Below are 144,179 nucleotides of genomic sequence, written 5' to 3'. Positions count from 1 at the left end.
GAGCATTATTGTTTTTATTTTATTCATGGTGCTGTACTTCTTTTACTTTATGAAAAGGATGTTCCTGGCTCAGCGCCTGTAGCTCAGCAGCTAGGGCCCCAGCCACATACACCAGGGCTGGTGGGTTCAAATCTGGCCCGGGCCTGCCAAACAATGACAACTACAACATAAAAAAGTAGCCAGGCATTGTGGTAGACACCTGTAATCCCAGCTAATTGGGAGGCTGAGGCAAGAGAATTGCTTAAGTGTAAGAGTTTGAGGTTGCTGTGAGCTGTGATGCCACAGCACTCTACCGAGGGCAACATAGTGAAACTCTGTCTTAAGAAAAGGATGTTTCCATAAATTACCCCTAGGCTTTTGACATTTCTAAGTATTTTTTAAATTTCTGAGTGGTGAGTGTTGCTCTCAAGAATCCTAAGGAAAGATTAGTGAGACTTCAAAGATGTATATACCACTTGTTCTAGTCCTTTGGAACTATACAATTCTTTATAAGTATTCTGACTATTTTGGTCACATAGGCATTACTATTAATAATAAACATTTGAAACTATTGCTCTATATTAATGCATTTGAAATGCCAGACACATAGTAGACACACTTTAGAGGAGTCATGAAAGCAATAATTGAATGCCATTGTTATACTAATACTCAAAGTAGTCCTGTGATTAGACCATGTGCTTTGACATGCGTAGCCCAGGTTTGATTCTTAGTTAGGAAACCAGTCCCTGCAGATAAGACACTTATAAAAAAGTTGGTTTGATATTAGTGTGATTCTTGATTTGGGGGGATATTCATTTGTTATTGATCCTTTTCCCTTTCATGGGTATCTCCTATCTCATTAATTGTCTATGTTAATTTTCCATCTGTGGGCACATGGGTGGTCAGCCTTTGTGTAAGGACTGTCATTTGAGAAGCTGAGACCCGGTGGTGAGACATTAATGTGGCTTGTACTCCATTTGCAGCTAGTGAAACTCTCCTCTCTTTGAGCTATCTTAGGGGTGGTTCGGGATCTTGTGATGGTTGCTTTGCACCTCTTTGAAGATACTTTGTACAACTTTGGTTAAGTCATAAGCTTGATTAAGGATTATTGGTTCTGCAGAGTCACTTTGAAAGGTGCCTTTGGTTTAAAAGGAAAGGAAAGAAAGGAAATTCAAAAGCCAGAAATACTGGCTGTTTGTGCAAGGTAAAATTTGATATTTTTATAAGAGATTTAAAAATATATTCTTTAAAAGAGTTCTCTGGTCAGAAGTCAACTTAATTCAACACTGGTATTCAGGATATAATTTTTTTTTTTAAAGGCCTTTCTACTTCTTTTCCTCTTTCAGATCCTGTTTCTGGGAAATTTTTTCAGGTGTCTAAAACTCCCTTTGAATGATATATTTGGTCCCTCTGTTTGCTTCCTTTCCTGTTTGGTATGAATTTTGCTAGAAAAATAATGTAAAAATTCACTAGTCTTTTTAGAAAACTTAAAATCTTTCCAAATTTGCTTCTCTAAGAATTGTTCTTCCATTTACTTCTTTTTTTTTGAGACAGAGCCTCAAGCTCCTCCCCTGGGTAGAGTGTCGTGGCTTCACAGCTCACAGCAACCTCCAACTCCTGGGCTCAAGCAAGTCTCCTGCCTCAGCCTTCCAAGTAGCTGGGACCACAGGCGCCTGCCGCAACGCCCGGCTATTTTTTTGGTTGCAGCCATCATTGTTGCTTGGCAGGCCCGGGCTGTATTCGAACCCACCACCTTAGGTGTATGTGGCTGGCGCCTTAGCTACTTGAGCCACAGGCGCCAAGCCTCTCCCATTTACTTCTAATCCTCCTTCCTTTTTATCATCTTCAATACCACATGAAAGAATCTAGGAGACTTCTGACAACTCTGAGACCCCTTAAGAAACACAGAAAAAGGCACCACACATCTCCTTTTAGGAGTCTTCTGAGTTTCTTGTGGAATTCCAATCTCTAAGGTCTCAATCTCTGCTCTCTCTTGCACTGAGTGCCATAATCTCTCAGGGTTTAGGGACCACCAGTTTGGATTGCCAAACTACTGTGAGGGAGCACTTGACCTTTGTGTGTTCAATGGCTGGGAAGTAACTGATGAGGACTGCAGTACTGGAGGTAGCAGGCAGTGATTGCAGTGAATAGTTATCTCTGCAGGGGATTGCTCTCATTTTGTGTTTAGGTAAGAAAGGCATGGTTTGAACATGTGGAGCCTGTGAGGGCACTCATCAATGAAGGATAAGACTTCTATGGGGCACAGGCTGATCACAGAGTAGCTAATTGGCTTTGGGTCACCCTCAGCCTCAAGGGAATATTTTTGCAGCAAGGTGGATGCATTTGAGGCCCCAACTCATGGCATCTCCCTCTTTTGGGAGGACCCAGGATTCAGTTTTAATATGCAATCCTTGGTCATGGAGAATCTAGATGCTCTGCCTTCTAGCATACCTGCTTTTCATGTACCTACTTTTAGTATTAGATCCTAAAAACTACAAAGTTTTAGGCCCTATTCATTAGTGGGCTTTGCCCAGTACTCAGTGGTCTAGTTGGAAAATGGAAACCAATTAGAAGCTACCTAAGTGAAATTGGTCTTCTAACAAAATCCCCAGGTGAATTCCTATGATTTTGTGATCCTTGAAGTCCATTTTTAATCTTCCTCTAACACATCCAAATTCCTTCTTTAAAAAGCTTAAATTATCTTTCTGTGCTTTAAAGTGTAAATTTGCTACCCTGTTTTCTCTAAAACTTGGGAAGAGCTTCAGCCATGTGGAACAGATACACTTTAAGTTACAAAGGCACAGTTTGAATCCTACTACCTTTTTAAACTACTGAATTTTAGTGGTCCCATGACTAAAATTTTAAGATCAGAGCTAAAAGATCTTTACTTGTGTTTGTTGGTACTTTCATAAATACATGTATACATGTCTGTGTATTGTCTATCTGGTACCAAATTGGCTTATAAATATATGAGTGCTCATAAATAAAACAGCCAAAATGCTTTTCAAGTTCATGTAACTTTAGTAATCTTTGATCAGTAAAACTCGTTTTTAAATTGGTGTTAAAATAAAAGTGCCTTTAGAATTTTAGACATTTTTGCTACATGGGTCTATTGGTCAGATAAATTGGTACTGTTTCTGATAAGGTCATACATAAAACTGTTACTTTCATGATCTGTTTGATACTTTTAATTTATCTGTGAACTTATGTCTTTGGTTTTGAGCCTTCAGATTATGGGTTTAGACAAGTGGCTTTGGTGAGATCTAGGGACATATATGTGACCAAAGCAGGGGCAGAGCAGATCCAACCCCAGTATGGGTCTGTCCTTCCCAGCCCAGCTCTGCCTCTTGGCCATGCTGGGATGAGTTGAGTTCTCCAAACATTGTATCCACCACTCTGTCCTGAGCTCCACATCTGATACATAACAATTTAAATTGCTTATTTCTTAGGTGTTTTACTAGAAATTAAGGTAATCAAGAGTTCTTATAGTTTGCATATCTTCCATATACATTTATATATTTATTTGCCTTTTTTTGTATTAACCTGCTCTTTGTTAATTGATTTCTCAGCAAACCTTCAGAGGGCAAAAGGTAAAATTTCCCTCAGCCACTAACTGGGGTAACAGTAGTATAACTCTGAAAACAAAAGCTGGTAAAGTAGCAGCTAGGTCTTATTCCTTTACTATGAATTTTTGCAGGGAAGGACTCATATCTTACTCATTAAACTACACATAGCGGGCAGTGCCTGTGGCTCAGTGGATAGGGCACCAGCCCCATATACAGCAAGCTTGGTGGGTTCAAACCCAGCCCAAGCCAGCCAAACCACAATGGGAACTGCAACAAAAAACAGCCAGGCATTGTGGCAGGTGCCTGTAGTCCTAGCTACTCAGGAGGCTGAGGCAAGAGAATCACTTAAGCCCAAAAGTTGGAGGTTGCTGTGAGCTATGATGCCATGGAACTCTACTGAGGGCAACAAAGTAAGACTCTGTATCAAAAATAAATAAATAAAATAAAATAAAAAACTACACATAGCTTTTTAACAACCACATGTAAAGATTTTTGGTTTGTGGCTACAGTAGCTATTGCAGAAATTAACTGAAATAAAAAGGGTCATCTTGTGGGAAGCTCCCAAGTGGAAAACTCTCCCTTAGCTCATTTTTTCCCCTTGACTCTCTGGTGTTGTGTTTGGTTGACACAAGCTGGAATATCAAAGGTGGTGGTGGTGGAAATAGGAGAGGAGGATTTCACCCTTAAAGCCCTGTCCCAAGGCTCCAGGGACTCTCCCCACTTCCAGTTCCAACACGGTTCCTTTTCCATGTCCATTTCTCCACAGCATAGAACTCCTGGTTCCTTTAAATGCACAAAGTTTCTATTATTCTATGTTAATTTCAAAAGAACATATGCCCTTGAACAAATTAACATGTTAATTCCCTCCCTTTTCCTGTCACATCCTCAATCACGTCCCCAACTAAACTATGCTTAATAATTTCAAACATTACGTTCAAAGCAATTTCTGCCACATAGGTGCTTCAGTTACTCATAACAAATTATCCTAAAGTTGAGTGGTTTAAAACAACCACTTTTTAAAGCTCAGGGATCCCATAGTTGGAACTTTAGAAAGGGCATAGTGAGGATGCCTTGCCCTGCTTCATAATGTCTTGGACTGGTGAGACTGGTGGCCCAGCACAAAATTGTAAACTTACATAAAACATTATGAGATTTTTTTGTGCGGGATTTTTTGGTGGAACTCTAGATGAATTTTGTAGATGACAATGTTGTGTCACAATGTCACATAAAATAAACACATGTATGCTCTTGGTATTGTAAACACACATGGCTTCAGTTTTATGGCTCTGTGCAGCTTCCAGTATGTTCTATTGCAAGTGCAGTTAAATAGACATGAGCAGACAGTGCATGTGCTTGTGGCAACTTGGAGAGACAGTGATTGTCAATAATATTTCAATCTACTATTGCAACGTTAGGTGTTCAACGTTATATACAAGTCAGGCAAGCATTCTTATTGGATTATTAAGGTTACTTCCACATCTTGGTGGCCTTACACATCACTCGTCACACTTTACAACTGGTCCTCTGCCTTCCCCTATATCAGCAGCGGAGGTGTAGATGGGCCCAATTCTTTCTTTCTATTTTCCTGCCCGTTAATTTTATAAGAAAAGTAAATATAGTCCCTTATCTATTATTATTTTTTAATCCCAGCATGGCTTCTGCAACATCTCAAAAGAAAACAGAACCCCCCCAAACAGGAAAATTAGAGACGAAGGAAGGTTGTTTGATTAAAAGTGGACAGATGCCTACTGCCCACAGCCGCCCATCAGACACCACACAAGGAGACAATTGCCATTTCCAAAGAAATCAAGATGGAGCACCATCAAAAGCAGGTGATGCTGAGACTGGGGTCTCTGTCATTTCCCACTAAACACTAAAACAACCCAGAGTTCCTTGGAGAAATGGCTCATCTCAGGTCTGGGACAAGAAATGTTTGCCATGAGTCTAGGCAGCTTGTCATCCTGGAGACTGAGGAAGCTGTCAGAGCTCTCTGGGGCCATATGAAAACGTCAAAAGGCCCCGCCTGAAAAGGCTCCTTTAGGCTGTAACTGGGACAGTGTGGACAAGGAAACGATAATGCTGGCAGTAGATTGTACTACATCAATATATTAAAAATTCATGTGTTCATAATGATGCAGGAAAAGCATTGTCACCTGTGGAGACTGCTAGGAAAAAACTGAAACTAAGTTGATTCTGAAAACTAAGAATCAAAATGTATTGCACCTTTCCTGTATAAATTCTATTATTTCAAAGTAAGCAAATAGCTGATGAAAAGAAGTTCGATTTTATGTATTTCCTAGAAATCCATGCAGGAAAATGTGTTTCCCTGTGGCCCCAGCTGCTGGGAAGTAGCACTTCTTCCACGATCTGCCTTCTGGAATACTGTCCTCTTCCCGTGAAGCTTTAGGCCAAAGGCTGTTGTAATAAGTACCGCACTGGGTGGCTTCAACAAAAGAACTGTATTGTCTCGCAGTTCTGGAGACTAGAAGTCTGAGATCAAGGCATCTTCAGGGTTGGTCCCTTCCGAGAGCTATAAGGGGAATCTGATCAGTGCCTCTGCCCTTGTGGGTTGCTGGCAATCTTTGGTGCTCCTTGACTTTCAGAAGTCCCACCCTGATCTCACTGTGTTCGCATGGCATTATCCCTGTATGAGTGTCTCTGGGGGTCCAAATTTCCCCCTTTCATAAGTACACCAGTCATATTGGGTTAGTATCCACCTCGACGTTAACCTGATTGCTTCTAGAAAGAGCCTGTCTCCTATAAGGTCACACTCTAAGGTACTGGGGGTTAGGACTCCAATATATCTTTATGGGGGAGACACAACTCAACCCGTAGCAGATGCTAACAGCATCCGCTATTGCTAGTCTCTCAGTGCTTCACCATTTCTCATAGATTATCTTAAGTTTTCCCAGAGCCCTATAAATGATCCCTTCATCAAAGTCCCTTAGGTATCAGGTTTTCCCCAGGACTCTGGATGACACATCCATTTTGAGAGCTCTTTAATAAGTTGACAGGACTTATGTGGGTTGTGTGGGTAGTGAGTGAAGTGAGGGAAAGGGAAATGCAAAGGAAGGCCGAGGTTTCTGCCTTGTGCAGTTGGGGGTTGTGGGGCCTTCCTCTGACATTGGGCAGGACTAGGCTGAGAAGGACTGGGCTGGGGAGTGCAAGGGAAACAATGAGTCTGTCTTGAGACGCATGAAGAACACACAGTTCTCCCTTGGTGTATGCAGGGGATTGGTTCCAGGGCCGCCCATGTGGACCCAAATCTGCACATATTCTAGTCCCACAGTTGGCCTGTAGAACCCCAGAATGCAAAAAGTCAGCCCTCCATGTAGGTAGATTTTTCATACCTTTCAATACTGTATTTTCCATCTGAAGTTGATTGAAAAATTTTGTGCACAAGTCCAAACCTGTGTTGTTCACGGACCAATGGTATAACCCTCACCGCCCCACCCCCCACACACAAAATCTGAGAGTCTGCATTGTAATATTTATACACTCTGGACATACAATGTCAGATAGCATAGATTTGAATCCTAGCTCTGCCAATTACTAGTTAAGCCGTTAGGACTAAAGATTTATCTTTTTATTCCTTATTGCATCCATTTTTACCTATAAAATGGACATCATAATCCCTGCCTCATAGCATTGCTGTGAGAATTGAACTGAAAACCACATAAAGCACTCAGCACAGTGCCTGGCATTTACTAAAGGAACATAAATGTTAGCATTAGCCAGGATTACTTAACTTTCCATCTGGAGAAAGTATCACCAACAATAAAGGTTTTGAAACTGTCCACCTGAATGTGTTCTAATTCCTATTTTCCACTGTAAACTTAAAATTATTTTCAATGCTATGCAGGATAGAAATTGAGTTGCTGGAAGGCTTGTGCTTCTAAGTGTTTCTCGTTTCTATTTGGTTTTGAGCTCAGAAAGCCTATTGAAAAGAGTTTCTAAACCTGATGCTGGAAATCAATTGGAGAGGTGGACACATTTCGAAGCAATGTCGATATTTTAGGATGTCAGGAGCTTTGAAAAATAGTGTAGTCTGACATCTAATTTGGGGATGATGAGATTAAGACCCAAGAGGTTAAATGACTCATCTGAGGCCACATAACAGAGGAAGAGCTGAGACTGAAATCCAGGCCTCATGACACAAAAGCTGCCTCTTTCTTTTTCAACATAGCAGACGCCAGCACAACAGTCTAAAACAGTGTTTATTATGCAGAATTTTTAATTTATATAATGAATTCAACCCCCTCATTAAAAATAAACATAAGTTAGAGTTAGGAATGAAGGACCCAAAATAGGAGTTCTAAAAATCACCATGTTTTTATAAAGCCACTAAAATGATTCCTCTAAGAAGATGAATGATGATTTAGTGAGCATTTTAAACCTTTTAAAATGTATGTTCTTAGCCAGGAGTCTGACTACTTTCACATAGAGGGCTAGATTTTTCTTACACCCCTAAACTATGAGTTGCTACTTTTTGAGTTGTCTTTTGGAAACTCACTATTTTTTTTTTTCCTCTGCAACATTTACTTAATGCTGTGCTCAAAATTATAGATCCCCCAAAGATTCTATTTTAAAGAAATCCAACTCAATGAATCACTGGATTGTTGAGAAGACAGTTACATGCCCTTTTAGAGGCAACCTGGATTTTGAAGATTAAGTTTAAAAAAAAAAACCCCAAATATCACATCTGGGATGATTATATTGTAACACTTGCATATAATTGTGTGAACTACTACAATCAGTTTTCCTGCTTGGATAGAAAGACAGGCAGAAGTACAGCTTATTTCTCCCTGTCATTTTTTCTGGTGTGGGAAAGAGGAGATATAGGGAAAAGAAAAACTGCAGGGGAAAAAATGGAGAAAACTTGAAAATAATACTTCCTGATGTTGAGAAAAAGGGATATAATTTTTTGTTTTAAAAAAGTACATTTAATAGCTGTAACATTCCAGAGAAAAGCAATCTAACTGAAATGGATTACATTAAAAAGACTCCATCATCTCAAAGACTTGGTATCCATAGCAACTGAAATATCTCTATGCTTACTCTTTCCATCCATAACAATGAAAATAAACAGCCAAAGAGCTTACTATTTCCTCGGATCATTATATCGTAGCTAATAAATTACTATCTGAGCTATCTTAACAAACCCTATTGTTGTTTTAATTTTACAACAGGACCAAAAAAAAAAGAAGAAGAAGAAGATGATGATGATAATATAAGAGAATGTAACACCGAAACCGACATGAACAACCAGCGCACAAGGGGGTTGTAATAGTACATTGGAGGAGGCAGAGAGTTACTCTCTCAACTTTGCCCCAGGCTGGCTAATGTCCGAGGTAGATTAGCATGTCCCTGGGCTGCTGCCAAACTACAGGTCACCTGGTCCTCCTCCGTGTAGACTTTGTTAATCTGAAAGGGAATTCATGCCCAGGCGTGCCAACCTGAGACAGCCCAGAGATATACCAACAGAATGTCCAATGACTTGCAGGGTATGCTTTTTGCATATATAACTGGTTATTACTGGATAACAACGTTTTATTTATTCATTAAACATTTGCTTTATGTCTGTATGTGCCAGTCACTGTGTAAGGGTCTGAGGATCTTAGATGAGAATAGGACAGTCCCAGCTGACCAAAGAGTTCACATCTTACATAGCTATTAACAGCAGAGAAGGATCATTAACATCACCTATGATGAGCACATCATTATATGATACCCGGGAGACCCAATACTCAGTGTCAATTCTTGCAAATAACTGACACATAATAAATGTTGGCTGACTATAACAATTCAAGGGAATTATCGCCTATGAAAATTGTCCATAGCAAGGAAGGTCTCAAAACTCAAAGCCTCAAGTTGAAGTTAAATGAAATGAATGCAACTTAAATATTGTTATAAATAAAGATAAATATCATTAACGTTTCTGGAAATAATAAGTGGTAAAGCTGACATTGACTCCATACAGCCTGGCTCCAGAGATTTGGCGCTGCCACTCGGCCTCCTCTTAGAGAACAAAGCCAGACAGGAAGTGAGACAGATGTTAAATACTTTCTATAGCTGCAGTAAGTTTTTTTTAAAAGAAAATAAAATCAGTCCAAAAGTACAAACTCAAATTTTTGGAAACCAAACGTACAGTTCGAACTACATCTATTCCCTCATTCATTTATTCAGTAAGGATTTATCGGATCTTCCCCAGGCCAGGTACCCTTGGGGCACTGGGGCTAGCACCGATGGAAACAGGTGAGCCATTGTTCTCATGTTTTTTTTTTTTTTTTTTCTTTCCTTACAGGTATCCATCTTCAAACATATACCATGGTTTACTTATTTATTAAGTTTACACATTTTTGCCTCTTTTCCCTTAGTAGAATATAAATTCCACAAGGACATAAAATTCTGTGCTTTGCTCCCAAGCCCGTAGAATAGTGTTTGGCAGACTGAAAAATTCAATAAATATTTATTGAACGAATGGATCATGGAGGTTACCTTTTAGAAGAGGACAACATAGGTTTTTAAAATAAAATAATAGGAATATATATAGGGTAAAATCATATCTCCTATGCCTCCTTTCTCTAAATACTATAGTGACAGTTCTTAATTGCTATTAGATTTAGAAGGACAATGAGTCTTAAGGAAGATGTGCAAATACTCTGGACCCCTGCAGAGACAGTGGGCCCTCAAATGAAAGAGAGCGTCGTAGTCGCCATGGTTTAATTTCTTCTGTTTCAAAGTATTAGGGAGATAAATCTGCATGCATATTTATCATTGTCAGTGTGAGTTCAGCATGTTAATAAACGTCATAGGTAACTCAATGATATCCTTGGCTCACTGACACTCAAAAACCCACACGGCTCACCATTTTTCAAAGTACTGCATTATTTTACACATTTTATTCCTATATTTTTCTTTCCTCTTTCAGCAACCCTTTAACTTATGTTTAAAACAACTTTACTGAGATATAATTCACATTAGCGCATTCATAGCCGTATACAGTTATCACCACAGTCAGTTTTAGGACAAGTTCGTCATACCAAAAAAACCCCACATGCTTTAAGTATTGCCCTCATATCCACCTATTCCCTCCCCAGCCTCGATCAAACACTAATCCACTTTCTGTAGTCACTAAATGTGAAGTGTTTGAATCAAAAGTATAATTTATTGTATCTCAAACAGGAAGCAATACAATTAATCAAAGTATGCATGTAAACTATCAACACAATTTAGCCATCTTTTTTTTTTGAGACAGAGTCATACTCTGTTGCTCTGAGTTGCTGCATCATAACTCAAATCATAACACAACTCAAATTCAAACTCTTGAGCTCAAGCAATCCGCTTGCCTCAGCCTCTTGAGTAGCTAGGACTACAGGCACCTGCCACAACATCTGCTAGTTTTTCTATTTTTAGTAGAGATTGGTCTTGCTCTTGGCTCAGGCTGGTCTTGAACTCCTAAGCTCAAGCAATCAGCCCACCTCAGCCTCCTAGAGTGCTAGGATTACAAGTGTAAGCCATCATGCCCAGCCCTTGTTAAGTGTTTTTACCATGAAAGGGTGATGGGCTTTGTCAAATGCTTTTTCTACATTGACTGGGATGATTGTGTGGTTTTTAGATTTTTATTCTGTTAATATGATATATTACATTAATTAATTTTCAGATGGTAAACAATTTTTCTTTTTTTGAGACAGGCTCACTATGTCACCCTTGGTCCAGTGCCATGGCATCACAGCTCACAGAAACCTCAAACTCCTGGATTTAAGTGATTCTCTTGCCTCAGCCTCCCAAGTAGCTGGGACTATAGGTGCCCATCACAGTGCCTGGCTATTTTTTTGTTGCAGTTGTCAATGATGTTTAGCTGGCCTGGGCCAGGTTCAAACCCACCACCCTCGGTGCATGTGGTTGGCACCTTAACCACTGTGCTACAGGCACTGCCCCAAACAATCTTGTATTACGGGGATAAAATCTCACTTTTTTAGGGTGTAGAATTCTTTTTATATGTTCCTGGATTCTGTTTGGATTTTTTTGAGAATTTTTGCATCTGTATTAACATAGTTAGGGTGTATGGAACACTTCTTGGGGGCAGGACACAATTATAAGAGAGACTCTACCTAACAAATGCAAACATTGTAAGCTAATTCTTTGTACCCTCAAATTAACCTGAAATCGTAATAAAAAATATATATATATTAAGATAAAATTAGTCTCTTTCTTGTGATGCCTTTTTCTGGTTTGGTTGTCAGAGTAAAACTGTTCATGTACGATGAGTTGGGAAGATAATAGCTGTATCTTCCCAGGGATGCCATTAGGGCCTGGACTTTGTAAGTAGTTTTTTGATTACTAACTTGCTCTCTTCACTTACTTTATGTCTATTCCGATTTTCTATGTATTCTTGAGTCATACTCAGTAGCTGTGTCTCTCTAGGACTTGTCCATTTCATCTATTTAATTGTTTAGGCTTTCAGCCATTCATAGTTTTCCTTTATGAGCCTTTCCAACTTTATAAAGTCAGTACAGTAGTCATTATCCCTCTTTCTTTACCGATTCTAATAATTTGAATCATCTCTGTTTTATCTTGGTCAACCAGCTAAAGGTTTATCAATTTCATTATTCTTTCAAAGCATCACATTTTAATTCCATTCTATTATTTTTCTATTATCTATTTCATTAATTTTCACTTTAACTTTTATTACGTCCTTCCTCCTGCTTGCTTTAGTTTTAGTTTGTTCTTTTTTCAGTGCCTTAAAGCAGAAGGTTAAGTTATTAATTTGAGACCTTAATCTAGGCATTTGTAGCTATTAAAATAACTCTCTCCAAGCATTGATTTTCTCTGTTCAATATGTTTTTGTATGCTGTATCTTCATCTTAATTCATCTCAAAGTATCTTCTGATCTCCTTTTTGATTTCTTCTATGACTCATCGGTTATTTAGTTAGGCTTGTGTTACTTAAGTTCCACATGTTTTAAGGTATTTCAAGTTTTCCCTCTACTATTGTTTTCTAATTTCATTTCACTGCGGTAGGAAAACATACGCTGATATTTCTGTCTTCTTAAACTTACTGAGGTTTATTTTATGACCTAGTGTATGTTTTATCTTGACAATGTTTCATGTGCATTTGAGAAGAATATATATTTTGTTGTTGAATAGAGTGTTCTACAGATGTCTATCATGCTAGGCTGGTTTATAGTGTTGTTCAAGTATTCTTCATCATTGATCTCTTGGCTATTTGTTCTTCACATTATTGAAAATCGAGAATTGGTATCTTCAACTTTTATTCTTGAATTATCTATTTCTCTCTTCTCTGTTTTTGCTTCATGCATTTTGTACTGTTATTAGGTACATATGTGTTTATAATAGCTGTATCTTCTTAATAGGTTTTTCCTTTTAACATTATGAAATATCCCTCTTTACCTATAGTAATACTTTGTGTGTGAAGTATATTTTGTCTGATATTAACATATTCGTTCCAGATTTTGTAGTTGCTGTTTAAATGATATATATTTTTTCATTCTTTTACTTTCAATTTATTCCTATCTTTGAGTACAGTATGTTTCCTATAGGCAGCATATAGGTGGATAGTATTTTTAATACAGTTTAACAATCTCTTGCCCTTTTATTAGATGGTTTAATCCATTTATATTTAATGTTATTGTTACTATACAGTCATGTGCTGCATGATGATGTTTTGGGCAAAGATAAACCACATATATGACTATAGTCCCATAAGATTATAATGGAGTTTAAAAATTCCTACCTGTTAGTAACATCATAGCCACTGTAATGTTACAGTACAAAATGTTACTCACATGTTTGTGGTGATGCTGGAATAAACAAAATTATTGTGTTGCCAGTCAGATACAATTATGTATCTGGCAACACAATGTACCTACAATTTTATACATTATATAATACTTGATAATGATAATAAATGGCCTGGTTTATGTATTTACTATACCATACTTTTAATCATTATTTTAGGGTGTACTCATAAAAATCTTTACTGTAAAGCTGTCTGCCATGTTACACCAGAAGCAGTGTCATATATCTTATGCTTACTACATCTCTTGATTGCATCATTTTCTCTTGTGCTTGATTTAATCTTGTGTTGTCTTTGTTCATCATGATCTCTAAGCATACAAAACCATGAATGATGTTGCCAGTAAAAGGCCACATCAAATGATTGATCCTGAAACAAAATTAAAAGTGATTAACAACTACAAAGTTGGAAATAGTGATGGTTATTGTTCTCCAGTAAGATATATCCCATTCCACCACAGCTACAGTCTTGAAGAACAATGAGATAGAAGCTATTAAAGGATTTGCTTCAATGAAGGCAATGAGATGAACAAAAGTGTGAGAAAGAACTATATCAGATAGGGAGATACTTCTACCATGCTGAATTGAAGACCAGACACAGAAGCATATCCCTTTCAGCACCATGATGATCATGGGTAAAACAAAAAGTTGCAATGTTGAAAGAAAACACTAGGCCCAACTATAATATTGATTTACTGCTAGCTCAGGGTAGTTTACATGATTCTAGAATCTTTATTCATTCTATAATATGAAAGTGAGTGGTGAGTCTATAAGTGTAATATGAAGACACCTGATGAATTTTTGGAAACTCTAGATAAGCTAATTGTAGAAGGAGATTACTTGCCAGAGCAGATCTTCAATATGGATGAGATCTCCTTATTCTGGAAATAAGCCCTAAAAGGACTTTCATCCATAAGAAGGTCATGTCAATGCCAGGCTTCAAGGCTTTCAAGGATAGGGTAACACAGTCTTGCTTGGGGGCAATGTTGCAGCCTACAAATTGAAACCCTTTGCGATCTAGGGAGAACCCAGGGCCTTTGGGTATATCAATAAACACACTGCTGGTGCACCACAGAGGCAATAGGCGGTCACCAACCTCCTCTTCTGAGATGCCCTCCTGACTCGCTATGCTAGCAAAATGGAGAAGACTGTTTGGAGAACAGTAACATGACTTTCAAAATTTTGCTTATTGTTAATCATCTTCCCACATATCCTCCCTTTACTGACAACCTTTATTCCAATAGTAAAATGGTATTTCTCCCTCCAAACACCACTTGTTTGATCCAATCAGTGGGTCAAGGAGTTATAAGTTTTTAAAGCTTCCAACCTGAGGAGGACTTTTGAGTATAGGCTTGTTGACAACCTCAACAAGCTCCTTAAAGAGTTTCAAAATACAAACTGCAGCACCAAAAGATTTTCTTTAACAGAGAGGAATGTTATGGTGTACTATTTGCTTGTGAGCAAACTATGATGAAAAACAGAAACAACCCAACCACTATAGCAGTGATTTTCAATCAGTGTGCTGAAAAAATTTTTAAGGATCATTAATTACATTATTTTCAAAAGAAGTTCAAAACACAGTAAGTATATTCTTTTTTTTTTTTACTTTTTAAAATCAACATTATTTAAGTGTGCCATGGAAATTTAACTACAGGTTCAAGTGTGCCATGAGATAAAAGTTGAGAAACACTGCTACAGACATTATTTCTGAAAATAGTGATACCTACTTGAGAAGAGCCTTGGGCAGGTCTTTCAAGATAAGAAGGCATCAGTATTACAGGAGATGCCAGTCCCCTGAAGACCTTCCAGTGGGCAAAATGTGGAGGAGGAACACAGTAATGGTGATGATTCTGACCCAGCATAGGCCTAGGGTAAGGTGTATGTTTGTGTCTTAGTTTTTAACAAAAAAGTTTTAATAGTTAAAAAAATAATTAAGGAAGGAAAATATTTTATACAGCTACACAATGTACTTATCACATTTACTCATCACTCACTCACTGACTCACCCAGCACAAATTCTAGTCTTCCTAGCTCTATCCTAGCTCTACAGGTTATGTATAGACACAAAAATACTTACCATTGTGTTACATTCATCTACAATATTCAGTTCTGTACCTGTACATGCTGTCCAGGTTTATAGCCCAGGAGCAATAGGCTATCCTATATAGACTATGTGTATAATAGGCTACCAGGTGTCCTCAAACTGCGTCCCGCCTAGGACATTTATCTGGCCCACCGGGTGTTTTTGCTGCCACTGCTGCCACTTAGCAGCTGACTCATCCCAGGGCCCACAGTCCAGCCCTCCAACAGTCTGAGGGACAGTGAACTGGCCCCCTGTTTAAAAAGTTTGAGGACCCCTCGGCTATACTATACCATCTAGGTTTGAATAAGTATACTCTGTGATGTTTGCACAGTGACCAAATCACTTAATGATAAATTTCTCACAATGTCTTCTTGTTAAGCATATGACTATAGTCGATTTACAGTTACCATTTCACTTTTTGCTTCCTTTAATAGAAGGAATTTTAGATATCAACTTGACTGGATTAAGGAATATCTAGAGAAATGAGAAAGTATTATTTGGGGGTGTGTCTATGAAGGTGTTTTCAGAGGATATTGGCATGAGTCATGAGTAGACAAGTGGGGGAGATCCACCCTCAATGTGGGTGGACACCATCCTGTCAACAGAGGGCCCCAATAAAACAAAACAGAGGAAAGGTGAATTGATCTTTCTCTGTCCTACCCTTGGACATCAGAACCCTAGGCTCCCTGGGCTCAGAACTTCAGGAATTAAGCCAGCAGCCCCATGACTCCACTATACTCCAGGTTCTCATGCCTTCAACTTTGGACTGAGAATTACACCATCAACCTCCCGTTCTGAGCCATGCTACCAGCATCCCAGGCATTCCAGCTTGCAAACAGTCTGTCGTGGGACTTCTCATCTTCCATAATTGCTTGAGCCAATTCCCCAATAAATCCCTTCTCATATCTGTGTGTGTGTGTGTGTGTGTATGTATATACACATATATGTATGTACACTTTTGGCTCTGTGTCTCTGCAGACCTCTAATACATTTTCAACATGTCTTATGCCTTTTTTGTTCTTTTATTTGTAGCTTACTACATTCTTTCACACAATGTGGATATTTTCTAAAGTAGCATTTTGGTTTCTTTAGTAATTTTTTTACTATATTTTTGGGGTTTTATTTTATTATTTGCTGTAGTGTATCACCATATATATATTAATTTATCAAAAGTTCAATATTAAACCATCTTAATTCTAGTTTTACTTATATACAGCTCTATTCCTTTTCCTTCTTTTTTTGTGGTATGATTTTTATTTATCATTAATGTTACAGATCCCCCAAAATATAGCATTATATTTATTATTTAACCATCTGTAGTAATTTTTTTAGCCAATATAGCTTCAAACCTACCCACCTCTTATGCTGTTACTGGTAAATATATTGCACATACATTATATTTCTGTAAATATACAGAAATATTCTGTATGTTTCTGAATATATTCTGTAGATGTTTGTTCCAGCAAAACATCTTTTTACATATTATTTGTGCAGTTACTTTTCTCAAAGTAAATTTTAAAATAATTTAATATATAAGTAGACATGTAATTTATAAAATAAATAAATGAATATGAAATCTTTTCACATAGAGAAGCCCAGAATCCCATTCCATGACTGGTGAAATCTACTAAATATTTAGCAAATAATTAATATCAAATCTTTGTGAACCTTTTCAACAAATCAAAGAACTTTATTAAGACTACTTTCCAGTTCATTCAGTGAGAACTGTGTTACCCTAATACTAATGCCAGAAAAAAGTATCCAAATAAAGAAGATCATGAAATAAAATTCCTGATGAATATGCACAGAGAAACCCATTAAAAGTATTAGCAAGCTTAATCCAGCACCATGTCAGAACTGCTTTCTACATCCATTAAGACAAGAAAACAAAAATGTATACACATTTATACTATTCTTTGTAATTATATAATTACCTTAACTATTGCTCTTTGAGTTTTTGGTATGAGTTTGAATTACCAACCATGGCTATTTGCTTTCCGTCTGAAGAACTTTCTTTAGCATTTCTTATAAGGAAGATCTGCCGACACAAAATTCTCTGTTTTTGTTACCCTGGAAACTCTCTGCTTCTCCTTTTCATTTTGCAAAGATCATTTTGAGGTGTATATTTCTTGGTTAACAGGATTAAGTACGTTGAATATATCCTTCTGCTGCCTTCTGATCTCCATTGTTTTGATTCATAAATTTACTGTTAATCTTATTGGGGTTCCCTTGTAAGGGATAAGTTGTTCTTTCACTGCTTTCAAGAATTTCTCTTTGTCTTTGACTTTTAGCATTTTTAGTATGATGCATCTGTTTTTGTAACACTTACTTGGAGTTCCCGGAGCTTCTTGAATATTGTTAGGTTATTGTTTTTCAGTAAATTTGGGAGGCTTCCAGCCATAATTTCTTTTCCTTCATTTCTTCTCCTCTCTCCCACCTCTCTTTATGGTTTCCCATTATATTGGTATATTTAATGACATTTTCTATTTCTTTGAAGCAGTGTTAATTTTTCTTCACATTTTTCCTCTCTGTTCTTCAGTTTACATCATAATTTTTCTCCCAGTTCAAAGCTACTATTAAGCCTCTCTACTGTTGAGTTATTTATTTTAATTCTCAAACTACTTGCTTCCAGAATTTCCATTGGTTCTTTTTATATACACATATTAAATTATTATCTCTTTATTGATTATTTTCTCTCTGATGCAGTTCTGTCATCATAGCTTCCTTTGCTTTAAGGCTTTTGTTTCGTTCTATGAAAGTATTTTTAATGACTATTTTGAAGTGTTTTTCTTTTAAATCTAATATCTGGTTGCTCTCACTGGCAGTTTCTGCTGCTGGCTTATTTTTCCTATGAATAGGTCACACTTGCCTTTTTGTTTGTCTCATGATTTTTTGTTGCAAATTGGACATTTGAGATAATGTATTTTAGCAATTGTGAATACTAGAGACTCCCTTCCCTTGGGCCGTTATTATTATGTTTATTTAATTTGGGGGGGGGAGTAACTGGGTTACTTTAGTGAAGTTTCACCTCTACACAGACACATTTACATTGTTAAGCCTCTGATATTGCTCCCCAGGAAGACATGGCTTTGGGCTTGCCTACAGTAACCCTGGGATAACTGGATGATCTGGTATTGGTAGGGCTCTCCTTCTTTCTTTCCCTGTTAAACTCCACTAATTGCTGCCTGATTACTTTACGGTTTTCAAAATAGCCTGGAGGCATAAATAGCTTTATGAACTAATTCATTCTAATTATGACTCCTTTGAAGAAATGGTTTCTGAGGTCAGGACTTGATATTTGTTCACAACCCAGAAGAGCTGCTCCCAGCTGTCTTATTCTGGTTATCTCCCACAAACTAGCCACCCTACAGTTTAGGCTCTGTCTTTATTAACTACAAATCTGCATCCCAGTGCCTTTCGCCAGAATCTCCACTGTTCTTGAGAGTATCCTTTGACTTATACTTCTCCATGGTCCCAGTTCCCTTGGGCAGAGATTGAGAGCTATCAGCTTGGTGGCCTGCTTATCCCAACAGGCAAATCTCTGATCCAGGGCTCTAGGGCTAGGGATAAAGATGAGGCAAGCTTCTCTCTGAATGACAGCTCTAGTCTAGTATCTGAATGCTCGGTAGAGGGTAGAAACAGCAGTCTGAGCTTGTCTCACTTCGCACAGAACCATCATTCATGAACTGAGGTAAGAAGGACTGGAACCCCAAAGTTCCTAGTGTCCCATGCCCAAGATACAGTCCCCATTCCATGAGTGAGGCATAGAAGGAAGGGAGATCGCATTTATCGACAGAACTCACCTAGTATTTAACCTCAGCAATAGACAGCTGGGGTCAGGATGAGAAATGCTAAAGTCCTGCTCCTCCTGGAAGGAAAGTCTTCCAACCGGGAGCTGGAGGGAGAGGTATCCCTGGCTTCTTGGCTACAGCAGTGTGATGCAAAGTTTCTGCCTTGTTCAGCTGCAAAGGAGGAAGGAGTGAGTAGACTTGGATTACTTGGATCGGATACCATAGACACCTACATTTCTTACCAAATTTTTGCAAGTTTTTCTTCCTTCCTTCCCTTTCCTTTCCTTCTTTTGTTTTTGTTTTTCTTTTTTGTATTTTTTCAGAGTCTCACTCTGTTGCCCTGGATAGAATGCTATGGCATCATCATAGCTCACAGCAACCTCAGTCTCTTGGGCTCAAGAGATCTTCTTGCCTCAGCCTCCCAAGTAGTTGGGACTATAAGCAACTGCCACAACTCACAGCTAATTTTCCTGTTTTTAGTAGATACAGTGTCTCTTGCTCAGGCTGGTTTTGAACTCCTAAACAGGAAATCCACCTGCCTCAGCCTCACAGAGTGCTAGGATTACAGGTGTGAGCCACTGAGACAAGCCAGATTTTCTTAAATAGATGTTTCTTCATTTGCTATTTTCCCTTAAGACTGGCTATCTCCAGGGGCTTTAAGTTTGTTTGTTTTTAGTAATTTTCACCAGTTTTTTTTTTCCTGAGGAGGTTAGCAGAGTTCCTCACACTGTAGTGCAGGAAGCCCAGCAGCCTGTCATTGAAATGGGTTTATTCATTGCTAATTTGCAGCAGAATGAATATGGGGTATATATCATCCATTTAGTAATGCCAAATGAGCTTGCAGCAAGCGGTGGCATGGTGTGCAATCCCAAATTAATAATGACAAGGTACTTATGGTGAAATGGTGATTTGCTCTGGTGAGATCATAGGCACTAAGCAAAAATAGTTCATAGAAAGTTTGGGTTTTTCAGTAATAGGATAGATACCATATAGAGAGGATTAAACATCATACTTATACAACAGTCACCAATATCATAACTCATCTGAGGAATTATTGAGAATAAGACCTTCTCCTAGCAAACCTGGAAATCTCTTGTGACTTGGAAGGCAAGCCACCAAGTAACTCAGCAATTCTGGAGGAGCAAAGTTCAATCCTATAGTAGTAAGGCTATTGTTAAACATTAAGCATTTTATGACAGTTCCTTAAAGGTTTAGTGGAGAAAAATTGCATTTAGCATATTGAAAATCATTTCCTTACCACCCTTGAAGATCATTTCCTTGAGTACATACTCTGCTGGCACCTATGAGATCATTTCCCCGAGCACGCAGCCCCTGCATGTCTTTGCTTAGTAATCTTTCCACCTATTATGTATCTTCTCAATAAAAGGACTCTGCAAGAAGTGCTCAGGGCTATCCTGCACCTATGGTTAGCCTCACCTCTTGCAGCGTGTACTGTCAATCTGTGTCTTGCATGATCATTTATGCGGTCGCAACAACCATACAGCAACACAGATGATTAAACATCTAAAACTCAACCTGTTGTATGAGCTAAGAATATGCTGTAAGCCAATTAGTCTTTTAATCTTTCAAAAACATCCTGGGAAAACGGATTTTAACTCAAGCTCAGTTTGATTTCTGAGCCATGGAGAATAGGAGACATTGGTGATATAAAATGAGAAAATAGCTAATTAAGTCTCCTCTGAGTTTCAAAAGATAAATGCTTAGGAAAAAAAATCTCTAGTCATTTACAATAATCACATTTACATCTACCTTGATGAAAATGAGGTACTGTTCAACCTCAAAATGAGTCTCAGCTCTGGAATATATTTCATAGGGCAGAAAATCTTCAGAGAGAATAAAAATAAGTAAATAGGACTTAATTAAGCTAAAACGCTTTTGCACAGCTAAGGACACAATAATTAAAGCAAACAGACAACCTTTCAAATGGGAAAAAATGTTTGCATGTTACGAATCTAACAAAGTGTTGATAACTAGAATCTACAGAGAACTCAAATTACTGAACAGAAAAAAAGCAAACAATCCCATCTACCACTGAGTGAGAGACATGAAAAGAACTTCTCCAAAGGAGACAGATGAATGGCCAACAAACATGAAAAAATGCTCATAGTCGCTAATCCTTAGAGAAAAGCAAATCAAAACCTGGTGACTTAAGATGTCACCTAACCCTAGTGAGAATAGCCCATATCCTAATGTCCCAAAGCTCCAAATGTTGGCATAGACATGGAGAGAAGGGAACACTTTTACATTGTTGGTGGAACTGCAAACTAATACAGCCTATTTGGAAAGAAGTATGGAGACTCCTCAAAGAACTCAAAATAGACCTTTCATTTGATCCTGCAATCCCTTTACTAGGTATCTACCTAGGAGAAAAAAAATCATTTTATCATAAGGACATTTGCACTATATTGTTTATCACAGCTCAGTTTACAATCAAGAAGGTGTGCTCATCAACCCAGGAATGGATTAATAAACTGTGGTATATGTATACCATGGAGTACTATTCAGCCATAAAAAAGATGGAGGCTTTACATCTTTTGTGTTCACCAGGATAGAGTTTGAGAACATTCTCCTTAGTAAAGTATCACAGGAACGGAAAAGCAAGTATCCAATGTACTCAATACTAACACAAAGCCAATAGACAAACAAATATATGCACACACAAGAGAAAACCTCAATTAAATTCAAGTTAGGGGAAGAGGAGAGAAAGAGGGAGAGGGGAGGAGGGCGGGTGACTGGTGTGCTCCCACCTAACAGGTGGAATATAAAAGTAAAAGGCACAACTGCTGGGTGACAGACACAACTACAACAGGGACTTTCCCTAACAAATGGAAACAATGTAATCTAATCCTTTGTATCCTCATATTAATCTGAAAAACAAAACAAAACAAAACCTGGAGAGAAGCACTGAGCAGAGACCTACTGGTACACCATAAGTGTTAAGAACACAGATTCTTTTGTTCAGTTGCACTTCTCCTTTGTTGCCAAAACCCAAGAATCACCAATAAGTTTGAAATAGAAAAGCCAATAATTTCTAAAGATGTTGCAGGAAGAAGAAAAATACTGTGTGCTCAAATACATACTCTTTGACTTTTGAAACTAAGATTTTTTTTTTTCCTCCATTGATGGTCTTAAAAATCATTTCCATAACACTTTTATATCTTTTGAGCAGAAGATAGGAGACCAGTGGGGAACTGACATTTAGTTCATTGGATTAGAACTAAGATATCTCACCCTGGTGCCTGTGGTTACTAAAGAAGCTCACTTTCCCCAGAGAATAATTTCCTAACATCCGTGTGTAGAGCCAGCATGAGGTGGTATTTATCTAGTCATCTCTCATTTTGTGTCACCTTTCGTGACCTTTCTTAGAATTTATAAACACCAGATTAGTTTTCCTTGCACATATTATATAAAAATCAAGTAATAATGTCAGTGAACACATACACATCCTTACTATGTATGTGCCAGGATATGTTCTAATGGCTTCATGTGTATTAACTCATTAATCATCTCAACAACCTATGGGGAATGTGAGGCACAAAAAGGTTAAGTAGCGCCTTCCCCCTACAGGTGACACTGCCTGTGCCAATCACTACAATGTACTTCCTTCATATTAACGGTAACTTATTATTGTTTCTTGGGGCAGCAGAGTAAGTGATCAGTAGAAGAGTTCAAGAAATATAGTTAGATTGGCTTCAGGATCCCATTCTCTCTCTGCTTACTGGGTAACTCTTAGGAGAAGGTCTATAAGCACATACAGGTGTGTAAGGGCTGTGTTAGGTAAAAGTAACACACTGAATTGATTACAAAAGACTTGCACAGGCATCTTAGGACTGCAAGGTGGGTTTAAGGCTGAGATGGTGGCACCAATGAACAAACCAGATGCTCAGATATGTTTTCCAGGGAAAAGATGAATTTATGGAGATTCAGGCATTTCCATTCAAAAGCAACTATAGATGATTTACCAGCACAATCCAAAGTCATTTTATACATGAACAACAAAAACACAATTTTGAAACCCTCCCCCAACATTCACAGTACTTGCTTCTCACTCAAAGTCACCCAATTTCCAGTTCTGAAAGACAGCCAAACCCCAAAGTCAACTGCATAGGAGCCAACACCTAATCAAGAAATCAAGAAAATTGACTATACAAAGAAATTATCAATCATCTGTCAAGAATTAATACTTACTAATGTGAAAAACATCATTTAATTGACCATTTGAAGTTGCAGACCTAGCCACTGTGTCTAACGTGGAATCATCGTTCATACGATTTAATTAATAATAAGGTCTTTGAGGAACAAAGATTGCATTTTACACATTTTGTGTATTTCTTGGTATTTGACACCCAGTAGGCAATCAAGAAATCCTTATTAACTTGATGCACTAATCACTGTAAAATGTTAGATAAATCTAAATCTATCATATAGAATTTATGATCACATTCATATTGAAGATCTCATAATTGCTTTATTTGAGGAAATCACTTCCTCTCTCTGCACCTGTGCTTTCTAACCAGAAAAATGAACAATTGGATTGGAGGATCTCTGTGGATTCCCTCCAGTTCTGAAAGCCTAAATTCATAGCAGCATCCTTTGCCCCATCAAGGGGTCAATTGAATGTAAATGTCACGTTTTTCTTTGCCTTGGGGGTGAATTAAACATTAGCTCTATTTGAAATGGAGGGTAGCATGTAGGTGGTGGCTGATTTGTAACTAGTGAGATTAACAAGTTTTAATATTCATATATGAATAAGGAATAGAAAACTCTCACCCGTGAATCCTTTTCCTATACAGTACAGTATTTGCTTTTTGAAATTCCGTTTAAAAGGGAGTAACACTCTCTTCTCCTCCACTAGAGGGAGCCAGATTTAAACGTTTATCGGATCATAGTTCATTCCATGGCAATGTTTGCTTGATTTAGAAACAGAAAATACGTATTTTGATATGGGATCCTTATCTCTAGGTCTTACATAATAAGTAAAAACTGTTGGATCACTTCTGAGGTTTTTCTTATGGGGTACAGGTGAATCTTTCTAAGAGTAGAATGTGAACGTTTTAAAGCAATAACTGAGAAAATGACATGAAGTCTATGTTGACCAGTTTGATGGAAGTATTTCAGATTGCATGTGAAACCCCCACACTGTACCCCAGAAGGGCATTAATGTACATAGTTACCATTCAATAAAAAAAAAAAGTAAAAACTGTTTATGAAACCAACACCAATTTTCCAAAAGATAAAGATTTTCCCAGTACTAAATAATTGCTTTCTAAAAACTCTTTTCCATTAATTTTATCAAAGTAGGACTTGGGTGGAGCCTGTGGCTCAAAAGAGTGGGGTGCCAGCCCCATATGCTGGAGGTGGTGGTTCAAGCCCAGCCCCGGCCAAAAACTGCAAAAAAATAAAATAAAAATGAAATAAATAAGTGGTAGGACTTTAGCAGATATATATTTGGCCTGTGAGTATCTAAGTTCAAATTCAGATTTATGAAGGTGTCAGTACTACTTAGTCACTTTCAAGTCGGGATATTTTTATTTGTCTTCATTTTGCACTGTTTACAGATCCAGAGAAAAGTCTTTTTTTTTTTTTTCTTGTTGTTTGGGATTCATGGAAGGTACAAAGAATTAGATTACACTGATTGCAATTTGTTAAAGTCCCTCTTATAATTGTGTCCTGCGGCCAAGAGGTGTACCGTACCCTGTGACTCCCATCCCCCTCCCTCCTCCCATCTCCCCCACCTCCTCATTTCCCAACCCCCTTTGTATGTTTCATTAATTTTCTGAATGATTCTTTTGTTTTCAATTTCATTAATTTCTGATTTAATTTTTGTTATTTCTTTTGTGCTATGATGCCACAATACTGGGGGCAATAAAGTGAGACTCAGTCTCAAAAAAATAAGAGTCCTTGTTCTGATGGCAACATGTTGCAATATGTCATCAGTACAGAAGGTGGCGCTGTGGGTTTTTTAGGAGGTGGAAAGCACAGCCCACAACCTCTATGGTCCTTTTACCTAACTTAGTTGCCTTCAGTGATCACTTGATTGTTTCCTCAGCATTCAGATCCAGCCAGGTTGGGATCTTAAAGCTCACAAGAATCCTTCATGGGCAGGTCTCACAGTGCTCCTTGACTTCTGTTCCCATGGGATGCAGGAGTCCCTCATACTGTCCCAAGAGTGGAGTTCTGATCCCAGTAGGCAGAATTAAGACAGCAAGACAGCCATGCTTTAGGCCTCTTCTAAGACCTTCTTAAAACCTTCCCACAATGGCAGCCCCCTGGCTGCCAAGACTTTCTCAGTATGGCTGCCTTGCCAGCCACCAAACCTATGGCAAATCCACTCCAACCTGCATTTGAATCTGGTTGCTGTATACTGTTTGAGTCTGCCCACTCTTTCAAGCATTCCACTCAACGCTCAGCTTCCCCTAACCACTGAAAACTCCAGAAAGGCTTCTTCCCATCTTGGATGGCTGTGGGGGGCAGCTGATCCCAGGTCACAATCATTTACCTGATTCATCAGATTTCCACCTCTCTGATCATATGCTGTATCCAGCTCACCACCTCCTCACTGTGCTCTCTGAGCTACGACCCTACCTCTGGGTGAGGTCCCCATGCGAGGTATGGCTGGGTTCTCTCTTTTTCCCCAGACATTTTAGGAGAGCTCAGCTGAACTATCCTTCTGGTCTGCCATCTCGCCCACAGAAAAGTCTTAATTAAATGAGCAATGATAAGAAAATAAAAATACCATAATCTCACAAAGTGGACAGTAGTTCTGTTAAGAGCTTATTATATGTCCTTTCAGAACTTTTATATATTTGTAAGCACAGATAAAATTTTTATAAAAATTAGATTATATTGGGATGGACAGGGTGGCTCATGCCTATAATCTGAGCACTTTAGGAAGCCAAAGGAGGAGGATTGTTTGAAGCCGGGAATTCAACACCAACCAGGGAAACATAGCAAGATCTCATCTATACATAAAAGACAGAAAATGTAGCCAGTTGTGGTGACATGTGCCCTAGTAGTTCCAGCTACTCAGGAGGCTGAGGCAGGAAGATTGTTTGAGCCCAGGAGGTTGAGGTTGCAGTGAGCTATAATGAAACCACTGAACTGTAGCCTGGGCAACAGAGAAAGAACCTGTCTCAAAAAAAATTACATTATATTTTATAATATAATGTTTTATATCCTGCTTTATTCCCTGATGATCCACACCTTTCTACATCAATAAATTTTCATTTTTCTCATACCCAGTCCATAGTTGAATACCTTCAATTGTTGCAAAATGTTTTTGCAATTGCTTGGTGCAAACAAAGATCCAATCCAGGCTTCCTCTTCTAATCTAGCAGAATCCCCTGGTTTTTTTTTTTTTTTTCTTTTAAACCTCACTGACTTGTTGAATAAACTGGGTCAATTGTTCTATAAAAGATAATGTGCCATCTTGTAGATTTAACAGGTTATTTCCTTATGGTATCGTTTAGTTTACTGTTATACCATTTGCATTTCCTATGAATTGAAAGGTAAAGCTAAAAGCTTAACATATTCCAGTTAAATATTTAGCTAGACTGCATCATAGGTGATATTACAGACTTCATAGCAAGCATGTTTTATATTGTAGTCTAGTGAAATCCTCAGAACTGAATGTTGTTAACTAGAATGTAATATAGACATCTATACATAATATAAAATCATTTTCTCTAAAGGAGGAAATAGTAAAAATATTTTCTGAATATGATCATATCCAATAGAAACCTCCTGAAATAACTACTAATTTGCTTTTCGTATGAGACATGTACTGTTAAACACAAATCAAAGTCACTTCCTCAAGTTTTCTAAGAATTTCAAAAGACTTCCTTGACCTCATCCCATTCATTAACTTTCTATTCCGTCTACTTCAGCAATACCTCATTCATTCATTGAATATTTATTGAGCACCTACCATATGTCATGCTCAGCCCAACCTACTGGAGATTCAAGGTGAAATTCTCCTTCCCTCATGAAACTTAATATTCTATTTATGGCTCAGACTGACCCAGCCTGAAAATTTTAAACTCCAGTTACCTGCTCTCTGTGCTCTCTTATCACAAGCTCCTGATTCCCTCACTACTCTGAATCTCCGGATTCTACCCCACTCAGAGGCCATTCTGCACACCAACAGTTGAGCAGACTTTCCTTCTTAAGGAGTTGAACCCACAGATGGTGAAACATTTGAGCAACTCTCCTACCACTTCAACTCTTTGGTACTTTTATCTGTAATAGCTTCATCCATGCTGATCTTCTCACTATACTTACTCTCCACAGGTAAATTGAGACCTTAGTTTTAATTACCAACTATATTTCTACCTCGAAAACTCTCAAAGTTTCAGATCGTTCTTCTAGGCCCCATTCCTGAACTCCCTGCTAGATGTCTCCACCTGGATGTTACAAATTCAACATACCCTAGACAGAACTCACTTCTTCTTTGGGGTTTTCCACCATTGTTACTAGTACCTTTGATGTCCTCGTGGACACCTTCCTGGCCCCTCCTCACTAAGACCTGCCAACATCTATCTGCCGCTGTCTGTCCACCTGCTATCATCTGCCCTGCACTCTTACGTAGCTTCTTCACTGTTTTTTTTTTTTTTTTTTACTTCCAGCTGTGTCCCTCTCCAAGCATTCCTCTTCACAACCTTTGAGTTATCTTTCTAATCAGTATTTCTTGTCATGTTACTTAACTACATAAAGCTCACCACCTTCTGCATGACACCTCCCTCCTGCATGGAATTTTGGCCTTTCCCCACCTGGCTCCTGCTGCCTCCTAGTGCCTCAGATCCCGCCACTTCTTGACACTCTTCCAAACTATAGGAAATTTCCAAAAAGCAATTCTGCTCCTGTGACTTTTCTCTAGCTGTTTCCTCTGGCTGGAAATCCCTCCTCGTGCCACTTTGTTTCCCATACCCACAGCCATTTCTTTTTAGCCAAGTGTGAACTCTTTCCTCATGTATTCACTTACCTTACCTCCTTATAGAGAAAGTTTCTCTGATTCCCCTAAGAAACTAAAGAACATTTCTAGAATCCCACTGCCTGGTCACACACATCCATCTTAGCAATTATCATACTACGTTACGGTTGTTTATTTATAGGTCTGTTTCCCATACGGTCTGCATGGTTTTAGAGATAGGGTAATTCTTTCCTGGTGCCAGTACTGGGTGTTTAATGAATACTTATGGAATGAGTGAAAAAAATAAATGGATAACTTACATTTCCAATAGCTGCATAGCACTACCACGTCTGAGATCCTTAACTGGGCCACTGTGAACCTCTGGTAGTCCATATTTAGAAAAATGTCAAAAATCACATTGGTAAACTTCTCCCTTCCTTCCTTTAATAAATTATTTTATAGTGTACAAAATACGTATAGAAAAGTGAACAAATTATGAGCATACAGCCCAAATAATTTTCACAAAATGGTGTAGTAACCACCATCCAGGCCAAGAAAAAAGTCAGTCTGCTCCCTAAAGCCCCTGATTGCCCCTGCCAGTCACACCTCCAAAGATAATCACCATTTCAACTTCTAACATTTTAGATTTGCTTTGCCTCAATTATTATTATTATTGTTAGAGATTCATTGAGGATATACAGAAACAGTTTACATTGATTGCATTTGATAGATAAGGACCCTCTTATCATTGTGTCCTGCCCCTCAAGCTGTACCACACCCCTTGTCCCCCCACCCCCTCCCTCCTTCCCTTTCTCAGCTCTCCCCATCCCCCACCTCCCTCTATGTACTAGGACATTAATTGTCCTCATCTCAGAATTGCATGCATAGGATTCTTGCTTCTCCATTCTTGTGATGCTTTACTAAGAATAATGTGTTCCACATCCATCCAAGTTAATACAAAAGATGTAAAGTTTCCATCTTTTTTAATACCATTGCATGGTATACATATACCACAGCTTGTTAATCCATTCCTGGGTTGGTGGGCATTTAGGCCATTTCCACATTTCAGCGATTGTAAATTGAGCTTCAATAAATAGTGTAGTACAAGTGTCCCTGTGGTAAAAGGATTTTTTTCTTCTGGCCCAGCAATGAGATTCAAATGGGAGGTCTATATTTTGAACTTTTTAACAAATAAAATGACATAGTACCTTTGCATCTGTGTAGCCCAACTACCTTTTATTTTCCCCTCCACATTTTTTCTTTGGAACTGCTAACTTTGCTGAATTTGTACAGAAGTGTTTCCACTATTTAAAAGATAAGACATTTCACCTAAGCTGATTAACTTATGAACAAAACCAAGTTTCACATCACAGGCTTGTCTATCGACATCAGCTATTACATCCTTGTAACAATTTCACAGCCAACATCTTTAGGGGCCAGCATTCATCACAAATACTTTTTTTAATGGTTAAATAAAATTTTTATTTTAGAATAATTTTAGATTTTAAATTTGTAAAGACAGTATGGTGTTTCAATATACCCCTCAACCAGGTTTCTCTACTATCATTATTAATTTGGAACATTTGTCACAATGTCGACCAATGTTGACACACTGCTACTAAAGTCCATGCTTTATTCAAGTGTCCTTGATTTTTACCTAATCTTCTTCTTCTATTCCAGGATCCCACACATCAAACAACATTTAGTTATCACGTGTCCTCTAGGCTATGAGTGTTTCTCAGATTTTCCTTGTTTTTAACAATTTTGAAAGTTTAGAGGAAGATTGTTCATATACTGTGTAATTGTCCCTCTAGTAGGATCATCCAATGTTTTTCTCATGACTAGATGGGACCTATAGAGTTTTGGAGGAAGACCACAGAAGTGCCATCACAGCACAACACATCCATACTGTCAACATGACTGATTGCTATTGGTGTTGACCTTGATCAGCTGGCTGAGGGAGTATGGATCAGGATTCTCCCTTGTAAACTTACTCCCATTCCCCCTTTCTGTGTGGTACTTTTTGGAAGAAAGTCACTGTGCGCAGCACACACTTAAAAAATTGGGAATTATGCTCCACTTCCTCAAGGGTGGAGTGTTGAAATAAATTGTTCAAAATTCTTCTGCATGGAAGATTTGTCTATTGTCCTTCATTTATGCACTTATTCAAGTATTCAAACTTATGGATTTCCTCTTTGGGTTATAATCCAAAACTGCATATTTTATTTATCTTGTTGCTCAAAGTATTTTCCAGTGATGACCATGTGGAGCTCTTTCAGTTGACTCTTGTCTGCCTTTAACACATCCTCATCATATTCTGTGTGTGTGTGTGTGTGTGTGCATGTGTGTGTGAGATGTGTTTGTGCTTACTTTCTGGAACTACAAGATTCTCCAGCTCATCTTGTATATTCCCTGTCACACCTTGGAATCAACCACTTCTCTAAGAAGTCCTGATTCCACACTTTTATTTTAATCAGGTATTACCTCAAACTAGGTAGCCAATATACATTTTCTACTGCTTAATTCTACAAGTCTAGAAATGTTAAAAAACAAAAGTCATCATTGATATTTTTCCATGCATAATCATCACGTCCACGTTTCTTTAGCAGCATTTGAGAGGGAAGACAGCGCATTCACTTTCTACTCAGAAAAAGCCCTTCTCCTGCTCCAGACCTTCAGCTGAAGTAAGCCCATCTTCAGGGAAACCCGAGATTCTTTAGCGTGCCATCTGCTTGGCAAATCTCATGAGATAATTTCCTCTGCCTGATTTCTCTGAAGTGAGAGGCATTAACTCTGCTTCTCCGCTCACTTCATCTGCTTTATTTTATTGTCTCATCCTGCTTTTCAACTACCCATTTCCTTGGGTCTTTCTTCTCTTTCACAGACACTGTCAGTAAGTTCAATAAAAACAAGAAATGCCAACAGCGACTTTCTCTACTTTCCTGCTTTATGAAAGAGCTTTTTGTGCACTCCACTGGACTTTAAACTACTCACGAGCAAGAGGCATCCTGAAAAGGAATGCTCTTCACTGTTTGATTTCCCCATGCTCTTTTTTGCATCTGGCTTAAACAGAAAAATGCTTTCAGATTTCTGTATTTGCTTGGGTTTTGTTTAGAAATATTCGTTTGTTTGATGTAGTTTAATTTTTAAAAAGCCACTACATACACCATGAAGTTTTATGTGGATTTTTTTTTTTTTGTAAGTAATGACTAACGACTTTTCTATGACCAATTCTTGGGTCTCATAAAAACAGTCCAATCCACTCTTTATCTTTCCTTCCCACTGTTGTATCAACCATCTTGTCAACCTGAATTAAATCTATTTGCAGCTTGAATACATCTTTAATAAAAATGTTAATCAAATGTATCCAAAGACTACAATATTGAAAAATACTCTCACTTTAATTCGTCCTTTGTCTCTTCCCATTTTCCAATTACAACTTTAATTTTTCCTCTTCCACATCTTTCTATAATAAATTCGCTTCAGGTTATCTCTTTTGATTTGTTTTCCTATTGAGCAATTCTACCTGTTGTATAATATAGACTTAAATTAAGTTTAATGAAATGCAAATTTTCTCTGATAGTTCTTGAGGTTAAGAATCTATCCCATATAATTTCACATTCTAATAAATGGGTACTTAATTGGCACATTGAATTCAACACAATGAGTGCTAAGGTAAAAAAAAACTCTGGAGTCCCTCGTCTGATGTCACCACATAGAAAAAAGTAATTATAACTTACAAATACTCAATTCTACCTACATTAAAATGATAGCTAAAACTAAAGACCATAAGTTTTAGGGGTATTTGATAGAAAACCACAGCGTAAAATATAACACAAATGGCTTTGACAATTTAAAGGAGAGGAAGCTAGCTGTTACTCTTCATTTAGAAAGATGAAGGAGAAATATAGAAAATATACATGCTAATCACTTACCTGTTAAGGTAAATCTATACTTGATTTCATCATCATGAAGTTGGGTTTCTGTCTAAATACGTTTACTAAAAGAGGCATTTGGGGTCTTTTATTAGTAGAACCAGGATTTTAAGAAATCAACTTCACTTACATTATGTGTGATACTTACTAGACACTCAATAAATATTAAGATTTTGCCCTTTGCTCTCATTTAGACATTTCTTGGATAAAATACTAATATCCTGGGATATATGAGCAGATATTTCCTGCAAGAATGATTCCATGATGAAATAAATCTAGGAAATGCTGAACATTCTCTACAATGTCTCAGGGTCTTTAAAATTTGAACATTCATTGTTATGCTCCATGATAGGGATTCCCTAAAGGCATTTGCCCACAGAACATTTTTCTACCAGGAATTCCATTAACATCCCCATAGCAAATTTGGGGAAGTGCCAGACTGATGTAAACAGCAAGAGAGAATCAAAAATGGCAGGTGGGAGGATGATGTGCTGTTAGCAGCAACAGGAAACAGGAGAAGATGAAATTGGAATGGAAGATTAATTTTAAACATAGTGACTTTGCCTTTCCTGCCTGAATGAGAGGAGCAATCCATATGAGATACAAACTCAGAAAAGAGGTCAGGGCTCTGCCTATTGATTATTATTGATTAGAAGGCCTCCACCACACTGGAGTTCCAGAGTTCCAGCACTCTGACCCATTACAATCACAAGGGAAGTAGGTCATAAGAAGCCTTTTAAATAACAAGCTTGAAAAAGATGAAGGATTCACAGGCTTTTTTCTATATAATGATAATAAAGAAAATTTTCTTTGCTCAGCAACGAGTTGGTGAATGAATACTTTGATAAGTCCATTGGGGTAGAAGCTGAGCTTTTAGGTAGGTCTTCAAATCCATAGAAGTAGACAGAGCTTTTTGCATGAGATAGGAAAAGGAATTGACATCCCTCCTAAAATAGAAAAGGGCATGCATGTTTGGCAGTGAAGGTTTAGGTGAATGGAAGGATTTAAGAAGGGGGAGAAGGAAGAGATAAGAGTGCAGAGATATTCAGTGGGAGAGCTTCAAGTGAATTGTCCTGTGCTGTGTGAGATACCCCATCCTTAGACCCCTGTAACAAGCAAATTCTCAAAAAAAAAAAAAATGCTCAGTGGTTATATATATGAAAATAATGTTTCCTTTGGCAGAGAACCAAAATAGGATCTGCTTCCAGGAAGGAAAAGGTCAGCCCACATCTAGGGGATCACTTCAGCTGACTTTGCTGACTACCTACCCAGCATGTGTTTCCTCCTTCCCCATAGGACCCTGCTTTGCCTCAGAATCGCCCAGCAGCACCCAGAGGAAGCTAACCCCATTCACAGCTCAGGAGGTGATCCTGGTTTGTCCAAACTAACCATGGCACTCTCCTTGCCAGGCACTACTTCAAGGCTGTGCATGTGCCCCAAGGCTGGCCACTAAACCTGCATAAAGCAGGCCTGTGTGAAAGGCTTTCCAGATCCTCAGAAACACGCTCAAGAAGAGATAGTCAAGCTTTTTCCTTTGGACATTTTCATGTCTGAATCTGAGGCCTGGAACAGCTTCACCTGTCATGTAGCCAGTCTGAGGAGGGTCAATTTCTTGTAACATGAGATCACATGTATGTCATTTGAGCTAATTTAAGAATTTTATTTCTTGTAGGAAGAAGTTTGCATAGTAATACCTTACAACATCACTCTTATTAGTTAGCCCATATTCTGAAACACTTTACTAGGAGAGAAAGAAAGTTGTGTGGTTAAACCTAGACCATCCTAAATATTTGATAATCTGCAATCAGTCTAACCGATGTAACACATTTGCAGAATGTGTGACTGTCACATGTCAATGCCTACTGTTCCCCACCCCTAACCACACACAAAAGAGTTTGGGGCACTCTTTTCTTAAGATTCTCCAGAGAAACAAACCAATAGGATACATGTGTGTGTGAGAGAGTTTGTGTGTGTTGTGTATACATACACATAGATTTGGACATTAAGAGAGAGATAGGGAGAGGGAAATTTTAAGAATTGGCTCATGTAATAAGTGTCAACTGAAATGAAATTCTAAGCCTCCCACTGACTTAACAGACTCTATCTTGGCCAAGGGGACCCCAGAATAATCCTTAAACTAGGTTCCCAACCATGAAAGGGAGGTCAAACATGACTCCCTATACCCTCTTCCCTTTAGAGATTGGAAACAACAATTGACCAGCATTAATGGTAAAATGGAGATCATAAGACTGACAATCAGACTCTCTGTAGCAAAGAGATACTAAATTATAAACAGGACCCAAGGCCATGCAAGGCAAAGGCCAAGTTGCACCCACAGGCCATCAATTTGCTTAACGGATCACTTTGAGTCAATTTATTGTGGCTTGCTCTATGATTAACAAACTTCCTCATCTTAACTTAGGTATTCCTTCCTACTGACTCCAGACTTTTAGACAAAGTTGAATCCTCTCACCCAATTGCCAATTAACAAACCTCTAAATCCACCTATGACTTAGGAGCCCCTACTTTGGAATATCCTACCATTTGGAGGTCAAACCAAATTATACCTTCCGTGTATTAGTTTATGATTTTACCTATAATTTCAGTCTCCCTGAAATGTATAAAATCAAACTCTAATCTGACCACCTTGGAACCACTTACTCAAGGCTTCTTGGGTTTTGTATCTTTGGGCCTCAATCATTCCTATTGCCTCAGAATAAACTTCTTTAACTTATTTTACAGAGTTTGGTTTTTTTCCATTAACAATCAGCGGTACCCAATGTTTAGCTCAGAGAAGACTTACAACCTGCCCCAAAGGATTAGTCTCAATTCAGCTCTAGGTCCTGGCATGGGCTCCATTAAGATGCCCAGCTCTGAGCTATTAGTCCTTCTGATCCTTGGACCTCTGACTCTTGGCACATGATCCTTGCTTTATTCTGAGCTATCTTTCCCTAGGAAGTTGTGGTTTGAGATTTTAGCCATGCATTCTAATGGGTCTTCTCCATTGACTTTTCCTTCCCCAAATTAATCTCAATTTACTCACCTGTGCATTTGACAGACAAATAAGGGACTGAGTTTCTCAGCTCCACTACACAGAACCCTACAGTGAATTCCTTCTCTAAGAAAGAAAAAAACAGTGGGAAACAAATCCTCTAAAAGTTAGGAAAGACAAGGAGAACAGCCCCCTCAAGGTACTCCTGTGGTTTTGTGGTGTCTACTTGCAAGTATTTGTGGTAAATGGAAAAGTTCAAAGGTGTGCCAAACTTTCTAAGACTCTGGTTGGTTACATGTGTATATAATAGATCATTCCTGGGCACATTTTTAAAATTTTATTTATTTATTTATTTATTTATTCCTTTTGCTGTTGTTGTTATTGTTGTTGTTGCAGTATTTAGCTGGGCCAGGCTTGAACCCACCACCTCCAGTATATGGGGCCGGTGCCCTACTCCTTGAGCCACAGGTGCTGCCCTATTCCTTTATTTTTTGAGACAGAGTTCTCACTCTGTTGCCCCAGTCTAGACTGCCATGGCATCAGCCTAGCTCATAGCAACCTCAAACTCTTGGGTTCAAGCAATCTTCCTGCTTAAACCTCCTAAGAGCTGGGACTACAGGTACCCATCACAATGCCTGGATAATTTTTCTATTTTTAATAAGACAGAGTCTCACTCTTGCTCAGAGTAGTCTTGAACTCCTGAGCTCAAAGGACCCACCCACCTCAGCTCAAAGGACCCACCCACCTCAATCTCCCAGAGAGCTAGGATTACAGGCATGAGCCACCATGCCCAGCCTCTAGTGCACATTTTTAAACTGATGGAGAAATAACAGAAAAATTCAGAGCTCAAATGGTCAGCCTATAATTATAGAGTTAAAATATAGAATTTTCTATAAAATTCTCTTTCTGTCTACTTTGAATCTGCTAACTTTTTCTATTGGTATTGAAACCAAACTCATTATTTATGGCATTATTCATATAGACTTCCTTCTTGAATTATATATTCCTGTGTCCCTGAAATGTATAAAACCAAACTTTAGTTCAAACATCTTAGAACCACTTAAGACTTTTTGAGTTATATATTCCTGGGCCATAGTAACTTCCACTGGCTCAAAATAAATCTCTTTAAATTCCTTTGTAGAGGTCAATTTTTTCCATTAGCATTACGGAGGCTGGCAAGTCCAAAATCTGCAGGGTAATCTGATGGCCTGGAGACCGAGGAGGAGCTAGAACCAATGTGGCAGTTGAAGTGTGAAGGCTGTCTGCTGCAGAAGTCTCTCTTGAGTGGGAAAAGTTGGTTTTGTTTCATTCAAGCCTTCAACTGGCTTGTCAAGTTCTACTCACTTATAGAGGGCAGTCTACTTTACTCAAAGTCCACCAATTTAAATGTAAATCTCATCCCAAAAAACCCTCACTGGAATATCCAGAATAATGTTTGACCAAATAAGTGGGCAACATGGCTTAGCCAAATTGACACATAAAATTAATCATCATAACTATTATTTTATTTCCTAATCACACTCTGGGTACATTTAAGGCATTGTGTCATACATGTGAATATTTTGTCATGGGTGTCTGTCATGACAAATAAAAGAATAAAATCACAATTCTATGTAGAGGTGATCACTGAATCAAAGACATTATATAAAGAAAACAAAGCCTAATCCTGGCAAATACCTTAGTAATTAGAGGCAGGAAATAGGAGAAGAGTAGCCAGGGATAGAGCAGCTGGAGAAAGGAGAGCAGCTCATAATGGCTCACGTAAGAGTCCAAGGATCAACATTGCCAATGCCATGAGAAATCAAGGGCATCCATGACCACAAGACAACTTTAGGACTAGGTCTCTAAGAGATCATTTATTTAGGGGTCTAGGGAGGAAATTGATAGCATATTAAATATGAGCCATTTAAGTAAAGAAGCATTTAATTAAGGTGCTACTAGAAAAGTGTGGCATGTGTAAGGAAGAAGTAGGAAAATGACAAGGATACTGGCCCAGATACAATTAAGAAGAGAGAAAGAGTGTGGACATTGGAGAAGTATTTAGCTCCCCTAGGTGAAAAGGAACTTGAGAGGCTTCCAGAAGAAAGGGTGAAGCCCGAAAGAAACTGTAACCTTGTTAAGGGATGTGACCAGCCTGTCAACCTGGCCAGGAGGTAACAGGGCAGGGAAATACTCGTCTGCACCCTCCTCCTTGCATCACCTGTGGGTCCCATTGGTTAAACAAAAGGGGAGCCAGAAGGGAGCCACCAGATAAAACAGAAGATACTCAGTGACATGTGAATTTCAGAGAAGTGTTAATATTCTATATGGCATGGGACATACCTATAGGTATCATATTTCTATTTGCTACATCTGGCAGCTCTAAGCCAGAGGGCAATGGAAGTACCTCTAAAGCCCACCTGTCAGGGTCCAGAAGAAGACATGGAGCATGGGGGATGGATCAGAAGGGCAACAAAGAAATACTGAGCACAGGTGAATGCAGGGGTCAGATAGGAAGAGTAGGTGGGCAGCAGGTGCAGATGAAACAGTACAGTCCACTCTTGGAGGATGTGAGGAGTGTTTGAAAGAGCCCCAAGATTGAGTGGCCAAAGCACGTAAGTGATAGACATGGCCTAGCAGGAAATACTCAAGAGCACATGTGGGGCAGCCAGGGTCCCTTGCCTCTGACTTGTAAGGCCACCACATTGCTTCTCCTCCAGTAGAAGTCACATGTCCCTCTAGTTAGTGACCTGGATGCTCTCTAGAAGGTACTCTACAAGGCCAAACATTATAAATGAAATTTGTAGACAGATAATATTTTATTTTATTTTATTTTTTTTTTGAGACAGAGCCTCAAGCTGTCCCCCTGGGTAGAGTGCCGTGGCATTACAGCTCACAGCAACCTCCAACTCCTGGGCTCAAGCGAGTCTCTTGCCTCCGCCTCCCAAGTAGCTGGGACCACAGGCGCCCGCCACAACGCCCGGCTATTTTTTGGTTGCAGCCGTCATTGTTGTTTGGCGGGTCCGGGCTGGGGATTCGAACCCGCCACCTTAGGTGTACGTGGCTGACGCCTTAGCCGGTTGAGCTATAGGCGCCGAGCCGACAGATAATATTTTAAAGATTTCATATTTAACTTCTAGCCAGAGTGTGCATTTGTATTACAAACTCAGGAGACTAAGAATAACCCACTTTTTTCTCTAGAATCCTCAGGGTTGAAGTACCATAATTTTTTTCTATAAATACATCTCTCTTCCTTGCATTCCTATACAACAGGACTGCAGATTGCCTGCTTCTTCTGGTTACAAATTGCACTATTGGGCCAACTTCTATATTGTCTAAGATCTAAGTATTGTTAATACAAATTAAGTTGTCATAAAGAGAATATGAATTTTAAAAATTATAGGTTTATCTGGAGCATGGGAATTGGTGCTCACCATTAATCTTCTTTATTCTTTTAATAGAAGCTGTATAGAATACCGATTTCCACAGTTAATTCTTGGTCACCTGTGGTGCTGTAAATAGGTACACCATGGATAAATCAAACTTGAATGTCATTCCCACATAGTTTGATTATTTATTTCAGATTATTTTTTGCTTGTTTTTACTTTGTTAGCTCAGTTGCTATTCACCCCTAGTTTGTGATGGGAAATTAGCTTGTAAAAATAATGTAAGGAGGCTGAGTTTCTGTAGTTCAGCAGTTAGAGTACTGGCCCTATACACCAGGGGTGGTGGGTTCAAACCTGGCCTGAGTCTGCTTAACAAAAAAAAGAAAATAATAATAAAAATATGAAGAATTTATGTTCAGAGGACTATGCACAAATGATGAATTTTTGTCCCTTCAGAGACACCCTGAATAAGAATAAAATGAGGCATCACCCACGACCTTCAGAGAACTTAAGAACAACATCATTTTCTAAAATAAGAAATTTTAGCAGAGAGCTTGAGATGAATAAAAAAGAGGCAAATTATACCACTTTAAATATTTATCTCTAAACATACAATTCATTATATATTCCAAATTTATAGCTACCATGGGCACTTGAGACAACCAGTCTGTACAATAACTGTGGGTCTGAGAATGGCAGTGTCCATACTGCTTTATTTTGAGTACAGCATTTCCTTAAAATTATTTTCCTTTCAGCCTCCCTTCCATGTCATCCCTTCAGCCCTTGGTCTCACCAGCACCTGCATCACACTTATTGTGCTATACTAGTCAACTGCCACCATCTCTTGGACTAGAGCAGCGTTTGTTCTAACTGATGATCTGGTTTGCTAGTGACCGTATTTTACTATAAGAATGATTTTTGTCAGATCCATGGATGCTCTGGCAAACTCAAGTTTGCCATACAGGAAGTGAAATTTTCTTCGGCCAGTTTTGCCAGTTCTTCCCATTTCACAAGATTATCACTGAAGCCTTTGGTAAGACAAATATTAATTACCTAAATGTTTTTAGCCAAGGCCATTCTGATCATATGACTCACACTTTCATCAGTTATCCATGGATTCACACATACCAGCATATAATTACACAGACTTGCTCATTCCATCACCATTTCTGAGCACTCACTGGCAGTCTCCAAATGAGTAGACGTGCTCTCCACTCTAAGAACTCTAAGAACTGAAAAATGACAAATGTTGGCAAGGATACAGAGAAATTGGAGCCCTCGTGCATTGGCAGTGGGAATGTAAGATGGTAAAACTACTTTAGAAAACAGACTGGCAGTTTCTCAAAAGGTTATACACAGAGTTACTATATGATGCGGCAATTGCACTCTTAGGTATGTTCCAAGAGAAATGAAAATGTACATCCACACAAAAATTCATCCATGAATGATCACAGGTGGAAACAGCCCAAACTAATGCCCATTAACTAATGAATGGATAAACTGTGGCATGTTGAGATAATGGAATGTTATTCATCCAAAAAGGAATGAAGTGCTGATATCTGTGACATATGGATGAATCTTGGAAAGAAACCAGTCACAAAAGACCACATATTATAAGATCCTACTTATGGAAAATATCCAAAAGAGGCAAATCTATAGAGACAGAAAGGAGATCAGTGGTTTCTTAGGACCAAGGGGATTGGGAGGGAATGGGAAATGACCATTAATGGATATGGGTTTCTTTTAGGGGTAATGAAAATATTCTAAAATTGATTGTGGTGATGATAGCACAACAAGAATTATTGGAATTATATACTTCAATAGGGTGAATTTTATGGTATTTGAGTCATATCACATGTTATAATATTTTTATAACATATATGACCTTAATATTTGGAAAATTAATTTACTGTGTTAGATTTTGCTTGAGTTTACCATTTTGCCTCATGCTTATTCTTGGCTATTTGGAGTGGGCTTCCAGCAATCTGTAAACTATCCTGCTGCTCTATGTGAAATAAAGTTATCTAGTAGTCTGAACATTCTTTTTTTTTTTTTGGCCAGGGCTGGGTTTGAACCCACCAATTCCAGTATCTGGGGCCAGCGCCCTACTCCTTGAGCCACAGGTGCCACCCTAGTCTGAACATTCTTAAGAGAAAATATTCCTGCTGCTCTATTCTTGACAGTGGCAGTGCCAGGCACTTCCATGGCCTGTCCTAGCCCACACTTATACTCTATGCCTCATGGGAAGGACTTTGCGGATCTGGAATTTTCCTGGGCCTCTGGAGCACTAACATCTAAAGATAGACTTTCCTTTATAGATAAGCCACTGAGCTGGCTGGGAGCTGCCCCTGTCTTGATGGGCCAGAGCCCTGTCCTAGGGCTTGGGCCTTGTATTCTTACTTCCTCCTTCATCTCAAGTGGAGTCCAAGTGTAAACCAGTTGGTCTGAGGTTTCTCTATTCTATATTTCTAAAGAAATGACTTTGATCCTCTCTCCATCTCTATTTTCTACCTCACCTACCCTGGGATCTTGGTTCCCAGTTGAACTGAACCAGATTCGCTATATCTCAACTATTAGGATACAGCCTCTGCCTTCACCATTCTAACCCCAGTCCCCAGAGCTTCCAGTTTGCTGTTTTTCTACCCCCACGTTCCCTTCACCATAACTATTTTACATTTATCCCACCTCTCCTTTGTAAGGGGTCACAATGCCTCCATAAGTGGGTAAAGTGTAGCAAAATGATGAAATTGGCCTCCCTCCAAAGAGGCCTCCCCTTCCTGATCACTCTGCTAGTTGTCACTGTATGGAAGCGTGGCCTAGTGCTGCCAGTCCTGTCATTACATACAGGGAAAGGGAAATTCAGGTTTTTAAGTAAAATGTCCTAATTTATAATTGGGTCAATTTGTTTAATTTTTTCAAACATTGCAAAGACTAACTGAAACTTATCTGAAGTCCAAACTTAACTCAAGGACCACTGCTGTGATTGATCTGCTTAAGATCTGCCCATCGACCTTTCCTTCTCCCAGCAGTCTGCCCTCTGCCGTGGCGGGTTCACACCTGTAGTCCGACACACGATGTATAAAGGCCAAAAGAAAAGTATTGAGCAAATTTGAAAGAAATATAAACAGAGATCTCAATAACTTTATAAGCACACCATAGATAGTGTTATTTTGGAGTCTCTGGTGGAATCCTGAAAAGCACACATGTGAACAAGTCAGGAGACAGTGTATTCACATCCCATGGGGGGATATTCTCCAATAATGAAAACTGAATTCCAATTGTCTTGTTGGAAATGATACTTTGATACTGGTGAGATGAACTATTAAAGCAGTTACCTAAAGAAGTCCCTATCAATATAAAATACTTTGGCTTAAAAGATTCAGTTTTCAAGGTAATATGATAGAGTTCATTGAGTCAGGCATTCTCTCATTGAGGGTAATTGAATAATATGCGGGGTGGAGGGGCCCAAGCCCTTTCTCTAATCTTTATTTCAGTGCATGATTTTACTTGACTAGTTTAAATACAATCTCTGTTATTTTGCTCTGCTTCTCACTCAAACCGAAACTGATTTCTAACGGCAGACCCAGGATATTCATATAAAATGTGATGTTAGTCCTTATGACTTACAAAGATTCCTGCTAAAGAAGGTAAGTTTTATTTTATCTTCTAAGTACCAGGCAGCATTCAGAGGTGTGATGTGGCCACTAAAACTTTTTCCCCACATAAAAAATCGTCAGATGACTCTGACACCCAGATTTTCATCCTTTGAGTAGTGGTTTACCCCCAATATGTTAATGACGGTTAGAAATGATTAAACTTGAATTTGTAGTCTGCGGAACGAAAAGTAATCCTAGGTAGATATTTACTAGAAAAGGCAATATGTAAAGAATTAAAACTATCTAGAATAAATTATGTTTATTATATATTTTAATACATTTTGTGTATATGTAATATATATATTTATGTATGTACATAGACACACACTTTATTTTTATTGTTAATTATGAGAACATAATAGTTCTATATATTTACAGGGTACACACGATATATTGATACATAGGTACACATCTTGAAAGTGGCAAGAAATTAAAGTAAAATTCCACTGGTTAATGCTTACCCGAACATCACATTTTAGTTATTTTATCGAAACTCTTATAGTCGTTCCCATATTTCACCAAGAATAGGAGGCAGTGCTCAATCAGCATTGATCATGAAATGCCATTTCATGAATTTATTTTTTAAAGAAAAACATGGAGTTAAATGAAGCCTGAGTTGAACAAATAAACACATCCTCAGAAAAAAAAAAGCTTAAATGCACCCAAAAGATCAATCAGAATCTGCTATTTTTAAAAATCTTGAGCAACAGCTATGGACTGGATTCTGTTCTCCACAGATTCACATGTTCAAGACCTACCCCGCCATGTGACTATCTGGAGACAGAGTCTTCATGAGGTAAATGAAGATAAATGAGTCATGAGAGAGTCTCTAATCCAATAGGGCTGTAGCTTGATAAGAAGAGGCAAAGAATACACATCAAAAGAATAAGAAAGGGGGCCAGGCAAGATGGAACCCATCTATAATCTTAGCACTTTAGGAGGCCAGAGGTTCAAGACAAGCCTAAATAAGAGTAAGACCCTATCTCTACAAAAAATTGGAAACATTAGCCAGGCATGGTGGCAGGTATCTGTAGTCCCAGCAACTCGGGAGGCTGAGGCAGGGGAATTGCTTGAGCCCAGGGGTTTGAGGTTGCAGTGATCTGTTTATCCCACTACCCTCATGACCAGGCAACAAAGGGAGACCTTGTCCCCAAAAAGAAAAAACAAAAAGGAACAGGAAGAGAAAGAGGTCTCCCCACTCCTTTCCTCCCATGTGAGGACACAGTGAGAAGATGCTAGTCTGCAAGCCAAGGAGAGCCCTCACCAAAACTCGACCCCTGCCAGAACCTTGATCTTGGGCTTTTCAGTCTCCAAAACCGTGAGAAAATAAATTTCTGCTGTTTCAGCTACCCAGTGTATGATGTACAGTTAAGGCAGCGCCAGCTACAAATGTAGCAACCTAATGAAACCTCTGCAGGCCTCTGTTTGCTTCTCTATAAAATGAGACAGTGAATCAAAACAGGGCTAAGATTTCTTCCAAACTGAACATTCAGTGACTGAATTTCCCATGAAATCCCTAAATTTCATAAAGATTCTGTCTGCATCTCTGTTATGTCATACACTCAAAAAGTCTTATTTTGGAATAAGGAAAAAACATTACCCTGAATAAATAATCCACAGGACAGCTAGCTACCACAGATGAATCAAAACCTAGAAATAGACATCCTTTCCCACTAAAAACATCCACGTACTCAACAGTGTTATAAGGCCAGTGTTGCCCGAATTTTGGCCATTTAAGTTTTATGTTAAATCTGAGTGCCACCTGTATTTTTATTCACTTAAAACTTGTCTTGGCCATTTAAGTTTTATGTTAAATCTGAGTGCCACCTGTATTTTTATTCACTTAAAACTTGTCTTGGCTCGGCGCCTGTGGCTCAAGTGGCTAAGGCGTCAGCCACATACACCTAAGGTGGCAGGTTCAAATCCAGCCCAGGTCCGCCAAAACAACAACGATGGCTGCAACCACAAAATAGCCGGGCGTTGTAGTGGGCACCTCTGGTCCCAGCTACTTGGGAGGTGGAAGGAGGAGACTCGCTTGAGCCCAGGAATTGGAGGTTGCTGTGAGCTATGAGGCCATGGGCACTCTACCCAGGGGGACAGCTTGAGGCTCTGTCTCAAAAAAAAAAAAACAAAACAAAACTTGTCTTTAAAAGGCATTTAAATTGGGTGGTGCCTGTGGCTCAAAGGAGTAGGGCTCTGGCCCCATAGGCCGGAGGTGGTGGTTCAAACTCAGCCCCGGCCAAATACTACAAAAAAAACAAAAAAGGAATTTAAATTGGCTTACTTTTTTATCATTAACCACACCCTAAGCAATCATAAGCTTAATGATGCTAGTTTTATGCACTTTTGTAATAATTATTATGAGACAGGCACAGTCTACTAAATTAAATTAAATTCCACCAAATACCATCTAAAATTGTGTGATATATCCACAGTGCTATGTATAACTAAACTTTGGAAAATACCAGAGTATCTTATGAAAATAAGGATGTAAGTATTGGTCTAGAAGATAAGATTTTGTGCTTATTGGAATCTACTATAGTAACATTTACATTGCATTTATTAAGATAGAAAATCACTAACTGTTGCTTCTATTCTTCTTTCATTAGTCGGAGAATCTGATTTCATACATTATTTTTAAAAGGGTACAATAGGACCACCAGTCAAGGGGTAAAATTTTTGTTTTACATCTGAATTAGCATAAATTCCACTCTCATCATGCCAAGTGTTGATGCCAAATCTTTTGGAACCATCGAGATCTGTGAACTGAGAACGGCATTTTCTGTGGACTATGGAATATACATGTTGACAGGGATAACCCTATGGGAAGGAAGAAAGAAATAACATTGAATTACTGAAATACATATAGGGAAAGTGATCCCCCAAAGTTGATTTTTATGATTATTCTTATGATCAAAGATTAATTTTTAACAATTGATTAATGTGGTCTCTCAAATAACAAACACTTCGATGGAATGAAAGGGCTATTGCATTTATAAGTATTTCAAATACTGAAAGAAGAATCTAGTAAATGGTTGTTTTATTTATAAAACTAAAAGTTAAGTTATTATACATGTAGAAACCACAAATAGCATAAAGAACAATTTAAATTTTATGATCATCTATATATAAGACCAAAACAATTACAACTTAACTATAATTCAACGCCTTTCTTAAAATATAAGTTATTACCAAAGAATAATCTTGGGGAGTATATTCAATAATTGCTATGAAGTCATGCTTCCCATGACAACAGGAAATGTCAAGCTTTAATATTTGTTCTCATAAGATATTTACCTCAATATAACCCAGTATAGTCTTTAAGATGTTTACCCTTAGGCCACTTCATAAAAACTACATTGTAATGACCATTTCCCAAAGGAAATATTGATTCAGATTATACCATGGGTGATCGTAGACATTGAAAGTAAAGCCTTTTAAGTGATGGTCTAATTCCTGCTTTAAATTGGTTCTAATTTTAAAGCATGAAGACAATATTGAAATTAAATCACCAAAGCTATAAAACAATGAGAGAACACCAAAGTAGTTCTGATCTTAGATTGGTTTGTTGAAAATAATTGAAATCTTAACCATCTGTTCAACCATAATAGTGTCCATTTATTTATTGACTGCCTATAATGAGTTGGACACAGTACTTGAGTGTTTATACCTTTTAATCCATAAAAAGGGATCTGAGATGGGAATTATTACTCCCTCTTTACGTATAAGAAAAGATGATTTGCTTAAAAATCCCAGAAGAGAATTTAAAGAAAGGTAATAATGAGGGAGTGACTAAGCCAGGAATATAAACTAGGTCTGTCTGCCTGATTGTAAAGCCTTTTGTCTCTCCAAGAGTTTCACAAAGCTTTTAATAGTCAAGAGATGAAAAGAAATGTAAACTATAAAATCATAAAGCTACATAATATCTTTGTTACTATTCTATGTAGTTTGGGCTTTAGCTTTTGTCTTTGGTGGCTATTTCTTTGGGCTTTGGGGGGTAATTGGCTGGGTGGCTATATCACTAGTGCAAGCTGTCATCTCAGAGGAAGGCAGGATCTTCTCCTTCCTACCCTGCTGCAGTCAAACTGAGTAGAGCTTCTAATGCAAATTCTACATATTTCATAGGCAGAAAGGAGGATTTATCTTTTTGGGGTGAGTGACAAGATGATAAGTCTTATTCTAGGAAAATGATTCTGGAAGCAGAAGTACAACAAACTAGAGGTGGGAGGAGTGGATTCCAGAACCGTAATGAGAGTAGGATCTCTATTAAGTCATAGGCCATCCATTGGGTGGATAAATAAATGTGTCTACACATCTAATGAAATATTTGGCAACAAAAGAAACAAAATATGATATACGCTACAATATGGATGAAACTTGGAAGCCTTATTCTAAGTGAAAGCAGCTAAACAGAAAGACCATGAATTATATGACTTCTTATATGAAATGTCTATGATAGGCAAATCCACAGAGACAGAAAAGTGGATTAATGGTTTCCAGTGAACAGGAAGATGAAGAGTGCCTGTTAATGGGTATGGGATTTCTTTGGGGGGTGATGAAAATGTTCTGAATTGTGGTGATGATTGCACAACCCTGTGGAGATACTAAAAATCACTGAATCGGACACTTGTAAGGGGTGAATTCTATGATATGTGAAATTGTATCTCAGCAAAGTTGTTATTTTAAAAAGAGGGACTGCATTGGGGGAGCAATTCTGAAGTTAGAAAAACAAGTTAAGAGACTGCTGCCTGTTAACACATGTTACACCGGGTGACTCTCCATTATCAGCTCTGCAAAGAAAAAAAAATTTGTAACACCTGCCAATTTCTGTGGTGTAAATACTCCTACTGTGGCTGATGTCAGTGGACACTGAGGAATACATGAGTATAATCAGTTCATGCACACAGTGAAGAGCTGGCTCCAGCTCACTCCTGAATCCACTTCTTTCATTTCCCAATATGTAGCAACCACACAGTTTGAGTAGCATTGACTACAGTCCCAGGTCCAGGGCAGTATCTAATTGGCCTGAGACAATCAGGATCGTCTCACCCAACTCTAAATGATAGTGACAAGTTCAGGGGTAGGCATGTGACTGGAATTTTTCCAAACAAGATTAAAGCCCAAGCTATTTTATTCAATGATTTGGGTGAAAAAAAAGCTCTTTTTCCACTATTAGACATAAATGAAGAAGCATCCAGTCCAGGTTGCTTTTGGTGACCCTCTTACAAGCAGTCTAGCAGGAGACCAACATCACCATAAAAGGCAGAGTTGAAAGCCAGCAAGAAACATGGTGGCGCTGCTCTATCAATCTCTTCCTGAAATGTGACTTTTCAAAAAATATGAGCCGATACATTGCTTTTATTGTCTGATCCAGTTTGAGTTGGGTTTTGTGCATCTCACTAAAAGCATCTTAACTAATGTAGACTTGAATAATCTGCAATATTGGAACAATGAGGTACTTGGAATCAGAGCAAGGAAATGGGTCATAACCAAGGGAACAGGCATATCAAATAGGAGGAGTGGTGGCAAACAGTAAATTTGCGACTAAATGTACAACCAGGAATCAGGAGGATACAAATATGAAATAGGTGAACAAAGTAGGCATTCAAAAATTAGGATAAATTACTAGAAACCCAGAGGATATAATTATTATCAGAAAGCAGAAGAAGTATGCCTTCCAAAGTTTAATCCAAAAGGCATGAAACAGTAGAAAAAAGCCGGTGTGCCAAGAATAATCTTCAGGGACCTTAATATTGACTGCAGTTCATCCACAAGGTGATGGGCATTTTGACAGGCAAACAGTCTGGTAACTACTCAAACCAATAAAGAAGGAAATAATGGAAAAATTATTAGTATGTTTTCCCTTTTTGGTGTATGTAACCACCTATTGCCCTTTGTTTCAGAAAACTGCCAACGAACCACAGAGCAAAGTAAGATCAACTTATACAAAATAGTTTCTGAGCAAGACAATAGCCTTGTGGTCCAACTCATAGTTTGAGGATTTTAGAACATCAGTAATCCAGTCTGGGAGTCTCAGATGATAGAGTTCTCCAGATTCGTAGAGGAATACCTTTTGCCATGAAGACAAAAGGAGACTTGAAATGAAGAGAGGGAAGAGAAGGAGGGGTCTATGTGAGGAGGCAAAAATGAGGGGGAAGGTAAGCAGAAAGACATATTGCCCTATTTTCCCATCCCTGGGCTTGAATCAGGCAGAGTCCCTTTGAACTGGACAGAGGGAAATGCATTAGATAAATGATAATGGTGGCAAAAAGGCACAGGGGGTTCTCAGTCCCTGTTTATGAGAGAACTCTTGAACTAGATCACATCATTAGCTGCCCTCTCCTTTCCCAGCATGGGAAGGTAGGAGAGCCTCTAAGATTCATCTATCCTGAGCCACTTTTGGTATATCCTATGGCATAAAAAAAAATCCTGAAATAGCTGGATATCTGCAGAAGGGGATGCAAACAGTGGCTGCAGTGCTGGACATTGGAGCTGGAACTGAGTAAGAGTCACAGAAGGCTCCAGTGGAGTCTGCAGTGAATCTTCTTCCACTTCCACTGGAGAGGAAATGAGGCCAAGTCATCCCAGACGTGCCTTCTGGGCTCCGATCAAACCCAGAGACAAAGAGACAAAGACTGGTAATTACAGTGTCCACATTGTTTAGTCACTGATGCCAGCAAGAAAAAGAGCAACCATATGGACTAAAGATATCTCACCCCAGAGACCAGGACAGGCACAGAACACCGCATGGAAAACCCTGCTCTCCCCTCTGTCATCAGGATGCCAAGTCACATCTTTCCATCCATCTGTTGCCATCTTAGAAAAGATGCCATTACTACTCCTGCTAACCACCACCCTGCACCCACACAGGTGTGTACAAAAATAGGCCTTTATTCTGCCTCCAGATTCTGTGGGTCAGGAATTTGGACAGGCTACAGCAAAGGCAGCATCTCTCTGCTCCACGATGTCTGGGGCCTCAGCTAGGAGGACTTGAAAGTCGGGGGTGAGTTGAGGGGTAGGGGCTAGGACCACTTCTCATTCTGATTAGTAGTTAATGCTGACTGTTGCTGAACCTCAGCTGCAGCCACTGGCTGGAATAACTACATGGGCTTACCCAGATTCTCTAGGTGGAACCTAGACCCCTCCTCTCAGTGGGAAATCTGTTCAAAGTCTCACTGAGAGAGCACATGGGAGAGAGCACAAGTTGCAGCCATTTTTAGAAAATGTAATTTTTCTCCTGGTATTAGGGAGAAGAGCAGGGTGTACTGGGGTCCCCAAGACCATCCCCAGGTTTGATTTTTTTTATACACACACACAGAGAAATAGATGTTCCTCAGCTTACAGTGCATTTATGTCCCAGTCAATCCATCCAAGTGGAAAGTATCGTTTTTTTTTTTTTTTTTTTTGGTGCAGTTTTTGGCCAGGGCTGGGTTTGAACCTGCCACCTCTGGCATATGGGGCTGATGCCCTACTCCTTTGAGCCACAGGCAATGCCCAAGTGGAAAGTATCTTAAGTTGCAATGCACTTCATACCCTGATAAATCCAACATAATGTCAAAAACGGTAAGTTGAACCATTGTAAGTTGGGGACTGTCTGTACAGTGTATGCATGGCTGTGATTAAGCACAGGAAAGGAGTATGGACTAAGAGCCAAAGAAGCCAGAGCAAACTTCCCAGAGACCGACTGCTCCCAGTGGAGTCACACAGGGTGAGTGTAATTCCCCCAACAGTGAGTTGTGAAGTGCTGTCTGCTGGGGAGCTCATTAGAGACTTCGTGCCCAGGGCTTTTACTGGGGGCTGGTCATATAGGCACCCTCTGCTTTGTATGTATCAAAATTTCAGACTCCCAGCAGGTGTTCAGCACAAACTATATTGTTTACACAAACAGTTTAGACCCAGGGAGCTGTTCTAATCAGGGAATCCTCATCTGAAAGCCAACTTTCTAGATGTAGCCAAGGGTCATCATTGTAAGCAGGGGCTTAAAGGGATATTATCAGTCTCATTGCTGCGGTGTTAGCTCCTTTCTGCACACAGGAGATGGAACAGAATCTCTGAGAAAGTAGAGTTTTCTTCAAGAGAAATTAAACATTTCCTATAGGAACTATTTAAATTAAGGGATCAGATTAAACTTTAGAAAGATTGAAGAGTCAGTGCTTTCCCACTGCTGGTGGGCTCAGGAAGAAGGCTCGTGACCAGTTAAATGCACATATATTTCCTCTGCATATGTGAGTTGTAGACAGTTATATTTTCAACACCCTAACATAATTTTTTGCACAAATAATTTGCACAAAAAAATTATTTTTAAATAAACATTTGTGCAACATTTATTTAGTGGGAATGGGAAGAAGTGATTAGAAATTATATATAGAAACAGATTTGTGAATTACCACACTGCTGTTGGCTAGCCCATTATTTGATGCTACGCAGACACTGAGCTGTGACAAAGTTTACTTAAAGATAAGATGAGCATTGGAAGCCCTTTTTTTTTTTTTTCTGAGCTCTTTCAGTGACTAAGGGTAACTGGCAGAATTGTTTGTGGGGAGGAGTGGGTGGGCATTAGAGCACAATGGCTCAGGCAGAACCACACTGAAAAGAGTCATTTGGAAGAACTTAGAGCTCACATGGCAAACTGGGGATAATGAACCAAAGATGATTCATAGCTTTGAACCTGGATGCCTGGTCGAGTCAGAATAACGCTAACAAGAATAAGAAAGACAGGGGATAGGAAAGGACTTGTTTGGGGAAAAAATGATGAGTCACATTTTAGACATTTTAAATTTGAGATGACGTCAGTCCGAAGTGTTTCTTTGGAAGGTGGTGCTGTGGGACAGATGGCCTGGAGAGAAGTCATTGCCCTCTACACAGCAGTGATCATCGGCAGGGGGAGAAATAGCTACGCAGAACGTGTTGGGCCTTGGATGATATTTGAATATGGGCTGTGGATTCCACAATTGTACTGTGTCCATTTCTCTGAGGTTGAAAACTGCACTACAGCTCCATGTCCCTGCTCTCAGGACATTCACATTGAACCACTTAGAGGTAAAGGGGTATGAAGTCTGTAGAATATTTTCTTGTGGTAAACAACAGGTCACTCCGTGGAAACATTACATGGGAGCTCTTTGAGCAATTCTTGAAAGTTTCCTCTAAGTTTAAAATTATATAACAATCAAGTTCACTACCAAAAGACGATTGGTGCAGAGCCCTGGAAGCAGATGCATTCCCTGAGGTTGTGTAAAATTCGAGGAGCAGGGTTCTGGGGCCCAAATGCTGGACATGCCCATGGCTGAGCCCATAAAGAAGCCGTGAAGGATGGAGGAGAGAGAAAGGGAAAGGGTTGTAACACCATAGGTTCTGAAGCAGGAGGGAGGTTGAAGCATGCAGTGGTAGCTAACAATCGCCAACTTCCAAAAAAATATGGCAGGGAGAAGAGCTGACAGAACACAGCAGTGTTGATCCATTTCCAGTCAATGTGCTTCTGTGGGAGGGTTGAGGAAATTCAGTAAACCACGCTGGGAAAAGGAGGAAAAGAGAAAGTGCCAGGGAAAGGCACGCAGAGGCCACACAGGCCCTGCAGAAACAGAAGGCTCTAACCTTACAGCCAAAGAAGCACTGCTGCAGAAAATTGGCTAAGAAAGCTTTCTCCTCTTTCTCATCTTCTTTTTCTTTAACAGACCAAGGCACGATAAGTTAGGATGTTCAAAGAGGATTCTCTTCAGGAGTGGTTGGTTCCCCCAGTGGACCCTCCCTCATTATGAAGGACAAACAGAACCGGGTTTTACCATTTCCATCAGTAAAATGTGTCAATGTATCTTTAAATATTGAGCTCTTAGGTGCCGCCCCACCTCCACCCCCATCACCCTTTGGGTCCTACACTCTCACTCTAAGCACCATCTGCACCTTTTTTCAGAATGAAATGACACTATTGTTTCTTAATAAACTGTATACCCAGTCTTTACCCAATTTTTTTCTGATCTTTGGTTATATCTATTCTTATTTGGTTTTATAGGATCTTTTTTTTCTCTCTCTCTAGGAGCTTTCATTTTCTGGGATCGTTTTCTTTCTCAAGGTCATTTTCAGTTTCAGGCCTGCCTTCTAGACCATCAGTAACTCCAATTTAATATTACAAGAAAATTTGAAAACACAGCCTCAATTTCTTCATCCAGATCATCCATAAAAATGCATAATGGATTCTGTTTCCTGGCCAAATCAGTCACTGCAAACTAGCCTTGCATCTACCATTAAAGATAGCTATTAGCCACCTGGCATGAGTACAGCAAAGACTCTTCTTCCCTAGTACGCCTATAAATGTGCTCATTTGGGTATTCTCTTTACTCTTAAAAAGGTATTTGAGACAGCAAGTTTATTATGTGAATATCACATAGGATGGAATGAAAGTAGATATAAAAGTAAATTGCTGAGACATTTTGTTTCACTATTTTCAGTATATATCATGTATAAAAGGCTTTACCACTGATGTCTTATTTGCACTTGACTGTGAGACCTGCCTTTCACTGATAAGCAGAGGGTATGGGAGGAGAATAGAAGTGCTATATTCTAAGCACACGTGCACAGGGTGTGGGAGGAGAAGGGCCAGTCCTCTATAGCCAAATCCCCCTTATCTACCTTGGGGACCAGCATAGGACAATCAACTCAGACAGATCCCCTCATTTATTTCCTCCACTAAATTTCAAAGATTTTACTTCTACTAGCTAGTTTTTCTCTCTGTGACTGCATCACAAATGAGAGTAATTGGCAAATGTAGCCATATTAATTATGCAATATATTTTTGTTGTGTATTTAAGAAACATATACTATCCCTAAAACTGTGATAAAGTTTTAGGAGGGTGAAGTATTTCTAACAAATACAGGTATTGATAGAACATGAGACTCTTAACCAGAAGAAAACAGTCATGGAAAGTACAAAGGAGTTTAGGCTCTGGGTATAAATATATCTATACCATTAATGAATCCAATCAACATAGTAATGTCTCATTGTAAAGAAAAATATGGAGATCTACATAAATAGACACTACAGAGAATAAGCTGATGTTTAAAGATGAAAAACACACAAATTTTAGTTATGGCCAGAATCAAAAACCAGACAATCTGCCACTAAACATTCACTATTAATATATATATTTTTTCTTTCTAATGCACACATCTAGGGGTTTGTTTTTGTTTTTCTGGTTGTTTTTTGAGACAGAGCCTCAAGCTGTCACCCTGGGTAGAGTGCCGTGACATCACAGCTCACAGCAACCTCCAACTCCTGGGCTCAAGCCATTCTCCTGCCTCCACCTCCCAAGTAGCTGGGACCACAGGCGTCCACCACAACACCCAGCTATTTTTTGGTTGCAGCCATCATTGTTGTTTGGCGAGCCCAGGCTGGATTCGAACCTGCCAGCTCAGGTGTATGTGGCTGGTGCCTTAGTGGCTTGAGCCACAGGCGCAGAGCCTAATGCACACATCCTGATTGGTCCCATCACTTCAATCACGTAAAACAGAAATATCATTTTTCTTATTCTTCAGGCTATATTATGTGAGGACATTTACCTCTGCCACTGTCTTATATTTATGATAGTGAGAATTAATGGGTTATATATAAATTTGAGGCCTAGGATTTCCAATTTTCAAAACTTTTTTTTCCTCTTTACAATTAAAGACCATCAAAAAGAAGAAAATGAAATTTCTCATAATCCCTTCTCTGAAGTAGAACTGAGCTTTATGACCTAACCCAGAAACTAAAGTTTGGTTGTGGTTAAATAAATTCAGAAGGTAAAAATAAAGTTTCAAGAGAAACAGGGTATCTTCCCACTAAAAGGCCACAGCATTAAAAATAAATCCTGAGAATATGAATTTCCTGAGATTTGAGACCCTTCTATTTCTCTCTTCTTGGTGAAACACAAGATGAGCAGGGAAAGTTAAAATATTTATCTCCTAATTTCTGAGTAGACTTGAATTATACGTCTGCCAAAGTCTTTAATCAAAAAGATTACTTGATCATAAATAAATGTCTATTTCAATGGCACAGGATCAATGAGATGAAATCAAATCAAATAGTAGAATCTGAGAGCCAGGGAGCTTTCAAAGATCATTCTGTCTGTATTAGTCAGGTTCTTCAGAGAAACAGAACCAACAGAATATATACATGGATAAGAGAGACAGAAATTAAGATTGATTTTAAGAAATTGGCTCATGGGATTATAAGGGCTGCCAAGTTTTAAATCCATAGGGCCTGTTGGCAGGCTGGAAACTCAGGCAAGATTTCTATTACAGTCTCACGGCAGAATTTCTTCTTCTCCAGGAAACATTAGTATTTTTGCTTTTAAGGTTGTCAACTGATTGGATAAGATCCACCCATGTTATTGAGGATAATCTATTGATACTTAAAGTCAATTGGTTATAAATGTTACATTTACAAAATACATTCATGGCAACATCTAGACTAGCATTTGACTAAACGGGGCATTATAGCCTAGCTACACTGACACGTGAAATGAACCATCATACTGTCCAACCTACTAATCTTAAAGTGAGAGGACCAAGACCTACAAAGGCTGAGTGTATAATTGTTGGATCATGTTTGTACAAACTGGCTGAAAACATGGGGTCTGGAGTCAGAGCTGAGTCCCCTTTGGACACTTACCTGTTGCTATTACCAATACTTAACCTCTCTGGGACATGGGTTTCTCAACATATAATTCTAATAGGTTGGTCTCCCCAGGTAATTGAGAGGATTAAGTGAGCTAAGACGTGTGAGATAAACAAGCCAGTGCCTGGAACATGGTAGACAAATAAGTACAACTTCATTCCTCTCTCCCTCCCTCTATTTCTTCTGTCTTCTCTCCCTTCCTCTCTTCCTTTCTTTCATCCTTCCTCCCTTCTTTCCTTCTACCCATCCACCGGCAACTACATAGTCTGCTCTAACCAATAAGGCAAATTCTATTGTATCTCAATCAGCTGGGGAAGCTATGGGAGTTCTATGGAGCTGTATAAGTAACTACCAGCAGATCCTAAGATTGAAGCTGGTGGCTAGGAAATGTGGTTCTTAGTGTTGGCAGAATGACATGAAACTCAGAACCAGAACTGTTTGCCTATCAAGCTATATAAAATCATGTTTCTTGGAGACAACAAGGTCAGCACATATATGGACAATATACATAGAGGTCTTTCAGGCAAGATGTTTAAGCTGGAAAGGCCCCCATCTCCTCCAGAACCCAAGTCACAGGGAGCTGCTTCCATGGTTAACTAGCAGTAGCATTATGGAACACTCTAGCATGGGTTATAAAATACTAGGTACAAACACATGGCCCCTTTCCTCTTCTCCAATTCCACCTCCTACCACTACCTTATTTGCAGAAGATTCTAAAAACCCTCACTTATTTCATTTCAATCAATAGTATATGGCTCGGCACCTGTGGCTCAAGCGGCTAAGGTGCCAGCCACATACACCTAAGGTGGCAGGTTCAAATCCCCCGCCCGGGTTGCCAAACAACAATGATGGTTGCAACCAAAAAATGGCCAGGCATTGTGGCGGGTGCCTGTGGTCCCAGCTACTTGGGAGGCTGAGGCAGGAGACTCGCTTGAGCCCAGGAGTTGGAGGTTGCTGTGAGCAGTGAAACCATGGCACTCTACCCAGGAGGATAGCTTGAGGCTCCGTCTCAAAAAAAAAAAAAAAAAGTATATGATAAGAATATTCAGCAAATGGCAATTATTCTTTTGTTAATGCGTGTTGAATGAGAACATCCATGGAACAAAAAACAAGGCAAATTACATAGTGGATATATTCAGATGCAGTACTAATAAAAGCAGCCCTAGAATTAAAGTAATGAAGATACATTAGGAAGTCTGCAACTTTCCTTAGTTAAGCTTTAGCCTTAATTTTCCAGGGGAAAAAATTGGCAAAACACTTTCTTCTACACTAAAGTTTTTTACGCCTGATTATTCTACATGGCCAGATTTATTTGCACAACTTTTCTGGCTCTTATCATTTTAAACAACCAAAATAAAGAAGAAGAAAATTAAAAGACTGTCCATACAGAAATGAAAATGGGGAAGACAACAGAGACACAAACCAGAGGAAAGTGACAAGAAGAAGGCACCAAAACAACTGGGAACTGAAAGCTGATCTAGTTCCAACAAGAGCAGCTTTGTAGAGAAGCCCCAGCCTGTTCTTTTTCTGCAAGCCATTCTTTCTCTGTCTTCTTTCCTAGGCCTCCTTTCCTGGGAAGCAGAAAACTAAAGGCAATTACTGCCTTCAGGAAATTTCTTTTATGTGAAAGAGCCTAATTAAACCACAAAGGGTTCCTAATGATACCGCCTGCACTCCCGTCTCTGATTTCTAGCCAAGCTGCATTTTGATCTGGGATGATACTTGGAGTATTTATCACCCAGGCCAACTGGACGAATCCTGGAGGTCTCCAATCAGCCAAGCCCTGACCCAGCTTCTAGGAGGTTCAGGCTGAACCAATTTAGCCAGCAGACATAGGCCAATGATACTTTTAGGGGCCCAGGTTTTTAGTTTCTTTTAAAATCAGAACTTTTAAAAATGAATATAACAATAACATGAAGGTACTTAATGCCACTGAATTGCACACTAAAAAAAGGTTTAAATGGGAAATGTTATGTTATGTATTTTATTGTATAAAAATGTTCAGATATGCCCGGTGCGGTGGCTCACACCTGTAATCCCAGCATTTTGAGAGGCCAAGATGGGAAGATTCCTTGAGGCCAGGAGTTCAAATTTATAATGAACTTTTATCAGGCCAGTAAACTTCAGCCTGGGTGACAGAGTGAGGCCTCATCTCTAAAAAAAAAAAAAAAAAAATATGTGCAGATGCCACTCTGAAAAACACACTCTATCAAATGATAGAAACTTGTGGTTAAGCCAGAAAATGATGCTAGTAATATAATATCCATAAACATCTCAGGGTAGAAATCAATGGCAACTATTATACAGGAAATTTTTCTTAAAATATGGCCTATAAGTCCAAGATTATTTCCCAGGGGTGAAAAAAAGTGTATTGTGCGATTTAGTCTGATGTAACATCCATTGCTATTTGGTAATGATTTAAGAAGGATTAACAATAATACGATCATATTGCATGGTCCTAAAATAACACAGTCAAAAATAGGTAAAGATTCAAACAGTATAAAAGAAGAGGGAAAAGATGGGTATTCTTTATAAAATGCAAATGAGAAATACAGCCTAAGAAATATATTCTTTAATAATCTTTGAATTAAAAAAACAGATAATCCAATTTTGATTATATTTGTCGTTATACTAACTCAGTTGTAAAATACAGTTTAACTTTTTCTTAGTGGAGGAAGTGGCCCTCGAAGGCAAACATGTGTCAGGCCCAGGAAAATCAGCACGCAACCCTGAGTCCTGGGACTCCAGGGCGGGGCTGGGCCTGCAGAGTCCTGGGAGACTAATCACAGCTAATTTTCAACTAGCACATAAATATCAATATTTTAACAAGGCTATGTCTGTACCGGTGCACTGAGTCCCAAGGGTAGGATAGGCCAACCCTGCCATTATTGTGAAAACTGTCAAAACAGATACAGTTTCTCTTCTTCACTATAAAATAACATGGAGCCCCTGTGGTCAATGGGGATGCATGCCAACTCTAAAGCATAATTATCTACTAAAAGCTTCCTCCGTTTTCTATCTCTGAATGAACAAGGTTATGCAACTGCTTGGGGGCTGTTTTTTAAAAACTCCTGTATGAAAATAATTCAAAAGGCAGCTCTATTTAGAAAAGCAAAAGAGCACTTCACAATACTAATGAACCAGATATGCACAAATGGTAGCTACAAGGCTGGGAAGACACATTGGCTTCCAAGGTGCTCCCTGAAGTTCACTGAGATCTTGGAAATCTGACTTCCAGTCTTTGGTCCCACCCTTCTGCCCCACCCTCTTATATAAAGGTTATTGCAACATGTATATTTTGTATCTAACCAGCATTCTGATTTACTATTCCTTCACCTTCCAAAGTCAATGGATTTAATTCCACTCTAGAAACTCACTCCCAAGACTCCTAGCCTCTCATTCCCCAGAACTGTCCTACCTCTGAAACAATGAATTCCAATTTACCCTCTTTTCATTACCTCCTCTTCTTCAACTCTCTCACTACTATTGTCATATTTGTTCTTTTGTTAATCAACATTTCATTCCTCTGACCCTTGAGCATCCCGAGTTTGCTGGTTCATGACTGAACTCATTCTTTTCCTTTCTTTTCCTGAGTATGTGCTGTTAACTTCCTACCATTGTCCTCAACTTGTTTCTCCCTTGTCCCAAAGGCTCACATACCAAACAGCCAGCCTTGGACCAATCCTCTAATGCACATTTGTCAGAAAAAAATGGAGAATACTTAAGGGAAAGGATCTTTACTTGAAATTGAGATGAGCTGTAATAAGCTTCCGGTGTAAGAGGTGCGGTGCCGAGGAAATAGTGTGTGATTCTGTTCCATTTCTCTCCTTGGAAACAACTTCATAGCCTCCTAATAATCTGTATTTTGTTAGGTATGGCTAGAGATGTGGTGTGATAATCTGCATTCCATTTATTTCCTGTAATGCTATCCCACTTTCTACAAACAAGAATTACGCAAATTTAAGAGACCATAATATCAAAATTAATAAAGTCTTAATTCATGCACCAATGTTTAAAGTCATACAAATCCAAATATTTTCAGATTTCTTCAAAAACTGCATAACTGCAGAGGTAGGAGGCAGAATGAATCATGAACTGTGTCTATGCTAAGGCCACATGCTAAAGTCTGTAGCAAGTAAATCAAAGGTCTCTTTCCTTTGTCAGGATTTTGTGAATCATACATTCGTTTATATGCCTGGTAACTTCTATGTTAGCATTCGATCACTATTCTTGTTGTTCAACCAGCCACTGTTAGTATGATTTAAAATATATTTTTCGTATTCAATAACAATGTAATGCAAGCATTCATTAAATTCGGGTGTTAGAAGCAGTGCTAAAAACATGCCTCTAAATCAATTAGTTTGGCGAAGAAGTTAGAAGGGAATAAACAAATCTCTCCAAATAAAGGCTAACAACTGCCAAAGGGTGCTGTGCTGTTAATGTAGAAACAAGCAACGTGAGAAAAACGAGACATAATGCTGAAAAATTAAAAGCGTAAATATGTAATACAACAGCTGAAGATTCATGTGCCGAGAATACACCCCACCTCTTCATAGTAAATTTAGTCCTTCGAATTTTGTGAGTTTTCAAAGGTGTCTTCCAACTGCCATTTATTTAAAGATAAAGTCAAATCCTATGAAAATAAGGAAATGGAACTCAAAGGCATTTTTAAAATAATATGTTTGTTTCCTTGCAATTTTTATATAATCCATTTTGTTGATTATCCATTTTGTGATTTTTTTTTACAATCCATTATACTTGTTGCATTAGAAAATTCTAAAAAAGTGCAAAGATGAAGAAAGTCACCTGGAATCTCAACATTCACTGGCCAACTTTACTACCATTTTGGCAGTTTCTCCAGTTTTTAAATTTTTCTCTATATTTTATATAATTTAGATAAAATATACATGTAATTTTATAACTTCATATTTTTCTTAAGCTTCAATAAAGATTTATTTAGACACTGAAAACTATCCATGGACATTATAAAGGCTGCACAATATCTCAATATACAAGATTTTTGATTAATTTTATTCCTAATACCAAATATATAAGTATTTTTCAAGTTGTACCACAGTGATGAGTATATTTGGATAAAAATTTTATCCTATTTAAATTATTTTTCTCTGGAGAAGTTTCCTGGAAAAAGAATTATTAGGTTGAATAGTATTTTTAAAAAGGTTGCCGACTTTATCTGCAAAAAATCAAAGTCTTATTGTTTTCAGTCACCTCTTTTATTATTTGTAAATCACACATTTTCCCTATGTTTACTGGTTAATTATATTTCTTACTTTGTTAATTCCCCATCTCTGTCCTTTGCTCATTTCCCTAGGGTCATTGGCATTTTTCTACTGATGTGTGAAATTTTTCTGTATTAAACATATCAATCCATAATTTACCATATTTGCTGTTTTTATGACTTAAGTGCTAGTTTTAAACAGGAAAAAATAAATAAGAACATATAATAATGGTGATGTCCTAAATCCTTTACTCCCCTAAATTGGTTCTGCCATTTCTTTAAAAAATTTCTGATTATGTTCATCAGTTCGCTCTTTCAAAATAACTTTTAGAATCTTAGAATTTTGACTAAAAAATAAAATCCATTAGGATTTTGATTATAATTACATTAAATTTATAAATTTAATTCCTAGTTTAGTTTTTTAGTTCCCTATAATGGTAGTTATTCCGTTTTGAGTTAACTGCCTCAGTCAAGGTTTGGTTCATATTTTAAAACAAAATTAATGGCTCCATTTTCTTCTCATGGTCTCTCCTGGCCTGTGGTCAGCTGGCAGCTGGGGTTGCAGTCCAGGTCAGCTAAGCTGAGTGCCCAAAGTGGCTTCTTTTCCTGTAAATTAAGCTCATCAATACTCCTTCCTAGGGTCCCTCCCTCCAACAGAGTAGCCTGGATTTCTCACCTGGTAGCTCAGGATGCCAAGAGGCAGAACCACTCTTCTTAAAGCAAAGTTTAGAACTGACACGGGATTATTTTTGCCCTGTTGTATTGGTCAAATCAGCTGCCTAACGGCTCAGACTTAAGGGGGAGGGATACTTCCCTCTGGATGGGGAAGTGGCCTGTGCCAACTGCAAGGTCTGCCATCTTTGGAGATAAACTGCCACATCTTTTATTGACCTTTGTAATATTTTCCTTGTAAAAGTATCTTATATTTGTGTTGCTATAATAATTTGTATGTGTTTTCCTTTTAGAACATACAACTGGTTACTGCTGATATGAAGGAAAACTATTGCTTTATTCATTCTTATTACTTTTGATTTTAATATCTTGGTTTTCCTAAGTACATACTATCTGAAAATAAAGTTGAATTGATGACTTTTTTTCTTTATAAAAACTAAGTCTCCTATTTCTAGTCATGTCTGTGGCGCTTGCTGAGAATTCAAGACCAAGGTAAATACAATGTTGCCTGTTTTGTTTCCGTTGCATAATTTTTAAAGTACAAATATATCCAACTCATAAACTGGACTCTTTATTAACGTACACATTTCCAGAGCTAAATTAAGCCACTTAATTTTATGCATTGATACAATCAATGCAAATGAACAGAAAAGTAGGTTCTTATTCCAGATAAATTGAATTCAGGAAGGGGGACAATAAAGTACGCCTAATATATTTTAGAGATGGCAATATTTTATCCCCGAAATCCATAAACTTTAAAAAATAAATCATAACCATAAAACATTCCAACAAACACCTAATATCTCTAAATGAAAATAAAATATCACAAATATCAGCAATTTTTTTTCTTCTCAAGTGTGGCTATTTACACTAAATGCAAAGAATCACTTTAACTACATAAATATAACAATGTGGCTCTTGTACTCACACGTGGCTGATAATCGTATGGCGGAGGATAGCTTTCACAGTATGTTGACACTGTAAACCTAAGAGGGATAAGTCAGTGTTTGAGAAATTAATGATTTCAAAAGATAGTTTAAATTTTTAGTGGTATATACTTTATGTGAAATAAAAACATTTTAGGAAAGATTGGCCCTAATACAATTTTTAAACCCCACAATTCTCCCAGGCTCTGTGTACAGTATGACCCGCTACCTCCTTCAATTACAGAAGCACTCCCTATGGGGGGGGGGGGGATGTGTTCCAAGACTCCCAGGGGATGCCTGAAACAGCAGACAGTACAGACCCTGAGAGCCCTTGATTGGAACAAGTTTCTGTTCATGTCTCCCACCCACGGATTTAATCCCTTTTCCATCTTACCAAAGCACTCATCATGCCCCATGGCTGTAACTTTGGCAGTTTTGAGGTGCAACAGCACAACTAACATGAATTTCTTTTTTCTTTCTTTACAATTTTATGGTTCAACTTTTACCATAGATTTTAGCAACCTCAGCATATGATTTTTTCTTTCCTTAAGTCAAGAACATTTACCTTTTCACTTAAAGAAAGCACTTTACAGCTTTTCTTTGACATATCTGAATTACTCGTACCACTGATCTTGTCTTTGGTTCCATTATTAGGTAAAATAAGGGTTACTTGAACACAAGCACTACACACCACGACAGACCTTTTGGTAACTGAGACAGCTACTAAGCGAGTGTAAAATGACAAATCCATAGTAATAGAGGAGAGCCGTAACACATTCCTCAACCATTCGTTTTCTTGAGTCCAAATATCCACATACATTCTCCAAAACCACACAGGTCTATAGCAAAGCAAATAAAATTACACCATTGCTCATATGTAGAGTATAGTGGAAGGCAGCAAATACTACAAACCCCAATTTACATTTAAGTAGGAGAACAGTCCAGATCAGAAGAGCCAGATCAAGCCCATGCTGAAGCACAATCCGGGGATGAGGGAGAGGGATTACACAGAAGAGAAGAGAGGTGGCAAGAGTCCCTAGCTCAGATGGAACACGTACTCATCTCCCCCAGAGAAAGCATCCTTCCATGATGAAGAAACACTGCAAGAAAGCAAGCAGCACCAGAACGGCAGTCTTGGCAAGGCACTGCTTCTGGGAAAGGGAGAGGAAACTAGGAAGGCAACAAAAATAAGAAATCACCAATACCCGAATCAAGGATCATGGAGCCATAAGGCAGGATTGCAGTATCAGTAGACATCCATCCCTTTTATTCCTCAGCACCCCCAAAAACATCATTCATTAAATAACTTTATTTCACTATTAGAACAGAAGAGGGCACTCTTGAACTTAGATATTGAGCAAATGGCGCAAACTTCTCATTTTCCTCTCAGTAAAATTACCTATGGTGGCTACTAGTCCAGGACCATCCAACATTCTTAAAGTGAAGAGAGAAAGGCAGCATTAATATGAGAAGAACAGAATAAATGAGAACTAATACTAAGCTTATGAAAATCCTACTCAGATATTCCTGGATCTCCTTCAGAATTTCCATTCAATAATGTAATACAGAGCCTAGAGAAGGTAGTCAATCAGGAAAAATAAGCATAAATACAGTATAATAATTGTTATGGAGGAAACAAAATTTTCATCTTTCATGGATAACAAGGTTGTTTACATTAAAAATCCAAGACAATCTATAAATTGTAATAATAAGCAAGTTTTAACAAGGTTGTTGGAGACAAGACCAATATACAAAAATAGCATACATCCACATTCCTGCAATAAGAAGTTACGAAGCATAATTAAAATGGAAAAATATCATTTATAATTGCAACAAAATCTGTTTCTTATAAGAACGATATAACAGAAGATACATAAGACATTTATAGAGAAAATTATGGAATTTTATCAAAGAACATAAAATAACTCCCCTATTTATGGATGAGATGATGGTTCAATATATAATGGCAATTATTCAGCAAATGTAGAGGAGTGAAAATCCAAACACCAATAAGCTGTTTTGTGAAACTTGACAAATTCTAATAATTTCACATGACTCTATGAAGTGCCACGGAGAGTCATGACAACATTGAAAAAGCATCAGATGTTTAAACTCCCTCTTCCAAATATCAAAGTTTAACATAAAGCTGTAGCAATTAAGACAATATCATTTTGGTTTGGGAAACATAAATAAATCAATTGAATAAAATATAAAGTCTACAAATAGACCTGCAGGGGAATTTGGTGTATGATGGAAATGGCTTTACAAATCAGACAGGAAAGACTGGGTCAAATGGTCCTAAATTAGTTGTCTAGTGTTATAAAAATGTTACATATATGCATATATGGTATTATATATTGCATATAGATGAATGGATATGTATACATGGATAGACACGTATGTAATTTGTAAAAGGTTTACAGTGTGGCATTTCATACATAGGTCTTGAGTAAACTATAATTTGAACCTGTTGCTCAAAAGACACTATAGATGAAGTTACAACAAAAGTCATAGACTAGAAGAAATTATTATCAATTTAACCAAAAGAGGATTAGTACTCAGAATAATTTTTTTAAAAAACTGTCGCAAATTGATAAGAGACAAAATTCCAATGGAAAATTGGGCAAAGGCTAGAAAAATCAATACACAGTAGAAGAAACCAGAATGGCTAATATATATTTGAAAATAAACTGTCTTAAAATTCAGTCTTAAATTCAGTGATTAGTGAAATGTGAAGTAAAACAATGATCTACCATTTTATATTCACAAAGACTGATAAAAATTAAAAGTCCTATAATATTTACGAGAACATGAAAGACTATGTTCAAGCCCTTCAGTGCAAAACTGAAGGTACATATGTCTCATTACTCTTTCTAAAAATGTTATTTAAAATTGACAAGTTGTTTGTTTTATTTTGTTGAGACAGGGTCTCACTCTGTCATCCAGGCTGATGTGCAGTGGCATCATCACAGCTCACTGCAACCTCAAGCTCCTGGGCTTAGGCAATTCTCCTGCCTTAGCCTCCCAAGTAGCTGAGACCTACAGGGGTGCACCACCACACGCAGCTAATTTTTTTCTATTTTTTTGGTACAGACAGGGTCTCGCTCTTACTCAGGCTGATCTTGAACTCCAGCCCTTAAACTATCCTCCTGCCTCAGCTTCCCAAAGTGCTAGGATCACAGGAATGAGCCCTCACACCTGACCAACAATTTTTGAAAGTTTTAATTGTGTATATTTATGGGGTATAAAGAAACCCTTGAAAATATATTCAAGGAGATGTGTATAAGGTATTCATTGCAGCTGGGGGGTTTTGTTTTGTTTTGTTTTCTTGTTGCCAAGTGAAAATTTGGAAGCTAATGTTCTTCATTTGGATGGATATATTGAGTGACTATATAAATTCTGCTAAATCATTTCTTTTATGAAGCAAATATACTAGAAATATTAACTTACATTATAACAGGATAATAAGTAGGTGAGTATTTGAAGCATACTTTATATAATGGAAATATTCCATAATCTTAATATATGTATAAGTGTTAATAGATGACAAGGAACTTGTCAATCAAACATTGGAGAGTTGCTTCGAGCAGGCTGACATTGCGAGTCAGTATTTAGGTATCGCTCTACTCAAAGCAGACAGAACCCCATTCCTCCTGCCTTCACCCCTTCTTCTTCTCCTTACTCTCACCTCCTACCACAGAGTCTGATACAAAGTAGGCAGTGAAAATTATTTGTTCAATGATTAAAGCAACAAAAATAAAATTGTGATATAAAGACAAATTTACTATACTGAGAATGTGAAGTAGATAGAGGTAAAAGATTAAAAATTAAGATTATCTTTCTAAAAAGACATCATGGCTGAACAAAATGGAAACTTTTATAATATTTAATAACAACTTTTAGTCAATTCCTTACAAATTCGTTGTGAGTGCTCCCCCCTTTAAATCTGAAAACAGGGCAATAATCCTTAAGTGATAAATAAGGGCTATGTTATGCACTCTTCAAATCTGAAGGAAAGTGGTCTTTTAAGAATAAAAACATGAGAAAGCAACATGGACCTTCCTCCTAGAGATCAGCTAAAGTGGGGGGGAAGGGGGGAACCAAGTCCATTAGAAGAGAAATGGCTTTCAGAGAAACTCAGGAAAGGAAGAGGTCAGAAAGACAAGGGAGGGATTTGTTCTAGGCCCTGTCCTCGGGAAGAGGTATCCTGGTTCACAGACTGATCGCTCTGGTTCTGGGAGCACAGCTGGACTACATGGATGTGAGTGACTTTAAGTCATCATCTGGAACTACCAGGAGCAAGTGGGGCCATGTGGCTCTGCTATACCATTCCTGTCCCTACTGACAGCAGATGGGCCCAGATATCAGCCTGTTCAGCACTGTCCTCTGGGATTGCCTTTCTTAGCGGAAACCAAGAGGAAAGTCCTTCTGGGATGGCACGGCAACCAAGGGATGTAATGCTCCCCACCATGTGGGAGAAGTTGGTCCTCAGAGGGAAGCCAACAGGAAGAGAATCCTGAAGGTTTTCTACTCCTGATTCCAGTGAACTCTGAAGCCAGACTTTCAGACTTTCCCAGACTTCTACAAAGTACTCCAACATTCTTAATAAACTCCCCTTTTTGCCCAAAATAAATTTTAATTGTGTTTCTCTCAATTACAACCAAAAGAGTTCTATTACAATCAGGCAGTCAGAGTCTAAGAGCATTAATCATTGTAATCATATAACCAACTCCCCTTGCTCTGATTCCAAACACTAAACAATATTCTGATTATAGTTCAGCGTCCCATATGGTTTTTACAGAGATAGAATGCTTTTATTAGGCTGACATGACAGTTTGGTATGCTTGAAAATTTTATTCCTCATTATAAATTAACTAATTAGAATTCTGGCTTTTCTTATGAGTTTAAAAAGCACAAGTCAATCTCCATGAGTCAGATACATTGTGAAGCACAGATAAAATGGTCTTTCTGGAAATGTAAAACTGAAGATGAGAAGCTGATAAATCTACCAGGACAACGCCACGCTGTGCACTGCTTGGAAGTTAGGCAGCTGGCTTTCACCCAGCAGCACCCACAATTGACCACACAGGCTCTATTCAACCTTGACGGTTGTACCGGCAGTCCCCAAGTTACAAACATCCAACTGACATGTGACTCGAGGCTAATACAGATTATGGGTAACTGTGCCAGTCGTAATTACATACGAATTCAACTTAAGAACAAACCTACAGAACCTATCTCATTTGTAACCCTGGAACTGCCTGAGGTTGTGGTACACCTTATAAGGGAGGGACCAACTTAAAGATGTGTTGTAAGAAGGCTGATAATGAAGTTATCATTGAAGCCACGGTATTAGTTAAAATATCTATACCTGCCCTGACAGGTGAATCAGTGACAAGACGATGTGCCCAAATCTGCAGAATCGCAGTTTTTTAAGACTTGAAAGAACCTGAAAGGTCACTTGTTTCTTTTCTGTTTTGTCTGGAGGAGGGTGATTTTCTCATCCAGCTTCCTGGCAGCCAGCATGGCATGTGACATATACTCTCCAAATCAGATGGCTCCATCCGGGAGTCTGAATATGTTTAAGTGACTCAAAAAAAGGAGTTTAAGTGACTCAAACAAGCAGAGAATTAATGTGGAATTAATTTCATCGCTGGCAGCAGCAGAAACAGCATCCATTATTTAAGACAAGTGTAGCCACAGAGGGCCGTGGAGTCCACTCGACTCTGTGTCGAGGTGTGGGGTATGGGCATAGCTTATGAACCACTCTGGGAAATTCTGTTTCACTCTTAACAGCCACCATTGTTTTTCAGAAAAAACCTTATCTTGAGCTGACATGGACATCCCTGTCATTTCCTCCTACTTCAACTGAATGAAGCCGCACAGACCAAATCTGACAGCTCCACCACAGCTATTGAATGCCAGGCCTATTATTTAGAAATCTACCTCTAAGAAACGAGTGGGCAAGAGGAGGAGAGGAAAGATAAACTGGAGGACAACTGGACTCTGCTTTTACTCCTGATGCAAGCCAAGTACTTGCTGAGATTCTTAGCAGCTTTGTGAGCGTTTCTCCCCTCTAAGAACACAAGAAACCGTGACCCAAAGATTCTAATTTCTGCTTTGCCACTAAGGAATCATGGAGCCTTGAGAAAGTCGCTTAATCACGCTACAATCAGACTCCCCCCACTAATATCTGCTTCATAAATATTTACATAATAGATGAATGAATTAATTAATTGAAGAATTGGAGTCCATGGTTATTTCTCTGCTTCGACTTCCTCTTCTATACAGTTAAAAGATATCCACCCAAAGGATGGGTGGTTATTGGGCAGAATGCAATAATAATAGATAGTGCACGAGAGAGTAGCCTGAAGAATATGGAGCACTATGTACGTTTAGGCATAAAAGACAATGCAATCTGGTGGTTAATGACACAGGCTGTGCAGTCAGACAGACGTGAGTTTAAAATCCAGCTCTGGTGGTTACTAGTTTAGAAACGTTTGGAAAGTAACTTTATCCATCTGAACTCTTTTTAATGAGGATAGTTGCAGTTGCAGTATCTATATCTTAAGGAAAGAGAATTACATAAGGCAGATACAGCCCTTGGCTTGGTATCAGACATACAATTAATATTCATTGATGATAGAAGAGAAAATTATATTGTAATGATATGAATAAAACAGTAGAAGAGCATGGTTCTCTACATTTTATGTGTATTGTTCAAGCTGCAGAGTGAAGACTGGATGGAAAAGGATAAGACTGGGCACAGAGGAACCAGTGAGGATGCTTCTATTAGCAGCCAGGACTGGATTAGTCATCTCTCTTGTGCTCCAGTCTCAGATATCCACCTGCTATCTGCAGCTGCTCTTCTTCCCGTCTTCACAGCCGCAGTGAATGGCCCTGACACACTCTCGTTGCCACAGTCAGAAGCCTAGGAATCAACCTTTAGACTTCTTTAGCACCACAACTGATCAATTTCCAAGTAATAAATGTCAATTCCTCTTTTTATTTATATATCTAGAATCTGGATCCTTCTCCACCTCTACAGCACCATAGATTAAAGTCAAGGTCCCTATTGTGTCTCGCCTTGATATAAGTTCCAGAGTCTTCTGACTGCAATCTCAGTTGCCTACCAATCTGTTCTCTGCTTTCTAAATGCAAAATCTGCCCATTTCCACCTCATGCTTGAAAACCTGATCTATGTGATAAAGCCCAAATTCCTTGATGTGGCTTTCAGGTCCTGGTTTCTCAGCCCCAGCATCTCTCTCCAACTTTAGCTGCCATCAGTGCAAGTTTTGTACCCTATGAACCAGGCATGCCCACTATAGGCCCCACTCCTCCCTGCCTTTGTGTGCTCCACATCCTTTTCTTGGGGTGCTTCTCCTGTTGATCTGGTTGGCTCTGGCTCAGACACATGACTCAGTGTGGTTGTCACCTCTACCTGGAAGCCTTTCCTAACCTTCCAAATGTGACTTATGTGCTGCTCTTATATCCCATGTCCACCCCTTGCACGTTGTTAACATGTAGGTTGTCCCAGTAAGGACCTACCCAAACTCCCTTCTCCTTTGTATTTTCCTGCTTCTAAGCTGCAATCTTGTAGCCAAGGGTGGCCATGCCACAGTCTACACAACAGATGCAGGATGATGATCCTGAGCAGGGTTTCCCTTTCTCACATCTTTATGGAACAGATTAGTGCTTAGAGGCATGGCAGCTACCTTGAGACTAGAAGGATGAAAACTACCTAAAGGCCTGTAGAGAAGAAAGACAAAAGATCCCAGAGCCTTGACACCACGTCTAGATGCCATACCAATCTTGGACTCCCTGCCCTTCTGTTTCATGACAGGGAACCAGATAAATCCCTCAATTATTCGAGCTGCTATTAGTTAGGTTTCCTGTTACTTTTAGCCAAGCAAGTATTGATTAGTTCTTTTTCTGTCTCATATGTTAGACAAATGAGCTGGTATCCTTTGTCTGTATATTCCCTGTGCCTGAATTTCCTGGTTAATACTAAGCACTTGTTAAATAGCTAGTATAACTGTTGAAAGAATTCAGATATGTGAAACAAATGTAATTTCTGAAAGCCATTTGAAGAACAATATAAGGTTTTCATATTCAGGTGATAATTTAACTGTAAAAGTGCCAAGTACAGAATCAATATATAGCAGCAAAGATTTCTATAATTCTGGAAAGTTCTTATTCCTGTAAAACTACCTCTAGCACTCAAATATGCATAGTATGGTATTCCACATTAGAACCAACTAAAGATTTTATTTTAAGTCATTGTAAATAATCATATTTTTATAGCAACTACATAAACACTAAATGTTGTGAATTATAGTACTAGTTATACTAGTTCATCATTAAAGTAAAGGATAAAAGGAAATGTCAGGCTTAAAAACAAATTCTACAATTCTGACATTTTCAAAATCTTTACTACTCACTTTCTTTGTTTCTTTGTTGTTATAAATAAAAATTGTATATGTTTAAGGTACACGACATAATGTATTGATACACATTTACATAGTAAACTGATTACCATATTCAAACTAATTAACATATTCATCTTGTATAATCAGTGATAAGAACAGCTAAGTCTCCTCTCTTACCAAATTTTAAGTATACAATGCAGTATCATTAGCTATAACCCTCATGTTGCACATTAGATCTCAAAGGGTACAACGTCTGAGTCACATATTGCTTCATCTCCCATTTCCCCCACCCATCTAGGCCTTGGAAACCACCATTCTACTCCTGCCTCTGTAAATCCAACTTCTTAGATTCTACATATAAATAAGATCAAGCAGTATTTTTCTTTTTGTGTCTGTATTTCCCTCAGCAGAATGTTTTCCATGTTCGTTCAGGTGGTTACAAATGGCAGGATTTCCTTCATTTTTCCTTCCCTGTGTATGTATATCACATTTTTTTTGTTTACTCATTCATCCTTTGACAGACACTTTGGTTGATTCCATATCTTGGTTATTGAATAATGCTGCAGTGAAGATGGGGATACAGCTATCTCTGCAAGATGCTGATTCTGTTTCCTTTGGCTGTATACCCAGAAGTGAAATTGCTAGATTATATGGTAGTTTTATTTTTAATTATTTTAAGAATGGCTATACTTTTTTCCATAATGGCTACACCATTTTATATACCCAACAATAGTGCTCAAGGGTTCTAATTTCTCTATATCCCTGCCAATACTTGCTATCTTTTGTCCCTTTGGTAATTGCCATCCTAACAGTCATGAGGTGCTATCTCATTGTGGGTTTGATTTGTATTGCCCTGGTAATTAGGGACGTTAAGCACCTTTTCTATACCCATTGGCCATCAGTATGTCTTCTTTGGGAAAATTTCTATTTAAGTCTTTTGCCCTTTTTAAAATAGGTTTATTTGAGGGGACTTTTGCAATTAAGTTGTATCAGTTCCTTGTATATTTTGGATATTAACCTCTTACCAGATATATATTGACAAATATTTTCTCCCAATCCACAGGATCATTTATTTTATTTGTTTCCTTTGCTGTGCAGAAGCTTTGCCATTTGATGTAGTTCCACTTGTTTAGTTTTGCTTTTGTTCCCTGTGCTTTTGATGTTCTATTCAAAAAAATCACTGCCAAGATCAACATCAAGGAGATTTTTCCCTATGTTTTCTTCTAGGAGTTTTATGGTTTCGGATCTTATATTTAAGTCTTTAATCCACTTTGAGTTGATTATTGTGTCACATCGTGTAATACCTCACAGGTTCTAAAATTCAAACTGCTTGCATCTCTAATATATTTACAATGACAAAAACTATACCTCTAAGGCCTAATATAGAAAAGTAACAATGTACACATGGTATTTAGAGACAGGAAACTTGTTGCAGTGGCTATGGCTTAAAAATAACTAAAAATAGCAATCATTATACTATCTCTAATTATTCTGTAGGATGATTAGCTCAGCTGGGTGGTTTATCTGTTCCACCTAATGTAAGAACTGTGGTCATCCAGAGGTTTGATAGTTCACTCGGTAGCTGATAGTTTGTGCTGTCTATTGTCCGCAAGCTCAGCCGGAGCAGTCAAATACAATGCCTGACTCTCCTCCACGTGGCCTCTGTGTAAGTCCAGACTTCTCACAGCATATTAGCTGAGGTTCAAGTCTCAGAAAGTAGAAACTATGAGTTCTCCTAAAGTCTGCACTGAGAAGCCCCAGGACATCACTTCTGCCTCATTTAGTAGGTCAAACCCAAGCTCAAGGGCAGCCTAGATTCAGAGGTCATGCAAATAACTTCTGCCTCTTAAAGGGAGCAGCAACCTCCATGTTCAGAGAGGGAACAGATTATTGGGGCCACCTCCAGAAACTAGTGACCACAATAGGTAAATCATAGAATCCTCTCTTCATAGTGTTATCTCAAGGGTCTCACTGAACACACTGGGAAACACAAAGAAACCCGACTTCAACTTGATGGATGTAGCTCCAAAGGCTACTGCAATAAAGTTACATCCAATGAAGCCTTATGGGGAGCAAAGGATGGTTTGGGTCAACCATCAGTTCATCATGAAGCCAAAACTTTAGACCTAACAAGCACTATACCATCTGCTTTAACAAAAATTTTCTTATCAAATTATTTAAATAGTCATGAAAAGATAGCAACAGAATGGGTTATTTTTACCCACCATTAAAATAATGCTTTGTCAAGGCACACAACCCAAATTCCAAACCAATCTCAGTCAGGACCTGAGTCCCAACTCCAAATGTTAGCAAACAGAAAAGTATCCTACCTACTCAGCCCTTTGGCTTCAACATACATCAGGTAAATAGGAATACCCTATATACAAGTAGCACTTAGGTTGACTCTGAGATCATTGGGCCAACCAGAAGGCCATCATCACTCAGTACCAACTAAGCCACTCCCTAAGTGAGCTCATGTTGGTGATATGAGCTCAGGTACAGCTCCTACCTCACAGGACAAAGATGTCAAGCCAAGACATAGGCATGTCTGAGGAACAGGTAGCCCAGGTTGTTTAAGAAATAGAATTTTTTTTGAGACAGAGTTTCACTTTGCCACCCTCAGTAGAGTGCCATAGTCATAGCTCACAGCAACCTCAAACTCTTCGGTTCAAGCGATTCTCTTGCCTCAGCCTCCTCAGTAGCTGGGACTACTACAGGCACCTACTACAACACCTGGCTATTTTTAGAGACGGGGTCTAGCTCTTGCTCAGGCTGGTCTTGAACTCCTGAGCTCAAGAAATCCACCTGCCTTGGCCTCCCAGAGTGCTAAGATTATAGGCATGAGACACTGTACCCAGTCAAGAAATAGAAATTTTGATTTTAGAAATTTCAAAAGGGATTTTTTAAAAACCTTTTACCAGTATTTCCTTTATGAGTTTGGCGCTTATGATGGTTATTTTATGTGTCAACTTGACTGGGCCAAAGGATGCTCAGATAGCTGGTAAAACAATACTTCTAGGTATGTCTGCAGGCTTTTTTGCTAGTCCAGAAGAAATTAACATATAAATCAGTAGACTGAGGAAAGGTCTACCCTCATCAATGCAGGCAGGCATCCTCTGATCTGTTGAAGGCACAAAAAACAAACCCACAAAGGTAGAAGAAAGGTAAATTTTCTCTCTTCTGAGCTGAGACCTTCATTTCCTTTTGCCCTTGTCCATTAGCACTCTTAGTTCTCCGGCCTTTGTGCTCTGGGACTTGCACCAGCATCCTCCTCACCCACAGTTCTCAGGCCTTCAGAGTTGGGCCAGGACTTACTTACACTACTGGCTCCCCCGGTTCCCAGAAATTCAGGCTCTAAGTGAGTCACACCACTGGGTTTCTTGCTCCTGCAGCTTGCAGAAGGCAGATGGTGGGACTTCTCAGGCCCCATAATCGTGTGAACCAATTTCCATAATAAATCTCCTCATGTATATAACTTACTGATTTTATTTCTCTAGAGAAAACTGACTAGTACAGTGCTCAAGGCCTAGCCTGCCCGAAGGTAACAATTATTATTATCTCCCTGTTTACAGAGAAAAATGATGTTTGGAGAATTTAAGTACACTCCTTGTTGACCTATCATTTGGACAAGCAGCTCGAAAAAGTAGCAGAGAGCACCAGCTTTGGCATCAAATCATCTCTGTTCAAATCCCAGCTCATAATCACTTCACAACTGGGGGGAGTCTGGACATGTTACTTGACTTCTGTATGCCTTTGTGTTTGACTTCCAGAGAAAGCACATAAAGAAGGAACAAACTCGTGGAGTATTTGCCAGAAGTAATGAATTAGCAGACAGAAAACATTTAGAACAGTGCCTGGCACATCATAAGCCCTGGGGAAGTATTTGCTCTTATTAGTATTATTCTTGTACTTGTAAGTTATAGAAACCCAACTCAAATTTGATTTAAAAACAATGAATGGAAAGCACCAGCTCACATAAAAAGAGTGTCACCAGAACCGTCTTTTTCCACACTTCCACTTAACTTCATTTACAGATGGAGGCTTCCCCAGAAGACAGATACTGTCTGTAACTCACAGACTGAAGTAGGAGAGGCTATAGTCTTCCTTAAAACTCCAATTGTTATCCTCTGATTGGCCTGGCCTGGATCTGGTGCCCAATATTTGGGCTTTTTAGGGAGGTGGGAATGGGAAACAGAATTGGCCAGTCCATCACATGGCCCAGCTGAATTACACTAAGTGGAGAAAGGATGTGGTCTAAAAGAAGAAAGCTGGACAGACACACAAAAACAAAAGTCCTCACTAAACGAGATGGAGAATCAAGAAGTGAATTCAAGACTGTCTCACTCCCACTCCACGCCCTTTCCACATTTCTCAATCTTCACATTTTCTTCTTATTTTCTTGTTATCTTGCTCCTGGTCATCAAAGGGCAACTCTTTGACCTTTTTTTTCCTCTGGAAAAATGTTCCACAATTGGGTATCATTTCACCAAGACGCAAGCTGCGACCCAAGTACTTAAGCTGAAAAAAAAAGTAAATGCCTTACACAGTAGTTTGAGAAAAGAAAAACCTTCATACTATTAATATGCAGTCCCTTTCCTCGGAAGAGCGCCAAGGATTTTACGGATGCTAAACACCCCAATGAGAGGAATAAATGGAAAGAATTTAAACTGTGGCCTACACTTGCTACCACTATCATGAAGTGAGCCCTCTGCACACATACGGGTATGTGCCCTGTCCCAACAATGAACACTTAACTGCCTGAACTACTTTGGGGCCTCATTTAACTTGCCCATTTATGCAGCTCCAGATGCCTTTCTTCTTAGAGCCATAAAATTTTAGAATGAGAATGGACTTTACAGATCATTTGGTTGAATTCCCTCATTTTCCAAATGGAAACAACTGGAGTCCAATGAGAGTTATTGACCAGCGCAAGGTCACGTAGCGGGTTTATTGCAAGCCTAAAAGTAGAATCCAGGTTTCTGATTTTCCAATATAGTACTCTTTCTGAAAAGCCACACAATTTCCAAAAAGCTATCCAGGGATCTAAAACAATATTAATTTCCTTATCCTCCTATTATGTGGATCACATAAGTATTCAGATGCATTCTAGAAGCAAGACGCACTTATCAGAAAATGGCAACAATATGCCCTAATCACTAACTTCAGGAGGCAGTGAAATTTGGTAAAAATGACAAGACCCAATTAGGGCCGACCCTGTGAGGGGTCTACCTTGGACACTTCTCCATCCTCTGGAAGGTGCTCAGTGCTCCTGGGCAATTCTTAAATTGACCCGGGCTCCTAGGGGCCTTCTTCTTATACAGCAAACATATTACAACATATCCCTTTCAAAATCAGATCTACTTGATGTAATTTTTGTTATTGGTTGCTATTTTTTTGGTTTCTGGGGTTTATTTGATGGTTGCAGATGCAGTGCACACATTTTTACATTGAAAACCTTCTTAGAATGGATTTTTTGCAACTGATTCTACAAATCATAAAGTGTATTAGATAATCAGATATGTGTATACAGGAGCCTTCTGATAATCAGTGAGTTAGTTTTTCGGGCCTCATAAAGAATATCTCCAAATGAAGTGAAAGTTACTTGAGAGCGCTTGAGAATCAGGTGGAAAGACAAAAACTCTTGAGTTGACTTACTAACAATACTCATGTTCCCATTCACTTTTCCTGTGTGCCTCTCATTACCTTTCTACATCTGTAATTGTCTCTATCTATATAATAAAGCAAAAGACCCTCAGCATGCACCTGTATCTACTGAAGACTAAACAAGATATCTGGGAAGTCTTGGAGCCTCCCTGACTCTCACCACTGCCATCACTGGCAATGTTGATTCCTTAGAAACTCACTGGGGGCAATGAGACTAAATACCAAGTGAAAATAGTTTTCAGAGCTAGGCGCTATGGCTCATGCGGTAATCCCAGCATACTGGGAGGCCAAGGTGGGTGAATTGCCTGAGCTCATGGGTTTGAGACCAGCCTGAGCAAGAGCTGAGACCCTCATCTCTAAAAACAGCCTGGGGTTGTGACAGGCACCTATAGTCCCAGCTACTTGGGAGGCTGAGGCAAGAGGATCAGTTGAGCCCAAGAGTTTGAGGTTGCTGTGAGCTATAACACCAAGGCACTCTACCAAGAGCAAAAGAGTGAAGCTTTGTTTAAAAAAAAAGAAAGAAAGAAAGAAAAGAAATTAGTTTCATTCTAAACAAGCCCAATCTAGCCTCAAAGCCTATTAATCTCATTGTTAAGGCTTAAGTTTCTGATATGAATTTCAGTATCAGTTAGGTTGTAACTGCTCCCTGTATTATATTTTTCATCTATCTCAGTCTGTGACATATGTGGAAGGAATTATTCATAGAGCCCTTTAGCTCAAGAGTGACAAGTCCCACTCAACTTACCAAACATTCTATTTGTTCTGATTTTCAATATGTTTTACGAGATATTTTTTACCAATTTATGGAGGAGATATTGTGTCTTCTTTATGTTAACCCAAAATAAAGCAGGTGGAGCATAGGCTGAGTTATGAGAAAAAGGAACAAATGATCAAATACCATGGCAGCACAATGGTCAATATCTAAAAATTAAGACTAATGTCTCCTTAATACAAAAGCTATACCTTTATTATTCTGGGTTTTTTTTTTCTTTAAGAAATAACCTGAAGCTTAAATTTACATTATGATTACAGCTTTTCTTTTATAAATTGAAGCACATTATTTTGGTCCATTGAACAAACTCATTCTTATTCATTGCCTTTTAAAGTTGACATTTAACTTTCACAGCTGTAGAGTTGGCAAGAAGCAAAAGAATATTTAATATTCAAGAGAGCAGATTTTAAAACACCATAGCCTTCTCTTGTATGGAACATCCTATAATTAGTGTATATTAACTGAAAGAAAGAATTACATATGGAATTAGTGGAGGACGGCTGGAGGTGTTCATGTATTTATTTCCTTGCTAATAGTCTGAGTCAAATAAAACAAATGAGTAATTCTAGCAATTCAAACTAATAAAGGCTGATTTTTTAAAAGAGCTCGTCTTTGAATGCATTTGCCAAAATAGAACTGAGAATAACTTTTGGTTCTAAAGACATCAAACCTCACAATCCAGTGAGATAGGAATTGGCCATACCCTCTTGTATTATAATTTGCTATTCAACATCAGAAATGATTAATCTATTCATTCCAGGTATATTTATCATGCATCTGCTGTAGGTCAGGCTCTTTGTTAAGCACTGGGGACAGAGCTGGGACACTCTTGCCCTTCAAAGCATTGAATTTAGCAAGAAATACAGGAATGTAAGTAACTGCAACAAAGATGAATAGCATTGGGATAAAGGAAGGACACAGTGCCATGGACACCCTCCAGGGACCTAACCAGGGCACAGGAAGGGCGATGGCAGCGGGCATAGGAAGGTCCTCTGGAGGAGGAGGTGAATCAGATGAGCCCAGATGATGTCAGAGTTAAAACTGAACGTACACATCAAACCTTGCTTCCTCAGAGAAAGCTCCATCAAAACCTCATTAAAGAAACTTTTTAAGACTCACAATGGCAGGGAAAATGGGAAAAAAGACAAGAGAAACAAATCTTGGAAGCTCAAGATAAAAAGGACAAGGGCTCTGACTTAGCAGAAAGCTGAATCCTAAATCACCAAAGGCCTAGAGGAAGAGCTACCTGAAAAGCAGTTGAGTTCCAGAGGTACTCCCCTGGTCCCCACTGCAGAGTTCCTGCTCCTTCCCTAGCCAGCAGGAAAGCTAGAAGTTGGTTCACCAGAAAAAGCAAAAGAGAAAAATCCTTGATCAACACAATTCAGTGACCATACACCATGAAGGATTAAGAGTGACATCCCAGCCCAAATGCCTTGCTCGCTCACTCTAAGAATACAGGCACCAGCCCTTCATCCTTCAGATGGGAGACTTGGGACTCTCCTCTGGGATTAAAGACTAAAACACACTCCTGTCATATAATAACGTTTCAGTCAACAACAGATTGGACTGTATGTACTAGGGAGGTCCCATAAGTTTAAAACAGAGGCTAGGTGCAGTGGCTCATGCCTATAATCCTAGCACCTTGGGAGGCTGAGGCAGGAGGATCACTTAAGGCCAGGAGCGTGAGGCTGCAGTGAAGTATGATCACACAATTGCCCTAATGCCCAGGCAACAAAACAAGATCCGCTCTCAAAAAAGTTATAATAGGCTCGGCGCCTGTGGCTCAAACGGCTAAGGCACCAGCCACATACACCTAAGGTGGCGGGTTCGAATTCCCAGCCCGGGCCCGCCAAACAACAATGATGGCTGCAACCAAAAAATGGCCAGGCGTTGTGTCGGGCGCCTGTAGTCCCAGCTACTTGGGAGGCTGAGGCAGGAGACTTGCTTGAGCCCAGGAGTCGGAGGTTGCTGTGAGCATGATGCCATGGAACTCTACCCAGGGGGATAGCTTGAGGCTCCATCTCAAAAAAAAAAAAAAAAAAAGTTATAATAGAGCTGACATATTTTTATTGTCTAGTGATGTTGTGGTTATTGTCACATCATAGCACAAGGCATTAGTCACCTGTTAGTGGTGATGTTGGTGGAAATAAACCTACTGTGCTGTCACTGTACAAAAGTAGAGAGCTTCTATCATTATGTACAGTACGTGATACTAGAAAATGATAATAAATGACTATGATTTATGTATTTTCTAGCCTATGCTTTTATTGTTATTTTGGGCATATTTCTTCTACTTATAAAATGAATAGTTAATTGTAAAACAGCCGCAGGCAGGTCTTTCAGGAGATATTCTAGAAGACGACATTTTTACCATGGGAGATGACAGCTCTGTGCATGTGACTGTCCCTGAAGACCTTCCAGTGAGATAAGAAATGGAGGTGGAAGACGTGACATCGATGATCCTGTCCTAGGCCTTGTGTAGGCCTAGGCTAATGTGGGTATTTGTGTCTTAGATTTTAACAAAAAATGTTCTAAAAGTAAAAAATAAAAATTTTAAAAATAGATAAAAGCTTATAGAATAATGACGTAAGGCTTGGCGCCTATAGCTCAGCGGCGAGGGTGCCAGCCACATACATCTGTGCTGGTGGGTTCGAACCCAGCCCGAGCCTGCCAAAACAGCAATGACAACTACAACAAAAAAAATAGGTGGGTGTTGTGGCAGGCACCTATAGTCCCAGCTACTTGGGAGGCTGAGGCAAGAAAATTGCTTAAGCCTAAGAGTTAGAGGTTGCTGTGAGCTGTGATGCCCTGGCACCCAGGGTATCTGTCTCAAAAAAAATAAAAAATAAAAAGAATGATATGAAATATTTTTGCACAGCTGTACAATGTGTTTCTGTTATAAGCTGTGTTGTTATAAAAAAGTAAAAAAGCTTTTTAAAAAATTAAAGTTTATAAAGTAAAAAAGGTATAATAAGATAAGGCTACTTTATTATTAAAAAAAGAAAAATCATAAATATAACGTACCCCAAGTGCTCAGTGCTTATAAAGTTTTCACCTGTAAACATTAATGTCCCAGGCCTTCCCATTCTCTCATCTCTCACTCACTGACCCACCCAGAGCAACTTCCAGTCCTGAAAGCTTCATTCCTGGTACATGGTCTATATAAGTATATCATTTTTTATCTTTTATATTGTATTTTTACTTTACCTTCTCTATTTTTAGATATATTTAGATACACAAATACTGCCATTATGGTACAACTGCCTACAGTATTCAGTATAATAACATGCTGTATAAGTTTGTAGCCTAGAAGCATAGGAGTGAAATAAACCAAGACAATTCCCCTAAAGAGGAATTTGTAAATTGAAAGGATTCACCAAGTGTTCAGCAGAGCACTTATTACATACAAGGCCAGGCAATTAAGTTCTTGAACTTATCCTAGAAAAAGTGCTACATACCTCATTCCTGAATATCACTAAAGTCACCTTCAAAGTACTCCCCTTGGGAAGCTATGCACTGAAGCCAGCGCCTAGTCCACCCTTCAGAGCAGTTTTGAAACTCTTTTTCTGGAATGTCCATTAGAGCTGTCATTGCACCAGGTCTAACAAGTTTGAGAACTCGTCCTAGACCAAGTGCTACATACCTCATTGCTGAGTATCACTACAGCCACCAGATGGCCGAGGGGAGTACTTTGAAGGTGGCTGTAGTGATATTCAGCAATGAGGTCTGTAGCACTTTTTCTAGGGCCAGTTTGCATACTTTAATTGTCCAACCCTGGATGAATCAGTTACTGCTCTAGGTATTTTACAGACGTTTTCACGACAACCTCATAACGCACAATCCAATACTTAGAATTGAATGTTTGCACATCACCTATCTATGCATTATGAAAGTTTGTCTTCTTTAGAAAGATGAGTGGATAAAAAAATTTTTTCCCCTTTGTAGCAAGAATTCGTGCTGCCCTAAAATAAATGTATTTCTTTTATTAGTAAAGATAATAGTCTCTTTCTGTTCAGTCAATTCTCATTGCTTACAATAATGCTCTATGAGCACTAAATTAGCCAATATTGAACTGTTGCTTTTAGGGGAAATATGGGGTTAGGTTGCTGAAAGCTTCTGGTCACAACATTTTCACCAGTTCATCAATATATAACCTTATTTTATATGTATTTCTCTTTAAAGAAGCCCTATTTAATATATATATTTTTTATCACTAACCTTGAATTCACTACCAACAACACTACAACTCATGCCTGAATAAAGCTTATCTAACACATGTGTTTTCTCTGAAAGGCACCTCACAGCCTTTGCTCTTAGGAACACAACAGCACTTCAGAATGATGCTTTGGGGATGTTTTAAACAATAAAATCACCAACAAAAGGCATAAAAGTTGGAAAAACATGGCACTCCATGAATAACCACTACAGAACCATGAGTATTGGATGAGTAAGGTATAAATACACAAATTTTGACAAGTAGAAAAATTATCAATTATAGAGTCTGCAATAATGAGAATCAGCATTATTAGTATTATAAATGTTATGCATACTAATGAAAAAAATCTTATGTTAAAGAAAAACATAAAGCCTTATAAAGGGCATTTTGTTGACCTTGACACAATCCTCATATCTTCACCCCTGCAGAAAAACATTTTGAATCAAGAAACATTTTGTACAATCTGCAGCAGTTTGGGGACTACTAACATTTTGTTCCGATCTGGTGGATGTCTCGTAAAGAGAGCTCCAAAGCCTGTGGCAGGTGATCCAACGTCCCTGGAACAAGATAACAACTTTTAGAAAACATGTTAGGCTGCCACAAATAACTTTCAAAGCCATGCAAAAAAACATAGGGGGCTGAATTTTTATGATTATTATTTTTAAAATTTTTTCATGTGTGCAACTTTTATGTACTTTGCAAAATAAAATGTCCCAACAAGTGAATGGAAATTCAAGCATTTTTGTTATTACCTTAACTACATGTTTTTCAATAATTACAGTATAAACAAGACAAAAGCTATGTCATAGAGAGGCATTATGCCAGGTTGCAGGACTATAGCTATGATTAAGAAACAATTCCTGTCAGGGGTGGTGGCTCACTCCTGTAATCTTTGCTCTTTGAAGGCTGAGGTGAGGGAATGACCTCTTGAGGGCAAGAATTTGAGATGAGCCTGGGAAACAGAGAGAGATCTCATGATCCCAACTCTACCAAAAACAAACAAAAAAAGAGCTGGGCACGGTGGTTCATGCCCATAATCACATTTACTCTGGAAGCTGAGGAAGGAAGATCACTTGAGCCCAGGACTTTGAAGCTACAGTGAGCTATAATCATGCCCCTGCACTCTGCACTGCAGAAGAAGAAGAAGAAGCAATTCCTAACCTAAAAGAACACTGTATCTGACCAAACACATACATATAAATAACTAGAATTCAAGTCCAAATGTTATACCGTTGTGCAGGACATGAAATACTCAGAGGGCAAAGATGCAAGAGCAGTTAATTCTGCTTAATGAAAGTTTACTGAATGTCAGGCAATATTTCTATGTACATTTCATACTTTATTTCATCTAAATTTTATCTACACTATGAAGTAGATACTTTTATAATTCCCACTTTACAGGTGAGCAAACTGGATTGTGAATACCAGATTAACTTTCACAAGTAAATTATGGAGCTGGGGTCTAAACCTAGGTAGTCAGAAATGTGGCCCAGAAAAAAAGGTATAAAGAGGAAGTGACCTTTTACCTAGACCCAGAATAAGTATAGTGTTGATCAGTAAATGACTGAAATAAAGATAATTCCAAATAAAAGGAATAGCAAGGATGTTTGAGAAAGGAGTGTTTGATGTGTTCCTATTATGTGTAGCTAGAGTCACTATACCTCTTTGCTGCTTACACAAATCTTTTCCTGCCTCTGCATGTTCTATAAGCAAAAGAAAGTATGAAGAATACCTTTCAATAATCCCAGAGCTCATTGTTTCCTCATTTAATAAGGCTTCCTTCTTCATTGTTGCCAATTCTTTGTTTACATGAACTTGTGACATTTGTTCATGTGTTTCTGATATCCAAATCTGGAAAAATAGAAGCCATATATAAGAAAAATGAATTAATCACCAGAAATGGTCAGCTATATTACTGAGACTTTACCTAACAAACATAAACAAACCTAATTGTTTGCAACCTCATATTAATCTGAAATTTAAAAATAAATAAATGAAAACATACTTTGATTGAAGTACATTGTGATTTTAATTGTAGACTACAATTGACATTAAAAAATAATATCTCACAGCTATCAACTATTTCATCATAAATATATAAAAATGTCAATTACTGTGTATTGTTGGAAAATAAATAAATTTTTAAATGACATATAAAGTGCTGCATTCAATTAAATACTAATTTTACCTACTATATATTTTCTTATGTATCCTTTTCAGGTTGGTATAATTTAAATTCCCTAAGAAAATATTTGTAACAATCACTTTGCAGATCATGAGGACTTCAAATATTGTCATCATCATCATCATCATCATTATTATCCACTATCCCAGAGTATAATTTGGTGAATTGTCAAGAAATTATTACTATATTGGAGGGGGGGCATCTGAAAATTATAAGATATACTCAAACTAATAGCAGACGCATCTTGGGTAGCACCTAGAACATCTTGGGAACAAAAATAGATATAAAGGATTCAATATTTTCTTCATACAAAACTCTAGAGGATAAAGGATATGAAAGCTGAAGAAAAATGTAATCCTAAACCCAGAAGAAAAGAAATAACCAAAATTAAATCAGAGATTAGTGAAATTGAAAACAAAAGAATCATTCAGAAAATTAACAAAAAGTTAGTTTTTTAAAAAAATAAGTAAAATTGATTAACTAGAATCAGAAAAGTGAAATCTCTAATTACCTGAATCAGAAATGATAAAGAGGAAATACCAACACATTCCACAGAGGTACAAGAAATCATCCCTGAGTACTACAAGAAACTCTATGCCCAGAAATTTGACAATGCAGAAGAAATGGATCAATACCTGCAATCTCTCTAGATTTAACCAAGAAGAAATAGATCCCTTGAACAGACTGATTTCAAGAACGGAGATTGAAGAAACAATAAAAAATCTCCTAACAAGAAAATGTCCTGGTCCAGATGGCTTCACACCAGAATTCTATCAAAACTTCAAAGAAGAGCTTTTACCCATACTGCAGAAATTATCCCCAAAAATTGAGAAAGAAGGAATCTTTCCCAACCCATTCTATGAAGCAAACATCACCCTGATACCACAACCAGGAAAAGACCCAACTAAAAAGGAGAACTTCAGACCAATTTCACTAGTGAATATAGATGCAAAAATTCTCAATAAAATCCTAGCCAATAGATTACAGCTACACACTGAAAAAACCATTCATCACAATCAGGTAGGTTTCATCCCAGAGATGCAAGGCTGGTTTAACATATAGAAATCCATAAACATAATTCACCATATCAACAGAAGCAAAAACAAAGACCAGATGATCCTCTCAATAGATGCAGAAAAAGCATTCAATAAAATCATCATCCTTTTCTAATTAGAACACTTAAGAATATAGACGTAGATGGCACATTTCTCAATCTGACTGAAGCCATCTACAACAAACCTCAGCTAGTATTATACTGAATGGAGCAAAACTGAAAGCTTTTCCACTCTATCAACCACAAGGTTGTCCTCTATTGCTGCTACTATTCAATATAGTGCTGGAATTTCTAGCCAATACAATTAGGCAAGAGAAGGAAATAAAGGGTATCTAAATGGAGGCAGAGGAGGTCAAACTCTCATTCTTTGCCTGCCGGTGATATGATCTTAACTTAGACAACCTCAAAGACTCAACCACAAGACTCCTGGAAGTGACCAAAAAATATAGCAATTTCTCATGACATAAAATTAATGTCCACACATCAGTAGTCTTTGCATATGCCAATAACAGCCAAGATGAGAAGCTAATCACCAACATAATTACCTTCACAGTAGCTTCAAAAGAAATGAAATACCTAGGAATATACATAACAAAAGAGGTGAAGGACTTCTACAAAGAAAATTACAAAACCTTAAGAAAAGAAGTAACAGAAGATATTAGCAAATGGAAGAACATATCATGCTCATGGCTGGGAAGAATCAACATTGTCAAAATGCCTGTACTTCCCAAAGAAATTGACAAATTCAATGCAATCCCCATTAAAATACCATCACCATACTTTCAAGATTTGGAAAAAATAATTCTTCATTTTGTATGGAAGCAGAAAAAAAACCATATAGCCAAGGCAATTCTTAGTAACAAAAACAAAATCAGGGTATCACTCTACCAAACTTTTGGCTATACTACATAGCCATAGTGATCCAAACAGCATGGTATTGGCACAAAAATAGAGACATTGACATTTAGAACCAAATAGAAAACAAGGAGATGAAACTACCATCTTATAGCCACCTGATCTTTGATAAACCAAACAAGAACATACACTAGGGAAAAGAATCCCTATTCAATAAATGGTGTTGAGAAAACTGGATAACCACATGTAAAAGACTGAAACTAGACCCACACCTCTCATCACTTACAAAAATTGATTCAAGATGGATAAAAGATTTAAATCTAAGGCATAAAACAATAAAAATCCTTGAAGAAAGTGTGGGGGAAACACTTGAAGATTTTGGCCTGGGGAAAGATTTTATGAAGAAGACTTCTGTGGCAATTGCAACAACAACAAAAATAAACAAATGGGACTTAATTAAACTGAAAAGCTTCTGTGCAGCTAAGGAAACAACAACCAAAGCAAATAACCTACACATTGGGAAAGGATATTTGCATATTTTGATTTGGACAAAAGCGATAACTAGGATCTACAGAGAACTCAAATTAATCAACAAAAAATGAGCAAACAATCCCATATATCACTGGGCAATAGAATCTTCTCTAAAGAAGACAGAAAAATGGCTAACATATGAAAAAATGCTCATCATCCCTAAGCATCAGAGAGATGCAAATCAAAACTACTCTGAGATATCACCTAACTCCAGAGAGAATGGCCCACATCACAAAGTCTCAAAACTGCAGATGCTGGTATGGATGTGGAGAGAAGGGAACACTTTTTCACTGTTGATGGGACTGCAAACTAATACAACCTTTTTGGAAGGAAGTATGGAGAACCCTCGAAAAACTCAAATTAGACCTTCCGCTTAATCCTACAATCCCATTACTAGGCATCTACCCAGGAGGAAAAAAAAAATCCTCCTTTTATTTGGACATTTGCACTAGACTGTTTATCACAGCTCAATTTGCAATTGCCAAAATTTGGAAACAACCTAAATGCCCAGGAATGGATTAACAAGCTCTGGTGTATGTATACCATGGAATATATTCAGCCATTTAAAAAAGATAGAGACTTTACATCTTTTGTATTAAACTGGATGGAAGTGGAACACATTATTCTTAGTAAAGCATCACCAGAATGGAGAAGCAAGAATTCAATGTACTCTATTCTAATATTAGATGAGCTAATACAAGGGGGAGTAGGGGAATGAGGTAGTCGGGGGGAGGGGAGGAGGGAAGGAGATGGGGACTCACGGTGTAAGCACACCTCTTGCAGTTAGGGCACAATTGTAAGAGGGACTTTAACAAATACAATCAGTGTAACCTAATTCTTTGTATTCTCAATGAATCCCAAACAATAAAAAACAAAAAAAGAATATGGAGGTTAAGAGCAGAGAACCAGAACTCATTATCAAGGAAAACTGTTATTTTCCCTGAACCTGAATAAATTCTCCAAAACATCCAATGAAGCCTACTAGATTTTCTATTTTTTAAAAAGGAGAGACCAGTCTTTAGAAACTTGGAGGCTTCAACTGCAAGGGTATCATAGCTGGTCAAACACCTGGTACACACTGGAGTCATAATAAGGCCCTGTTATAATTAGGAACCTAGTAATACTGCTAAGTATTAGCAGCTAAAACTTGGGAGTTCTATAGCACTAAGTCCTTAAGCTCCATTACTAGCTTCCCAGCCCACTTTCCCAGATCTCACCCATATACCCTTAGCTCAAGTATTCTTCCTCTTAGATTTCCAGGTTCACAAGTCAATTGCCGGGAACACTGTATTGGGGCTAGAAAAATATATCTTTGGGGAAAAAAATTAATAGCCTCTATTTTGTTTAAAAGTTTATGAGAATGACTAGAAAATTAAGCTTAGGTATGCTTTGATAATTTTCAGCCATAAAATAGTTCAACAAATCAACCAGCCCTTTGAAAATTATATGAAACAAAGATACTAACAAACATGAAATACAGAAGTGAAAGGAAGCAGGGAATAATGACAGTCATGGAACTTAAGTTTATTGAGTGCTTAATCTGTGCCAGATTATATATTAAGCAGTTTATATCTACAAGGTCTGACAATTAAGTTTATGAACTCATCCTGGGTAAAGTGCTACATATCTTATTGCTGAAGATCACTATGGTCACCCCCCTGGGCCATCTGATGACAGTAGTTATATTCAGCAATGTCCAACCTCATAGTATTTCACTAAGTACCCAAAGCAATCCCATTAATTCTGAGTATCAATCATGGTCTCAGAAGGAAAAGAAGAATCAAACGTGTAACTGAGGAGAATGTAACGAAAGATCAATTTATATATGTGTGGCAAGCGCTAAGAAAATCAAAAAATAATGTTGAAGTACCCTGGGGAAACCTACTGCTATCAAGAGAAGGCCATCTAATAGTTGCGGTTTTCAGAAGAGACACATAGCTACTAATGCCAAACCACAGTGCTGTAGGGAAAAAACTATAGGCATAAATGTCCAAGTTCACTCTCCTGCCACTTCTGATCACCTGTGAGTGCTTCCCATGGGCCAGTCCCCGTGGGAACCAGAGGGCAAGGAAACTCATTGAGGCAATCCATAAAGGCTCAGCCTCCTTGGCACAAAGCAGGTGGAGAAAAGTGAAGAGTGGATCTGGAGGGAAAAATGAACACTTGGCATAATTTATTTCAATTTTGAGGAGGGGAAAACTGAGGCTAGACAGGATTAAATAACACACAGGTAAATCAGCTAGAAAGAAGAACCTCCACTGTTCAGAACTCAAGCAGCCTGACTTGCTCACTCATTCATCCGTCAATCAGGCATCACACTAGGTTGAAGGGTTAGAGCAGTATGCAACCTCTAGAGGCTAAACTGGCTATAGCTCAGTGAATTCGGGTAGATTACAGGGCTGATGATGATACCAATAGCACATGGCCTGACGTGTCTTCACATTAAATGCTCATGACAACTCTTCTAGTCTCACTTTACACATGAGGAAGTAAAGACCTTGACAGTTTTAGACTTTTGACCAAAATTACAATCTAGGAAGGGGTAGAGCCAAGAATCAAAGAGAAGCAGTCTGATTCCATAGCCCACTCCTAACCTCAGTGCTTCCTCCCTGTGTTAGAGGGAAATGTTATCCTCCAATATTATACCTTTCTTTTTCATCAGTAAAATGCCCAAGTTTTAGCTGGGCACATAGTGTTCAGAACACATTTCCCAGATGTTCTTATACTTAGATGTGACCAGTGACTAGTTCTGAACCAACGGAAGCATAAGAGGAAGTGATGTACAACCTCCAGGAAAACCAGTCTTGTTTTTCTCTTTCTCTCCCTGATGCAAAGATGGTGAACACAAAGACTGGTTTCCAGAAGCCGTCTCGGGTCCCACCCAAGGGATGGCAGAGCAGAAAGCTGGAACGAATTGGTCTCTAACAACGTATGGACCTTTCTATCAGTGCCGGTCTGCTATCTTCCAAACCTTTTCACATAAAAGAATCAAACCTATGTGAACAGCCTTTGTTGATTTATGGTTTCTGTTACATGTAGGCAAACCTAATCCTACAGCATCTTAAAGTGAAAAATCGCTTTGGTGTAGAAATGTTCCTAACCTGACATAAGGATGTGTAATTCATAAAAGCACTTCCATATGTTTAAAAGTCTTTCAGGCTTTATATGTGTGTATATCACAAACTGGAGATTGGCAATTTGGTATGTGAGATAGCTAAATTAACACAGCACAACCTCACAGGATAATCACTAACATTTCCATTTAATTTACATAATAAAATCTAGCTTGAGTCAAATGATAATATAAAAAATATCTAATATACACAGGAAGCTCATCTCCTAATATCATTCTCTTCCCTTGTCTTCCTGAGCTGTTTTTTAAGTCTTAATTTCTAATCTTCCAGAATGAACTCTTCATTCTGTGCTGCACATCAGAAAACCCAGGAGACAAAGCACCTGAGTATCTGGTGCAGGGAAGGAGGAGGTCACTTCCAACTTCCTCCTAAGTTACATATCCTCTTTGTGCTGAGGTTGACTTGCAAATCTCTCAATGAGATTCATTTCAGGTGATCCAGTTGACAATTCTTTCTTGAGGTCCTTCCTCACAGGACCACAGAAAACACGCTCCTCTGGCCCATGGTGAGAGGCATGCAGCACATCCCAAGTCGAATTTTCCTCTGATGCCACAGGCTGCTTCTGAAACCCTCCAGCTGATAGCCTTTTGTTAAGCACGAGTGAAACCCCAATCTATCAAGTTGAGAGACTTGTCCAAGACTTCTTTATTTTAGAGACAGGAAAACAACCATCCTGTAAAATCTTGCTTGAACAGGGTGGAAGAAAACAATGAAATTACTTTCTGATTTCACCCTATGTATGAGTCCCAGTTGTTCCCCAACTTCCAAGGAACTCTAATTGTGTTCCCTGGGTGGTATCATTGAGGCTCCCATGTCAGGTTCGAGGTGAAGAGGACACAACTTTTCACATCTACCCCGGGGGTAGGTTTCACAGCTGATTCTAAATACTTTGGGCCAGATCTCTTCAATTTTGACCTTCTCTCTTTGGTTCTTTTTAAATGCTCAAGATACATGAGAGACCAGGAAACTCAAAACCAGTTGCTGCCCCAATGATTCACACATCTTACTCGTCCTACACAAGTGGTTTGGCACCTCACTTTGGAATTAAGGAGGAGTTGGCATCTATTATCTTAGATCTTCAGTCATAACTAAGGAAGAATCTTATTTTAGCCTGTTAAACAGCACTCCCCCTACCCGTGTTGCTTTTTTTTGCTCCATTGCTAAAAAAATACCAAGACTTTGTCAGACATCTTTAACTTTAAAAATCATCAAAAAGGCCATTCTTATCTCTCAGCAGTTTTGCCCCTGGAAATCCTGGCTCTGTTTTCACATCTAGGCAAACTCGACAGAGCCATCTACCAATTCTAAAGGATCCCAGGGAGGTCCCCACAATTGCAACCACCATTATTTTGAACAACTGGACTCATGGGGTGCAATCAGAAAAATACTTTCATTTTTGTTCTCCTAACTGTTCCAGCAAGCTTTTATGGGATGGTTCTTTTCCGGTCCCTAGAAAAAAAATGAATCTTGGACAAGTCTCATCCTTTTTTCCTAATCACGCTCAGACAATAAAACCATTTCTTGTCACAAAATTGTCTCTGTTAAATAACCAATATGACTAAAATAACCACACAAAGTTGTCATTCTACTTGTCCAGTAGCCTGAGGGAAGGTAAGAGCCAAGCAGGTAGAAAAACAAAAAAATCAAGCAACTCAGTCCCATCCCTCACCCAGCCACCCCCACCCCTTTCTGCAGACTTCCTCAGCCTACAGCAGGTGAGAGCTGGGAGAGGAGAAAAGCTTTCACCTTAAATAAAATTCATCATTTTGATGAGACACTGTAATTATTGAAATGTGATTGATAGACTTTTTATTACCTGAGTGACCATAAAAATTATGGAAGCGGCACAAGATTTTATCCAAGCGTGAAGAAAGAGCTCCACAAACAGTGTGAGTAGGCAGTGGAGGCAAAGAATATAGGTGTGTGTGGGTGTGCACGTGTGTGTGTGCGGGCACATCATTGCCCCATGTAAGTCCCATGCGTTCAACATAACAGTTATGTCTGCTTAACCAAACTAATATAAAGAACTAAAATCTAGTTTCTCAGCTTGGCGCCTGTGGCTCAAGTGCCTAAGGTGCCAGCCACATACACCTAAGGTGGCGGGTTCGAATACCCAGCCTGGGCCTGCCAAACAACAATGATGGCTGCAACCAAAAAATGGCCAGGCGTTGTGGTGGGCGCCTGTAGTCCCAGCTACTTGGGAGGCTGAGGCAGGAGACTCGCTTGAGCCCAGGAATTGGAGGTTGCTATGAGCTGTGATGCCATGGCACTCTACCCAGGGGGATAGCTTGAGGCTCCGTCTCAAAAAAAAAAATAAATAAATAAAATCTAGTTTCTCTAACGTTAAATTAAGGCATGATCATTAATGCATCAAAGGAGAGTGCTGAGCTCAACATGGTAAGTGGCCTGCTTTTGTTCTCACCCCAAATCCCTAGAAATGGCAGAGAAGATATTTGTGGGAATAAGCAAACCCACAGATGCAGCAGAAAACAGGGAAGTACACTCCTTAGGCCAACATTGATACAGAACTCCTGAAACGGGAGAGGCAGATGCAATTGTGGTGAAGTCAGTAAAGACAGGCCAAAGCAGGGCCAGCTGCTAAACGAGGGGCATCAATCCCAGACTTGGAGATCACGGAGCACGGAAGCCAGGGGGAACCTTGGCTCAGCAGCCCCCGTCCTCAAACATCTTCCTCTCTCTTGGTTTAAGTGGTTCTCCTCTGATAGCATTTATATCCTTCTATTTATAAAAATTTGATTCATCTGCTCCTTTCAGGTGCTTAGATAAGAAGCATCGATAAGATTTGACTGGTCAAAACCACTGTTCTACTATGTCAATTAAAGAAAAGAATGACCTAAACCAAGTACGTAAATGATAACTGAATTTCTCAGATCTGATATAATTATATCTTTTATGTCTTTTAGAGTCATTAATTTTTGAATGTCATATTTTTATCCACCAAAACAGCTCTTATTTTGGCCTACTTAGCTATTTTTAATCTAGTCATAATACAAACGCAAGCACACTTTGGTACTAGTCATTTACTTGCCACTTCAAAATCTGAAATGACTGTGATGCTGTTAATATTAGCCTAATTTGCTCGTCAGTGTTGTCCCGCTGGTTCCAAAAATGCCTTGGCATTGATCCATGAGCTACATAAGAAAAATCTGTTTAACAAAACTGCTCATGTTTTTCTTTGCTCCTTTGTGTCTGACAAGTTCAGTCCTTCTATGACACAGCATCCTATGTGCTCTGCACTTAACCCTTCTATGTTTCCACGATACAACACGCACCCCTTACTCAAAAGTGGTCTTACTTTAGCCTCTCTGTGGCTCTCACTTTTACATCGGCCTAACACGCTAGGAGGTAACACAGTGATTGTGACAGGGCCTTCGGTAGGGTTGGGCAGGTCCTTGGGTACAGGGCTTCACGAATTGAAGAAACAATGATAAATATGCCCCTGGTAATTTCAGTTTGTGGGGAATTCACTCTGGTATAGTTACGCAGCCCCTGAATAATGTCAAATAAAAAACTAAATACCATAGTTTAAAATGCCATCATCACTCAGAATAAGACAATCAGAGCAAACCCAGTGGCTTCAATTCCTGCTCCCCTGTGAATCTAGATTCCCCCATGCCCTCATGTGGCCTCCTGAAACCTGAGGGGCCACCAAAGTAGAAAATCGATTGCCCCAACATTGAAATCTGAGCAACATGTTTGCTTACTCCACGGAGAGGTGAGTTCTTTAAGATTCAGTTCAGGAGCCTCAAGGAGGCCATCCCTGAACCTCCCCCCACCATTTCCGTTTAGCTGCATCCCACAGCATCCTCATCTTCCTATCGTAGCATCCGTCGTACCCTTTGCCACTGTGTTACGTGTCCTGATTTCCCCTGTGAACCCATGAGTTCACAAGTCCTTGCACATAAGGACCTCATTTTGAATTAAGTTTCTTACCCTAGCACTTAGCATAATATCTGGCAAAATAATAGAGCCTGAAAAAATCTTTGTTGAATGTCGTCCTTCTTCCTTCTTTTCTCTCTTCCTTCTTTTGTTCCTTTTATCAACCCTCCCTCCCTTGCTTCCTTTCCCTCTCCCTCCACTCCTTCCCTCCTCCTTTGCTGTGTACCCACTATGTGCCAGTCATGGTTCAGGAACTGAGGGCACAACAGGAAACAAAGCAGACCCAATTCCCCATATCCATGGAGCTTGTATTCTAGTAGGAGGAAGACAGACAATTTGTAACTAAATAAGTCTAAAATACGTTCCATGATGTGTCATGAAGAAAACTACAGGAAAGGGAAGCGCACAATAGAATGGGCTTCTCCTTTACATACAAACAAGTGACAGTCTCACCGAACACCTGGCACTTATAAGTAGGTACAAAGTGGAAAACAAATCCATTCTTCCTCCATCACCATCCAGCCACAGTCGTCTGAAGGGGTTAGTCCTTTCTCATGTTCTTGGATGAAATATAGGACAGGTCCCAGGGCTTTTCTGGCTACTCTCAAATAATAGAAAAATTCTCTGACTGCTTTTTTCTCAAGAAGAGACTTATGGAGTTAAGTGAAATGCTAGTTCCATAGAGTAGTCAATAATCCAAGGTACATTTAAAAATCAAAGATTCTCAGGTGGTGCCTGTGGCTCAAAGGAGTAGGGCACCGGCCCCATATACCGGAGGTGGTGAGTTCAAACCCGGCCCCAGCCAAAAAAAAAAAGTCAAAGATTCTCATTCCTCCCTCTTGGGCCTGCTCTGGCCTGGCCTACTGTGGTGGGAATCATCATCCCATGAGGACTTCTTCCCCATCCCCTGCGCCCTCAGCTTCCTTGGGGATTGATGACAAGAGTGTGAAGGTATAAGGAAGGAGAGAAAGGTAGGTGTGGGAATGGCAGAATGAAATCTCGTTTTGATTTTCCCTAGACACGTCTACCTTAGACCCCCTCTGGCACTGGTGAACGTTCAAAGATGACTTTCTGGGGATGTTCTGGTAGACTCTGAGATCCCCTCTGGGAAGACTCAGGGGCGTGTACCATGATACAGGCTGCCTCCAGCCTCAACCTGTGGAAACCCAGCCAGTCTCTCTCCCATTCCTACATGAGGCACTCTTGGATAGGCACTCGCATGGAGGGACACGTAGCTGGCTTCCTGTTCACGTTCTCCTCCTGCAGACAGGTCACCAGAGCCTCGTGTCTGTAACCTCGCCAGGCACTATGCAGATGAGACTTACAGCACACCATTGCCATTTCCAAAACCCTCTCTCTACTGTCAACCTCCTTTTTTGGTTTTTGCATTTCAATCCCCTTCTATCCTCCGTGTGAGTGGGAGACTAATAGCGCCATCATATTTGAGGCTCTCCCGTAAGTGGCCTCATTCTTCACTCTGGCACATGAGGCTGCTACTTTCTTCGACTTTTGAAGCCTTAGCCAAAATGTAGGCAAAAAGAAGCCCATTTCAGATCCTGTTACAAATAAACGATGCTCACATTAGTCCCAGCAGCAGCATTTAAGGGCGAGGAGATCTTCAATCAACTACTGAAAATGTGAGTGGATGTAAGAAGCAACCACCCAGCGACAGTCTTGCAAAAAAACAAAATGCTAAGAAGGCATTCAAGAGGGAAAACAGATGGGCTAGCCAGGGTGTGTGTGGACATGATTCAGGAAACAGGACAGAAGTTACAGCTCAGATGTAAGAAATCAAAGCCTCAACACATATGCCGTGAGATATATACAATACTCAAGCCAGAGCAAAAAATAATCAGGTTTATTTTCTGCAAGGAGGATGCAGTTTTAAGGAGGTACAGGGGCCATTGAATAAGAAGTGCCTCAGTCTGGCACTCCAACAGGCAGTTTGGAAAAGTTTATAAGATCTTAGACTTTAGGTTCAGCGCCCGTAGCTCAGTGGTCAGGGTGCCGGCCACATACATCGAGGCTGGAGGGTTTGAACCTGGCCTGAGCCTGCTAAACAACAACGACAACTGCAACAAAAAAATAGCTGGGTGTTGTGGAGGGTGCCTATAGTCCCAGCTACTTGGGAGGCTGAGACAAAAGACTCTCTTAAGCCCAAGAGTTTGAGGTTGCTGTGAGCTGATGCCACAGCACTCTTCTGAGAGCAACACGAGACTCTGTCTCAAAAAAAAAAAAAAAAGATCTTAGACTTTAGAGCCACAGAAGTAGGACAGATTTTGATTTTTCTTTTTTGAGACAGAGCCTTACTCTGTTACCCAAGGCTAAAGTGCTGTGGTATCACAGCTGACAGCAACCTCAAAGTGTTAGGCTCAAGTGATCCTCTTGCTTCACCCTCCCAAGTAGCTGGGACTACAGGCATTTGCCACAATGCCCAGCTAATTTTTCCATTTTTAGTAGAGACGGGGTCTCACTCTTGCTCAGGCTGGTCTCCAACTCCTGAGCTCAGGCAATCCACCTGCCTTGGCCTCCCAGAGTGCTAGGATTATAGGAGTGAGCTACTGGGCCCAGCCTGGTTTTTAATTTTTAATGAACTTTCTAGCTGTTTGACTGTGCCAGTGGGTAAGTTTCCTCATCTATATGCTGTGGGTCATTTATGGCATCTGCCTGAAGAATTGTCCAGAGGGTGAAATGAAGCACCTTTACGGTAACTGTCTCAGTGACACGATCCTACTGCATCAGTAGGATGAAATGGGGGAGCAGTCTACTCCAACCGTCCCTTCCCTCCCACACAAACAGATAGTGCTGTCCTTCTGTTAGGGGAAAATCTTAGGCAAGTCTCATAGCTTCTCTGGACTCCTCAATCTCAAAAGGATCTCCTTTTAGTTATGAAGTTTCTAGTTCAGCAGAATAACCAAAACCTGTAACTGTATCAGATGTGGGCTTCTTGCCTATGTTGCGCCTGGAAGCCTCTGCCAGTGGAGACCTGCTGAACTGCCACCCTTCCCCGCCTCTCACTGCTGGTCATGGGCCCCTCCCAGTCCAGCCCAGAGGGAGAAAGCAGGTGATAGGCATAGTGGCAAGTAATCCTTACCTCTTGACCTACTCTGGTGCTCCTGGATTGGGAGGACACCCCAAACGGGCTCCTCCTCACCTAGGGCACTTCTGTAGTTGTTCTGGGGACTTCTCTGAGGCCCTCCAGCTGCAGTATGTGGGAAGCAGGCAAAGTTTCTCTGCATCCTGGCAGCTAGTACCCCTCTTTCCCTGAGCTCTGGGTATGGGATGGGTCTGATGTGCAGGGCCTCCTTACACTACCACCACCCCTACTCCACCCCCAGGCAGGCTTTTTCAAGAGGGCTCTGGCAGATTCTCCTAGTGGATCCCATGAGAAAACTCACACGCTCACTGTGGCCACTGCCATCCCTGTTCCAAGGGCGCCTTGCTCCCTTTCTCTTTCTGCTCTGTAATATCAGGCCTGACCTCTCACAAGTAGGTTCTCAGGCATGACCCATATACCTGGACCCTGTGTGTTCTAAATTCCAGGACACACTTATTAATCTCTCTGTGTGTTCCCTTGAAACTCCTCTCAAGGGGAAGTAAGGGCACATATCACGCAACTATCCATCCCCTTCCAGCTCTTCAGCCCCTCATCTATAACGGCATGACACTCATGCTGGTTTAACCTATTGTAGGGACTCGTAGCAGATCCTGCGTAGGTGGCCCAGTCTCTTACATTCGAATGTATGGTTCCTGCCAACTATTGAGAAGGTTCCAGTCTTTGGGCTGCCACCACAACTCTGTGACGACAGGAAGAGGGACTCGACTATCCTCCTGTCACACCTAGATAACACCTGGCATATGCCAGTATGGATTCTGTGCACCTGTCCTCTCCTCCTTATCACTTGGGACCTTGGGTGGGGCATTTGACGTCTGCAAGTCTGGGTTTAGAACTAGAATAATATCTTTCTTGCCAACTTTATGGCTTTGATATAAAGAACAAGAAACAAGATGGATGGGCCAGTGCTTTATACACACACAAAAAAAATCTATTGAGAAAAATGGAACTTATTGAACTATGAGAATAGCAGTTTCATCAGAAATAGGGACTTCTCACTCTGTTTTCTGTTTTGTCCAACCCTAGACCTTGTAAGGGAACGGCAGGGTTTCAATGGCCATCCACAAAAAGACACAGAAAAGGTAAATGTTCCTCTTTATACTCATTTGTTAAAGCTGAGGCTTGACTAAGTAACGCATAGAATGTTGAGGAAGGAATGTTTCTGGTTCCTACACCTCCTATTTCTCTTTATCTCACTTCCTCCCACAACCCAGAAACCCAAGAGCATTTTTACCTAAGAATCAAAAGTAAATGCTTTTTAAGGCCAGAAGATTCTCAGTGCATGACAGGCAATGCCTGCCTTTTCCACCTTCCTCTTGTCCTGACCACAGCTCCATGCTCAAGGGAGCAAGGGTATGCGGGGTTTAGGGGAAGCAGGGCAAGGCAACCACTGACCGAGTTGGGCATCAGCCTCCTGAGCCCTGAAGGAAACCAAAATATTTTTCCTCACAGTCTCGAGGATGGTTAAATTAAAGACACTGGGAATGCGAGGGAACATGGCCTCCGCCTCTCTTTGCCTGACAGCAGGACATAAATCCTTCCAGACCGGAGACAGCACTTGCTTATCCGCCCAGCAGGCACCAGAGGAATCTGGGAACAGCGTTTTCTATCCTCCAACATTTCCCCGCCTTTTAAAAGACTAGACTGTTCTCTCCTTTGTCTTGTCATTATACATGTGTAGGATTTATGGCTTTTTGTTAAAATACTACTTAAGCAAGGCCCCTAAGCCACTGCCTTGGGAGAGAAACACTTTTAAATGGAGGCCTCCCCGCGTGATGTGTACAGCACACGCCAGTAAGCTTCTGCTTATTTTCCTTGTGTTAATTTGACTTTTTTTCCCCAAGGAAAGTGTCTCAACAGAGAATCTAAATAGAGAAAGAAAATAATGTTTTCTTCCCTACGATCCCATCCATTTGTTGGTTGATGACCAATGAGACCTCCTGGTACAAAGGATAAGAGGGTCAGGTAGAGACTGAGGACACCATCAGTTGTCCCTGAGAACTGGATCTGGGCGCAAAAGGAAAACCTGAGCAGAGAGAAGTAGCGATGCCCAGAGACTGTGAGAGTGTGTGGGACAAAGGAAGTAGGGCGTGGAGAGCAACGTCCTGCTTTAGAGCTGACAAGCTTGCCGTAAGCTTCCTGATTCCAGCTCCAGGCAGCTGTAACTTCAAAATAAATCTCCAATTTTTAGGCTATCCTCATTACTTCCTGTCCATTGTCTAGAAGGAAAGAAGGAAGGAAATGGCACGGCCATGTAAAGCTCATTGGTTTTTAGCACCTTGAAGAATGGAAAATCCTCTAGAAAAATTTCCGTGTAGAATTAGGGATCTTCTTAGGCCTTCCCTATTGGAAAATCTGTTTTGAAACTGGCCCGACACAGTCTTCTCATCACATGCACATCCCTCCTTGTCAAATCACCAGCTCTTCAGGCCCCGAGGACACCCTCTAAGGGTCTTCGGCTAGCTTCAAAACTTCTGGGGTTGGAAGACACAATGTAGGAGTCTTTCAGGTGTTGAGCTCCTGCCTGATGCTGATTGGCCAGACACCCAAGAAGCCATGAAAGAACTTATTTAATAACTAACTTATAAACAGGAATTACTTATGCACTGAATATTCTTTTTATAACTGGGTTGTACAAACATTATAAGACTATCAATAGTAAATCTTAATTATTTACAACTCTACTACATTAAGACAAGTACGCAAGACTTGAAATCAAAGACCTAGGTTCAAACTCCCACTCTTCCACTCCCTTAGCTGTGTGACTTAACCTCTAGAAGTCTTCTTTCCTCTCTTCTATAAAATAGAGATAATAACACCTATATCACGGGATTATGGGGGTGGTGAAGGAGCCATCTAGCAAGATGCAGCTGCAGCAGCTACAACAGCATTGTGACAATAGTTATAATTTCCTAAGAACTGGGACGGTGCTAGGCCCTGTGCCCAGGGCTTTACTTGCTATCTCATTTAAATTCCCCAATAACTTGCACAGAAGATACATCTTGTAGGTAATACTGCCAACGCACACACATTGTGGCTAAGTCACCTGCCTAAGTAACTAGCATGGTTAAGGAGTGGTGGTGCTGAGAAAATGCTCCTCCCTTTAGTTTTTCACATCTCACTGTGACAAAGACTCCAGACTTAAACCAAAGAAATTAACAACAACTACTTACTGGGGGTTCATCTGTTCCAAGTCGCCAATAGGTGGAGTTGCACAGTTTTTTTACTTTCTCAGGACCCTCTATGTCATAATCTTTGGGATAAGCTTCTCGATCATGGTGCCTTAAGGAAAAAAAAATAAGAGTCCATTAAGAAATAAAGCTTAATTGTCATGTGTTGCATTGAAATTTTTTTTAATTACCTGATGAAAATTTATTGCATTTGTAGCATTATTTTAATTATTGATTTACTGAATTTGTGACACATAAAGTCTTTCCCATCTCTTTTTGAGTAATTCTTAGGCTATTTCCTAAAAGCAATTTAGTACATGTTTAAAAAACTAATGATATCACAAAAACAATACTTACCCAATGCAGTAATTACTCAGGGATTCCAATGAACTGAATCTTATTAAGTAATGGAGATCAGTTACCGATAGTAAATTCTAAAATGAGGCATGGTACTATCTTAGAAAGGCAAGTTGCCACTTGAGAAATTTCTTCTACCATGAATTTTAATTACAATTTTTTAAAAAATGAGGCAGCAATATATTGGCTCATATTGATTTATAACCTGTGCCTTCTGCTTCTAAAGAGGGAATAAAAGAAGCTGACAGTTAAAAATAAGCTAGAAAAAAACAATTCTAAAAAACATAAATGGAAGAGAAAAAAATATTCCAAGCATCTTGACTAAGAGGGTGGGTAGGAATAATAAGCAAGGAGAGATCTGAGGACAGAGGAGGAAAAAGGAGGTGAAGAGGCTGGCAACAGAGGTAGCTGCTTTTTGTAGAGCTTTTTGGAGTGAAATAAAGGAAGCTGAGGCCAAGCACCTCTTAGAGGGGGCCTTGCTTTGAGGATACAGGGCTAGGATTGTTTAACGGAAACTTAAAGTACCCAAGAATTCATCTATCCATCTGTTTGTTCATTCAGCAAATATTTTAAGTACCTACAACATGCCAGGCATCCTGCTGGGTGCAGGGGATGCAACAGGGAGCAGGTCTGATACACTCCCTCAGTTGCTTACAGGCCAGACAGAGAGGCAGACAAGTAAGAAAAACATACAGTGAGGTAAGTGTGTGTGCCAGGCTGTGGAAGCAGGATGGCTTTCCTTAACCTGGTAAGGAGCCAGCATCCACGCCATGAGGCCCTTCAAGACATGACCCCTGACCCCAGTGGGGCCTCAGCCTCTACCCTGCATTTCTAGAACACACCTGTCTGCCCATCTCTAAGTGGGAGAACAAAGCTCTGTAGCAGCACCTGGCAGCAGGGGAGCCCGGGGCAGGGGGCAGGTAGCAGGCAGCGCTTTGCACACACACAGGCCCTCTTTCCCCCTCACTGTGAGCATCAAGTTGTAAAACACTAAGCGCTTTTTGGTAACCTACAAGGGTGTTATGGGAGCCTGACAGGAAGCTCTCACTGAAGTCCTCAGGGGGAATATTGGACAACATCAGGAACCGGGAGTGGTGGTGTGAATACAGCCCTGAGTGTGAGGCATTGCTCAGCCACGTCCTGGCTGTGTGAACTTGAGCAAGTCACTTGACCTTTCTTTGCTTCCATTTTCACATGTATAAAACAACAATGGAAATAATAGCAATCTTTAAGATTTTAATTATAATTAAAATGAAAAAAGTACAAGCAGGTGATCTTTCGTATGCTATAATACAAAGCACCATAAATATCTATGTGTAGCAAATCCTACTTGGGCTTCAAAATCTGGCATAGAACAATGATAACTTTATTTTTCCATAATTGAACTTAATTTCTCTTCCAAACTCTCATTTTTCCAGATGGAAAAGCCTGACTCTTGGTCAATTGTGGATTTCCTCTAGCTCTCAGGGATTCACATGGTACCATATGCCAAGAATCCACCTGTGTTGTTTATCGTATCTGTGAAAATATCCTCATTGCCCTGCAGTCTTCCACTGTGGATTCATGCAGGTCTCTATCCTCCTGCTTGCCACATGAACTCCCAGGTAGACGAACATTCTGCCATAAGGGTGTCACTCTGTAGCCCACAAAATACCTTCCCAGGTCTGTTTCCAGCCAAGGTTCCTGGAAACTTGGACATTATCCCTGGGTTACTTGCCTGACTCACCAAGCAAAAAGTGTTTCAACCCCCCAGCACACTGGATTTGGGGACACAGGAAGCAGCCCACCCTTCAACAGTTCTATGGACATTACACTGGGAATGAGAGGGAAGGGAAGAAGCATTGACTCCAGTATTTCCAAAACCTTAATTCAAATTCAGGATCCCAGATAGACCCTAATACTCTCAGCTTCTCCTCTGCTCTTATCTTTTCTCTGTCCATGAATTCTTCCTTTAGAATGGGCCAGGGTGGCCTGGCTCTTCATCTATTCTTCCAAATCTATAGGGCTCATGCTAAGATCCAAATTTTTGAACTCCAAATCAATGAAATTGGTCCTTTTGTGGCCTGCTGGGTCGTTCTTCCCAGAGACAATAAACCACAGTACCTCCCTATGAGCTACAAACGAAGGGGGAAAGTATCAGTAAATATTTCCATGTATTAGCTCCCCAGCGTCTCTTTATTAGACAATGAAGAGGCCACAATACCGTCAGATGTCTACAGAATATTTTAATTATTTTTAAATCAGAAAAAATCTCAATAGAACCTCCATAGTTGACCACCTCCCTACACTGACCACCTCCTTTAGTTAAGGTGACCAGACATCCTGCTTTTTGTGGGACAGTCCCAATTTTTAACAATTTGTCCCACATCCCACAGCATTTTTAAAAAGTCCTGATTTTTGGAAAGAATGCGTGACAAGCTAGGGAACAGTGGGAGAACGGGAAGGGAGTATACGGTTTTCGGCTGCCATGTGGCTATTTCGCCAGGATATGAGTTTTATATTATTTTTGTTAATTTTATAATGTTAAACTTTAATAATAATAACTGTTGAGAACTGATTGTTGAGAACTGCTTATCAAAGTTCTCATTGTGGATCAGTTGTTAGAATTCGACAAGAAATATGCCAAAGAATAAAATACTATACATAATCTTTTTATGTATTATATTTGTAAATTGTACTCACATTGAAATAAAAAATATATATTACAATACTATTTTTGTGTTCTATGAAAATTTTTGTTGCTCCATATAGACCAAATTTTTAATTAAGACTCCTCCACCTCCCCACCCCCGGTCAATGGTGTCCCGCTTTACCAATGTTAAAATCAGGTCACCTTACCTTTAGTTGATCTAATTTTCATAGGCCAGACCTGCACTACAAGTACGTATCAATACAGCAGGCCTAGTTCCTTACGTTGATCACCTCTGTATGTTGACCAGTTTGCTTCAATCCCTTGGCTGGTCAACTTACAGAGGTTCTACTGTATACATAATCTAGTTTTCATTATACCTGTCTTTATACTGTCAATCATAAATGATCATTTTTAACTGTTTTTTTAATGGAGGAAGGGGCTCATACAGGGAAAAATATTTAGGGTCCATTAAAGTCAGCATAATCCTGATTATTCTATCATATATTTGAAGGTCTATTATCACTAGATTCATACAAAAGATGCAGACACGTTCCTTTTCTTATAGCAACCTTAGAAAGCAGCCAAAGCCTAGCATTAACAACACGAATCAGTAATGAAGGTGTTTCTCTGGGAAACTGAGCTAATGCAGTTTTTTTGTTCTTTTTTGTGTGTATGTGCTAATGTAATTGGCAATTCCTCATGCCTGTCATCTGCCCACAGATGGTGTGCCCTCAGCCTGCCAGGCTCTGAGAGATTCACAGCTCCAAAACATCTGCTCCTACTTCCAAGAGGTTGCCAGCCTAGCAGAGAGAAATATATATGTTTAAAAATTATAAAATGTATAAGACATACTATGTAAATATAGTAAAATATAATGCAAAAGAAAATGTAAAATTTATTTACTAAATATATAAAATATAGGGAATATAGGGCCAGGCATGGTGACTCAGGCCTGTAATCACAGCACTCTGGGAGGCTGAGGCAGGCAGATTGTGTGAGCTCAGGAGTTCAAGACCAGCCTGAGCAAAAGCAAGACCCTGTCTCTAAAAATAGCTGAGCATTTTGCCTGTAGTCTCAGCTACTTGGGAGGCTGAGGAAAGAGGATCACTTGAACCTAAGAGTTTGAGGTTGCTATGACACCACAGCACTCTACAAAGGGTGACAAAGTGAAACTCCATCTCAGAAAAAATTAAAAGTGAAAATAAAATAAATATGTACACAATACATATTTATGATATATAAATATATACTAAAATAATGAGGGCATTGTAAAGCAGACAGGGGGGCAAGTTAATTCCCTGACTTCTCAGATGGTTGTCAGATGGCACGTTAATTCCCTATCATGTCAGATGGTTGGCCTGTGCTTCACTGTCCCTGAGATTAACTTGGAGTCACACACTAAAGATGCAAATGAGTCAATGGAATAAGAATCTTAAGTGAAAAAGTGATATGTAAATGTAAGAAATGGTTATGTGTAATATTGTGTCTATCTAAACACTCTGTCAAAACTAATTAAGCCTAATTGCACTTCATGATACCAAAAAAATATACATAAAGAATCAAGGAATAAGATGTGGATTTTTTTTTTTACCAGAGGTGGGGTCAAAGACTTTGAAAGTTACTGCCTTGCAGGCATTCTAAATTTTATTTTATTATATTCATTCCTTTTCTCGTAGAGAATTTTTCATCGCAAAAATGAAAAATGTCAAATCATGTCAAATTGTTTGATGGCTATAAATAAATCTAGGCAGTGAGGAAAATGAGGCTCCAGATCAGTGGTTCTCCAATCTGGTTGGAGGAGGGGGTCAATTTGTGCCCCTAGCCACCACCTCCACAGACAAAGCAGATATTTGACAGTGTCTGGAGACACTGGTGGTTATTATTACTAGGGAGGAAAGTGTTTCTCTGGCATCTAAGGGTAGAGGCCAAAGCAGAGGGTGACAAACATTCTATAGTACACAGGAGACCCCCCACCACAAAGAAATATCCTGCCTGAAATGTCAATAGTGCTGAGGTTGAGAAAGTTCTGGAAAACAGCTGCATCCCAGACTAGATCAATAGTTCCCAAACCTAAGTGCTTCCTTCCTGGAGCAGCCCAACTTTCCCCTAAAATGGATGGGACCAAGCCACTATAGTTGGTTGTCAACCTTTTGTTTTAACAAGAACACTCATGATCATCATCTATCTGCTTTAATAAGAAGACCTCTAACACCAGAAGTCAGTAAACCATCTCGTCATCCTTCAAACTGAACATATTTAGTGATATGAAAAATTTGCTACGTTGTCTTTACAGTTTATGTATCACCTTGGATTAGCGAAAACATCACCCTTAATCGCCACTGGTCTAGTCTACAGCCTGTTTTTTTGCAGATATTAATTTGCCCAGACATGAATTTGACAGAATCTGTTCAGCAGTCAGTTTAAGGCCAAAGAGACACTTCAATGTAAGTATTCTGTGCTGTGACTGAAGGAGAGCTGTCTTTGAGATCATGCATGTAAGTACAGGTTTACCATCTTGCTGGGTGGAAGGCCCACCAGGCTTCCTGCCAACAGGGCCAGAATGTTCAGACCTGCTTCTGCTGAGGACCCTGCTCTGTCAAACCCAGAGCTGAATGCTGTGGGAAATCCTTTTCTTTATATGGGAAATCCTCATGTGACACATCCCTAATTACAGGTATCTGAAACTTGTTTTCTCTACCCTCTGGAATAAAAATAGTACAATAATTGTTGAAGTTTATGGGAGGCCATTGTTGTGAATTCACCTCCCGCATTAGGCTCCAGCAGATCAGAGCCCCCAGAATGGAGTCACTTGTGCAAAAGGCCATATAGTCAAACTGAACTTCAAAATGGGCCAATTCAAAAAACAACCAAAAAAGAAAATGAAATAAAAAAGAAAATCAGGAGCTTGCAGCCTACCTTAGCATAATAGGGAAGTCCTTTTGGTTCTAATCCTATCAGGAAAGTAACTTTTGAAACCACCAATTGCTTTTTACATCTGTTTCTGCTTTCTTAAGCCTTTTTCTTTGCTCATTTTATGGGAATACTCATCCTATTTCATAAAATAAGGTGCTGCCAGATTCCAGAATCACAAATAAAAGCCGACTAGGTCTTACTAAATTTGTTGTAATATTGTCTCTTGACACTATGGATAGAATTTGAAATGGGAAGAGAGCTGACAAGATAGAATTGGAGCTGCAAACTGCATAAAAAGAAGCTTCAATCTATGACCTTGCTGTCCAAAAAGCTACTTGGAATGACTTAAAGAGGGTTAGGGTCCATTGGCACAAAGGCCAGCACAAGCAGGGCCTGGTCTGGACACACGCTCAGCTCACCCATTGGCATGCAGCTCTGGCCACCAAACCCTACAGTCACTTCAAACCTCCAGATCCTCCTGTTCTTCCTACCCTAGCGAATTCCCAAGCCACACCCTCATCAAGGGGACCTGCTGAATTTGTTTTTAGGAACCTCTGAGAGCTTGAGATTATCATCAAAAGAGTTGGGTAATTCTACATCCAATCAGATCTCTGAGCCTCCCTTGAGTAAACACATACAATTCCCCAAGTGAGTTACAGAACTGAACAAACTCCAGTCCAGAGCCATGGGTCAGGCAGGGACCTGTAGCTCCCTCAGGCTGCCCCAGGCCAGGGGACACAGCTCCCTGTCAGGGAAGGGCAGGATAGGGCTAAGTCATAGAATCCTGCTCTCAGGAAAGGAGAGCAGGTTCACTTTAGGGTTTCTGTGGTCCTGTGTTTATATGGAGGAAACAAAGTGACAGTCTACAAAGAAACCAGCATCTTTATCACTGCCCCACTGTCCAGGAAGGTTTATAATTATCCGTTAATGTATCTGCCTTCTCCTTAGACTGAGAGCCTATCAGAGGCAGGGACTATTTTTATTCGTCTTTGTGATCTCCGTGCCTACCACCGTGTGACACAGTGCAAATGCTCATTAAATCTTAAGTGATTGATTGATTAAATGAATGTTCTTACATTCTGTTACTGTCACCTTAATATAAATGCTGCCAGCAAAAGCTTTCAAACGTGTCCGTAAAAATAGAGTATCCCAGCTCAGTCTAAAAGCACACATAAAGAGGGAGTGATTATGCATATAGAGATGCTAGTCCTTTGCAGCTCTAACTTGTCTCCAGAGGAATTATAAATCTACTTGCTGAATGGGAAGCTCTTGACATCCATATGCATAGCACTGATTGCAAAGGGGGCTGAATCTGAACAATATCTGACATAAGAACAATGAAAATCTGAGCGGAATGCTAGCGTCTGGTTACTTCAGAGGAGACACATTTTCTTTGCAGATTTGAAAGATATTTAAAATGTTTAGATAAGTTTCCAGATGTCAGAATATATTAATTTTAAATTTTAGAATTATTAATGTAGTTCACAACTCTGCTGTCAGCCATTGTATTTTCTGATGTAAATCTACCCCGAATGAGAAGAGAAAGATACCCTTTCTATTAGGTTTTATAATCAGCTGCTATCTGGGGCTTTAAAAGAAATTACCCTTGGGAGTCAGCTCTATTCCCTAACACATTAGAAACATAAAACCAATAGAATCGAAGACTGCCAAGAGACAGCTGACAATCCTCTTTAAATATTTCATGGGCAAATGATTTCCAGGGCCAAGGTAGTGTTGTTTGGTGACATATCCATCAAACTGAGAAATGAAGACTTCAGACGTATTCGCAGAATCATAAAGAAAATCTTACGTTCTGAGGAGAAATGATGAAATTTCAGACTGACGAGGAGGGACATTGTTTCTTAACATGTCTCATACTGTGTATGATGTGTACATCTAGAAGCAGGAAACCACAGAATTTAAGGCTGAACTGTACCCAGAAGAAAACCAGTCGATGGAGACAGGTGAGTGAAGTCACTTTCTTCATTCAATATATATTGACTGACATGCAAATAAAACCAATCATTATCATGAATTTTCTTCCCAGAAAATCTCCAAAAACAAGAGGCCCTTTGGAGAATATTGGAAGGCTACAAAAAGAAACCCAGCAGTCAGAGGCTTTGTCTGTCTTACGGTTTCAGTGTTAAATTAGGGTTGTTGGTCTGATTAACTGCCAAACACATGGCTCTGAAAAGAGCAGAGGGATATGTATTAAATAGGGTGATGCTAGAATTGATTATCCTACCTGGGCCACTTTGAGAGGGAAATAAATTCCTAAGTCCACCAGGAATGGTGAAAAACTGAACTGTCCTGGTTGCCCCAAGAAGAGGAAATTCTGTTACCCTATGTGGAAACAACTGGATCTCAGTAATTTTCAAATCCTACTATACATCTAAGGGCTTGTTTGAGCCTCCCCTCCAGAAACAGCATATATTAGCTGTCTACAAACACTTTGGGTGTTGGAAGAGGAGGACAAGAGAAGGAGTTTTTAAAGTACATCATACATGAGTAATTATTATAGTCCCAAAAATGCCTTGACATTCTATCCGGCATGGAATAGCATGGAGATCAGTCTGCTCCCCTCTGCTAACATAGAAAGCAAACAGATACCTGATAACCTGTGTAAGCTCCTATCGCTATGGTCTTAATATTACTAGCTTAACTAATGACATCAAGAGATTGTTTTAAGTGAGTTTAAGGCCCATTTTAATGCACATTACTGTGATTCCATGAGCTATGCATATTGAGTAGATACTACAGGGTTCTTTGGTTTCAGAAAAATTTGTAGCATTTACATTAGAAACAAATAAGGTTTTCTTTATGAATAGAATCGAGAATTAAAACAGACTTCCATTCTAAACATAGCTATACAAATGAACACTTTTCCCTTTTCTTTCTAGAAATCATTCAAAGGAATGATTAGCAAAGGAAATAGAAAAATTAAGAGCAAAGAAAGAAAAATTAAAAGCCAATTCTATTTTTGGCAAAACCAGAAGTTATAATTCCCAGATCATAACAGGTGCACAAGCTACCAAAAGCAACCAAAATTGACCCAGCTGAGGCCAAGTGGGGAAGAAGTGCACACAGAGGATATGGCAAGAAGGCTCAGTGATGAGGCTGCCCAGGGGGGCTCTTCTCAGAGGGCCACCACATTACATTGTCTGTGGTTGTGCTGATCAAAGTTTTCACTGAAAACAGAGGAAAATGTTAGCTAAAACATATTTTTAAAATTCCAATACATTAGAAGTATTTAAGAGCTGACAATCCAATGGAGAGTCTCCAGACCAATTTTGGGGTGAAAGCCTGGAACCAGAGAGGTTAAGCAGAATTTCAAAACACCAAGCATGCCAGTGCTCTCAGGGTATTTGCCGGTATTACATATGGGCAGTAGCTTCAGGGATATAGGGACAAAAGTCTAGCCCTAGAGCCCACCTTAGGAGGAGAATTTTACAAGAAAATCTTTCATGTGTGGGAAACATTGTGCTCACCCATACAATTTCTCTTCCTTCCTGGGAATATGAGAGGTTATAATTCCCAGTCCTTAGTTCTGGCCAATAAAATAAGATAAGCATAAATAATATGTACCTTTTCCAGGCTAAGACAATGAAAAGCTCTTATACATTCTCTCTTCCCCTGCCAAAGAAAGGATGGCTTTCCAGAGGATGGAGCCTGAATCAGTCCGAGCTCCAGAATATCTATGGAGAAGAGCACCCACTCCCCACCAAAAACCCGCAGCAGACTTTGTCTGAATGGGAAATAAACCATTATGAGATAAGCAATTGCGATTTGGGGAGCTACTTCTTATCACAGATTAAGCCTAGACTTGTCTAACCCAGAGATTAGTATCAGAATGGGGTAAGTGCTATTATAACAAAAATCTATAATATGTGGCATTGGCTAAAAGCTGGGCAGAAGAAAACAGGAAACTGTAAAGGCCAAACATTAGCTAGGCACAGTAAGCGAAGCATCAAATCACGTACTTAGGGAGGCTGGAAAGAGATTTAAAAACAGTTCTTTGTGTGAATTGCTATTGGCTGTTTTTGCCAATGTATTGATAAAAGAGAATGAGGTGAATTCAGGAAATAATTGGCTGATTTGTGAGAAGAAATTAAAGGGAAATGAGAGATTCCAGAAATTTGAGGACCTGAAATGTTAGAAGAGCCCACAACTTTTAGACACCAAACAGTAAGATAGAAAACAGAAGCTTTTTGAGACAAAGGTCTATTAAAGCTGAGCTTTTCGGTAAAGTTCATCCTATTATCAGACCCTCACAGCAAATTTGGTTGCATTAGAACAGTCAAACGACATGATTACAACAAATTTAAAGACCTAATTGGCTTTTATTTGCAATTCTACAATCAGGCAACACTTTACCCTAGGAAATAGGATGAGCTGAGCAGAGGAGCTGTAGTACAGGCAGAAAAAGGCCAAAAAAAGCAGAAACTGAAAACAAAAAGTGGATTGATCATTTTAGAAGTTACTTTCTTTACAGGGTTAAAATAGAGAGGACTTTCTTAATACACTTACTGAGGTTGACTGGAATTCTCCTATTTTTTCTCCTTTTATTTGAGACAGAATCTCACTCTGTCACCCCAGGTAGGGTGTCATGGAGTCACAGCTCACAGTAACCTCAGACTCTTGGGGTCAGCAATCCTCTTGTCTCAGCCCTCCGAGTAGCAGGAACTACAGGTGCCGACTACAACACCCAGCTATTTTTTAGAGACAGGGTCTCACATTTGCTCAGGCTGGTCTTAAACTCCTGAGCCCAGGGGATCCACCCACCTTGGCCTCCCAGAGTGCTAGGATTACAGGTGTGAGCCCCATGCCAGGCTTTCTTCTGCTTTTTCTAAAGAAAAGAATTCACCTGTTTTAAAGTTCATTGACACCACAGGTGACTCTATTCTTAGTGGTTTGGTCTATGAGGGCCCGGTGTAGGAGGCTAGTCCAAAATAATAAACTCTCAAGAACTTTAACCAATCAATTATCTATCTGATTAAGAAGATGGTCAAACAGAAAATCCCAGGGTTTCTGATTTCTGTATCAACAGCAATCTCAAAGGGAGATACAGGGTGTTTTAAAGAGAAAAAATAAAAAAATACAGGGAGTCCATGGGTTAAGAATGAGAGAGATTATGTAGATTTATTTACTATTACGTGTAATAGCCTCCATTCAAAAGTGTGTGTCATATGTCTGTTGGATGTTTGTAACTTGGAGACTTATTGTAATACACTCTGTTCATAAGTGCAAGTTGCACATCAGTCAGATGTGTGTAACTCAGGACCAGCCTATACACCAAATCTGAGAATTTTGTCTGGAAAGAATTGAAGTTGAGGTTACTAGCAGTAGGAACTAACAGGATTCAAATAAATAAGAAACTTGGCTTTTGAAAATCATATAATGCTTCCCAATGAGTCAGGGGTCTGCATTTAAAATCTTTTAACTGTTCAATATTTAAAATATCCTTTGGCTCTGAAACATCTGGAAGCAGAAAATGAACAAATTGAGCTGAACACAGAAGGACGTAGACTGCAGCACGGCTGCAGGAGTGGCCAAGGAGAATAATGAGAGAAAAAATCATGCTCAGGGCACAGCCAAGGACCACAGAGAGCAAGGGGAAAGGGAAGCTGCTCCCAGACAGCAGATCGGGGTCTAATCAAAGAAGACCCTGACACCAGTGGAGGTCTCCCTAACAATGTCTGCTTGTCAAAATTTAAGAATGACTGTGGACAAATGACAGCTCTGTCACGACCATCCTTCCTCTGTCAGAGCAGGTGTGCTAATAAGCAGTCATTCTGTCCCTGTCCCACCATTGTGCAAGGGACCCTTGAACAACATGTCTGAACCATTCAGGTCCACTTATATGTGGGTTTTTTCAATAAAATTGCACCAAGTATGCCTGTCTCTCATGCCTCCCTTGCCACCTCCTCTACCTTGCACACCTGTGCTACCTCAGAAACAGTCCTACCTACCTCTCCTCTCCCTCCCCCAGCCTCCTCCTCACAAGGACAATGTGTATGAAGGCCTTTATGGCGATCTACTTCCACTTAATGAATAGTAAAGATACTTTATGGTTTTCTTTTCTCTAGATTGCTTCATTGTGAGACTGCAGAATATAACATGTATAACATGCAAAATCTGTATTAATTGACCGATTATGTTATCGGTAAGACTTCTGATCAACAAGAGGCTGGCTAGTAGTAGTTAAGTCTTAGGGGTAATTGAAAGTTATATGAGGATCTTTTACTATGCAGGGGGTCGGAACTCTAACCCCTATGTTGTTCAAGGATCAGCTCTATATTGGGTATGTGGGGAGGGACAAATAATTTGCCTTTTTGCTTTACCGGAAAGACAGCTAGACTTGATAGAGAAATTATGGCACAACATGAGCGGATCTGGACTTTTAGTCTGTGACTAGATAGAATTGTGGTCATCTTCCTTTGGTAAGTGGGTGAACATAGACAGCATGTGGAAAGAAGAGTGAAAACAATATTTGATGACCTGCCTGAAGAATGTAACTTCAAGTGTGCATTAGATTTCCATAAAAAAAAGAAAAAATATTTAATATATTGAAAAATATAAATAATAGTCTGTGATTACCATGCAATAAAACTAGAAATTAATAACATTTTTTTAAAAGATCCTTTTCCAAACTAGAAATATTTAAACACTTTCCCAAACAACTCTTGAAAAAGATTAATGCACAGCGGCACCTGTGGCTCAAAGGAGTAGGGCGCCAGCCCCATATACCGGAGGTGGCAGGTTCAAACCCACCTCCGGCCAAAAACTGAAAAAAAAACAAACAAACAAAAAGAAAAAGATCAATGCAAACTTACATTGCTGAATTTGTCAAAAATATTCCAGGACTGTCCAACTTTTTTTCTTTTCAGTTGCACATTGGAAGACTATGAGTTGTCTTGAGCTACACGATAAATACACAAACACTAACAAAAGCTGATTACCGTTCTGTCGTGTGGGCATGTAATTGATCACCCACTAGTTTCATATTAGTCTTGAGTACATTGGAAAGGCTCAGCTCTAACTTGGATTTTACCGGACAAATGCAAACAATGTAACCTAATTGTATGCACCCTTACATTAATCTGAAAAAAAATTTTAAAAAGCTGATTAGCAAAAAGAGGTCTTGGCATATTTTTTGAGATCTCTGATACCACAGATAAGCAAAAAATGTCCTCACACAATCAGCATACGGCTCATGCTGGCACAGGCTGGACACCCCTAAAGAGACAAATTAAAATAACAGGTAGCAGAGGCTGGATGTGGTGGCTCACACCTATAATCCTAACACTCTGGGAGGCTGAGGCAGGACGATGACTTCAGGTCAGAAGTTCAAGAACAATCTGTGCAAAGCAAGACCTGTTTTCTACTAAGAATAGAAAAATTAGCTGGGTGTGGTGGTGCACACCAGTAGCCCCAGCTACTCAGGAGGGTGAGGCAGGAGGATTATTTGAGCCTGGGAATTTGAGGGGGTTTTTTTGTTTTGTTTTGTTTTGTTTTGTTTTAGAGGCATCCGCAGTATTTGATTTGTTTGGATAATAGTTACAGATAAACACGTACACTCCATATACAATTACCAATACTCTTTATACAGTTCATATTTCAGTACATCAACACCATTTTATTTACACTCTATGTACATTAACATCTTTCTAAAGTCAGTGCATTGTCAACAAATTTTACACGGTAATTTACAAGGTGAAGGTAGTTAATACTTAATTTAATAAATTTTCTGCTAGCTCATGAATTTAAAAAATTAATTACAACCAATATAACAAACACAGATCAAACATTAGTAAATTGGCTACCTGCTTAAATAAAATATCTGTAAGGAAATTATTTAAAATCTTCCATTTTTAATGAGACATGTCTAGGTAGAAATGGACAGACTTCATATATTGAAAATCTTGAAACTATAATAAAGTATGTATTGTATCTGACTTCACTACATTATACAATTTAGGCCACTCTTTCCTACTTGCAATTATATTCTTCTGAAAAGGATTTCAGCTTTGGTAGCCATTTTAGACAGCTTTCCAAATCCTCTGAGAAAAACTAGATCGTTACAGGCCTCAGATATCAGAACATAAATGCTTGATTACATTGGTAATTATTACCTATGATGAAGGAAGGATAATGAAATCTGACAACTAATAAGAATCAACTTGCAGTGCCTAAATGAATAAACAATGACCCCAAATAAGGTGAAACATTTCTCTCCCTACTCTTTGTATGTCTTTCTTGTTTCTTGTTTTTGTTGTTCTGTTTGTGTTTGAGATACAACCAGTCATTGGTAGCTGAGGCATATACATAGTGGTCAGTCTAAAATGGAGAATCTCTGAAGAACTATTTGCCTTTTACCCAGTAGAAAGAATAAGCATCCTAGGAAATCCGGCTAACATGGCCCTCCCGATAGAGGCATGTTACTTTTAGGATACTTCAAGTGTCCTCTAAATGTATACTTCGATATTGCTGAATGTGGCATGGTAGTTGCCAATAATTGCACCATCTTCACATGCATGTGAAGCTTCTGGGAAGGTGATCAGCGTCAAAGCTAGATAGTGTTTCACAATTAGTGGTTGTTTTTTTCTGTGTTTGTTTTGCACTTTAAAAACAAGAGAATACATGGAAATAAACTTGCTGTTTGTATTTGACGGCTCTAAGGGCTATAAAATAACTTGGGGTACTTTCCCTCATCATATTAAATTTGAAAACAAAACATATTCCAAACATTAACATAGTTAGTATTTTTAATAAAATCAATGATTTTAAGAAGTAAACTTTTGTTTTGTTTGCATGTCTATTAACTTTTTTGTGATCTTTGTCTTTTTTGTTAAATTTTATAGTAGTCACAAAAAGTTATGTTTCTTTGCTTCATTTTTTTCCTCTAATTATTCAAGACTAGAACAAAAGTATAACTGTTATTTATTTCAGGTACCATTTTTTTTCCTGTGTTTTTAAACACCTATTTGAAAGGGAATTTGAGGTTTTTATGAGCTAGTCTGAGGCCATGGCACTCTAGCCCGGACCACAGAGGGAGACTCTTGTCTTGAAAAGAAAAGAACATAAAGTCAGAGTTCAGTATGCTGTGTGTGGGTGTGTGTATTGCACATACTTTATTCATGCTGGAGCTTGTCTTTTACTCTATATGATGATAGAAAGAAAAATTACAGTGGAAACATTGGGCTACTTTACTATTAATTATTAAAAATTCTATTATACTATTATACTTTATCATCCTATTATCTGGAATTGTTCCTGTTGTTAACCATAACTGCATGGTAAAAATTCTGCTCCTCCAAGGTGCTTAACACATTATTTTATTTGTTTGGTTTGAGACAGAGTCTCAAGCTGTTGCCATGGCATCATAGCTCACAGCAACCTCCAACTCCTGGGCTCAAGTGATCCTCTTTCCTCAGTTGTCTATATTTTAGTAGAAATGGGGTCTTGCTTTTGATTGGTCTCAAAGTCCTGAGCTCAAGCAATCCACCTGCCTTGGCCTCCCAGAGCGCTGGAATTACAGGCATGAGCCACCGCTCCCAGCCACTTAACATATGGTTGATGGATCACAACTTGCGTTTTCATTCCTTAATGTTGACCGATGGTGAGTTAACTTGTGTTTGCACTTGCATCAGCTCTTGTGATTTTTACAACACAGGATATCGTAGGAAATTGTAAAAGCCTTCTTGATCATGTCACCAGAATAATAGCCAATGACATGGAACATCTTCTGCGTAACATTGCTGGTCGACATGTGTTAAGATGTGGGTAAAGATGTAAGTATACCTGGAACTATGGATTTAGATAAACTCATTTAAACATGATTCAGTGTAAATCAGGGAAACAAGGGTGTAGAAAAAATAGAATTTTGTCCATTATAAGGTTATGAGAAAAACCAAAGTATTAGACCTTCTATTTGAATGTATCCTCTTGAGCAGGTGTCCTCAAACTACGGCCCGCCGGCCAAATGTAGCCCGCCTAGGACATTTATCCGGCCCACTTGGTGTTTTTGCCGACGCTGCCTGTCCTGCTTAGCAGCCAACTCATCCCAGGGCCCACAGTCCAGCCCTCCAAAGGTCTGAGGGACAGTGAACTGGCCCCCTGTTTAAAAAGTTTGAGGACCCCTGCTCTTGAGTATGAAGCAACAGAAAGCCAGAGGTGAAAGCACCAAGAATACTTGCCAGATAAATAGAAATACAAACAGCACCATATCTGGGTTAGTGTTCCTGGGCTGTGATGAGAGGTAAAGGCATTAAAGGAACTGATTGTCAAGTGATTTTTGCATTTAAATACTTGATGGACTGCAATAAAAATTGCATGTGCTCACCGGTTTTACAAAACTAAAACAAATAAAAAGAATCCACAGAATATAGTTCAAGCCAATACTGCAGGAAAACTTCAAAGCATTGAGTACTTATACCACTAAACATGTAACAAGGAAAACAATCAAATGAATACCTGATTCAAAAACATAGAAGAACAGGCAAACCAAAAGAAATCAGAATGAGAGAATAATTCAAGGTAAAAGCAGAATTAAATGAGTTAGAAAACAGAAAAAGAGTAGAACCCAGAAATAAACAAGTAAAATAGACAAATTCTGATCTGACCAATCAAAAAAAAGGGCAGGAAGATGCAAGCAAAAAAGAGGAATATAATATTCATACAAAGCAATATTATTAAGCAATAAAAATAAAAGAAATACTGACAAAAGCTACAACACAGAGGAACCCTGAAAACATTATGTAAGTCACAAAGGACCACATACTGTATGATTCCATTTATGTTAGGTGTCCTGAATAGGCAAATGTATAGAGACAGAAAATTGTTAGTGGTTGACTAGGGCTCAGGGGCTGAAGGCTGGAAAAGTTTAGGGGTAAGAGCCAAGGGGACCAGGATTTATTTTTGGCAAGTAATAAAATGTTCTAAAATTGATTGTGTACTGACACAATAGCTCACACCTAGAATCTTAGGACTCTGCGAGGCCAAGGGAGGAGGATCACTTGAGCTCACAAGTTTAAGACTAGCCTGAACCAGGATGAGACCGCCATCTCAACTAAAAATAGAAAAATTGTCCAGGGGTAGTAGTGGTGGCTGTATCCCAGCTGCTCAGGAGGCTGAAGCAAGATGATAGCTTGAACCCAGGAGTTGGAGGTTGCAGTGAGCTAGCATGAGGCCATGGCACTCTAGCCCAGGACAGAGAGAGACTGTGTCTCAGAAAAGAAAAAATTGATTGTGGTGATGGATATGAACAACTCTGTGAATACTAAAAGCCACTGAATTATGTACACTTTAAAAGGATGATGTATAAAGTATGTGAATTACATATCTAATAAAGTTGTTAAAAGTAGGATATGTGTATAACTATCAAAATAGAAAAAAAATTAAATCATTAATGAATACTTTTCATAACTCTATGCAAATACATTTGGAAAGCTGGATACATACAGAACTTTCTATGGAAAACGATTTCCCAAACTTTCCCCCTGTAGTGGCAAGAAGTCTAAACAGACAATTTCTAAGTAAGAATAGAGAAAGTTGTCAAAGAGTAAAGAGTTATCCCTCAAAATAGAACTAGGCCCAGATGGTTTTATAGTGAGAAAAAAATTCTTATTTGTGCCTGAATGTCTAGTAGGACCTTGGACATGCCTCGTCTTGCTCATTTCTCAGAGCTCCATGGGCAGGTGCAGTACAACCTTTCACATTCATTCACCACACTGACTTTGACATAAGTAGAACCCCCAGAGTTGTTGGCCTTTCCAAATGATAATATTTAGTTTAAGATTGTTTAACATGCAAAGAAAAATATCAGTTAAAAAAAAACCCATGAAATCTATCCAGACTAAATTTTTTCTAATAATTTACACAATTCATACTTACTTGTTTGACATCTAAGTGGGAGGTCACAACATCTTCACCTCTAGGAGATTGTCTGTGATGGCTCACTGTTGCTTTATACTGGCACATGGCCCTACATGGACAGCAGGCGCCACTGAGCTCTGAAAGGTTAGGATTCTTGTACAATAATGCATAGGGGATGCTCTTTCTGAGACTGGGTCTATTAGGGGTGTTGCTGTCCATATCCTTGCTATGAATGGCATAAGCAACCTAGCTAACCTTAATATTTTCAAGTTAGCTCTGCTGTTCTTGCCCATCTGGCTGTAGGTTTACGGATATGTGAATTGGGTATCATATAGCTAGATGCAGAAAAGCCATTAAGATATTAGGGTCATCCTTAGAAGTGAGTCACAATTCTTACAATCATACACCATACATCATAAATTACCAATCATTATGCAACAAATAATGGCCACATAAGTTTCCAAAGACTCTTGCAGAAGGGACAATACTTCCCTTAGTTGAAAACTAATGCACCATACTTTAGTTCTATTTGTAGATCATAGAGGCTAAGTGAATTTCTTCTTGAAAACTTTCCCTGATCCAGTGGGCCTAAGCTCAATGCTCCTCCCAGTGCTTCCAGACCAGGCTCCTTACCCCCAATCACAGCACACATCACGGTGTGCTGTGACTGTTGAGTAGCCCTTCCCACTCCTTTCACAGTCACTTCTGAGCTGCAAAGGGCAAGGAGGATGATGTCTTGGTTACTGTCAAGTCCCCAGTCCAGCAGAGTGCCTGTGACATAGCAGTCACTTAATAAATACAAGTTTAATGAATGCCATTCAAAAAAGAGATCCTTCTCTAAAAAGAAGATGAGGAAAAAAACTGATTTTTTAAAGTTTATTTAATGCTTCTGGCTTTTTGCTGAGCAATTCAGAGTTTTTCCAAGGGTTTAAAAAAATGTGACAAGTCATTTATTATTACATTTGAATTTCAAAATACTCTTCCTATCACTTTCTATAAAAGGAGGCTAAATTATTTGCAGTGAAATTTACTTTGCAATACATAAATGGCATTATGTTTAATTCTTCCATTTAATTGAACCTGGAACAATCTAATTGGAGATCTAATAGCTTACCAAGGAAAAATTATATTTCTGCCAATTAATTACCTTTGTTAATGCCTCAAGGCTTAGTGAAATCAAAATAAAGAAAATACATAGTGTGACTAATAACAACTAAAATATAATTGTATTTCCAAATGAAATAAAGGTTATAGAGTAAAAGATTCGTGTCTATCAAAAACAATAACATAGTATTCAAATTTATTCATAATTTTTCAAAGCACCACCAAGATACATACCCCTAATTTGTACACAAGATTTCTGTTTGTTCTGTCAATTTTTTAAATTGCTCTGAATAGGTGCAGGTTGGCAGGGAAGGAGGAAGTTTAAAGTCAAAATAAAATCAAATGTAGGAAGCCTCCAATGTATCAATGAATTACATTCTGTTCTGTTTTTATTTTATTTTATTTTTGTTTCTTTTTTACCTAACCACTAGACCACCAGGGAATGAGTTAGGTTCTAAATTTTTGCTATAAATCTGGGGGTTTAGAATTTGGAATTCTTTCTCCACTGCAGCAGCTGTCTCTAGGGCTGCCAGGCCAGCACTCTTTTCTCCTGGGAATGCCTATCCTGCTCCATGACTCTTGGAGAGCTGCCATGTTTCCACTTGACCTTGCCCAGTCAGATGACCCCAGACAGATACTTCACCCGAAGGGTGGACATCTGTGCTGGAATTGTTTTAAAATTCAGAACTAGAAATACCTTAAAGCCAATCATTCTTGGTGGGGTGAAGATGTCAGGTATAATTCCAGAGCTACAGCAGCCATTTCCCAGAGCCTTTCATGATAAGATGAAGCAAACCCACAAAAAGGAAAGGAGAGAAAGGAAGCACGCCCTGGTGGCATTTGCATCCCTTATTCCAGTGGTTCCCAAGGTTCAGCTCTGCAGAATGTCATGAGTGAATTCATTCTCTTGGCTTAGCCTAGGGCAAGCTAAGTAATCTGTTGCTTGTAACCAAAAGAGTTCTTTCTGACCAGTACACACCAAAAATGGTGGGGGTTCCCAGGGAAACTCAGAGGAGTTTATCTAACACTAGCTCGAGGGCAACAGAAACCCTGAACCAGGGTATCTCAGAAAGACCTTCTCATCAAAAGATCCCTAAGTCCCACATCCTTCTAACTTCCCCCCTCAACCCCAACACCCTGATCTAAAATGAGATCATCAGTGAGGTGAAGAAAGAAAACCTGGTGGAAGAGTACTTGAGATATTTGTGAGAGGAAAGACCACAGCAGCGTTATGGTAGGGCCCCCATGGCCCAGGTGGGAGAGGGTCAGGGGGCAGGGGTTGGCTTGAGGCGGAGGTACTCCTATCCAGCCCTGATCTCTCCTGCTCCGGTCCGTCCACATGGGGAAATGCCTGCTTTGTATATTCTGCCTTACCAGGGTTTATCTTGCACACAAAACTGTTTATTTTCGTAAATGCCAGTTGAGCAAACACCTTCACAGAAAGGTCAGGGCACAACAATTATATAAACCACGGGTCTGGAGAAAATGCACTTGATTAAAATTTCATGAAAGAAAAATGTAGTGAAAGCAGAAGGAGGCAGGGTCTTCCGGATTTCATCTCGAAAAATAGAAAATAAAGTACTTCCCCCTCAAAACTACTCCATTCAGAAGCATTTGTAGGTGCTGTGCGTATGTGGAGGGATGAGAATGTAGCACTAGATTAAAAATAACCCTGGCGTAGGATCTACCATTATAGAACACAGACAAGAATGAAAGGGCGGGGAGACCAAATGAATGGGCATAGCATCATTCTCGTTACCCAACATAAACTAGCAATTAAAAAGATATTATAAAAAGGCTCATGATAAACCATGAAGGGTGACTCAGACTCAGAAGGAGATGAAGTATACGGTATCTAAATTCTAATCATTTAGAGAATATTTGCTTCAGAGGAAAAGCTGTAGAAAAGGATATTAACAATTTTAAGCAATTTTACTTTATTCTTGTGACAATTATATCTGTTGATTATGGAAAATGTAGAAGTAGCAAAGAGTTAAAAGAAAAAAGATAAATAATCCACCCCATAATAAATATTTTGTGTTATCTGGTGAATATCTTTTCAGTCTCTTTTCAACGCAGATGGGCACATACCTTTTTTTTCCTTTTTTGCAGTTTTTGGTGGGGGCTGGGTTTGAACCCACCACCTCCGGTATATGGGGCCAGCACCCTTCTCCTTTGAGCCACAGATGCCACCCTAGGCACATACTTTTTTAACCAGAGAGAATTTCAGTACATGATACTTTTTTTAAAAAAAAAAACTTACATCTAATGAGATTATGTTTTCAAATATTAATCTTTGCTCTTTTTGGTCCTGAATCCCCTTTAAAATAACCTAATAACTTTTGCTGTAATAAATCAGACACATCAACATTTCCCTCAGGAAGAATGAAGACTGTTTCACGAGAAATCTGAAGAAAAACAAAGCATTGCTGATTAACTTCTGGCTGACAAAATGAAATCTTTGAGTCCTGAGGGAGCTATTTTCCTCAAAACCAGGCATTGTTGAGAAATAAAAGGTCCTCTAAATTCCTTGAGTTTCTATCAGAAATGAGAACCAGAAGTTCCTAAATATACCACAGGGAGAGTGACTATAATTATCTTCCAAAGAAGGGCACTTTAGAAAGTGAAAGAGGAGCTTTTGCTAAGTCTCAGGACAATGGGAATACACCATCCCAGGCAAATCCAGGCATACACTCACCCTCCGTATGGGGCATTTACATGGAAGCTGGCTTGAGCGTCACCAGGCCAGCTGCAGGCTGTGAGAGGATGAGCTCAACACAGGTGTCTGTAGTAACTGCAAGAATCAAACTGGGACTGAGTCTGTAAGTAGAGACACCAGTCCTCAACTGAGCAGCAGGATTAGTCACAAATCTGCCAGAAGTGGGGACAGTGATCAGACCAGGATGAGGTGTCAAGAACAAGGACTCACACACAGATCTAGAGACCTCATTCCTCTACCCCCCTCCCAACGCCACATCATCTCAGTCCCTCGTACACATACAAAGGGTACCCAGGGAAGGAGAAGATAGAGGAGGAAGGCTTCAAAAAGAGTAAGCGTTGTTCTGAAAGAAACTATTTGGCTGGGGCCGGGTTTGAACCCACCACCTCCAGTATATGGGGCCGGTGCCCTATTCCTTTGAGCCACAGGCGCCGCCCTGAAAGCAACTATTTTAACCTAAAACAAGATGTTTAAACTCAAAGAGACAGAGATATGCTTTAATTTCCATGTTTGAATTTTCCTCTAGTAACCAACAGTTGAAAAGTTATGGGGATCAGTTTTGGAAAATAAATTTTATAAAAATTTAGATTTAAATTTAAAATTTTATAAAATGTGTCTATATCTATCTATCTATGTGCTTCTGAATTGTACGAAAATTCCTAGTTCTGCCGCTCACTAGATAGTGAATATACCCCATGTCCTTAATCTCCTATTATATCATCTTAAATGCCTGCATGACATTAGAATTTGGAATTTTTAAAGTACAAGTTAAGGAATAAAAATATCTCCTTAAAGTGTAAGTATCATTTGTCCCTACATTAACTCAAAGTCTTCTGCCAGTCCCTCTTGGTGTGTCATGTACAGCGACTAGGAAGAGCACAGTGTGGTTTCCATTTTTCAATTGTTTACCATTTTAACAGAAGCCTAATGGGTTATGCCCTTCTCAGCTCACTTATATAGAGGTGACCCAACATGCTTCCACGTTGTCCCGTTGCACCAGGATCATGGCTGCAAAAATCAACTCTGATTTTATTATGGATTTGTGCTATGCTGTAGTCTTTTAACTCAATGCCTCCTTAAAGGATAAATATAGGGTCCCAGCCTTCAGGGCCTTTTGGAATTTTGTCTGTGCTCTTTCTACTTCCTCATTTGTTCGTTGATTTTCATAAACATCAATTAAGTATCTACTATATTCTTATCCTTTGTCTCAAGGCTTGTCCTCCTCCTTTCTCACTATTGACCCCCAAAAGCCCCTTTAAACCATCTTCCATCCTTTCTTCAAATTCTACACTGTGTGCAAGGAAACCACATAAACTGGTTTGTTTTAAATGTGCACAAAGTGAGTGTTAATAAGCTTTCAAGTGAAGGACTGAGTCTCTGTTAAAGGTAGATGGACGAAGATGGGTTTGAACTCGTCACCTCTGGCATATGGAGCTGGTGCCCTACTCCTTTGAGCCACAGGCATCACCCGATGGATGAAGTCTTGATGGAAGTGCAGCCCTTGTGAATTTCAGCAAAGGGGCAGTGTACGGCCTGTGGTTACTAAGGAGCTTGACTTTTTTTCTTTACATTTTTATCCTAGTTCTTGAATGTGTGTTGGAGACACAAGGAGATGGGAATGCTGATTGGCAAAGAGCTACTTAACTCTGGTTTGGTCCTCAGTGCTATGAGTGATTCTAAGTACTTTGAGGTTAGTACTCAAGAAAATCTAAACACAGGGAGAATGATACAAAAAAATTAGAAACTTCAGACATTCTATTTTCTATTTAAGTATGCTAATGATATTCTGGTGCCTTGGAACTGGTTTCTCTTTTGAATGTTGAGTACCTTAAATGTACATGAATTCCCTGTCTAAATAGCAATAGGGTCTGAAGAACTTCATGGAAAGATTAGTTTTCCTCTTTAATTGTAGTTCTAATTTATTACTCCCACATGATTCTGTATAAAAATTTTTAAAACTATAAATTCTCCTACCCCACAATTATCACCATATTCCTCCCCCTCCCACTTTTCCCCTTATCTTTCTGGTTTTTTCCTATGGTAGGGGTGGGTGGTGGAGGGGGTGGGCTGTAAAACTCTCTCAGGCTCTTTAATTTGATGCTTAGGCAGGAAAGAAAAGTAATTAAAATTATAAATACATAAAATTAACCTGAGTCCTTAAAACTAAGTGTCACCATAGAGACCAGAACAGAAACTGTCTCCATGGAGATCCAAATGAATTTTTTTTTTTGCTTTAAATTATTATCACTTGTTACCAGATGTCAATTTGGCCGAGGAAAAGATGAGAATGAATGAATGAACATAAGAATTAACGTCACATAAGAGAATTTATTAAGGGCAAGTCTAAATTGTCCTACTTCTTAGTATTTCATTATTCTAGTGAGTGGGAAGATACATCCTAAGAAAAAAATTATCCCTCAACTCAGAATTTCTAATGAAATCTTCTGATGCTATGTCTCCATAAATGCTGCAGAAATAAGCCAGGAAAGATAATTTCTACAAAAGTATCACTCAGAAGCATCAAGGTGTGATAAAGATGATATACCATTCTAGCTGCTAGGAAGAGATGGCTCTCTGGCAATGTTTTATTCCTGTAACGGATATCCCGCAACAACCATTCTGGGTATATTTAATTTATCATATTTACTATACACAACTGTTTTTTAATATGAGTAGTGAGGCCAAACTGACTTGGATCACCTGTCAGATAAAAAGAAAAACTGGAAAAATCAAAATCTTTGAAACCTATGATTAGAAGTAAATCATAGGTTCAGCCACTGAATTGATCAAATATTCAATAGAGAGGCCACACACATGGTATATTTATATGATAGATATTAGGTTCTCATCAATTAAACAAGAAATCACTAATAAAAAGATATTAAAATGCAATGAAAGGGTGGCACCTGTGGCTCAAGGAGTAGGGTGCCAGCCCCAGATACTGGGAGTGATGGGTTCAAGCCTGGCCCCAGCCAAAACTGAAAAAAAAAAAAAAAAAAAGAGTAAAAAAAAAAATAATAAAAATAAAATGCAATGAAAATTTAACATAACTATAAAACAAATCAATAGAAAACTAACAATTATGACCAAAATGCACGAAAACAAAATAGTCAATGATATTATTCATTGAGACATTTACACAATCTGAATTTTATGCAGCTTTTTAGGACAGAGATCTTGGTGACTGGTTGAATATGCAAGAAAAACAAGGATATCTGCTTGGGAGTCATCTAAGAAATGCTAGTGCTCTCACATTTTACAGCTGATTCTTGTGATTTGTATGTTCTACAAAGTTGCCACAAACATTCAATTAGTAAATTCTAAATCACTGCTCCCAGGGGAAGTACAGAGTTATGTTCCTGTGAGTCTCTGGGCACAATATTTTTGTCTACCAATCAATATATAACCTTGTTTATGTGTGTTTCTGTTTAAAGACACTGTATTTAATATATACTGTTGATTCATTAACCTGAATTCACTGCCAACAGCACTACAATTTATACCTGAGTGAAGTTTATCTAACACATGTTTTAAGGCCATGTTAACAAAAATATCACCAGGAAAAAGAATGAAAAGACAAAAACATAGCATTAAATAGATCATGAAAAAGATACTTGTTTATAATATGAGAGTTGAAACAAAAAGGCAGAGTGTCATTTTGACTCCAATTTTTTGCCTTTTTTGCTGCTCTGCACATATCACCAATGACCACAAAAGTACCTCCTGTATCAATTTTTAGTTGCAAATAAATTTTAGCAAGTATGTGAATTTACAAATTTCCAATCCACCCGTAATGAAGGTCAACAGTATCTGTCCACTATGGAGAACTATTTCTATTTCCTGTCATGCTGCTTCTTACTATTCCATTACCTGCTCTCTTTTGTCCATTGATGGAGCACCTGCTCTTAGTTCAAAACCTCGCTCAGGAAACCACACACACACGCTAAACCCCACTACCATCTTTGCTTCTTATGATTATCTCTGTTTTGCACAAATCAGATTTTACTGAATTTATTGACATTATTCTTCTTTGCTGGCCTATGAAATTCCTTGATGTCAATGACCATGTCCTAATACACATAAATAACTTCTATGTCCTTACTATGTGTCAGGCTATATGTTGAAGGGTGCTTCACATATAATTTCATTCTCGTTTAATTTTATAATAATCTCATCATCCCTATTTTACAGTTGCAGAAACAGAAGCCCAGAGCAATCAAGTCACTTGCCACATCACATAGCAGAAGGCTTTGCATCCAAGCCTAGAGCCCACGTTTTCAACCATTACATTGTACTAAATAAATAGTATTAGCCACCGTATATTATTGACCCCTTTGCAAAGGGGTCTTTGTCTTCAATAATAACTTCTAGAGGTGATTTATATTACGACAGTAACATATTTATATTATGACATATTTATTATGGAGTAACAGAACCACAGAAGAGCTAAGTGTTTGGCTGGAAGGCCCTGAAGGGTAAAAGAAGATTTTGTGTTTTGCAGTGTAGCTGTGGATTCCAAATCTACATAACTTCTTACACTGAGTTCAAAGTAGACAGTCTGTTTTAGGAATGAGAAGTAAAAGTAGAAAAGTAAGTTTGTGGAGAATAGGCTTTAGAAAGTTTGCAAGACAGAAAATGCAAGTCTCACAGACATTACATGAATAAATGGGACCAAATAGGGCTTAGCTTCAGGGCTAAAGTCAAAATCATTTATTTCCTTTCAAAAGCAAAAGTATAAAGTAGACAAGATTTGTGACTTCTCATTTCTTTCTTTCTTCCCATTTCCCCCAAATATTCCAAATACTCCAAAAGTAATTATGGTGGATCATATAGCCAGAAAAAATAACCCAAAGGAAAGAATCCTAGCTGCTCTAAAAGTCTCCACTTTTCTCCCAGTCATGGCGTTGCTATTGGACACTGGGATACAAAAGAAGAGACTCTCTAAGTGAATTTCAAGCCTAAGCCCTAAAGCGCAGGAAGTAAACCAAATGCTTCCAGGGGCCAGGCAAGAACTGGATGAGAGAAGTTACTCCAGGGAGAACAGGACCCATCAGAAGGAGCAGCCAGTGCTCAGCTCCCATACATTAATAGTTACCAGAAGGAACAAAATACTATCTAGGTCTTTCAACTTTTCAAAAGAAGACAAAAACCTAGATTTTGATGTGAATCTCCCAGTTTTAAATGTGGCCAACTAATCAAAAGGTGTAAACACAACATACTCCAACAAACTATGTGTGGTTGCTTTACCCAATGGGAGATGCCATTTTGCATCCTCGTGAGTAGTCTCGGGGTCATTGAGGAACCTCTTTCAAATCACTCAGTGTGCACCTCTGCCCCTCCAAGAAATGGCAACTCTGGAATCTGGTTCCTCTGAGCAGACATCTCCCTCCTGCTGTGCCCCTGGCCTCTGAGATGCCTTTTAGGAAGTACTTGTCTCAGAAAGTGATTTCCAGGCCTCTGAAAACACCTCCAACTCCTTCCCCTGCGTGGACGGTCTGAAATCTCAGGTCCCGTGTGTGCTCGGGAGCTGCTCCTGGAGGCCTCTCTAATCTCCTCCTCCAACTCTCACTCCCATCCGCCCCATCTCTCCTTCCACGTTCTCTGTTTCCCTTCATTTTCTTTTCCCTCTTCTCTCATCCCACTTCTCTCTCATCATTTTCTCACCTCTTTCTTCTCCTTTCCCCTCTTTCTCTGCGCTTCACCTCCTTTCTCATTCACCTCTCCTGTTTCCTCTCTCTGCTCCACCCCGTCCACTTTCTGTTACTCTCCTTTCTTTTCCTGTCCAATCCTTCCCCTTTCCCTCCTCTTTGAGCACACGGAAAATGAGGGGAACTCGCTCACCAAGAATTCACCAACACGGGCTTCGAGTATTTCTTGTGACGGGAGCGGAGGGTGAGAGAGCCCTTGCGCTCCAGCACGTCAGTGGGGCCGATCTCATAGCAGTATTCGGAGGTCTCGCACCATTCGGGGCAGCACCTGCGAAAGTTCTCCATGGGCGCCCTCAAGGTACAGACCTCAGAGGATTGCGCTCTGCACCTGCCCTGCGGGGCGTGAAGGCTACTACCAAGATTCGGCGGCGTTTCCCATCTCCTAAGCAACCTGGGGCGGGGTCCACAAAGAGGGTGTGGTCAATGGAGGGGCGGACCCCTCTGACCTAACAGTCCTGGTTTTGGGACAGTGCAGTTAGTGACAGACAACTACATTTCCCAGAATGCAATGAGGTGGAGCCCGGGCTGCGTAGATGGTAGGAGGAGGAACTGCATCCTGGGAGTCGTAGTCTCACTTGTCCACCAGCCGACTCGTGGGAGCGCTGAGTGGGTTAAGGCAAAGTGTCTGAGCCTAGAGAGGGTCTGGTCGGGCTGTGCTTGCGTTAAGTTCTATTTACAATCGTCTGCTGTCTCCACGGACCTTCTACTTACAAGTTCTTGAAGTTTGACTAAAGGGGAGCATAAGAATACTCCCTTAAACTCTCAAAGTATATCATTATAATACAGCCTTTCTACCCGAGATAGAGGAGCAGAATTGTGCAGCAAATCAACTAAAATGTTTAAAAATCCAAAATCCTGGTTCCAATTTCAGTTGCTCTCTCAACCTTTCTGAATATGAGTTTCTTCCTCTGAAAAACGAAAGGGAATGGGTCCGCCGGGGAGAGGAGGGCGTAAAAATTACAAGTCCCTTCAGGATATGAGGACAAAAGACTACCTCCTGGTGCCGCTTAGGGTCCCCAGCATGCAGCAGCCCAAGACTCGTCCAAGTTTCTCCCAAGACTCGTCCAAATTTCTCCTCCTTGAAACTTTCGATATTTTGTGACAATACAAAGTCATCACATTATTGTGTTGTGTATCATGTGTGGGAAGAAGATTTCAAAAAGATTATGGCATTGCCTTCAAGTGGTTATTGGATAGCTGTGTTATAGAAGGAAAGGTGCTTATTTCATTTTTTACTTTCCAGGAAAAGAATATTTAACACATCAAAATTCTCCTCCCCAACCTCAGTGGAGCACCTAACGGGCACGGATGGACTTGCTGCTGTCACTCTTACCCAGCATAGCACGTAGTACATGGGATCTTTTCAGAATGTCGAATCAATGGTGCATATTATGTTTGCCTTACATTTACCTGGGGTCCCATAAATTTCAGAAGCCTCTTACTTTAAGAAGATGAGATCTACTCAAAAATTCAAACTCAAAAACAAATTAGGAAATAATTCATATTTACGAAAGATTTATTATAGTGCTGCTAGTAATAGTGAGATGCTCTTCCTTTTCAGATTTCCCAAATTTCATTACACACAACTACTAAGTGCTTTTCTGTGGCCTGTGGTGCACACTGTGAGTGCCTAGAGTATGATAAGGTCCTTATTTTCCGGACGGCCACAGTTAAACCATGTTCTTTAAAACCAAATAAATAGTCCACTGTCGCCAGCTAAGTGCTAATAGACGCTAACTGCTGTTTTAGCTCTTTTCCTCCTGAAGGAATACAAGAAAAATATGTTAACTTTAAAAGTGTAAATAACATCCATGTCAAGCTCAATTTCTGTCCTAAGCATAAATTATTCCTATCACTCCAGAAATACTAGCATTATTACTATCAAGTTTGTGTGTTTATTCTATGTATGCTTAAAATGGTAGTGACATAATATCATGTCTCTGCAGATGATTTGACTCCAAGATGAAAGGTGCCCAGAGACAGGCTCCATTCACCCAGCTTGAGTACTGCAGAGATTGAAAAGCTTTTCAGCAATCAAGTAGCGGCAATTTAAGGAAAGAAGCAAAATCAAACGTAGCTCGTTATTTTAGCGTTCCTGAAGTCAATCTGATGGCCTATTTGGGTTTGTGAATATGCTTTTTGCTATACTTGCTTTCCGTTTTGCACCAACTGTATAATCTTTATTGTCTTCCGTGGCTACTAAATATTTTCCAACATCTTCCTTCTAGGATTCAGGAGATGAATTCTCTGACATCCTCAAATTCAGATGCATTTCATTCTCTTTGTACACACTCTACATTCTGTAAGATTTTTGGTTTCTTAGTTCTTTATTGACAAAATTAAAAATAGAACAGCACTTACCACAGAGGGGTTTTGTGAGAACTACATAAGACAATAAATACATTAAAAACAGGTAGAACAGTGCCTAATCGGTGCTCAGTCCTCAATTACATTTCGACTACTTCTGTAATTATTTTTAGATCCTGATTTTGTTTTCGTCCTTTGGGGAAAGTATCCTAAAATGTAGTTGTTATTTATGGTATTTCCTAGGTATACTCACTATTCTTGTTTTTTCTCACTTTTTCTTTTCTTTTTTTTTTTTTTTTTTTTTTTTTGCAGTTTTTGGCCAGGGCTGGGTTTGAACCTGTGACCTCTGGTATACAGAGCTGGGGCCCTACTCCTTGAGCCACAGGCACTGCCCTTCTCACTGTTTTTTCAATCTTTATCTATTTAAAGGGCCTTTTTAATGAATACATTTTTCATCATATTTTAATATGAAATTTAATAGTCTGGATCAGAAAAATTCGGCCAAGATTTGTGGATATGCTACCAGTGATAAGGGTAATTTTACATAATTAAACAATCCTTTCTTTTCAAGTTGATAAATAAAGTTCATGCTTTACCAGTGTGAAATCTCTAGTCCTCAACATACTTGAGTTCTTTCTATTTTCCTCAAACTTCATCAAACTAGTGAAGTGTAGGACTTAAAGCAATGCCTTCTATTTATATTAATCCCCTCACACTGTAATATCCTCTGGGTGAGAAATTAGAGCTCAGGTGGATGAAATAGGACTTTTCTATAGGATAAGTGCAGGCAGATCAACTAGGGCAGTGGGAATTCTGTTCTATTCGTCTATTCTAATACATTTCTCTATTTGCTTTATGAGATCCCTGAAGAGGGTGCTGAGAAGAACCAAGCAGGACAGCAATCTAAAAAGGATGTATATCAGTCAGATGGAAACCAACCAGATGTAAGCGCCCATGGGAGCAAACCTCTTCACCTTCTCCCTGCCCTTTGCGTTTAATGATCTCTGCTCATTTCCCAGAAAAGCCAGGCTCAGCACTTCCTAAAGTCACCAGCAGCATTTTCTCCTCCACCATTAAAATGACTTCTGTCTATCAAATGTCTCTGAATTAAGCTGAGAGACAAGAATTCTAAATTACTGAAGAAAATGAATTTGTATTATTATCTCTATGTCAAATCCAGTTGAAATATATTAAAAACTTGTATTCAAATCATATAGCACTCCGAAGTTAAAAACTAAGCAGGGGCGCCGCCTGTGGCTCAAAGGAGTAGGGTGCTGGCCCCATATACCAGAGGTGGTGGGTTCAAACCCGACCCTGGCCAAAAAAAACTGCAAAAAAAAAAAAAACTAAGCAGTGATGTCATAATCAAGGATTTCATCGTGTTTTTTCTTTTTGGTTCTCCAAGCATAAGAGCCTTCTGTCACCCATCACATCTACAGTTTCCCTTTTGAATATTATATATAAAGACATTGGAGTCCATCTGCTGTGGCAAAATGAGTAAGATGTTCTTATTCAGTCTGCTTCCTCCCAGCCTCCACCTCCTTTCCTCTCTTTCTCCCCCTTCTTCTTTTGTCTTTTCCCACTTTGCCCCCTTATCCCTTCCTCTTCCATGCCCTACTCCTTCCTTTCTTCCTCCCTTTGCTATTTCTCTCTCTCCTCCTGTCTCTCCCTCTATTTCCCTCTCCTCTTCTTCCTCTCTTGAATAGTAGTATACATTCTGGACTCAATCCATTGCTGAGCACCCAGGAGAATTTGTTACAATTCAAAGTTATATTAAAGAAAAATAATCAGACCTACCAACCAAAGCCAAAATGTATACAAATAAGTTCAAAATGTATACAAATATGTTCTATCTAAAAACCCAGACACTCTCAAAGGAGCCAACCCCTGCAAAAGGCTCCAATCTTCCTTCCTTCCCTTTAACTATTCAAAACTACCAACAATCTTTTGTAGAATGATTTTAACCTGGAGGGTGATTTCTCTGTGCTTCTAATTTGGACTGTGAACCAATTAGGGGCATCCACTTGCTCTCAAACCATTATCATTAACTAGGATTGGTTAAGTGCTGACATGCAGCAGGCATTGTTTCTGGAACCCCGATTATCACCATAATAGGGGGTTAATTTATTAAATATTCAATGTATCGTATTCTATAATTCAGCATGCCCTTCCAATAAGTGAAATTCTTTAGCATCATTGTCCATAATTATTATGATAAACTGTAATGTCCAGGACTAGTAATGTCATGCTCTAACATAAAAGTAGATTAAGGATTTTAAAAAATTTCCTACAAATTGGGTATTCTTAATTATTCAGAGATTAGATATCCGTTTTTATAAAATGATTTCTTCCTTTCCTCCCCAGTGCTGCTGTTTATTTTCACTGTTTATCAGTAGCAACAATGAGACAATTCAGTTCTCAGTTAATGGGTTCCATGAAAGAAGTGGCGCTTGAAATTAAGTTCAGTATTGTGGCTTTTGTTGTTCCTCTCAGTCTTTAATCTGGATGCAGAAACCTCCCTTCTCAGGAAAGAAGCTCAAAGAAAAGGTGCGGGTGGCAATGGCCATTTTCCCTTGTCCCCTCCACTCCCTGCCACCAGCTACATGATGAGCAGACTGGTTAGAAACTGACAGAGAGGCTTCCTCCAGAGGTCGGGTGCATGTCAGCAGTTTCTGGTTGTTGACTAAGCCAAGCATATGGCTGAGGATGCCTGGTCACCATTCTGGGCCGGTGGTCAGGGAAGAAGCTAGAAAACATCTTGACTTCGTCTGAAAAAGAAAAAAGTACAAAAGGAAATAAAAGGTTCTTGGAAACAGTAAATCTAAGTGAAACAATGTGAAATGAAACCAGTTTTTAACCAAAGGCTAATTGATATAAACAAGAGTTTAATTCCCGTGGGATATTTCTGCTCACAAAACATCTTCTAAGTAAAGACCAGAAACACTGAAATAAATTAGGAAGACTAATAAAATCAAGTAAAGTAATTATTTACCCAATTTTTGGTGTTCAGTGGGGGAAAGGCAGTAGTAGAGGTGGTGCATTAAATCCAAAAATAAATGTTTGCAAAGCAAAATTTGTGAGGTGTGCCTCCTCCCATCATGCAGTCTAAAAGCGATCAATCACAACCATGGTGGCTCACTGAGCTCTTTCATACTGCATAGTTTATTGTAAATTTGTATAATTATTGTATCCTTTATGAAGTTTCATTTTATAATAATTTGTCTTCATTGAGTCATTCACTTATTTCCTAACTCGTTTATTTCAGTTCAGGGTCAGTGGCAGGAGACTATTATGGCAGCTCCGGATGCAAGTCAGGAACAAATTCTGGACAGGACACCATCCCATAGCCAGGCATAGTCGCTCATGCTTGTAATCCTAGCACCCTGGGAAGCTGAGGTGGGTGGATTGCCCTGAGCTCAGAGGTTCGAGACCAGCAGGAGCCAGAGTGAGACCTCGTCTCTACCAAAAAGCACCAGGCGATCTGGAAGGCTCCTATAATCCCAGCTACTTGGGAGGCTGAAGCTAGAGAATCACTTAAACCCAAGGACCTAAGGGTTGGTGGAGGTTGCTGTGAGCTGATTCCACAGTACTCTACTGAGGGCTGCAAAGTGAGACTCTGTCTCCATAAAAAAAAAAAAATGAAAGACAATGAAAGCAAATTTAAAAAAAAAAAAAGGTTACACCAAGTAACTGCCTGCCTCCCTGGCCTCCCCTTCCACCTCCTCTACCTCTCCTGCCTCTGCCATTCCTGAGACAGCAAGACCAACACATCTTCCTCCTCCTGCTCCTCCTCCTCGTCCTCAACCTACTCAACAAACACGATGATGTCCGAGGATGAAGACCTCTACGATGGTCCACGTCCCCCTAAGGAACACTACATTTTGTCTTTCTTGTGCTTTTCTCAATAACATTTTCTTTCCTTTTTCTTTTTTGTTTTACCCTCCCCACCCTGAATAATATTTTCTTGTCTCTAGCTTACTTTATTGAAAGAATACCATATATAATACATGTAACATTCAAAACATGTGTTAGTCAACTGTTTATGTCATCAGTAAGGCTTCGGTTAAACCCCGTAGGCTATTCCCAGTTACATTTGAGAGGACTCACAAGTTGCACGAGGATTTCCAAGTGCCCAGGAAGTCAGTGCCCATAATCCTGCATTGTTTAAGGGTTAACTGTGTATGGTCATTCTATTTCTAAAATGAATAAACTGAATCACATCTATTAAGAGGCAAACCCAGTCTTTTACTCTTATCTCTGGACTCTGAGGAATTTCCTATTCTACTATAGAAACCAAACTTAAATAAATATACATGTATGTGTATATGTATGTATAACCTGTCTACAAGAGTCTGGCCTTAAGGACTACAACACTACTTCCTCAGCTTAGCCATTATCTCTATAACTTTTATCTCCTCTGGATAAGTTCCGACTCTCCACTTAAGACATTAGGTAGCCAGTCCAGTAGCAGTTACGCTTCCAAAGTTCCTCCTTTGTTAATTTCCTCTGAAATCATATAATTCAATTCCCCAAGGCATTCATAAAATACGGAGAAATAGCTTAGTTTTAAATAGTTTTTCTCTTGTCCCTTTGCCTTGTCAAATTTCCTTTTTGTCCTGGAGAATATCTCGCCTACAATCTGCCTTTCTTTTGCTCTCATTCCCTGTGTCTGGACTGATTTTTCTCCTCTAGGTCACCCCATTCCACTGTGCCCACTGTCGCTGGTAGGACTATAGGTCTCCAGTCTCTCTCCCTCAGAGTTCTATTGTCACTCTGCAATCCAGAGAAAAGAGTATCTGAATTCTGAAACATTTCAACATAAATTCTTATTCCACAGTGGAATTCTATATGCTCTGCTTTCCCCAAAGCAATGATTTTAGAACAAGTATTATTTTATTTTCATGTAAAATACTGAGGAAAACGATTACTAAAATCTCAATATCCTCTACAAAAATATTCAAAAGTTTGTATTCAGTTCTATTAAGAATTATAGTTTCAATATTAAACTACCTTGAAATATAGTATACATTTTATTATATAATTCAGGCTGTGTCATCTCTTCTCACTTACCAGTGTCTGTTCTATTTAGTTTAAGACGAATCAAATTTCTATTCTGACTGAAACTTATTATTGAAAAATGCAGCCTATTTTTCCCAGCGTGGATATGTGTGAGGAGAATATTTTACATAAAAATTAATCGCCTTTTTGGGCATAGTATGAGAAAAACTATTTTGAAAGTAAAATATCTTAATGATTACTATGATTCAGCCATTTGAAAGGTTTCTTCAATACTGCAACAGAAAATTTCCTTCCATTAGGAGAGGAGAATGTGGGATAAATACTTTTTCCAGGTGGCTACAATGTCTTGTTTTATATCTAAAGAGAGAGAATCATGGAATAAACCAGCCTAGAATCTGAGCACCGGGAGAGTACAGGTTATTTGGTAGAGCATTTTAGCCACAGAATAAATGCCAAAGATACTTATTCTGCATACACATGAGTGTACAGAGGGTGCTTACCCTTAACAAAGGCAGCCCATTCCAATTTGCACAAGTACAAGTGCCATCTTCTGTTGAGCTGACATGAACCTTCCTTCTAGATCCACCTGTTGGTTCTGCTACTGGAAGGGAAAGAGAAGCCTTATCTCTAGGTCTTGTGAGATCTTTTTAGATATTTCAAGAGAGTTCCCATGCCTTCTCTTTTTTCCAGATAAGCAAATCTTCATCTTTATCACAGCTGACATGTTTGGATGTGCATCACTTGGGTCATGGTCCTCTTTAAAAGTGCTGCTCAGAAGAGAGCACAGTGTTTTACTCTGACTGACACTGGGTACAGTGGGGTACTCACTCCCATCCACTTGACTCTGTATTTGTATTAGCATGGCTGAAGCAAGAGGGAAGAAAGTAGGAAAGGATGGCAGGAAGAAAGAAGGGAAGGAAATAAAAGGAGGGCGAAGGGAAGACAGATACACTGAAATCAGATTAGAGAAAAATAAAGTCAAAATGAATGGATGTTCTGAGGCTCATACTAGGATCAGAATTACCACATGGAGACTAAGCTTTGGACCTCTGGACAGTCTGGAAAGACTATACCAAGCCTCCTGCATTAAGCAAGGGACTCCTCAAGGGGCCCATGAAAATATAAATCTTCTCTGAAGCAAAATATCCCCAATTTAGGGTCTCAGGATTCCCCTAGATTAAACTGGACAAATATGAACTCACAAGAATACATTGCTGAACACAGAAGAAAATAAATTGGGATGAGCAAAACAACAAATGATTTCGATCTCCCTCCACACACCCCCCCCCCAAGTCAGAGGTGTGAATTCATGTACAGTGACAGAGATAGAGGACAGGCTGGTGGAAGTGGGTTCTGCCTGTGGCTATCAGCCCTCTAATTAGCGTCCACCTGAAGATTGTTAACACCTGCGGGGATGGCATCTTGAAGCCCCTGCATTCTGTCTCAGCCCAGTTGCCTAGTCTCCTGCTCCAACAAAATCTACCAGTGCACACTCAGTATGAATGAGCCTAGCTCTTAGAATCTTTGCCAAAAGATGATACTTTGATTATTTCCATCAGTATAAAATTATATCCTTTGTTCCATTTTAATTCTTTGATCTTGAATTACACTTTGTTTGTATTGGGATTGCAACATCTACTTTTGGGTTATTTGTGTTTTCCTGGTACATCTTGGCTCATCTTTTCACACTGAGGCATCTAGAGTTATTTAGGATGGTAATTCTTTTGTAGTTTATAAGGATGACAGTTGAGTTTTCACGTGCATGTGTGAGATGTTTCTCCCTCAAACCTTGTTACCACAATGGCACATTACTCATGTAATGTGAAAAAAATAGTTACTTAAGAGGAGGGTTATTTATAGGTATAATATGGCTAATCTTTGCCTATAATAAGGGAAATTTAAGTCATATCCTTTGGTTGTTATCACATTGTCAATGGCATTGTCTTCTTGTTTTTCAATGTTTTCTTGCTTTCCTTTTATTTCTGTGGAGTTTCTAGATGATGTTTTACTTGCTGGTACATTTTTATTAATTTTAAAAGTGTACATCCTATTTTAATTTTCCTAGTAGTTCCTATGAAGCTTTTCCAAGATTTTCTTAATTCTGTACTTTCCTACTTATTAAGATCAGGAATGAAATATTACCTTTTGACATGTAAAATGATAGTGCAGAGAACAAGATAGGACATCAACAAATGCTTATTCTATAAGACTGAGTTGAAATTAGTTTTTCCCTCAGTCTCATTTGAAATTATTCGAGACATAACTCAAGAGAGAGAAAAAAATTAAGCGCTATGGCCTCTGGTAATGCAAACAGGAATGTTTCTAAATGAATAGCAAGAAAGCACTGGGAAGTTTCATTATTGTTACTTACTACTCTTTGTTGAGAACCGCCAAAGTGCTACATTTTAAAATGTATGTATAAAAATCAATTCAGTAGTTGACAAGCAATCTCTCTTCCTAGCCTAACAAAACCCAAGGGAGAATGATTGGTTCATTTACAGTGGAGTGTCTTTTCCTTCCTTCTAATCTAAATGCGCACACTTAGAATGCAACAGCACCTCCACAATTCCCAGAAGTCTCTAAGCAGCTGCATGTGGCATCCTGTCCAAGAACAATTTGACTGCCAGGAGGTATCATCTTCAAGTCCGTCAGCAATTTTCCCAACTTGTCACGACAGCACCCTAGATAGCTTTATTTGGATGTATGGTCCTAGATCATCTAAATCTGAGAGTAATGGAAAGCAATTAGACTCACACAATGGTTGCATTAATTAAGGTTGATAGATAAAACGCAACGGACATGAAGGTTGTTTGGGAGAAAAACTAGTTGTCACTTCTGTTTGCCTTCAATTTCCTGCCCATGTTTGTTTTTCAATTGCAGGATAATCTTTCCAGCTGACTTAAGGGTTTGTTACCGTGTGTCTCAGAGGCTACTGGGAAATTGACCCTATTCTGGCTCTGCAATGCTAAGTTTAAGTGTGCAGGCTTGTTCATGCCTAGATTTACTGTACTGTGTTGTATTGCTCTCTGCAATTGAACTAAAGCTGTGGTAAGAGATTGAACATATAAAGGAGCAATGGCCAAGCCAATACAAAAGTAGTACTCTGACCCACAACCTGTAACAACCGGCTCAGGAACTCAGCTGGCCCAGGAAGCCAGCCTGCTGTAAGTCAGACTTGTAGGAAGTCACACTGCTATCTCTAGCAACACTCCAGAAAACCAAACAATGACCCCTATAGCAATTAACCCCAAATGGCCAGGACTTGACTATTAACTAACAGTTTCCCTGGTTTAGGTCCCCAGCGTGTCTATAGTATTCCCATGCCAACAGCTCCAATCAGAGCATGCTTGAAGTATTGTCTTTTTTTCACTCCTGTGTCTGCCTTTGAGTGTCTGCCAAAAAGCAAGGGATGGTGGCTGACTCCCTTGCTGCTGCAAGTTCTGAATAAATAGTCTTTGCTTGTTCTCATTTTGTTGGTCTTCATTTATTTCCATAGTACAAAGCTGAGTTTAGTGATGTTCTCCAGCTCCAACGAGGTGGTCCCCAGCACATCCTCAGACTAGCCTACTTAGAGAACTGATTCAGTCTTGTGTATTTAAGTTTAGATAGTTATAAACTTATATACAGTTAGTCTAACCATACAGACTAACTGTATCTAATAGGCTAGTCTCCAGGACTGATTGCAGCCTTAACCAGATGTTACTATCTGTACCTGTGCACCCTCAGGTGAGGATTTTAGAAGACCAATCCTGTCTGTTCTTGGATGTTGTTGATCTCCGTGGTCGACATTATGACTGTGCTGATTTCCTTTTCTACTCTTTCAGTGATGTCCAAATTTTTCTTTTTTATGCCACACATTGGAAGAATAAGTGTGATCTTAGACCTTATGTTATAAACACAAACACTAATAAAAGTTGATGAGAAAAAAAAAGATCCATGCATAATTTTTATGATTCCTGACACCACAGATGAGCAAAACAGCCACACATAATCAGCATGAGGCCTGTGGGCCACAGGTTGGACACCCCTGCTGGTTAAATAAACCCTGTTTTATCAACCCAAGGAGCGTGTGTCTGATCTTTTCATCACTCTCTGTTTACAACTGACATGGGTCAATACCACCCACTTCTCAGGCTAAGTAGGTAGGGGTTATAAATTTGGAGGATGAATATAGAGATTTTGTCCTCTTTCCATTGTTAGAATCTATAAACAGATGATTGCTTATGGTGGTATTTCTTAGCCTCGGGCCAGGTGTCATTAGAGGAGAAGGAAGGAGCATTCTAGGCAGAAAGCACAGCATAAAAAAGGCAAGGAGGCATACCTCAGACCTCTGGAATGTGCCATATGGTTTATATCTAATCTCAAAGGCAGACTTTCAGCTTCTACAGACAGAGGAGTTAGTGGAAGCAAAGACTCTGAGGCAATCACCTGTGGTCTGAGGTGGGTCTTTTTGAGACCACTTATTTCTAAGTTCTCTTGCACTGAGAAGGGTAAGCAACGTCCTAGGTGCAGCGTAGCACCCAAGACATCCCCTTCTGGGTGTGGTTCTCCTTCACTCACACTGAGCAAGAGCATGGTCACATTTGACTCTGAGCAGGACTTTGACTCAGTCTCATGTCCATTATCAATTATTTGAGACCTAAAAATATCAGCAAATATTTTCAGAGGGACCATCAGGTAAAGCAATTACTTACTATGAATGTCTACTTCTCTCTCTGCACTGTCAGTTCCCCACTTGGTATGAATCGCAGGTGCTAGTACTCACGTTAACATCTGTAATAGCGCTCCCAATTCTGCCCATTTACAGTTTATCATTCAATAGCACCAATTTTCCCTTTTTTCTTAAGATTTTTTAAATCTTATACATGGTCATTTAGAAAATAGGAAGGAAAGAAGGATGGAAGAAAAGAGAGAAGAAGGAAATAATGAAGGTCCCAATTAATGCCAAGATCACTGTTAACTATTTTGGTATAAAATCTTTTCATCTTTTTATTGTTGTTATGTGATTATAATATATACACTACTCTGTAATTTATTTTTGCTCAACAATGTATTAACATTTTCCCTCAGTGTTAACACTCCCTTGTTCCTGACAGGGGAATATTTCATTGTTTTGGTTATCCATAAAATATCTCCTGTCACGGCCCCTGAGGCCCTGGTCTGGGGTGCCGCAGGAAGGAACCAGGCGTAACATGGATTACAAGTACAAGGTTGTGGGAGGCGGGCTAACCTTGAGGGTAGGGTAGCCCAGAGCACCCTCCACAACAGGTATTCATTAAGGTTATACACAACAAGTGTGGAGAGTTAAGGTAATGACATACACAACAGGTGTGGTGAGTTAAGGTAATTTCATATGAAGGCTGCATGCGTAAGGATTGCCATGTGCTCTTTCCCCATATTCTTTCCCCACAACCCCCATGAGGAACTACTAAGCATCAACGTTTAACACATGCTTACTACTGAGTGACCGATCTTATCTCATTCCAGAACACCGAGTTACGTGGGGGATTGCCTCCAAGTCACAAAACATCTCTAGGCTTGCCAGGAGACCGTCCTGTTCTCAGAATTTCCTTTTAATGTGATAAGAATCAGTAACTGCCCTTTGCAAGCACGGTGTCCATTCCTCTACAATCTCCTATTGTTAAATTAGATACAGTGTAGATGCTATGTAAAAGATTATGAGATATGGCACAGAAATATTCGATAGAGTATGCTTCATTATTACAAGGAATTCTGCCATTATTATTCTTATAACTAAATATTTTCCCGCCTGTATGATGATTTCCATATGAAAAGAAAGTAGAAATGGAGTTTCTGGATCAAAAGCTAAGCACATCTTTATAACTTTGAGTCTCTATACCAAATAGCCTCCCTCCAGCAGTGCCTGAGGAGGCTGATTTCCCCATATTCTCTTTGTTATGAGCATTATATTTGGGGAGGTGTTTATCTGCCCTTTGGGGCCTTTCCCTCCCTTCTACCTCTTGCCAACTATGAACACAATAATAAACCAGAGTTTTGCTGAAAGTAAAGTTTTTTGTCTTATAAACATGTTACCAAAAAGCATCCCAAGGACTAGTGATACACAGAAGCTGAAGTATGTGACTCAGTCTCTCCAAGATAGATCAGGAGCCTTGGGGCAAAAGAGTAACAGAAAGAGACCTAGGCAGGGGCAATGAGGACAGTAAAAATTGACCCTTGGATATTCATCTGAGAAGGACTCTATATAGAACAGGTGACCCCAAGCGAGAATGGATCAACGTGTTGCACCAGCTTCTGGACATTATGGTCAGTGTAGACCTTTCCCTGAACTCCAGACTCATATATATAACTATTTATTTTGAGATTTTTCACTTGTGTAGCTATTTCTCTCATCACCACACCATCGATATAGTCCACTAGAAAAATCTATTCGTTTTACCTCCAAAATATATTCTTACATGGTATGCCATCTCCCATCTGTCCATAGATTCTTAAGTGTTCTCTCTGCTTCTATCACAATCCATTCTCCTCACAGCAGCCAGCGAGGGACTGTTGTGTTAAGCCATCTCCCAGCTTAAAATAATTCAGTGGCTTCCCACAGCTGTTGCAATGAAACTCCAAGTCCTTGTGTGGTAAGGTCTTACACATGAACGGGATCCTGCCCAGCTCTCCCATTCCATTAGAACTAAGCCCCCCGCCCCCCATCACTCTGCACCAACCATTGTGGCATCATTTCTGCTTCTGTAGCAGGCCAGGTTCTTTTCCACATTAGAATTTTTGTTTCTACTGCTCCACCTCCTGACCAGTCTTTTTACTCTTTACACAGGCAGCCCTTCTCATCTCCCATATCCTATCCCAGAGACTCCTTGACAACAACTCGATCTGCAGTCATCCCCATCTACCAACCCGTTTACTCTCCATTGCACAACCCTATTTTCCCCCCAAACTACCTTTTAATATCTTTGCCTTATTGATTATTGTCTTCCTCTCTAGAATATAATCTCTATGAGTCCAGTGATTTACTTTTTCATTGACCCACTTCAGCACCTAGAAGAATGCCCGCCACACTGTTGACATTCAAAAATGTTTGATACACAGGTAAATGGAAGGTATACTCACAATCAACTGAAATTCTATTTTCTTTCTGATAATAGGTTTTGTTGTATACACATACTCTTATTATGGGTACAAGCAGGGGATTACTTGATTTTACATAATTTTTTCTTTGATTTGTAAAAAAAGAGGGTGGCATCCATCATCACAAAATCTCTTTGTTGTCCTTTATTAGTGAAAATTTAGTTTTTACTATTTTTCATCATCATAAGCTATACTATCATATATAAACTTGATGCTAATATACAATTATTAAAATTATGGAAGTGACTTTGCTAGAGTAAAACCTTGTTACATGTTTCACCAAATTTCCTGGCAGGAGTATTAAAAGAATTGATTTTCCAATAGCAGTGGACTGAAGAGTGTGTGTGTGTGTGTGTGTGTATTAAGGAACAGAGAACCTCAATAGAGAACAGTTAATAAGGAAAAACATCACATTTCACAAAGGATCAATGGTATAGCAGTCTTCAGAACTGTTTGATTCAATGGCTCAATAATGTCAGATTTCTTCTCTCTGCTTTGCCCTGAGGGTGACTGCCCTCAGGTATACAAGATGGATAAACAGTTCTGGCCTATACATCCAGCAAGACAATAACCAGAAATAATAATGGATCAACACTTTTGGAATCTTCTTCACAGGAAGAGGAAACCTTTCCCAGGAACCCAATCCTCAGATCTCAGTGGCTGGAAATGGGTGACATTTCCTTTCCTAAACCAATCATTGACGAGAGGACCAAGACTAACAGGAATTGTTTACATCTAAGTCTTGAACCAATTTGGATTTTACCCTACAGTTGAGTCACTTGGGGATTCTGCCAGTAATGGGGTGAGGTGGACCTTGGTAGACAATAAACGATATTTGATAATAATGAGTCTTAACATTTGCTGTTAAATTGAAAGGATGATTTCCATATTAAAAAAGTGGGGAGAAACCCTTATTTAAAACTGCATTTCTTTCTTTCTTTTTTTTTTTTTAGAGACAGAATCTCACTTTATCGCTCTTGGTAGAGTGCCATTGCATCACAGCTCACAGCAACCTTCAACTCCTGGACTTAGGCGATTCTCATGCCTCAGCCTCCTGAGTAGCTGGGGCTATAGGCGCCCGCCACAACACCCGACTATTTTTTGTTCTTGTTGCAGTTTGGCCAGGGCCGGGTTTGAACCTGCCACCCTCAGTATGTGGAGCCGTCGCCCTCCCCACTGAGCCACAGGTGCCTGACTTGATACCGACAGGTTGTCAGCTGGGCCAGACTGAGACCTAGCAAAGGTCTCAGAGATCCTCTACAAAGATAGGGTAGAGGAAATTTTTACTGGTGGGTCAGTGCATGCAAAAGAAGTGTCCCCTTTATGAAAAGATTTTCAAGTGGATATATATTGAAAAAAAAAAAAACAGTTGCTTGTGAAATATACTTTTTGTAAATAATATTTAATTTTTTAAATAATATATTTGGTGCTGTTTTCTCAGATCCCTTGAGAGCACTTTTTATTTTCATTTAAAATTCTGTGTTTTCCTCTGCATTTTTTGAAGCGTATTTTAAGGGAAACTGATCACCAATATACCTTTTTTTTTTTTTTAAGGTCTCTATCACTTTAATCGAATCAGCGGGACAGACTCTGCAGTACATTATGAGGTTGAGAACTGAAATATTTTCTTGCACCAGTATTGTCTAGAAAAGAAAAGAAGTAAAACCAAGTTAATTTCACAGTAACAACTTAGAGTGATTGCTCTTGTTGGAAGAATTTCCAATAAATTGGAGTCATGTTTTTAATTGTGTGTGTGCGTGTATGTGTGAGTGTGTAAAAGCACTTTAGATTGTGCCTCCTGTTTTCTTTCTTATTGGGGACACTATAACTACAGTTCACACCTTGAGCACATAAAATTTTTCTTCTCTTTCTTTCTCTCTCTCTGGTTGTTTTTGTTTCTGAGTGGACCAACAGCACAAACCATGAGGATTTTGTCTTCCTAAGCATGGAGCTGCTGCCGGTTTGCTCCTTTTTCTTGCTCTGTGTGCTCGACTTTCACAGACAGAAACAGACAGAAATCTGTTGTTTGGGAAGATCAAGCAGAGCGACGTCTGTGCTTCTCACTAAGATGCGAGTGTATGAATCACGGATCCCAGAGCTCTGATTGTTTTAGAAGCCACATCACGTTAAACATTAAAAGAACAATAATAAAATAATACACATATCTTGTAGGTGAATAGCTTTTTTTTTGTTTTTAAGGTCAGATTGCCTCAGGTTCAGAAAGAGTCGGGGAAATCAAATCTTGAACACAATCAACTTATATATTTTAAAGGAATCTGCCTCAAATAAGAAAAAAAAAACCCTGTTGTCTAGATAGAAGAAAGAGATGTTTTATTTTCTTAAATACCATCATAAAAACTACTGGCAGTAAAAATTAAAGCCAAGAAGAAACAAGTTATTCTCACATTACCAAATTCTATCTGCCCACAAGTTTTTGTGTAACATTTTGGTGAAAGTGGGACTTGGTCCCCTTTTCCAAACCTGCAGAGACTATCATTCAATACAGAATCTGTCTATTATTTATGCTGTGTTTACAAACTGTATTGGTTGTTTTGGGGTTTTTTGTTCTGTTTTTGTTTCCCTTGGTGGTATTTTTTTCAGGTCACTTTGCTTTGTTAACAAAGGTAATTGTTTTCAAAAAATTTGTCCTCACCTTTTCCTGTATTTGTACATAGCGATTTAATACTAGAGAAAAGTGCATTGTTTCTGTCATATTTCTGATCTGTGTTGCTGCTCATTTGAGAAGATTCTCAAATATTAAAAAAAAAAAAAACCCTGCGTTTCTTTGACTACCAATTTGCATTAACATTTTCGCATATGTTCTGCTTTTATTCTGTATTTTTTTAACTCGTTTGGGAGGACTCAACCCTTCTTGATGGTAACAAAACAAATAAAAAATAATGGAAAAGGAATCCCAGCAGAAGGCTGACATCATTACTAAAAACTCTAGCTAGTTTATGAGAGCCACCATTTTAGGAGAATTTCCTCTGTGGTTGCCAAGTCCAAAACTTTCCTCCACAGATGCTGACCCCTCCGTATAATACAATATTAATTCACGAAACATTCATTATTTGCACTAACCACATCTTCCTTAGCAGGAGAATCAAGAGGACTATAGCTCCCCAGAAGATTCTTTTTTTTTTTTTTTTGACGGAGCCTCAAGCTATCCCCCCTGGGTAGAGTGCCATGGCATCACACTCACAGCAACCTCCAACTCCTGGGCTCAAGAGAGTCTCCTGCCTCAGCCTCCCAAGTAGCTGGGACCACAGGCGCCCAACCCCTGGCCATTTTTTTTTTTTTTGGTTGCAGCCATCATTGTTGTTTGGCGGCCCGGGCTGGGGATTCGAACCCGCCACCTTAGGTGTATGTGGCTGGCGCCTTAGCCACTTGAGCCACAGGCGCCGAGCCTCCCCAGAAGATTCTTAAGTTTCATGACAACCCAAGACCATTCCCTGTGTCTTCATATTATTATCTGTGTTCCAGACCTCTTGTAAACTCATCCCCATACCTCCCCTTAAGGTAGAAAAATTACATGACACATTGTTTCAGCTCCAATTTCTCTTTAATCTCTTTGCCTGTGGATTTTCTATTATAATATCATTAACGTGAGGAATAATTGATATCACTGAGAATAGATGCCAACAGTTTAATCTAATTGTACCTCCAGCATCATTAATCTAAACTCCAAATAAACACTCTGCAATTCCTCCTTATCCTTATGTTTTTCCCCAGTCCCTCTACTTCAGTCACTAATTAAATGTACTTAATTATAATAACTAATTCATTTTTTTAAAAAAAATTTTCC

The 144,179-nt window shown here is 39.2% G+C and overlaps 1 protein-coding gene and 1 non-coding gene across 2 annotated transcripts; one reads left to right on the top strand and one right to left on the bottom strand.

Annotated features, from left to right (window-relative positions):
• Positions 1-44,648: 44,648 nt before the first annotated feature.
• Positions 44,649-126,217, bottom strand: CUNH9orf135 (chromosome unknown C9orf135 homolog). Its single transcript, XM_003782935.3, has 6 exons — positions 126,066-126,217; positions 98,629-98,737; positions 82,414-82,532; positions 81,170-81,238; positions 61,603-61,660; positions 44,649-44,934 (listed from the first exon to the last, which is right to left on the bottom strand). The coding sequence occupies exons 1-6, from the start codon at positions 126,215-126,217 to the stop codon at positions 44,752-44,754; spliced, it is 690 nt and encodes a 229-aa protein (XP_003782983.1). The 3' UTR covers positions 44,649-44,751.
• An 8,759-nt stretch (positions 126,218-134,976) lies between these two features.
• Positions 134,977-135,080, top strand: LOC111722864. The gene has a single exon (XR_002771512.1). It is a non-coding gene; the product is annotated as a small nucleolar RNA U13 (small nucleolar RNA).
• Positions 135,081-144,179: the final 9,099 nt, after the last annotated feature.

The sequence above is a fragment of the Otolemur garnettii genome, unplaced genomic scaffold (genome assembly GCF_000181295.1).
Source record: "Otolemur garnettii isolate 467f Iridium unplaced genomic scaffold, OtoGar3 scaffold00006, whole genome shotgun sequence".
NCBI lineage: Eukaryota > Metazoa > Chordata > Mammalia > Primates > Galagidae > Otolemur > Otolemur garnettii.
The sequence above is the reverse complement of the archived record's forward strand: the minus strand, read 5'-3'. Positions and strand labels throughout refer to the sequence as shown.

What these genes read in the sequence shown, in the direction of transcription:
- CUNH9orf135 (XM_003782935.3), bottom strand. Translation starts at nt 126,217, where the DNA reads ATGGAGAACTTTCGCAGGTGCTGCCCCGAATGGTGCGAGACCTCCGAA. An exon ending in TTGGAACAGATGAACCCCCA is followed by an intron (nt 82,533 to 98,628) that starts GTAAGTAGTTGT and finishes CTATTTTTCCAG; the next exon opens with ATTTGGATATCAGAAACACA. An exon ending in AGCTCTGGGATTATTGAAAG is followed by an intron (nt 81,239 to 82,413) that starts GTATTCTTCATA and finishes ATCTTGTTCCAG; the next exon opens with GGACGTTGGATCACCTGCCA.